Genomic DNA, 144,179 nt, shown 5'->3' with positions numbered 1-144,179 from the left:
GGGTAGGGAAGGTGTTATACCTGATGAACAGGTGATAAAGGGTGATGACGTTGTGGCCGACTCACCCCCTGCTGATCAGGGGGAGGAGGCTGTGAAAGACGCCCAGGAAGGAAATGAAAACAAAAATGAAGCAGACACAGGAGAAGCCAAAGAAATCATACAAGAGACAACTGAACTTGAAAATAATACACCCATCAATGATGGGAGAGATAAAGGCAAACCTTGTGCTGAGGATTCACCCAATACTGTAAAAGATGAATCACCAAGGGCAACGGAGCCGGTGGAGGCAAAATTACCGCTGACTGAGGAGAACCTGAGTAAGCTTGATGATGAGGATGTGGTAGATAATGCAAGAATTGAAGAATATTTACAAGATCATGGAGTACATGACAAAACAGGTAAGCGAGGGGCAGGTGAAAGGTTAGAAAAAACTCTTTTTGGACCCACTGGTGAGTAATTAATGGCAAATCAAAACATGTAAAAGAATCGTAATAAGCCTTAGAAAAACTTGAAGCTTGCAATTTATCTTTTGGATGATGACGTGAAATGAAAAAATACAGTACTAGGAATTTACAAATCTATTTTTTAATGATTTGATCACATTTTCAAGTCATGTATTACCAGTGCTGCTGAGGTTAAGGTAGTACACACCTCAAAAGTGAAAGACTTAAACTTTTGCTCAAACTTTCCTCAAGGAATCTTTCAACCATTCACCTTCAAAATCAAGAATAAAAATCGGGGGTCATCGTGCAAATTTTGGTACTAGAGAAACAAATAACTCAAGATTTACCGATATTTAAAATTAAAAATGGCTGCCATCCCCGTGTTAACTCTATGGTGAAAAATAAAGTTTTTGAATTTCGAAAAATTAAGCCAGTGAAAAGCTTTGTTACACTGAGAGCTTTAAAATTAACCCAAACAAATGGTAGATCAGAAAAGAATTGTAAAAGTTTGAGAGTCCGAATATCTGTCCCTGAGGCGCATTCTACCTTAAAATGTTCTATTCTTATAACACACTGTGCTTGGAACATTGGAAAGAAAACTTTTAATCACTTTTACTGCAGCTGAAGTAGTACCTTCCCTACAAAGAAATTGTGGTCAGCATTTAGTCTAGTCCAGATGAGCTCTCCTGTAGCTTTGAAATAGTAGTGTATTTCCTATCATTGGCTTTTGAATATATTTATATTTATACATTATTTGAATACTTTTTTTCACTTTCCTACATTTGCATCAGCTCCATCTTTACCAAAGATAAGTTCAAGTGATCAGAATCTGATCTCAAGAGGCAGTGAGAAGAATGAAGACACCCTGCTCAATATGATGGTCACAGGTCACCAGAACCAACTCTACAATCCCAATGCAGTCCACGTCCCACAAGTTTCCAAATCGCCAAGATCCAGGAATGGGAAATCCAGAGGGGATGACGGCAGGGTGTCCACTCATTTATCAGGGAAGCTTCCCACTTCGGTGATGAAAATGTCCACGGTAGTCCTGTCTGCCAGGTGAGTATTCATGTGCTTAATTCATCCTCTGTTATTCTCAAAGTGGTAGTTGAAGTATTATATAGACAGTACTATGAGTATATCAATCCATACACACACACACAGATACACACACACACACAGAGATACACACACACACACACACACACACACACACATATATATATATATATATATATATATATATATATATATATATATATATATATATACAATATTTTTGTATGTTTATAGAATTAGAATAAATTGTATGTATTTACCTACTATGCTAGCAATACTTTATGTCAAAGGGATAGAAGCTGTAATTAGTGATATTGCTATCATATTTTTTCGAAAAAACAAGTTCAATTTCATTTATCTCAAGTTCTCCCAACATTATATTAAAATTCAAAAGAAAATTAGCGTGTCAACATCAGATTATTTATAATACAGAATTTATTCTAGTCTGGATAGAACTCAGTTGTTGACATCTAAAAAGCTGTGCTGACAAGTTTAATACTAGCCATCTTGACGTGATTTGTCAGTAGAACAAGAAACTATTTTATAAACAGAACAGAAATACTGGATAATATGTCAAAAGTTTCAGCTCATGGGGATTTAATATACCGGTAATACTCATAAAGTATATTAAACTTGATTTCAGTGATGTATTATTTTCTTTTTATCATACATTATTATTAATCGCTTTTTAAAAATTAAATAACAGCTATCTTGTCATGAAAGTTATTTCTTAAAAAATGTGTACCAAGTAGATATGATGTCAAAGTGTTCACATTTGTTAGATAATACTCGTACATACAACTGCAGAGAACTGTGATACTTTGAACTTTGAGAATAGTATAGTTCTAAGTCCTTAAAAATGATGAACGATCAATCAATCAATCAATCAATAAATGAACAGTCTGAATCACATCATGGATTGACCCATTTGATCAACTACAAACAAATGTAGCATCTTTCATTTTCATTACAAAGGTTTATACGACAATATTTTCCCTCTTGTTGTAACATTCAAGGGCAAAATTAACCATGGAAGTTGCACAGGGAATCAATAAATGTAGTTAAGCGTGGACCATAAAGAACATAAAATTGACACAAAATACAGAAATTTTGGCAACACTAGTAGGGCAATTGAAATTTACCGACCACAAAATCCTACAATGTTCCTTTGAACCAATCTTAACATGTGATTCATGGTTTGGTAATCAATACCAGCATCTTTTGTTGTCTTTGTGAACAAAGCTTTGAGTACATGCAGTGTGCTAAACTTCTCCGATATATTTCAAATGACCTCAAGACAAGTACACTGACCCCTATATGCTAATACATTGTTGCTAGCATTTGATACTGTACACATTGTCATCACAACCAGTTGACATTCTCTGTCCATCATGTCTGTAGCATTTCAGCTTTTCATTTCCATAGATTGTCAGATTATTTTTATTTATCTTTCTTGCTTGCAGATTATAATTTAAATTATATTAAATTCAGTTTCCTAAAGTCTATAAAACACACAAAAGTGCAGTCGCAATTGCAGAAGTATATCTTCTGTATACTGCGTTTCATCCTTTTACCACCATAGTTTTGCCCAAGGCTATATGGTCACTGTGGCCGGCCTTACAGGAAATTGAGGGTAGACAGATTATGTAAAATTATACAAAAGCAAGCCTTGCTAGCTCCAGCATTGAAGCCCAATTAAACCCCTTAATCCACAAACCTGTATGTGTACTGCTGTAGATTAGGTGACCTCGCTTTCTTCAATGTCAGGGCTTGATATACATGTAACAGATTATGTTCTACAGGGTTTAACCTCTGACATCGGATACCTTGGCAACCAAGATATTCATGTCAAAAATTTGATGGGCTCAGTTTCCAGTGTAAACATTGAAATTATTCAACTCTTCAAAATTCATGTCACAAGTGTTAAAATCCATGCCGTTTTGTGCTGTGTAACAGTTAACAGCTCAAAATTAAATTACATGTAGGTGATGTTTTTTGTCCGCCACTTTATAATTATAGTAAGGATCAGCAATTGACATCATCTACATTTCCAAATTAAATAAACAGTCGCTGATTATCTTTATAAATATTTTCATCATTGTCATTGTCAAGTATCAAATTTTTGCTTTCTTTTTCTTCTTTTAATTTAGCATTTGCCCTTCCAGAGTTTTATTAATTACTTTTCTGGGAATTCATTCATTTTCACAGTTTTTTTAAGTTATTTCATAGCAGCTGAATATTCATGGAGATATAGCATTTTGAATTTTGAATTTTTAAAAGCTCAGGATGTGACAGTGAAACTTTAACTTGGGTGTCCAATAACCAGGACACCTAAATATTTGACACACTGTTAATATTGAATTGCTTAAAATTATTTGAACTTCAAAATTGCTCCTACATCCTGCGTTATTAAACCCAAAGGCAAAAATTAAGGAATTAAGTTTTCTGTGTTCATGAAAACAAGATGGCGAAAATTTCATTTACACCTTAGACCAGAGGGATATATTCCTGAGCTTAGACTTCAAAATCAGTCATACAAGCACCAGTCCAGCATGGTATTGTAAAACTTTGAGAGTCCAAAAATCTGTCTACTTGAACTGATTCTGTTTGACAACCAAGTAACCATGAATTACTTTATCTTCAATTTATTTGCCAGGCCCTTACTGTACCCCTAGAAACCTGTAATCTGATTACTAAAACTTTATAAATCCTTTATTTGTACTGATAGCTGTCCTCTAACAGAGAATAACTGACCTGAAACTACAACATTTCCTAGCTGTAAAACATGTTTATTTTCATATCAAATAAACAAATTCAGTGATGTTGTTAAACAAATTAATTACAGAAAAAGAGCTGCTATTAGCAAAGGACCTAGTGTGTATTATGAAGAAAGAAGTCACCAGAAAGTAGCAAGTAAGTAATATTGTTTTGTTCAAAGAAATAATTATTTTAAAGCAACTACTTCAGTACAGGAGTATACACAGTCTTCTATTTTCTGCATTTAGTTATTTATTTTGTGTTTTATTTTTACTTTTACTACAGCATTGTTGAATTATCCAACTAAATTTTTTAGAAACATTAAAGCCCAAATAGCTGCGAATTTTATGCATTATTTTCATGATTTTCGTTTCAAACCAAAGTATGTACGTGTAAATGTGCTAACTGCAGGACATGCAAGTATCCCTGCTTGCTGATTTGGACTATGTCTACAAGTTTTAACAGGTTAAATAATAAACGGGTGCTGCACTCATAAAATGGCATCTCAAGGAAAAGTACAAAAATGCAGTATTTCCTGCACATACACATCGTGATCATCAAAGAAACAAGCATGATGCCATTTACTTGAATGCACAACAGCCAACATTTTGTGGTTGTAATCTTTATTTTCTCTGTCGAATGATTAGTTTTTGATGATGGGGAAATCTAAACTGATGTTAAAATATTTGAATTTACATGCCCCTTTTGACACTTATGTGCAGCTATTGGGGCTTTAATTAACAAATGTTCCCAGTTATCTTTCCTTGGTGTACCATGACGGTCTAAGTGTAGAGATGGTATATATATTGCTTGAGTTCCCAAGCTGTTAAACAAAAGTCCTCAACACTTTCTGAAAACAGCAAAGTGTAAGCTTCCATAACTGTGATGTTGTTTACTTTAAGCAATGAAAGCACCTTGGGTGACCCAACAATGTTTATGAGGGTTTGTTGGCATTAATTTCCCAGGGGACTTGGAGTAAAAGGCTTTAATGGTTTAGTTCATAAATTCTTGTGGCATTACCAGTCACCACATGATCAGAGCCTTGGCTTCAAAAGTGTTGACTATGTTGTTCTGAATAATTTTAATCAGTTAGAGCTTGTTGATTGCAAATATTAGTAATATTGATAAAACAGGTGCTTCTGTATGTAGATGTACGCACATACAAATTTCACTGGCTTTTTGTATGATCATCAGTTTCATCATTTGCCAGGCCGTTATCGTTAAGAATTTTATTATACAATTTCACATATTGAGAAAATAAAGTTTAAAAGATCTTATCTTGTGCTCACCCAGTGAAATTGCTCATCAAAATCCAAATTTTTGCCATACTGTCATGTACATTTTTTTTTCAAATGTTGTATTTCAATTTGATAGATTGCTCGCGACATGGTTTTCAATGAAGTATCCTGTGATTGGTACAAATCAAACACATCAACATGATATTGTTATAAAAATTTCTATACTTCAACTTTTATGTTGAATATATACAACTAATACTTTTCATCGGGAAGGGTCAGTTTTATTGGACTTCTAGAAATCAAACTACAGAATGAGGATTTCTTTAACTTCTAGTAATTCGACAGGGTTTAGTTTGACCCATCAAAGTTCTCAGTCGCTGACCAGATTAACATTTCAAAACAGAAAAAATCATTTGTGTGATCAAAATAAAATCAACTAATCATCATGGCTAAAAGTATACGGTAAATGTAAATAATCAAAAACAGCTTTTAGATTTGCCTGCGCCTGATCAGTATTGGATCTCGTTATCAAACTACATCTGTCACCATACCGGCAGAATAGCAATGTACTTCATTCCTTCTATTTTGTTTAGCATGGGATGAATGTATGAACAGCAGACCTCCACTGAGGATAGACATGGAAGGCCCTGGACCATGGTCATATTCACCAAGGAATAAACCACTCTCAGAGACCAATGCTCCAGAATGGACGTTTGGAATGCGACTTCATGAAAGATGTAAGCACATTTCGTTAATATCGGTATATTTGAAATAACTACTTGATTACATAGGGATAACATACTCTACTTTTTGCATACAATCTGAAATATTAGATATAACATTGTAACTATAGCTGTGATGGCCTGATAGCCTAAAAGGGCCAGCAGCTATAAGTATTTGATGATTTTTTTCTCTATTTTTGCTTTTTTATGTCAATAGCAGCGTTTGCTTGTTGTACTCCCCAAAGCATGCTGAAACACCCACTATTCAGCTTGGCAATACAGTGTGTATGGGTGTAAAGTACACTGTTATCGTTCTCATGTGAATTTCAGTCAGGACTAAAATAAACTCGTCAACAATAACAATACATTCTATAAAAATACACGCTGAGTTGAGAAGCTGAATACTGTGTATGTCAACATACTTTTAAGAAAATGCAGCTGTTGACATTCCAAACAAAAGTAGGGAAAAAGATCATCCTAAGTCAGAGCTACTATCTGATTAATCTGTTTTGATATTTTTGAAGCATTTTAGTGGTCTATGGTTGTTTCTTTTCATGCTTGGTCACATTGACATGTCAAGTCACATGTCAGCATACATCGACACATAGCAACATAAATATGCAGGAAACACAAGAATGCAATTGCATGACACACTCTCCATACGCTAACATTAATATGTACACTTCAAACGACTTATTACAGCAATTTATTGTGTATTCTGGAAGTTCTAATGATAGCTCTATCATTAGATTTCAGTATTTCCAAACTCTCATTGAAGGGAGGGAGTTTGAGATCAAACATAATGAGTTTCATATGCCATGCATGTGTTTTAATGCATGTCCCTTTTATAGCTTGGAGCTTTTTCTTATCAAAAAATTTGTATTATGTTTTGACATCTAACAATTCATTGTATACAGCAACCATATTCCTATAATCTTTTTCCTGTTTTCCATCCTTGACAGCCGGAGGTGGATACAAAGCATGGCATAAGGAATGGTACCACAGTCCGGATAACTACACTCATAGGCTACGATTTGATCAAAAGGTTAGTGAACAAGTACTGTAAGGAACATTTACTAAATACTTTTGTTTGAAATTTAAAAATAAGTTGTGTAAGATTTATGTTGACATGAGGCCAAGGAACTATTTCGTAGCAGTATTATGAGAATTTCATAATATTTCTAAGAGTAGAAATGCAATAGAGAAATAGAGCTTTCAGGAAAATATTGATGACAAATTTGAAAAAAGCATTTTCAAGTGGTTGTCAGTAGTGGTATTCAGACAATTAACAGGCTTTAACCAGGAATAGTAATTTCATCTTTGCAGAGAGAAAAAAAAATATTTCTTTTGGATGAAATTTTGTCTTATATCTTCTGTAAATTTTGAACCAAAAATTATTGGCTCACAGAATTCCAATATAAACTTTTCCCAAAGCTTTCACAAGTTAATTTGACTTTCAAAACTGAACAGTTCAACTTTCACTATTGTTCAGGCAGCTTTTCCAATGATATTAAAGTATTTCAAATTACAATAATATACCATGCTCAGTGAAGTTAATATGCACCTTGAAATTGAAAGATTTAAATTTTTGCTCAAACTTTCCCTAAAGAAACCAGAAACCATTCCCCTTTGAAGTGAAAAATAAAAATCAAGGGTCCCATGTAAAATTTAGTACTACTAAGACAAACAAATTAGACTGGCAATATTTAAAGACACTTGAAATCCAAAATGCTCACTATCCCTGTGTTAGCTCTATTGGGGAAATTTTTTTTTGATTTTTGAAAAAATAAGCCAGTGAAAACTTTATTTACTCTGTGAGCTTTCAAATGAGCCCCCACAAGTGGTGGATGAAAAAAAGTATTGTTAAAGTTTTAGAGTCCGAGTATCTGTCTCCAAGGTGCATTCTATGTCAAGGCACGATAACCCCCGATTTTTATTCTTGGTTTTGAAAGAGAATGGTTACAAGATTCCCTGAGTAAAGGTTGAGCACACTTTCAAGGCGCATATTAACTTAAAACGCACTGCAATGTTACACTGTGATGTTTATCTTTTGTACTCTTTTTTTCTTCAGTGGCCCACTCCTGCTACTTACAACATTGGCACACTGGTTGGGATAAGACCACAAACAAAGCCTTCAACTCCGTCCTTCACAATCATAGGGAAAAGAGGAACATTTTCAATTGCCAAAAGGGGTAAGTCAGTCACATGACAGTCACATGACTATGAACAAATCAAATCTCACAGTGATGTGAAATGAATTTTTGATAAATTGACTACAATATGAGAAATCAATAACTGAGATGTCATGAAAGTGATTAACTGTCCAGGTTATACTTTCAGATTATATTTATACTAAATATTTAGACTGATTAGTTTAACAATTTAAAGGAAAATATTTGTTCAAACCATTGTCATAATTTCATTAACACCTGGCTGACAATGTGTAAGTCTTTAGGGAATTGCATTAATACATTGTATTATAAAAACATAAATTACTCAAGTTTTACCTAAAACCTGACCCAGACCACTCATCCTAAAATTTAATATGCTAATATTGGTCTTTGCATGCCAATGCACAAGGTATTTGAAAAAGAAAAGGGTCAATTTTGGAGTCAATTTGGATCAAGCTCACTACTTGAATTTAACTATCAAGTTTTAATACAATATGTTACCCTAGTAACCATTTGATTTCATCCAAATGCACATCATGTAAGGCATTTACAGTTGGTAATTTAAGACAGAGATAAGGTAGTCTCTAAAGTTGAAAACACAAGTGCAGGATTACAAATGAAATAGGAATCAAACATGAATCTTTGGAAAGCCTCTTGAAAAAAATTCTGATAATCCTTTCTTTTAATGTTTTAGCCTCATTTGACTTCATGTAAATACATGTATGTGTTTTTGCTCTAAATTGTTGTTTCCAATTTTCTTTTTACAGGTTCAGACAAGGAGCCAGGTCCCAATCAATACAACCGTGAAAAAGCTGACAGACTTGTATTGAGAACAGCACCAGCATACACCCATAGTCTGAGACACCGTGGAACTACTTTGTGGTCCAAATCAGGTAAGATCAATAGATGATTAATAGTAATTCTGTCAACCCTAGTGAAGAGAGAGAGAGAATACAAGTGTACACGCTTGATGCAAGCAAGCATTTGAATAAACAGGGAGAATAAATGAGTGATGGCAATGACATTTTGATATTCCATTTGACAAGCCACATATGCATCCATTTTGTTCACTTAGATTAATTACCTTGAATCTTTAAAAATTACTATTAATGTATTGAACATGGTATCCCTATTGACAATTTTCAAAAAAAATCAACTGAAATTGGTATGTATGAAAAAAATGATATATTTATTTTATTATTTTTGTCTTCATTTATTTGTTACTGCATTTATTTATTTGTTTGTTAATTTCTTTCTTTTTCGTTTTAATCTAATGCACCATTTACTTTTTTGCTTACATTCAACAACAGGTAAACCAGGTAATTATACACAAACAATTTGAACCCAAGCACAAATACTGCTGCTTCACAAAGCAGTCATTTTCTCTCACCCCAACCATCTATTGACCAGTAAAATTTTTACCTTTTTTCCTGAAATGTTGGCTTTGTCAAGATTTCCGTTGTTGTGATCTGATTGATCAAGAGCAGAAACACAAGTTTAAAGTGAAATTGAAATATTCATGGAATACTGCCATGTGATGGGCGGTAATTTTCAAAGTAGAATTTGAGAATCTGATAAGTCAATAAGCAGGATATTGAGATGAGACCTTCCTCATGTACATCATGTAATTTAACTGTTTGTGTTTAGAGAAGAGAAATTCTCATTATCACTAACAGCTTAATATGCGAGTAAGTGTTACATTGGTTGCAGGATGATGCCAAAGTGTTTGTCTTTTCATAACTTTGTTTTAATGTCTTATCTAATATGTCAACAATCAATATTTGGCACTGTGGTTATGAGGAAAAGTAACAAAATCAAGAAAAAAGGGGAAAACGGTCACGACACTCCGAAGGTTGTTATCGTTTGAATTGATAATATTCTAGGGAGTCAACATAAAGCTACACACGCATCACTTGACTGTACCCTATTCATTAGTTTTGAATGTATCCATCCCACACTGGTGTGCTCAGTTTCCAAGAGTGCCAGTGAAAATCGTTTTATCTTCTGAACCTCAAAATTCACCAGGCTATTGAATTATATACTTCTCTGAAAAACCACAGCTCAGTGTTCTATTGATATATATGACATAATCTGCATCAAATATTGACTTTTGATCCATTATCAAATAATTTATGAAAAATATGTTATGAAAAGACACATTTCACTTTAAAGGCACACTTCTTGATCAAATTTGGCACACTGGAGCAAACTCCATTTTCGCCGAACAATATGGAAAGTTCTGACTAGCAGCCTACATCGTTATTTTCACACTTGTTTATTACTAATGCCCAGAAGAGCTTGATCAGCAAATTTTTGAAAGAAATCAATTGGACAGATACTGTTAGGTCAGCTATTACCAAAGTGTTGTCCTGACTATAAGTTTGCACAACTTTGTCTGAACCAACCACCAATCAAGAAATGCCTGTAAGGGCGCCCTCTTGCAGCAAATTAAGTAACACTTACTCCAAAGCTCAAAAGTCACTGAAGTTCATTTTGCGATACTTGAGCAGAATGTTTTAATGATTGAGGGTTTGTTAGAGTCAGTACACAGTAAAAGCTACCGTACAATCACAGTTAAAGCCATCAAGAATCACTTTGACAGAAACAGACTGAAAGTCTGTGTTCTCTTTACTGTTAAATTTAAACTTTTGTCACGTAATGAGCAGTACATTTATTTCAGTGTTTGTGGTCAAAACAACATGAAAAGTTTATGGCTTTAATGCAAGGTGGCTGTTATAGGTGACTTCAGAAATTTCAATCATTAAAATCAAGGAATATTTACAAAATCCATTAAAATTTCTGTAATACTGAAATATTAACATCATTCTTTTTCTATTAACCCTTTAGCATTGTGTTACTAATGAAACATCTGGTAAATCTTGGCTCACTCATGTCATCATTGTGTAACTAACAAGTTCATAAATCCATTTTATCACTAAAATGTGGAATCGTCATAATAATTTCTCTGGCAAAGATTGACCATAACATTGGTTAATAGGGATGAAGGCTGATATTCCTCCGCCAAACCCATGTACTTTTTAAAATTAATTGTTCCGTTGTCTCCATAGTTGCTGTGAAATTGTCATCATTTTGTAATTCTTTTTCCATTTTCTGTCTTTATTTGCATCAATGGTCCATTTAACTCATTACTTCTTAATAGGTTGAGGGTTAATGCAGTCTTTTTCATGACAGAAAAAATGATATCTTATAGTTTTCCTTCACCTTTCATGAACTTTCTCTTTCAGAGCTGACGCCCGCACCGTGCAACTACAACCCTAAAGTGTCGAAGATGGCGTACAAACCACACAATCCAGCTTTCACAATCCGTGGAATACGGGGTGAAAAACAGCATCAGTTGGGTCCACATACAACACTCTAGGATGTCAAAGATAACACCTATCTTGAATTTCCGTCCAAAACTTTCCCAAAAATTTCCAGAATTTACACATCTTAAATTCTATCAGCTGGCAATAGTGCTGTGATCAAAAATATTGGCGTGTGTGTTATTTATGAAATAATATGAAATGGACTGTAAGTTGTGAAATTATGTTTATTGCAATATCATAGCAGTAAGATATACCGTCCACATTGACTAAAATTTATTTGATAACGTTGTCTTGAACCACATTGTTAACATTAATGTTGAAATGCTACACATGAGTGGAGCAACGGGCTCAAGCGCTGAAAGACCTTGACTAGAATAAGAACTTCATTGACAGATCTCTATGGAAACAGACTATTGGTCAGGTTTTTCATAACCATAGTTACAGGAATGACTGATGTGACAATGTTACATTTAAGGTGTTACTATGGTAACCATGGATATGTCCAGTAGGAGTAAATTTGTTGATTTTTAAAACTTGCATTTTTGAAATAGATGAACTATAGTGCTAATTATGTTATGCTGTAAATATTAAATCTGTACATAGTCAATCTATTGGAATTTCAGAATTAGATTTTATCATGTCTTCTTTTGATTAGTGTAAAAAGTGCACCCAACCTTATTGAATCATGTACATGCAGTAAATCATCTTTTTTGGCAAAGTCGTTGATATGTTACAATAATTCTTACAATTGTATCATATGTCATGTCACAGTGGTGGCAGCCAGCATTGTAGCACATTTTGCCAGTAATCTCTGTTGTGATTGGTCAATTGAAGGTCACATGGGATGTAGGGCTTGTCATTTTAGAGATGATAAGCATATACAAACAGTCAGTTGTTTTGGGAAAGGCTAACCCAACTAGAAAACAGATTGGCCAGCTGTTACTGTGACAAGTCTGAAAGCAATATCTATACATCTTCATATTCATAAATGAAGATTGCAGTGTCATCTTTGATTAAAGACGTATGATAGCAGAGAAATTCCTGTATTTTCCTGTGAGGTAACATGAATAAGGTGTGTTTTAAAATACATACTGAATGGCGGTATTCAAGTAACAGCACGCATGCAGGTTTTTGTCTTTGGCTAGCGACTCACCCCACAAAAAGTCTTCTCTTCTCTCAAGAAACAGACTACTTTCATGACAAAAATACATGCAGTCCCTCAGGGAAATATGATGCTGTTCTCCTCAAGGCAAATCAATATGTATATATGCTGTTTAGCAGCAGCAAAAGCACTGTAAAACGATCTGTAAATTTCTTGATCTCTTTGGCTTTTTTAGTTGAAGAACAAACTCTTGTTTTGGAGTCATTTTTTACTTCACGTTTTTTAGGAATTTATAATCTGCTTCACTGTATCACTGACATCATTGCGTCGCAAGAAGAAATTCTGACTTTCAAAATTCTCACAGAGTTGCCATGGGTTTCAATAAGTCTTATAATATTGTAAAATCCAAGAATCACCAGTGATTTGCATTACATTTGTATGAGTGGATAAACTCGTTGTGTTTCCGTCATATTTTTGTCACTGTCATGAAATCCACACAGCAGCATTTTGAGTGCCTCCTTTAAAAGTGCTGAGCAGATATACTGTCATGGCAAGCCTGTCCACAAGATGTATATAAAGGTGTATACCAAAACTGTCAGCATGAAGTCTGAATAGTAAGAAGTTCTTTGAGTTTTAAGGAATCATGTATCTAAACGTCCTACGTGTTAATAATATTTGTAAATATTACACCTCATACACCACCTATGGAGATGCATTATGATGCTAGGGTCAAAGTTCATCCCAGCCAAGCTAGGCACTTTTGGCTGTAGGGCAGCCATCGGTGTAAATAATGTAGAGGTCTCCTGTGCAAAATTGCATCGCAAGATTTTTGTGTTCAGAACATGGACTGTCTACTTAAGCATATTTTGCCTGTATTTTATTTGAGTGCAAAACAAGCGAGTCTGTTCACAACAGAGGTAAAATTCCGTCCAACATTAAATTGTGAATTTATTTAGTATTTTGTATGAATGTGGCAAAGTTCAAGTGGGGCACAATTGTATTGGCACCCGTATGTTCGTGTATTTAGGTTATAATATGATCATGTATCAAGAAATGGCGATTTTTACAAGGACCCGAATTTGCTAAAATTTGATGTTCCGGAATTATATATTTCAGATGAGATCATCTTTGTACTTGAACTTATGAACTGATTTGACATTTTTGAACCTTTACGAATGTAATGCATTATTGATGTTTTGTTGTGGTTACAGGGTTTCTGTTTCATATCATTGTAATGGTTGCTTCTGTTTGTTTGTTTGTTTATTTTGTAAATAAAAATGTTTCAAGTAATTCTACCCGTCTGTCTTTTGTTGAACAGCCCATTAACACAGTCTCTTCACACTTGCAGCTGAAATTGTATTAAGGTAGTATGCACCTCGAAAGTGAAGGACTTAAACTTTTGCTCAAACTTTCCTCAAGGAATATTTCAACCATTCTCTTTCAAAATCAAGAATAAAAATCGGGGGTCACCGCGCAAATTTTGGTGAAAAAAAATTACCCAAGATGTACCGTTATTGGAAACTCAAAACGGCTGCCATACCTGTATTAACTCCATGGAAAAAAATAAAATTTCGATTTTAGCCGGAAAAGTAAGACGGTTAAACGTTCTCTTACAGGACAATCTACCACAAGTGGTAGATCAGAAAAGAATTGTAAAACGTTTTAACGTCCGAATATCTGTCCCCGAGGAGCATTCTACCCTCAGAATAACACCAAGAATGGAGAAAATCAAATCAGTTGATCTTTGAAAGCGTTGGGGTCAAATTCATGTATATTGTGTTTTACTGCATTTATTTAGTGATATAGTGGTCCTTTGAGGTTAAATTATCTGACCTTAATGCAATTCAGATAAATAGAACGCGTTTTTCATTATTCATCGGCACATTTCTCTCGGGTTTTGTATATTATCTTTTTTTGCACAGAAAGACTCCAAGCCTGCCAATATATCTTACAATGATTCTTGAAACACAGACAAAATCAAATTGAAAAAAGTGAAAGTGAAATTTCCGATTTTTTCTTCATCTGGAAGACTGCACCTTGCTTCAACAATTTCCCCCGAATTTAAAGATATAACAGATGGGTTTACATTGACTTGAGAATGGCACCTGATATTCACTCAAATTTCCTCTAGTCACCAATATTGTTCTTTCACCTTTTCCATTTTATCGAAAGTCGCTATGGTAACATGTTGCTTGAAACGGTTTGAAAATCTAATATTAACCAAATTTATTTTTTTCGAATAAAAAGTAATTTTTAGTTTAAATATAGGTCTGATCAAACTGTCTTTTTTCTTTTCACTGTGCAATAATTTAGTTGACAATACAATGCAACGGATTGGTTATATTGTCATCTCAGAGTAAACTAGATCGGCTACAACATTTGCGTGAGGGATAGGTCGCAAATCATCAGATGACAACAATTATCAAGGAAAAAATCTAAAGAGCGAAAACAAAATTTGTTGTGTCTATTATTAGAAGATGTAGTATAAAGTTTGCAGATAGAAAGCTTTACAGTAATTACATAGCAGGACGATATAGAAACTTGCATTTCATCAAGAATGTGACACTGTATAGCTGTGGGTCCATAGCTGTCCATAGCGTGTGGTGGTGGGGTTAAAATCGTAAAAGTCAAAACCAGCCCGTAAAAGACAGGAATCCCGTCTGAAAATACCACAGCTAGAATGTGTATGACCTGTACAGACTGTAACATATGTTTGCTATTAATGCAGGCTAACATAAATCTAAAGTTTTCGATTTGTAATACATCAATTTCTTCTCAATATTACGTTCTTTTGTTTTGACGCCTACTGCACAGGGTCGTCAGGCATACTCCGTCTTCATACAATGTCCCAGAAAAATCTGTACACAATTAAAGTTTAATTAACGTTGAATATTTGCAAATCACGCAGACTTGTGCCCAGAGAGACTCTAGAGGTCGCAGCTCAGGTTATTCATGCCCATACTTTAACTACAATGAACACCAATGCAGACGATGTGTTAATATGATAACATTGATGATCTGATCAACGTGTAATAACTGTAAATTTTAGATATTTATTGTATTTATTTATTTTAGCTGATTTCGTCGATAATTAAAGTTGAAGACGAACTCTGCCGAATGAGCTTGTACAGATGTAAAAAAAACATTGAAGTTCAACAGGTCTGGATTGTACGTAGTTGATTCTGTATTTATTTCAGGTGGAATGATTACAGAGAGAGGAACAAATAACATGAGAGAGGTTCTGTAACTGCTGCCACGGTATTATCAAAGTGTCATTAATACACAATCTGATGCGCGTAAGATATATGTAGGTATTCCGGCATGTTCTATGTTGGATCCATTATTGGACACAAGCTGTCTGGAAGTAATGAAAGGAAAACAACGTCACTTTCGAGTTCATTTCATAAAATCGCCTGTACAGTTTTAATTTGCTACAACAATACTGAATATAGTTCTAAGGGACGGACCATTAGATCTTGGGAGGGGGGGGTGGTCAAAAACAGAAAAAAAAAATTTTCAGAGCAGAAAGTTAGGAAAAAAAAATCTTCAAACTAGTCTGCAAAATAAAAAAAAATAAATAAGAAGACAAAGGCGTAAAAAAAAAATCTGCAAAAGTCTTTAAAATTTTGAATTTTTTTTAGATTTTACCGACAGAAAGCAAATTTCTGTATTTTTTAGTACATCCTCCCGGCACATTTTTAATTTTAATTTATACATTTAGAGTGACTGTATCCCTTATACTGGAAGTTGTGATTATCTTATCTTTTCAGGACTTTTGTATTCTGATCACTTGAAAATTATGAAATTATAGAACCTGTTTTCTACTTGTTTCCTGCGTACAAACCAAGCAGGTACACTAGGTAAAACATTGAAACTATGGTATGGTTGTCAAGACAGAAAGTTGTATTTGCCTTTTAAGATCAAGGTAAACAGATGCAGGCCACATCAGTTTCATTTTTTCACAGCATTTTATTGCAATGATGACTGCAAGAATGGGGTGAACAAGTAGAAACACGTCAATAATGATAAAACAACATATCAAGTCATTATGTATTATTTTGCTTTTAAAAAGGTATTTTCGATTCTTTTTTCTCAAAAAACAGCCTCAAAAAAACAACAGCAACACATGTTTTAACATTCAACAATACACTACGTAGAATGCCATCTATCCAACAAATCCCAACACAAAAACACACAAAAGGGGTTGAACTTTGAAAGTTTCTCGATAGCAAATACTGAATAAATCTGAATGAATAATCGTTTTTGTGTAGCAAATTTCAAAGAAATTGGACAAGCCCTTTCAGAGAATACAGATTTTTTGACCATGAATGGCATAAATTGCCCTAAAAAGACAAATATTGAAATTTCAACACATCTATACACATCCAATCAATTTGGACATGCTGCTACAGAGAAACAGATGTTTTGATCAAAAAAGGGCAACAATTGCTCTAAAAACACAAATATGCAAATTAACTATATTATTTAGCTTATTTTAGCTTCTCAGCTTGTCAAAATCAATTGTGAATCATGAGATATGCATGATGTTTGGTGGGGTGCATGTAGCCATTTCACCACGCAGTAGAAAGGGAAGCCAGGAAACCAAAATAGTCAATTTTCAAAACTATAGGAAGCTACTGAGGAGCAAGAAGACCATGTTTCAGAGGAAGATGTGTAATCCGAAAAAAATGCTCCCAAAGTGCCACCAAATAACACCATTTTATCTCTATTTTTCAAAAGCTCCAACAGCAGGAGGGGGGACACCCCCCTCCTGACCTCCCCCGCAAAAATACTCCCCAAGTGCCACCAAATAACACCATTTTAATTTCTATCTTTCAAAAGCTCCAACGGCAGGAGGGGGACACCCCCTCCTGACCACCCCCCGCAAAAATACTCCCCAAGTGCCATCAAATAACACCATTTAAATCTCTATTTTTCAAAAGCTCCAACGGCAGGAGGGGGACACCCCCTCCTGACCCCCCCCCGCAAAATACTCCCCAAGTGCCACCAAATAACACCATTTTAATCTCTATTTTCAAAAGCTCCAACGGCAGGAGGGGGACACCCCCTCCTGACCTCCCCCTTCAAAAATACTCCCCAAGTGCCACCAAATAACACCATTGTAATCTCTATTTTTCAAAAGCTCCAACAGCAGCAGGGGGACACCCCTCTCCTGACCTCCCCCCCCCCCGTGACCGCTTGCGTGGCCGCTTGTGGTGCTTGGCACCACATCTTTGCCCTCTTTATCTTCAGACAGCGACGAACTAAAAAAAAATTATAAATCTGAAAATTTACTCTGAAAAAAAAAATTTGCACAGCTAATCTCAATTGGAAAAAAAAAATTTCATAAATTTACAATAGTAAAAAAAAAATTTTCACAATTTCATTGTGACCACCCCCCCCTCCCAAGATCTAATGGTCCATCCCTAAATCATCATGTCCCGTGCAAGATCTAAATTTGGAAACTGGATGAACCACTTTCAGAGGAGGGAAAGTTAACCGTCACAGTCACACGCTTTATCAATTTGCATTGTATTAAAATCTGATCAGGATTTTCTGGAGTAATTTGCATATACTTATACAGAAAGCCTTTTATTTTTCCCTTTGCCAAAACTTCGACGATTTTAAAAAAATAAACGTATATTAATACTCAGAAAATTTCACTTTTTTTAAATGGTAGAGTTGACTTAAAGGGAGGTGTCGTCGGAACTGCGCATGTGCGACTTTCTTGTTTACAAACAATATATCATGCATGATGTCTAGATACATAATGTGAACATAGCTGCAACATTTAAATTTTACCATTCTCGTCCTTAATAAACATGTTTTAACCTTCGTCAATCGCAAACTACCCTAGATACAGTGTTTACATCGGTCGTGGTGGTCCCTGGCAACCTTTGGGCAGAGCTCCGGCGACACCCTCCCTTGAAACATCAGACTTATAATTGCTGCATGTTGGCATATTTATAAAGACATAGATATTGCTTACATCAATCGCAGTCATACATGAATCGGGCAAGTTGAATGTCTATGGGACTCAGTCCATATCGCTGTCCGATCCCATGGCAATCGTCTGGGTTCTTGGCTGATATTGTTGCCTCTCGGTTTTTCGAAAAGTACTGAAGCGACAAAAGGCACAAAGAAAATGGAACGCCATTTATACAGACCGAGAAATGTTCGCAGTGTCAACTTCACACGGAATTTTAAAAGTGGCAAATTCTGACGATTCAACTTGAACACTCTTCTGCGTGCTGGCGGGTTTATAGGCAAAGATTAAATAAACTGCTTTCAATACCTCTACAGGTCTACAAGTTACTGAAATTATGAAAAACATGTGATTTGAACATAATAAACAAGTCCCTCAAAAAAGCTGCCACGAAAGAGGTTTTACGGGTTTTACATTTTGCTTTTTGCATATCGCCCATGTGGAATATTACTGCAAGGTATTTTAGGAGTGACAATGAAGCTGTCGTTCGCATTTCAAGGAAATGTTTCATCTTGTTGTACGTTTAGGTCATACTAGCTTCAGGCGTGTTTTGAAATTGCCGTTATCAAATGTTGAATTGTCCGACTGACGACCCAATGACAGAGACAAACTTTGAGGTGGAATTTGAGGATTTTTTGGTCCTGGCAAACACTCAGGGGGTGCATTATATTTTGTTTTGACACTTCTTGTGTCTTGTTGACTTAGTATGGATATTTGTTCCTGCATATTTGACAAAACTGCAAAGACGCTGTTTATTATTTTGGGTATCTGCTTAAGTGCGGGCTGCGGGTTTTTAGAATTATGGCTAGATTTCTAATATATGTAATATGGCATTTAGTATATAAGAAATAAAACCTTTAGAAGGTGTCTATTATCAATAATCATGACCAGGTCTATCGTACAGTATCCCTTTTCCTGCCAAGTCCATATTTCAACATCAGGTCAAGATGGTTAAAATTAATGAAACACAACATATTCCATATTGTGTATTTTAACATAATACTGTACATTTGAAGGCTGTTGAAAACATATATGCTGTAAAATTGATTTTTTGGACTAAAGATGCTATAACAGACCATACCAAGTGGGTGAAAATACGTCATGTTTCTGAAAAAAAATCAAAATCTGCTAAACTAAAAGCGGCGATTCCGAGGACCAATTTATTTGTTCGAGCTGCCTGGCCATCACAAATAATTTGGGATCTGAAATCACTTTTCTTTCTTGCCATGGATGTGAGTGAGAAATAATACCAGACTGACAAAAAAAATTCGCGCCTCGGAAATGTCGCCACTTATCGCGGAATGAAAATTGTTACATTTCTAGTATCAGGCCATAGGAAGTAAATTCTTTGTAATGCATCTATTCACAATTCGGTTCTAGGGCAACACATACAGAAAATTAAACAATGCCTACTTAAATGCAATGTGTAAGGAAAGATTTGACTTCAAAAAGCGTAGAAGTGTTGTGTATTTAAATGCCGTGTATTTTTCATGAAATCTTTAAAAAGAAAAAGACGTACGACAATGGACTTAGCTTACTTTGCCGTTTCGGTTTAACCGAGGTCACGACCACAGAGAACGACATTCCGCTAACATTTTACGCGAGAATTTCAGCGGGAAAAACACGTCGGTGCGTTGACTTATTTTCAGGAATCGATCTAATAGGAATATTTTTGGATGAGTTTGTGTTCTGCAGCTCAATAATTGTGTATCTCCTAATATCATGAACATATTCTATGACTTGCACCTGCAGCATGATAGTCGCTCCATATGCATTTGATCCAGCGTGACTATGAAAAGTTTCCTAGGACTATTATCGTGTTCACCACAATAAAATAATTTTAAACGGCATTGAAAACGATTCTGAAAATTGTGCTTTTATCGGCGGTTGAACTAATCTGAAGTGTGAGAAGGGCATGGCATTCTATGAAAAAGTAACAAATTATTAGGCGTGTCGAGTTTCAACGAACCGAAGTTCATCTCCCAGTTCATCTGTGCTGTCAACGATCCGAAACTTACTTTTAAACTATCCGTCCTAATCATTACATAAAAAGTTAATATAGCGAGTTGTTGTGAAATCTGTCTTGTGTTCATATTATTACTCATCCGTGTTCACTCATATCATTTCGAAAGCTTCGATCGGCAGTGCGCTGTGCAACGGCGAATGTTGGATGGGAAATGGACTATTCTGACGTTGGTGGTGCTTTACCAGATGTAAGCTAAAATAACGGCATTATTCAAGAAGTTCACGGCTTTTATTCCATAAACAAATACATCTAGATACTATTTTAGCATTTATTCTATCTACTAGCGAAAATGATACCAAAAATCACACATTTTTTCATGCCCGCAGCCCGCAGCCCGCAGCCCGCAACCCGCAAAATAGCGCATCCGATTATTTTGTCACTATCTGTCCCAGGGCCTGTATCAGAGTCGCGCTCATTTTGTCGTTCCGCTTCGTATGTCTTCATACTTTGTTCCATTCCTAGCTTCAGTAGCAGGTCATCATGTTGTTTGGCCAGTGTACCGATGTCTACATCACTAGTGTGTTCAATGTTGTGATGAGGTTCAATAGCATTTTCGGTCTTCTGCCCTGGCCAGTCCACTCCTTTCATTTTCCACAGACTGATAACTTTGCGTTCAGCTTTCTTTGCAACATTTACACGTGGGAGTTTCTCTGTGTAATTTTGACGAGCTGCTGTAAATCTGCTGACTCATCGGGTACGTCACCATTCAAAGCGGTCTCCAGTTTTCTGGCATCGGTGTTCACTTCCAGCCAATTCACTGAACCGTCGCCTGACAAATATTTGTCCCTGTTGCTGTTGATTAACTTCTGTCTTATTTTAGATGCATAAGTACTTTGGGAAGCTTTTATACCCGTACTGAACTGTTTCAGTTGGAGTTTTTTCTCTTTAATTTTCTCTTTGACTGACTTGATTTCGTTTCCGATGTTGATCATCTTTCTTCTCTCCTTCCTGTGTTCACTGCGGCCGATGTCCTTGCAAAAGGATGCACTTTCACACTTAGGAAATTGGCAGTTGAGCACATTATGTCCCAATCTTTGGTGACAGTTACTGCAAGATGGCCCAATTTTCGTTGCACCTGTTGGCCGAAAAGATTCCTGCATACAGCTCAGCTCTTTTTCTAGACGTTTTAAAGTCATATCAGAATCTTCGATCCCCATTTCAATGTCAAACTTCATTTTCTCGACAGGTGTCATATAATTACTATGTTTCTTGACCGTGACTTATGTGGGGTCTCCTCAAGTCCGCCATACTGTTGCGCGGTACTCGCGTCATCATTTATTGTTGGTGACTGTGACCGCTTTCTCTTTGCAGAGACTTTGATGGTAGTGTTCGTGGAATTACATCCACTAGAGTAACTTACGATACTGCCTGTGCCTTTAGCTTGAAGATTAGTCGGGGGTATCTTGTCAGTCTCAGCTGGTTCTGATGACCCGGTATCTTTGATAGGAGTTCGTAACTTCGCCGACTCGTACAGTAGCAGGCGTTTATGTCCTGTGGGAATTTCAGGTAAAAAGTCCTGGATGTCCTCGGGAGTTAACCGGGCCATGGCTCGCAGGCTGGTGTACCCCGCATGTTTAAGGCTTCCCAGATATTTCAGGAGTTCAGAATCGATGTTTTCTAGCCACGATTCTAGCTGCTTCTCCCTTGTCGGCGTTCTATTTACGTTATTCCTCATCACGCTACCGTCAGTACAGTACCGAGAAAATGTTGTCTGTGACTCAGACTTGAGTACAAGAAAGACCACGTTTCTCGAGAAAAATGATACATTTGGAGGCGTGGTTTTAAAAAATTGTTTTGGCGAGTGAATGTTTTTGGTTTCGCGCCACAATGTTTTGAGTTTGGCGCGTTAAACTTTTCATGTGACAAGTTGCCTGACAGCTCATAAAAAGTTGCAGTCAGACGCGCTGACGGGGATGCTTATCTTTTCACGCATTGAACACTTCAGTGAACTGCGCAGTAGTACTGTCAAAATTATGCGCCTGCGTACTACAATTGAAAGTTAAAAGTTGTTTTACTCGCCTTTCTGCCGTAGTGCATGATGGAATCACAATCATACGGGATATGGTAAGTCTCCAACCTGCCAGTGTCGTACTTTTCGAAGTTGTGTTCCATTCCGCTGACGATGTTCTCTTTGTGAATCACGATATAATCGTCTCTGTCCGGTCGGCTTTGTTCATGCCAAAACCCGATGGCATGTCCTATCTCGTGGACGATGGTACCGAACTGTGTTTGGAAGAAAAAAATGTCATCATTTGTTGTGTTATCTTCAGCGAATTTCTTTTTTTTAAATCTCGAACCAACAGGTTGCCCCAATAACGTTTCATTTGAAAATAAAAATATAATACAAAAACGAAATATATATAACAGTTACAACGTAAACAAACAGACAGGAGAATTCACATAAGAAAAAACCAAAAAACAGCAACACAGCGAAAGATACACAGAAATACATCCAGATAAAAGTAATTATTCAGAAAAAAGGATCTTACATAATCCATGACGAAAATTACTGAAGTTCTTAAAAATATCTAAATTTTGCTTGTTACAGATAGAATTAAAATATGTCTGAGATCGTGATAAAAATGAGTGTTTCAAGATATTCGTACGTGCTGACACTGGTCTAAAAATAACAGCACGGCGCAATGTAAAAGCAGGAACGTTAAAATGAATCTGTGCAAGAACATCTGGTACACTATAAACTGTGTGAAGGATTTTATAAAGAAAAAGAGCGTCTAAAAATTTTCACCTATTCTCCAATGTGGGAAGGCGAAAATCCTAACATAGGTTACTATACAGAGCCCTTGAGTAAGCCATCGATGAACGGAAACAAAGATACTTGATAAATTTTATTTGGACTCTGTCTAATTTCTTTATTAAATATAATTGATGAGGGGACCAGATTAGCAGTATTCAACGTGGCTTCTGACGTAGGAGACATACAATGTTTTTAAAACTTTGATGCTATTAAAATATTTACAAGAACGCTTGATAAATCCAAGCATTTTAAAAGCCTTTGAAACAACATGGTTATGTGCATACTCCAGTTAAGTTTACTTGTTAAAAATACACCAAATTTACAAAGTTGGTGCGAGTCAAGATAGTTTGCTTAGCACATCTGTAAGGAAATATTTTGACGTTTTTTTTCAAAGTGAATGAAATACATGAACATTTTTTAACATTTAATGACAACTTCCATTTGTTCGTCCACTTCACAACCTGGTTGATATCTTGTTGTACTTTGATGAATCGGACATATCAGTAATGGCCATAAATAACTTGGAATCGTCGGCATACAAAGATAAATTTGCATGGTTCATGCATTCAGACATGTCATTGATATAAAGTACAAAAAGGAGCGGACCCAAAATAGACCCTTGGGGTACACCTGATGTGACATGTCCCCATGATGACAGTTCCCCGTCAAAAGCTACCCAGGAGATAGCTACAGGAGATCGTCCAATTAAGGTTGTGATACCACGTGCCCATTTATCTCTCATACATAATTCATACACAGAGGGACAGAAACACACCACAACCAGACATCTTTTAAATCTGAAGTTGGAAACTTTTTCACCACTTTGACAACTTTTTAAGTTGAAGATAGTTCGCGCCTTAAAATTGAAAGGCTTAAACTTTTGCTCACATTTTCCTTAAGGAAACTTTCGACCATTCTCTTTCCATTCCCTTTCAAAAAATCAAAGTCAGGGGTCACTGTGCAAAATTTGGTACCAGAGAAACAATTTCATTACGCAGTATCCGACACTTAAAATGGGCGACATCCCTGTGTTAACTCTATGGGGAAAGCATTTTCGATTTAAGCCAGTGAAAACTTTAGTTTCTCCATGAGCTTCAAAATTAGCCCCAACAAATGGTAGATCAAAAATATATAGTAATTCAAAATTAGCCCCAACAAATGGTAGATCAAAAATATATAGTATTTTTTTTCGGAGTCTGAATATCACGCATAAGTAAGCATGTGTTTACGACATCACAGTGAAAGGTAAGAATACATCGGATTTCTTCCGAGAATTCGAATTTGAATTCAATTTGCGGGGAAAGAAATATTTTATGTATTTTAAAAACTAGCTCCGGGATTGATCGTTTTCAGTAATCGGTAAGTTTACAGGACGATGATAATGACTGTAGGCATAAGTAGTGTGATTTAAAAACTTACATAATTACAACCTCTCCCGATCGATATCTTCTGTGCACCTAGATCTAGCATGCCGACGTAAGACCAGCACCTGCAAGAGAATTAGTAAACTATAATGTAGTTATACTTTATTAATGCGGAATGCACTTGAGAAGCATTAATTGGATGATGTGCAGTTAAGTTGGCTGAAATATAAGAACGTATTGGTGACATGTTATGCATATTTCACATCAGCGAAGTAAACAAAATGTGAACGTTATCAGAAATATACGTGTTGCTTTTCGAGGAGTCATCTTAAATAAATAAACAAACAAATAAATAAATAAATAAATTTAAAAAAAATTAGTAAATACACATACTTATGATCAAGTAATACTGCTAACGTACTTCCCGCCTACACAATTATGTATTTAAACAATAAACCACCCTAGCGGCTAGCGACGGGTATACCACGAGATTTTGACGACTTCACGTTATTGTATGTACAAGCAATAGCGAGTGCATATATGTTGTAACAATCAGCTGTACTTGCGTTATAAACATCCTGGTGCGATATTATACTGTCTTTATCATGCTTATGTGACGAAGGAAATAATTAGTATTAACATGTAAGTTACTTTGACGGGTACCGATGTATTGGAATGATAAACAAAAAATTTGTACTTAATGACCCATTTTCCTTGACGAAGACAATCCTGTTCCGGTGACCAAGATCCTCGAAGTGTTTCGATGGAGAGTACGGTTCGAATTTGATACATGTGCGGTTTGACCAATGGTGCATTGCCCACCTGATGATGAACCTGCTCTCTTCACCTGTTGAAACACAATATTGCATGGTTGTTTTATGTGTAGTTCAAAACTGTGAATAACTTGGTTTGTATAGTACAAGCACTGTGGTCTGCCCTTAGCCTTGTACGTCGCATAGTGCTGATTTTTTGGCCAGAAGGAGTAAATGAATGTGTCTTGACTATGTCATTCGTGAAAGTGACAAATAAGTGCATGACAAGGTCGACCACAGTTGAACAAAACTAAACTGGCAACAAGCTGCTAACGTTGCTGCATGAGTATACTGGTCTATTTTGCATTAATTTTTATGAAAACCGGGAAATCATGCCTTTCAACAGATTTATCGGGAGGCGGTCGTCGGAACTGCGCATGTGCGACTTTCTTTTTTACAAACAATGTATTTCATGCATGATATCTAGATGCATCACTTCAACATAGCTGCAACATTTAAATTTTACGATATTCATTGTTAAAAAGCATGTTTCAACTTTCATCAGTCGCCAACTCATCCTAGATACAGTATTTACATCGGTTGTAGAGGTTCCTGGCAACCTTTGCAGGAGAGTTCCGACGATCGCCCCCCTTTAATGTTGCGAGGAGACCAAACAAGTTACTGTATTTGACAGACAGAACTGTTACAACAGTATTAGAATGTCAGTTTTCAGAGCAACGGCAATACTCACTTTCAGGACTTATTTCATAAGGTATTATTCCCTTCGGCCAGCGTCTAGCAAGGATAGCGTGGGCTTTCCTTTCATCAACGCCATTCTCATTTTCTTGAATTGACTCATAGATCGCCGCCATCTGTTCAGGTGTCAGTTTAATGTCTGACTCAAATGTTCCATCCGATGCCTGCTCTTCTGGGGGTTCGGAACGAGAGTTCTCATCGTACTGGTCAATATAAAATGAAAATATCGTGATCAATTGATAGCGAGTTTCTGGAAAATGCAAATTTTAAACTTTTGTCCGAGAATGTTGTATTATTTTTATTCATAAACAAGAAAACAAGGGAAAACTTCTAACTATTTAGATTGGAGAGGCAGCTTGTGAAAAGTAATGATCTTTGAAATTCAAATTTTACGTCATTTACAGACTGTAATTCTCTTAATTCGATAGAAATCTCTTTTTTACGACCCGAAAACTTATGAACTACAAAAATTCAAAGAACGGACAGCTAGAACTTACCTCGCTTTGTGTCGTCAGTGTCAAGATACCCACCAAAACTAGCACAGTAACTTGAAGTCTCTTTAGCTTCATTTCGTTTTGATCTTTGTGGGCAAACCTTCTGAAAAAAAACGACTTTAACAAGATGATTATCTGTCGAATATCCTCAAGTCGTCAAACTAAAGGGTAGTTTTGCCTGCCAGGATTTCAGTATGTCATTATTAGAATCCAACAATATCCATGATTTAATGCGGTTTAATGTAATTGTCGTTTCCTTCTCAAGGTCGTACACACCTCGAAATTAAAAGGCATACTTTCACTCAAACTTTACTAAAATCAAGAATTGCAAAGAAAAGTAAAAGTTAGGGTCACCACACAAACTTTGGTACTAGAGAAACACACTACCTAAAAATTGCCGACATTTGAAATTCAAAAATAGTCGCCATCCCTGTGTTGTCGTTAACTCTCTCGGGAAAATTAAATTTTCGATTTTCAAAATATAAGATGGTGAAAACTTAGTCCTCGAGCTTCAAAATGAACCTCCGCGAACGGTAAACAAGAAAAGTATTTAAAAAATTTGAGATTCCGAAGATCTGTCCCCTAGGTGCATTTTACCTTAAAATGTTAATCTTTTCCAAATGTGCATTTCTATGGCTTGAAAATTGAAGTGCTGTGGGCGGCCATAGCTGTCGGGTGGCCGCGAAGTATGGCATTTTATTCCGCAACCTAAAGACTGTAGTAATGAGTTTAAATTCGTGGAAAAAGAAAATATATCCGAGACAACATCATAGTTTTGATATTTCCAACAACACTTCTACGGCAGATGGAAGGCGCAACTCCAAGTTATCAGATCAACAATTATGTAAATAAACGAAATATAAATGTGCAACATATTGCAGGTGAAGGACAAACTAACTTCTGAATCATCTGTGTCAGGTGCGACCACCAGGAAATACAAATAAAAGATAATTATTTCAATTCCTACCTCCGAGTCTGGACTGAGCACCGGTTCTTGAATAGTTTACCTAAGTCTAGTTTTCAAAGTTTCAGGTGCTCTTCTTGCCAGGCAAACGGTCGATATTGTGTTTTCTTGATAATAGCAGTGTTATGAATGTTTTTATTATTTTATTATTTAGACGGAAAAATTGGCGCAGTTTGACGTTGTCGCCGCGATAGAGACACGTGGGTGTATAATATCACCGGTCACGTTAGCAAAGCAAACGAAAAGGTGTCATTTCTTGTAAAATGTAGCTGACCGCACAGTATGTTGTTCCTGGTCGTGCTATTTGCGTTTCAGCATGGCGCCCTTCTGATATCGGGGAAAATACACGATATGCATAACATTGTGTGATCACTAAATATAATAATATAATAATAATAATATAAGTTAGAAAAATCAAACATCAATTTTAAAAATTAATGTAGATCCAATTTTCTCATAAAAATGTATTCACATACTCTATCTTTAAGGCTTCCCAGGCTTGAAAATTTAACCACAAAATCATAAATTTTGTCCTTCATCTTATATATTCATTTATGAAGACAAAAAAACCCAAAACATTTAAGTTACATATGATTGAAGAGTGACCTCAGTCCAATAAGGAACAACTTAATTTCTTATTTTCCAAATTCTTTACTTCAAATTTTTGTAAGTCAATTTACATTTCTTTCTTTACTCCGCTGTAAATCGACATTTCTCGAGAACATTTTCGTGTTTCAATCCACGTCGTGTTGATTGTGATACTTATGGCATTTCCTCATGATTGGAGTAGTTGTCAATTACTAAACCTATGAGCAAACATGACTTATATATTGTTATTACGCTTGAAAAGCTTGAAAAAACGCGATCATGCAGAATCTGAATTCCCGTCAGTGGTTATGACGACCTAAAAATTTGTAATTAGAAATTGGACGTGTTATTTTCCTTCCCTGTAGGTGACACACACATTAATTATCATTCTGATATTCAAGCAAATTAAGAGAATTTGTTACGTCATATATATCAAACAAACAAACACACACACACACACACACACACACACACACACACACACACACATATATATATATATATATATATATATATATATATATATATATTCATAGATATGTATGTATGTATGTGTGTATTAATTTTGTGTGGGTTCAAAAAAGTACACACATACACACGCACACACAACGCAGAGAGAGAGAGAGAGAGAGAGAGAGAGAGAGAGAGAGAGAGAGAGAGAGAGAGAGAGAGAGGATGACACTTTATAGTCCTTCAAACTTCGAATTAGCAAAATGAATGTTTCCACTTTACCATCTTTGTGACTTTTACCAAAAGTTACTAGGATTATATCGGTGACACGTTATTGTGTATCACTGTGTATCATCTTAAAGGGCCGGTAGCTGTAACTTTTGATGATTTTTAACTGGTTTTGTTTTACAGTAAATGTGTACGGTATTTTGTTCTACTCCCAAAAGTATGTTTAGATACACAGTATCCCGCTTGTCAACTCACCTTAACATAAAGATCCGTCGCTCGAGGGCGAGCGTAAAGAGAGCCGTGGGGCAACGGATCTGTCAATCTAACTCAACCAGTGCATATCAAAACTGCGTTGTTATTGTTGACAAGTGAATTCTAATCAGTGGTAAATAATAAGACGCTGAAGGTGTTTTAGCATGATTTTTTGAGTTAAGTAATAACTTGCAATTGCAAGTGAAGTACAAAACACAATAGCGAGGGTTACCAGTATGTCGAAAATGTACCTGATAGGTAAAATTGTCAGCGAAATAACACTTTGTTTTGGTGTAGCATGAACAATAGGATGTACGTAATACAGTTGGTCGTTGAAGTACTTCATGCTGGCAATTTCCACGATAGCAATGCTGTGTAGCATCGACCTATCAACTTGAGGGTAGAATGCATCTTGAAACTGAAAGTTTTCAATTTTTGCGCGATCCCTGGTTTTAGACACGATACATGAAACCATCGCGAAAATGAATTAATGGTCATGACCAATAATTCATTTTCGCGATGGTTTCATTTAATTTGTCTAAAACCGGGGTCGAATATATGCATCATCACCTATTGAATCAGTATCTTTCAACATGTCAAACAATATAAGTGTCATGTAGGTCATTTCCCCCCACACTCATCATGACCTGAGTTCAATTAGTCTAGAACATTCTCAAGGTCACTGCCCTTAATGACCTCACAACCTTGAATTCAATTAGTCATGTTTGGAATGTTCTGGAAAGTTGATTAGTTGTGTAAGAGAGATAATTTTAGAACAGTAATTAGCATGTCAATAAAAGTTCTAGATTGTTCTTATATGCCTTTATAAAAGGGACGTGCTCAGCTTCCAGTCAGACTTTTGGGATCGTGTCTCTTGTGTGTTACTAAACTCCAGCAGTAGTCATTCTCAAGACTTTCAAGACCTTCACTGTCAACGCTGGATTTATACTGTTGTTATGTAGGTCATTTCCCCCACACTCATCATGACCTGAGTTCAATTGGTCTAGAGCATTCTCAAGGTCACTGCCCTTGATGACCTCACAACCTTGAATTCAATTAGTCATGTTTGGAATGTTCTGGAAAGTTGATTAGTTGTGTAAGGGAGATAATTTTAGAACAGTGATTAGCATGTCAATAAAAGTTCTAGATTGTTCTTATATGCCTTTATAAAAGGGACGTGCACAGCTTCCAGTCAGACTTTTTGGGATCGTGTCTCTTGTGTGTTACTATAAACTCCAGCAGTAGTCATTCTCAAGACTTTTCAAGACCTTCACTGTCAACGCTGGATTTATACTGTGGACTTTGTGCAGCTGCAAGCCTGCAAGGACTGTTCATTCATTCAACTGACTGTTACAACTCTGAGACTGGAGCTATGCCGTCCCAGCTGAGATAAGTAGTCTGTACACTTTTAAAGCTTGTACTCTATCCCTGACTTAGCAATTAGTTTTATTTTCGTAATAAATTTTGTTTAAACGTTAACTGCTGAGTTCACCCTTTTTGTTCGTATCCTCTGCACGTAACAAATTGGGGGCTTGTCCGGGATACGAATATTTGAGCCGTTTGAAACATTTTGACAGCCTTTTCAAAACTACTGTATACTGTGAGCTCAGCGAAATTCAATCATGGCGGAATTCAAGCCAGACGAATTTATGGATGACCTTGATCAGGACACATTTGATTCCCTCAGAAAAGACGACCTCATAACACTGGCCAATTTCCTTAAAGTAGAAGTCAAAAGATCTATGCGCAAGAGGGAAATACAGTACCGTATTGCCAAACATCTAGTTGATTTAGGCCATTTGAGGAATCCACCCTGAAAGATTATGAGCCCGAGTCTACCTCTGAACTCAGAAAATTAGAATTAGAATTGCAGACAAATTGGAGATCAAGAAACTAGAATTACAAATGGAAAAAGAGAGACAGGCATTAGAAAAAGAAAAAATACAATGCAATTAGAAATGGAAGAAAGACAGAGAGAGAAAGATAGGCAGGAAAGATTAGAAATGAAACGTTTAGAGCTTGGACAATCAGGAAAATTCTTCCCTTCAGACAAGTTTGACATCACTAAGCATTTCAGGTTAGTTCCCCCTTTCCAAGAAAAGGATGTTGATAAATATTTCCTTCATTTTGAGAAAATTGCTCAGAGTCTGAATTGGCCTAAGGAGTCCTGGTCTATGCTTTTACAGAGTGCTTTGGTGGGTAAAGCCAGAGAAATTTACATTCAGTTGTCAGTAGAGCAGGCTTCAGATTATGATTCTGTGAAGGAATTAATTCTCAAGGGCTATGAGTTGGTGCCTGAAGCTTACCGTCAGAAATTTAGGGATTGTGAGAAGGTGAAAGATCAAACTTATGTTGAATTTGCTCGAACAAAAGAACAACTGTTTGACCGTTGGTGCTCTTCTGAAAAGGTCAGTCAGAATTATGACAAATTACGACAGCTTGTTTTGATTGAGGAATTTAAAAGGTGCATCCGGAGTGACATCAAGACGTTTATCAATGAACAAAAGGCAGATACATTAGAGGTTGCTGCACGTTTGGCCGATGATTATTCATTGACCCACAAATCTTCATTTCTCAGCAAACCATCCCAGTCCTTTTCATACAGAAACAATGCAGGTAAATTTAACTCCTCCTTTTCATCCAAGAATTTTCAAAGGAGAGTAGAAAATCAAATGACAACAGTTCACAGAGTTCAAGTAACACTCCCACATCATCAGATCCCAAGTCTCAATCTCCTTCTGACAAACAGTTTGGTACACTTTCTTGTAATTATTGTAAGAAAGACGGCCATTTAATGTCAGAGTGTTTCAAATTGAAAAGAAAACGTGAAGGTCAAAGTGGTCAAAGTGGATCTAAGCCAACCGGCTTTATTTCTTCATCAACTCAATTAGAGTCTAATAATGTGTGCAACACATTTTCTGAGGTTAAACCCCTCTCATCCCCAATTAATGAGGTCAAGGTCAATTCTTCTCAAGATAGCATTATGGGTATTTTCGAACCATTTATTCATAATGGTTTTATATCACTTTCTAGTGATTTTTCTTCCGCTACCCCTGTCAAAATTTTAAGAGATACCGGGGCTTCCCAGTCTCTTTGTTGGCAGATACCCTGCCGTTTTCTGAAAAGTCATTTTCAGGTTCTAAAGTTCTTATTAAGGGGGTAGATTGTAATGACTACATTCCTGTTCCTCTCCATAATGTCTACTTGTCTTCGGACTTTGTTTCTGGACCTGTGACTTTAGGTATTAGGCCTTTTTTGCCTTTTGAAGGGATTCACCTTCTTCTTGGAAACGACCTTGCTGGGGACAAGGTCATTACTAATCCACTTGTGACTGATAATCCTAGTTTAGATCAGGATCCAGAGCCAATTGAACAAGAGATACCCGATTTATTTCCTTCATGTGCCATTACTCGAGCCATGTCAAAGAAAACTTCCGAGAATCAAAATACTCTCAAAAATAATGTCACAGATGTTGACTTAAATGACACCTTTCTCAGTCAGGTGTTTGACACGGATCATTCCGTTATCCCTCGTGGATTTGAAACTTCCAGTAAAACTTCTGCTGACCAAAGTCAGACATTTTCTAGATCAAATCTCATTGCAGAACAACACAAAGACCCAGATATTTTGTCTTTGTTTGACAGGGTAGATGATGAAGGTAAAACTTCAGATAGCTCTGTTTCCTATTATACAAAATCTGGTATTCTCATGCGTAAATGGAGACCTCCAGATGTTTTGGTTGATGACGATTGGGCTATAAAACATCAAATTGTGGTTCCAAAGCCCTACCGTGCTGAAATATTGCGCCTGGCCCATGAAACCCCCTGGGCTGGTCACTTAGGAGTAAGGAAAACTTATCACAAAATTCTCAGTCACTTTTATTGGCCTAATCTCAGGCAAGATGTAACACATTTCTGTAAAACTTGTCACACATGTCAAATGGTAGGAAAGCCGAATCAGACCATTCCAAAGGCCCCTTTACAGCCAATTCCTGCATTTCAAGAACCATTAGTAGGATACTAATAGACTGTGTTGGGCCCCTACCAAAAACAAGATCAGGAAATGAGTACATGCTGACAATTATGTGTACATCAACTCGGTTCCCCGAAGCCATACCACTGAGAAATATAAAGACAAAGACTATAGTGAGAGCTTTAGTCAAATTTTTCACTTTATTTGGCCTCCCTAAATGTGTCCAGTCCGATCAAGGCTCCAACTTTATGTCTGGAATTTTTCAACAAGTAATGGATCAGCTAGGCATTAAACAGTATAGGTCATCCGCCTATCATCCAGAAAGTCAGGGTGCTCTTGAGCGATTTCATCAAACTTTGAAAAACATGATTAGGACCTACTGTTTTGACACAGAGAAGCAGTGGGATGAAGGAATTCATTTTCTGCTCTTTGCTGTTAGAGAGTCAATTCAGGAGTCTCTTGGTTTTAGCCCATTTGAGCTTGTATTTGGACATACAGTCCGTGGCCCACTTAAGCTCGTTAAAGAGAAATTCCTATCAGACGATGATGATTGTCTGAATATTTTGCAATATGTGTCAGATTTTCGTACGAAACTCTCTAAAGCATGTGAATTAGCCAGAGAAAATCTTGAGTCATCTCAGCAGTCAATGAAAACCAAATATGACAAAAACACCTCAAAACGGAAGTTTGAACCAGGTCAAAAAGTTCTTGTTCTACTTCCAATTCCTGGCAAACCACTCCATGCTCGTTACTTTGGGCCATATCTAATCGATAAGAAATTGAGTGATTTAAATTACATCATAATAACACCTGACAGGCGAAAACAAAAACAGCTATGTCACATAAATATGCTTAAGCCATATTTGATAGGGATAATCCTACTATAACTCAGCCTGTCAGTGCAGTCAGTTCAAACCATTATGAAGATAGTGATACTGAAACTGACTTGAGTGAAAATACTCTAAACTCAAAGCTGGGCTCGGTCAAGCTTCAGAACTCAGAAATCCTGGAGAAGCTGGAGTCTACAAAGTTGGCACACCTCCAGCCAGAACAACAACAACAGCTGAAAGAACCAATCCATGAACATTTGTTCCAAGATATTTCAACGAGGACAAACATCATCTATCACACCGAAGATGTCTGCGACAGTAATCCAGTGGAACAACATCCAGACGGACTGAATCCTGCGAAAGCGGAATATCTCCAGGAGGAAGCCAAGTATTTGCCGAACAATGACTTTATCGAACTCAGTAAAAATAACCGGACTTTGCCGTGCATACTTTATGCCAAATTCAGTGCCATTTCAAGTTTTCCAACAACAAATTGCAAGAAGATAGTCATGGGACATCCTGTTTCTACTTTTCACACAAATTTAACAAATCCCAGAGAAACTACTCTACAATTGAAAAAGAGTGTTTATCTTTGATATTAGCTTTACAGCATTTTGAAGTTTATGTTACTTCTTCAAATCAGCCAATAGTGGTTTATATTGATCACAACCCTCTTGTTTTTCTGCAGAAATTTAAAGGCAAAAATCAGAGATTGCTAAGATGGAGTTTAATGTTACAGGAGTTTAATCTTGATATTAGACATATCAAAGGCAGAGACAATTTAATTGCAGACTGTCTCTCTCGTATTTAGAACTTATTGTTGTTCACCTTTTAAGATTACATTTGTAAAAGAAAGATTTTTCATTGAAAAATTTTCTTTTTTGAAGAGGGGGTGTGTTATGTAGGTCATTTCCCCACACTCATCATGACCTGAGTTCAATTGGTCTAGAGCATTCTCAAGGTCACTGCCCTTGATGACCTCACAACCTTGAATTCAATTAGTCATGTTTGGAATGTTCTGGAAAGTTGATTAGTTGTGTAAGGGAGATAATTTTAGAACAGTGATTAGCATGTCAATAAAGTTCTAGATTGTTCTTATATGCCTTTATAAAAGGGACGTGCACAGCTTCCAGTCAGACTTTTGGGATCGTGTCTCTTGTGTGTTACTATAAACTCCAGCAGTAGTCATTCTCAAGACTTTTCAAGACCTTCACTGTCAACGCTGGATTTATACTGTGGACTTTGTGCAGCTGCAAGCCTGCAAGGACTGTTCATTCATTCAACTGACTGTTACAACTCTGAGACTGGAGCTATGCCGTCCCAGCTGAGATAAGTAGTCTGTACACTTTTAAAGCTTGTACTCTATCCCTGACTTAGCAATTAGTTTTATTTTCGTAATAAATTTTGTTTAAACGTTAACTGCTGAGTTCACCCTTTTTGTTCGTATCCTCTGCACGTAACACTGTGGTCTTTGTGCAGCTTCAAGCCTGCAAGCCAAAGGATGTTCATTCATCCGACTGACTGTTACAACTCTGAGACTGGAGCTTTGCCGTCCCAGCTGAGATAAGTAGTCTGTACACTTTTAAAGCTTGTACTCTGTCCCTAACTTAGCAATTAGTTTTGTTTTCGTAATAAATTTTGTTTAAACGGAAACTGCTGAGTTCACCCTTTTGTTCGTTTTCTCTGCACGTAACAAATTGGGGGCTCGTCCGGGAGACGAATATTTTGAGCCGTTTGACAACATTTTGCCAGCCTTTTCAAAACTACTGTACACTGTGAACTCAGCCAAATCCAATCATGGCGGAATTTAAACCAGACGAATTTATAGATGACCTTGATCAGGACACATTTAATTCCCTCAGAAAAGACAACCTCATAGCACTGGCAAATTTCCTTAAAGTAGAAGTTAAAAGATCTATGCGCAAGAGGGAAATACAGTACCGTATTGCCAAACATCTAGTTGATTTAGGCCAATTTGAGGAATCCACCCTGAAAGATTATGAGCCCAAGTCTACCTCTGAACTCAGAAAATTAGAATTAGAAATGCAGACAAATTTGGAGATCAAGAAACTAGAATTACAAATGAGAGAAAAAGAATTACAAATGGAAAAAGAGAGACAGGCAGATTTGGAGCTTAAGAAATTGGAATTAGAAAAGGAAATGAAAGAAAAAGAATTGCAAATGGAAGAAAGACAGAAAGAAAAAGAAAGGCAGGAAAGATTAGAAATGGAAGAAAGACAGAGAGAAAAAGAATTGCGATTAGAAGAACAGCGATTACAGGTAGAAATAAAACGTTTAGAGCTTGGACAGTCAGGAAAATTCTTCCCTTCGGACAAGTTTGACATCACTAAGCATTTCAGGTTAGTTCCCCCTTTCAAGAAAAGGATGTTGACAAATATTTTCTCCATTTTGAGAAAATTGCTCAGAGTCTGAATTGGCCTAAGGAGTCCTGGTCTATGCTCTTGCAGAGTGCTTTGGTGGGTAAAGCCAGAGAAATTTACATTCAGTTGTCAGTAGAGCAGGCTTCAGATTATGATTCTGTGAAGGAATTAATTCTCAAGGGCTATGAGTTGGTGCCTGAAGCTTACCGTCAGAAATTTAGGGATTGTGAGAAGGTGAAGGATCAAACTTATGTTGAATTTGCTCGAACAAAAGAACAACTGTTTGATCGTTGGTGTTCTTCGGAAAAGGTCAGTCAGAATTATGACAAATTACGACAGCTTGTTTTGATTGAGGAATTTAAAAGGTGCATCCGGAGTGACATCAAGACATTTATCAATGAACAAAAGGCAGATACATTGGAGGTTGCTGCACGTTTGGCCGATGATTATTCATTGACCCACAAATCTTCCTTTCTCAGCAAACCATCCCAGTCCTTTTCATACAGAAACAATGCAGGTAAATTTAACTCCTCCTTTTCATCCAAGAATTTCTCAAAGGACAGTAGAAAATCAAATGACAACAGTTCACAGAGTTCAAGTAACACTCCCACATCATCAGATCCCAAGTCTCAAACTCCTTCTGACAAACAGTTCGGTACACTTTCTTGTAATTATTGTAAGAAAGACGGCCATTTAATGTCAGAGTGTTTCAAATTGAAAAGAAAACGTGAAGGTCAAAGTGGTCAAAGTGGATCTAAGCCAACCGGCTTTATTTCTTCATCAACTCAATTAGAGTCTAATAATGTGTGCAACACATTTTCTGAGGTTAAACCCCTCTTATCCCCAATTAATGAGGTCAAGGTCAATTCTTCTCAAGATAGCATTATGGATATTTTCGAACCATTTATTCACGATGGTTTTGTATCACTTTCTAGTGATTTGTCTTCCGCTACCGCTATCAAAATTTTAAGAGATACTGGGGCGTCCCAGTCTCTTTTGTTGGCAGATACCCTGCAATTTTCTAAAAAGTCATTTTCAGGTTCTAAAGTTCTTATTAAGGGGGTAGATTGTAATGACTACATTCCTGTTCCTCTCCATAATGTCTGTTTGTCTTCGGACTTTGTTTCTGGACCTGTGACTTTGGGTACTAAGCCTTTTTGCCTTTTGAAGGGATTCACCTGCTCCTTTGAAACGACCTTGCTGGGGACGAGGTCATTATTAATCCACTTGTGACTGATAAACCTAGTTTAGATTAGAATCCAGAGCCAATTGAACAAGAGATACCTGAATTATTTCCATCTTGTGCTATTACTCGAGCCATGTCCAAGGAAAACTTCTGAGAATCAAAATGTTCTCAAAAATGACGTCACAGATGTTGTCTTAAATGACACCTTTCTCAGTCAGGTGTTTGACACGGAGCATTCCGTTATCCGTCGTGGATTTGAAACTTCCAGTAAAACTTCTGCTGACCAAAGTCAGACATTTTCTAGATCAAATCTCATTGCAGAACAACACAAAGACCCAGATGTTTTGTCTTTGTTTGACAGGGTAGATGATGAAGGTAAAACTTCAGATAGCTCTGTTTCCTATTATACAAAATCTGGTATTCTCATGCGTAAATGGTTGATGACGACTGGGCTATAAAACATCAAATTGTGGTTCCAAAGCCCTACCGTGCTGAAATATTGCGCCTGGCCCATGAAACCCCTGGGTGGTCACTTAGGAGTCAGGAAAACTTATCATAAAATTCTCAGTCACTTTTATTGGCCTAATCTCAGGCAGGATGTAGCACATTTCTGTAAAACTTGTCACACATGTCAAATGGTAGGAAAGCCGAATCAAACCATTCCAAAGGCCCCTTTACAGCCAATTCCTGCATTTCAAGAACCATTTAGTAGGATACTAATAGACTGTGTTGGGCCCCTACCAAAAACAAGATCAGGAAATGAGTACATGCTGACAATAATGTGTACATCAACTCGGTTCCCAGAAGCCATACCACTGAGAATATAAAGACAAAGACTATAGTGAAAGCTTTAGTCAAATTTTTCACTTTATTTGGCCTCCCTAAATGTGTCCAGTCCGATCAAGGCTCCAACTTTATGTCTGGTATTTTTCAACAAGTAATGGATCAGCTAGGCATTAAACAGTACAGGTCATCCGCCTATCATCCAGAAAGTCAGGGTGCTCTTGAGCGATTTCATCAAACTTTGAAAAACATGATTAGGACCTACTGTTTTGACACAGAGAAACAGTGGGATGAAGGAATTCATTTTTTGCTCTTTGCTGTTAGAGAGTCAATTCAAGAGTCTCTTGGTTTTAGCCCATTGAGCTTGTATTTGGACATACAGTCCGTGGCCCACTTAAGCTCGTTAAAGAGAAATTCCTATCAGACGATGATGATTGTCTGAATATTTTGCAATATGTGTCAGATTTTCGTACAAAACTCTCTAAAGCATGTGAATTAGCCAGAGAAAATCTTGAGTCATCTCAGCAGTCAATGAAAACCAAATATGATAAAAACACCTCAAAACGGAAGTTTGAACCAGGTCAAAAAGTTCTTGTTCTACTTCCAATTCCTGGCAAACCACTCCATGCTCGTTACTTTGGGCCATACCTAATTGATAAGAAATTGAGTGATTTAAATTACATCATAATAACACCTGACAGGCGAAAACAAAAACAGCTATGTCACATAAATATGCTTAAGCCATATTTGGATAGGGATAATCCTACTATAACTCAGCCTGTCAGTGCAGTCAGTTCAAACCATTATGAAGATAGTGATACTGAAACTGACTTGAGTGAAAATACTCTAAACTCAAAGCTGGGCTCGGTCAAGCTTCAGAACTCAGAAATCCTGGAGAAGCTGGAGTCTACAAAGTTGGCACACCTCCAGCCAGAACAACAACAACAGGTGAAAGAACTGCTCCATGAATATAAACACCTGTTTCAAGATGTTCCAACGAGGACAAACGTCATCTACCACGACGTTGATGTTGGGGACAGTAAGCCTGTAAAACAACATCCATACAGACTGAATCCAACAAAAGCAAAATATCTCCAGGAAGAAGTCAAATACCTGCTGGACAATGACTTTATTGAACCCAGTAAAAGTAACTGGAGTTCGCCGTGCATACTTGTTCCCAATCAGATCACAGTTATCGTATGTGCACAGACTTTAGGAAGGTCAACACTTTAACAAAGACAGACACTTTCCCAATCCCGAGGATTGATGACTGCGTCGACCAAGTGGGAAAAGCCAAGTATGTGACGAAATTTGACCTACTGAAGGGATTTTGGCAAGTCCCTCTGACGGCTCGTGCTCGTGAAATATCCGCCTTTGTTACACCAGACGGATTGTTCCAGTACAAGGTGATGCCATTCGGAATGAAGAACTCTCCGGCAACGTTCCAACGGATGATCAACGACGTCATATCTGGGCTAGACGGATGTGCAGCTTACGTTGACGACGTCGTCCTGTATAGTGACACCTGGGAGAACACATCAAGCTCATGCGGAAGTTCTTTGAGAGACTGAGCAAAGCAATGTTGACTGTCAACCTTGCCAAATCTGAGTTTGGTTGGGCGAGGGTAACTTACCTCGGACATACTGTAGGACAGGGTGAGGTAAAACCTGTTGATGCCAAAATCAGTGCCATTTCAAGTTTTCCCATACCAAACTGCAAACGACAACTGATGCGCTTTCTCGGTATGGCTGGTTACTACAGAAAATTCTGTCCAAATTTCTCCGCAATTACTGAGCCTTTGACTAACTTACTTAAAAAGAAAGTAAAGTTTGTTTGGTCAGAGCAATGCCAACAGGCATTTGATACACTTAAAGCCATACTGCAAAGTGCCCCAGTGTTGTCTGCACCAGATTTCACTTTGCCATTCAAATTAGCTGTAGATGCTAGTGATACGGCTGCTGGTGCTGTTTTATTGCAAGAGGATAGTCATGGTGTAGATCATCCTGTTTGCTATTTTTCACGCAAATTTAACAAATCCCAGAGAAACTACTCTACAATTGAAAAAGAGTGTTTATCTTTGATATTAGCTTTACAGCATTTTGAAGTTTATGTTACTTCTTCAAATCAGCCAATAGTGGTTTATATTGATCACAACCCTCTTGTTTTTCTGCAGAAATTTAAAGGCAAAAATCAGAGATTGCTAAGATGGAGTTTAATGTTACAGGAGTTTAATCTTGATATTAGACATATCAAAGGCAGAGACAATTTAATTGCAGACTGTCTCTCTCGTATTTAGAGTTTATTGTTATTTCACTTTCAAGAAATTTACTTGTAAAGAAAGATTTTTCTTTGAAAAATTTTCTTTTTTGAAGAGGGGGTGTGTCATGTAGGTCATTTCCCCCCACACTCATCATGACCTGAGTTCAATTAGTCTAGAACATTCTCAAGGTCACTGCCCTTAATGACCTCACAACCTTGAATTCAATTAGTCATGTTTGGAATGTTCTGGAAAGTTGATTAGTTGTGTAAGAGAGATAATTTTAGAACAGTAACTAGCATGTCAATAAAAGTTCTAGATTGTTCTTATATGCCTTTATAAAAGGGACGTGCTCAGCTTCCAGTCAGACTTTTGGGATCGTGTCTCTTGTTGTTACTAAACTCCAGCAGTAGTCATTCTCAAGACTTTTCAAGACCTTCACTGTCAACGCTGGATTTATACTGTGGTCTTTGTGCAGCTTCAAGCCTGCAAGCCAAAGGACTGTTCATTCATCCGACTGACTGTTACAACTCTGAGACTGGAGCTTTGCCGTCCCAGCTGAGATAAGTAGTCTGTACACTTTTAAAGCTTGTACTCTGTCCCTAACTTAGCAATTAGTTTGTTTTCGTAATAAATTTTGTTTAAACGGAAACTGCTGAGTTCACCCTTTTGTTCGTTTTCTCTGCACGTAACATAAGAAGTATCTTGCATCAAACAAAATACATGAAAAATGGCCGACTCTGTCCCTGTATAAGGTTGTGACTATTATATCGGCCATATAAACAATTTTTCCGGAAATTTCTGTCCACTGTAGAGAAAAACAGGCTACGCCTCAAATTTGAAGTCGTTATAATGAGAGAAAGAGAAATTAATTTTCTGCGTGATCGAACATTTAAACTTATCAAATGTAATAAATTCAATTTGCAGACAGGTTATGTATTAGTTAAAACAAACAGCAATGTGTAGGCCTAAGCTCCATTTATAACAAACATATGCTGCACTTACTCAATTCTACAGGCATTTGCCTTGATATATTTTCATCGGTTCTGTGGTATAGTGAGGTTATTGAGATACCGATCACCATGAAATTAATCTATCAAAGTGTGTCGTTCTCTTTCATTTTCAAAAATTCGCATCGTTCATTTCCTGGTCAAAAAAACCCCCAAAGTTCGTTGATTAAAGTAAAAAATGACGAAAGGTCGGACCTGCTTACAAGTACAGTGTAGGCCTACATGTCCCCATGCTAAATCATCTACCGTACTCCGTAGCATGAGGGCAAAGAATCGTTACACGACGGTACAAATACTATTGATTTGTGTCATTCTGTTGCGCATGTCCTGTCTAGGTATTTAGGAAAATTCCCAATTGCTTCGCACCGGATTGTTCATTTTCTAATTTACATCTTTTGGGGTTGATAATCTGAGTGAAGCACAGACTAGAAGAAAAAACTCCTTGTCTGCACAAAATGACCAAAGTCTTGCACTAAAAAAGCGATTTGTGAAGCGCCCCCATCAAACTGTTTGTTCCTGCCATCTATCTACTAGGGGCAAAACTATTACTATTGTGCTAAAAAAAACAGTGCCTTGATCGATGGTCGCATGATGAGATCATATCAGTGACGGTACATGTTGTATTGAATCAACGAGACACAAGAATTTGTGCATTGAAGAATATTAACGCCATCCTGTCGTCTGTTAGAGTTACATGTAAGCCACAACAACTCGTTTTGTTCTGACAAAATCTAACAAGAGAGCGGATCTATCGGAAACAAAAGTGAAGTTGTATTACACCTAAAAGTAGAACCACTTGGCAAGTGACTGACTGAGAGGGAAAGTGTTTTAACACCCTAGCATTGTAAACGTAAGTAATGGTATAGTTACGTCATACAGATACGACAGAACGTTGGCAGCAGACCAGAAGTGCCATGACGCATCTTAAATTGGCACATTGAAGTGCACAGGCCATGTGAATGTCCGTGTTTTTCCATCATATTCTTCAAGTCTATGATTTCTATAGCGAACATTTCAAGTCAAGTCTCATCAACGCTTCAAGTTCCATTGTCGTAACCACAGGTGCTTGGTGAGTTCCATTTTTTCTCAGCGCACTGCGTGTACCACACTCGCGTGGGCGTGAACCAGGGTATGCCGTACGGCACCGTCCGGGTCGTCCTAGTGGAAAGAAAATTGTATATATGCTAATTTACAGGCAGTATTGATTGATTGTGTGTAAAGACCGATCTGAAAAGTCGTGTTACTAGTGTTTTGGCTTGCTTTTTGAAGATCCTTACTGCCATTTGGATTGTCTTTTTCCTTCCAATATTTCTTACTTTTTACCAGAGAGGGCGCTCTTGAAGAAGACCCACAGTGGCAAGTACTGTCGCACACGATAATAAAACATGGCATCAGTAAATGGGAAATCAAGAACGGAACAACACACACGGGCAGGGCTGGTCAGTATTGCTGTCACATTTTTCTTATCGTTTATTCTTAAGATAAAAACACATTTCTGCAGAAAGAACGCACCCAAACATTCAAAATATGAAAATTTTATGCTGCAACACATGTTTTTTGTCTTGTAGCCGATTGTCCGACATAAAATGGACAAGAAAGTCAAATGGGATGAAGGTACAGTGGACAATGAACATATGAACAAGAAAAAGTCGAAAAGTAAGTACTTGCAGTCGTTTTAAACCTCAACAATAGCCAGTTTGACAAATAGATAAGTAAATGAAAGAGAAAATATAAATAGATATGTATGAACGATCAAAAGGTGGAGGACAAAACTTAAAGTACTATTAATATCACGAGTTTGAAATAAATGTATGCATTACAACTTTTTCAACTAAAGCGAATGTCTCCATGTTCAAAGTGCACTGTTCATCCTCCGCTGCAGTTTTTAAAGTTAAAGTTACATATTCATCAACTAACAAGAAAGCCGAATGTAAAATGATTTTATTTTCATGAAGACTGATGTGTGTAATAGTCTGTGCTCTTCATGATGACCCTAGACTTTACTCCCAATCTGAAAAATATCAGTATCTTTGAGACAGGCTGCAGCTGGTGTAAATAAAGAAAAAATGTTTTGAATTTTCACTTTGTGGTGCATATACGGTTATCACCGCCTGACAGTCTTTTACAAATACTACATTCAGTTCATTTTGTTGTAATTTTAATAAAATTCCAGGCTGCTGTATCTACTATGGACGGCAAAGATCTTTCGGAGACCTCCCGTTGGAAGACACAAACCTTCTCCTGAAAGCTGTAAATAACAGAATGAAGAACAACAGAACCCAGGAAACAGGGTTGCCTCCATCGCTGTGAAGTTATCTTGACTGTTGTAGAAGAATGTTCACTTCTTCCTCTGTTACAATTTCTGATAAAACTTACATTTTGGAAATCACAAATTTGAATTTTGCAAGTGCTAACACACTATGTCGAAACTGTTGCCAACCTTTGCACATCAGAACCAATAAAACAGACAAAATGAAAGTGTAATGCCTCTGGGGAGAATGTTTTTAAGGAAAAATTTTGTCGCTTTACTTTACTGACATTGTGCCTGTTTTAATATTAAACATTTTATGTGTGTACATCATGGTTACCATAGGAACCTAGCTATTTATAGTGTTATGATAAGTTGCTGACTGGAAGAGCAGTGTGTGGTCTAAGGGAGAAATGAAATTAGCATCACCATGGTGATACTGTTATTTCCTGTATTCACATCACAGTTGAATTATTTTTTGTTACCTTGATTATTAAAAAAATAATTTATCCAAGGGATATGGAAACATTAGTCTGCCAATGTGAATTTGCATGTTTAGATTATTTATCCATTTTGCTTAGCATAAGAAATAAATACATAAACAAATGAATGAATAAAGTTTTCCCTTAAAAAATTGCTGTAGTGTCGGACTACACCTTTCAAAAAGAGGCTACTGATTGAATAAATATTTGTATCGTACTTCCAGGCTCCATAGCGCCCTCACCGTTAAATTCTAAACGGAAGTGGAAACAATGCGCATGTGTGCAGCGATGACAGCCATTGTATGTGTACACAAATGACGAAACTACGAGATTTCTTATAGAGCAATGGGTTTTTCTTTCTGAATGACATTAATTCTGTAGCAGTTCTTTTGTATCTTGTGTGAGGAAAATTCGAAATGGCAACTATAACGAAAACGACTTCAAAAACTGTAACCGAGTCGCGATCGGTAAGTACAACGTCATCCACATGATCTTCAACCACCCACAGCACACATACAGGACAAGCACTTTGACAAGGGTCACTGTCATCATGGATGTAAAAAATTTTTTTACATCCATGCAGTCTGCTTGTCAGTTCATGAATTTCCAAATAACCACCCCGCAACCCTATGTTGGCAAACACTTAGAGAAATACGCGGTAAGTATGTTGCCGATACGGAGCTTATTGTCAAATCCATCGTGACCATCCATCGATATATGATCCATGATTTCATGAACGCCTATCCACGCCTAAGCCTGGGGAGCTGTCTAGTAACATATCGAACATTTCTCAACTATTACAGTAAAGCGCCTCCCTGTCCGGAAATTTCTAGAAATTTCCCTTTGTCTCACTATCTCGTTCCACCTCAATGGTCAAGTAACGCCTGCAGCCTGTGCTTCATGGCAAAGAAAGATATCACAACGTAACTATTATTGCATCCCGTCTGGCGTGGGTTTTCTAGATGTTTAACCTTAGTTAGGGGTAGTATAGTTTACATATAGTTTACATCACGTTATTCAACCCCATTTCTTGTCAAATTGTGTTTGCTTTTGCATCACGCAGTTGGGCACTTTGGATATCCTTGAAGTAGACAGACAATCATTGCTCTGGCCACGATTATTGTGAAAGCAGATAATATTTTACAGTCTCTGCCTAGACGATGCCAAGACCGATGTAATTACTAAGTTACTCGTTTGCTAGAATATTCCGTTGATGATGATAGAAAAGGCTGTTCACAATTGACGTCATTGTTCTCTCATTAATATGTAAAAGTATATTTTGTTCACGATTTTGGATTAAATTTTAAAGTTTTGATAATTACGTGTGCAAAAATGATGAAAATACCACTTACTAGGTGACGGATAGTGTAACAATGAATACTAGTTACTACAAGAGACGTATTTATGACTCTTACCACAAGCAGGAGAACCTTTCTTTCCAAAAGATCACTTAACCACTTCTACATTCTTATTATTTGCTAGGTCAGATAGCCATACATGCAGTAGCTTTGCAACGTACTCTACAGCAATTTCCTGTGTAGTGGCTCAGTCCTCTTTGTCCAACAAATTACATTTCTCCTAATTTTTCATGTGCATTGCTATCAGTAAATGTGTATACATACACACAGGTGATGCAAATTCAACATTTGTCAGTCCACAACATTTTACAGCTGTTGGGATCTTTGATTTTTGTACTCAACAGCATTATATTCTGATTTCCGTTTTAGTCCGACATTTTCTTTAGAAATCCGTAAACTTAGGGGCTTAGACGAAGTATGCAGGAGCTTGGTTAAGGATTAAAACTTTACTCGCCAAAGTCAGTTTTGATGATATAACTCTGTCTTGTTGATATAGATGTGTATTACAACTCATTGGTAACTCTGATGTTAGCCCTTCTGCTTGTAGAACCGTGGACAGCAAACATATGCAGTCCATAAAGAAGGTAGTGTGTTCATACTGTGTGTCGTTTCTCTTTCTGTAGCCTAGTGTTATGCTGGTATATTCATCATACTGTGTGTTGTTTCTCATTGTGTAGCCCAATGTTACGCTGAAGCTCAGGAAACCGAAGACTAACAAGGAAGTGAAATGGGGTGAAGGGACAATTGACAATGAACATATGAACAAAAAGAAATCAAAATGTAAGTATAATCCATCGAGTAAGTGCCAATATTGAATTCAGCCATCTACCCATCTAGCGCCATAATTTAATCTCTGTTACTGCTTACCATGTTGAAATGGGAAGGAGTGACATTGTGAAAAATGATTCTACATCCATGTACAGAATGGAAAAGAGAATTCACAGAGAAATCTTGCTCGCCACTGTGACCAACTTGTACACCCAGGACGTTGCCACAATCTTGTAATATTCAAATTTTTGTGAAAACGCATGTCAGTCATAGTGTATCAAAGTCCCAAGCACAAATTTCTGCACGGTTTACTCAGCTTTTTACAATGATGTTTTCTGTGTGGCTTTTCCAGTAGCAAAGTAATATTTTGCACCAGAAGATTCAATAATTAGTCGATCACGCCAGAATTCCATGGTTTTTTTTTTAAAAACAGAAGTATGGTGACAGTTTAGAACAAAAGATTCCTTGATTCTATGTCACTGTGTTCGTTCATGCATGCATCAAAAAGTGTACAGGTCATTGACTTTTCTTTACTTTCAAGAATAGATGACAAATCATGTGTTTTCAGAAGTGACCAGATGATTAATTGAAATGCAGTAATCTTTTGTTTGAAGCATTGCATTATACTAGTAGCGTCTATTTTTTCAAAGTCCATTAATTTGTATTGTGTTCACTTGCTAATGAAGACTCAATTTTTATAGTGAATATTATCGACTTGAATGCTGAAGTCGATTTTTGTTGCCTTTATAGAATGTAAGGCAATCAAGTTTTTTCAGATTTTTCCCAAAATTTGGTCACAGACTGTAGATATTTAGAAGTTATGTCTTTTTGGTCCAAAATTATAAAAAAATGACAGAAAAATTCATAAAAATTGTTAAGATGTTGCCTTGATATTTTGGTGGAAAAATTACAGTGCTCAAAGTTCTGTGAGTGTCCTTCATTTCCTTACCTGCATTCTTTCTACAAACGTGGCAACATTGTATCCAGTTAGTTATTAATATATATATTATCTTTCAAACACCCTCAGGTTGCTGTGTCTATGAAAAACCGAGAGCATTTGGAGAAAGTTCATCAGAAGACAGCGATGACGACTGCAATCACTGCAGAGGACACAAGAAAAAGGCAAATCCAAACTTCCAAAGTCCTCCAAATCAAGATCTAGGTCCTGAAGATGCATCATAGTGATAAGCCTTTCTTCTTAAAAAATAAATGCTATTTTATTGAACATTTACATTAGGTGTAAAATTTAGAAGTTTTTTACAATATTTCAGCTTTTGTGTGACAGAATGCATCACAGTAGATCCTGTACTCTTTTCCTCATGATGAGTATTGCTTTACTTAGAAAGTTTCTGTGTCGCCTGCGGCTTATCAAAACTTTCATGGAACTATAACAAATAGCGCAGCTAATGTAAAATCAAGCTTATTCTCCAAAAAATATGGTAATTTTTGGTGCATTTTCCATCATTGTTAACCCACTAGTAACCTACTTGTAAAATGTAGATTTTTGTTTCATGCTCCAAATCATGTCACAATGCCTACAGTTTTCAATTTGTCAGGACAGTGTGTATATCTTTATTGTCCGATGTTATGGTTGAAAACTGAATTCTAGGTCCAGACTAGAATTCATTCATCAACAATAACATTGCATCATACTGTAGGAAGAACAGCAAGAAAATGGACGTTTTTTACAATAAAAATAATGGAAAATGATATCAAAATTTTCAGCTATTGTACCTTTGAAAGAGCCACAAAAGTAAGAATATTTCCATTTTCATGCATAAGAAAATGAATCTTAATAGTTCCTGTTCTAGGATTTCTCTGTGTTTCTTACCAATGCATTTATGCAAGACATCTTATAGCTTATTGTAATTTTACTCTTTCAGTAAAGTTGCCACCCAGTTAGAGAGTGAAGTACTATACGCCTACTACATTATCCAAATATTTTTCATGTATAATGCAATTTAGTGTCATGTTTAGTTCTGTTTCCACTATGTCAAATCAGACAGAAAAACGACACAAGCGTTTCATTAGCAGTGGCATGCAGCAGAGCAGCATGTGAAAGCAATTTGATTATTTTCGTAGCAACTTAGCACGATCAGTAAGACAGACTTTAATTGGCTGTTCACATGTATATGACTTATCAAATAACCAATCCAATGCCTTGTTTGTGTTCTGCTTAGTGATCTTCCCCATGGCTTGTTCTTGTTTCTCTCAAGATTTCCGAAATTAGTCAACCTGAATGCTAGGCTTTCAAAATTTAAACATATGTACAAAGAGATACATGTATGTACAAATGTTCAATGCATCCACAACTGAGCCTATCACAAAATTGATGAAAGTCAATGCAGAGTTTTGATTTTTTGATGTTCAAGAAATGCAATTGATTTAGCAGATGACACGTCTCCAAGTATATTTTTTTGTTATTTTTATTTATATGATGTGTGTTTATGTGTGTGTATGTGCGTGTGTATGTGTGTGTGAAGTAAAAAATTTGCAACTTTTTGTCAGGCATTTTGCGTAATGTCAACTCAGTAGCAAGAATGCATAGTGGATCAGAAACTACTTAATAAAACTTAAAAAAAAGTGTCAATATCAAGTTGTGAAATAAAAACAGCTCTTGCACGGTGTTTTTAAACTCATAGGTACAAAAAAATTATATGATTTCTTTGCTTTCTGTATAGACCTTGATAGCGTATTTTGTCACTGTTATTTTAAAATTATCTGTACGGCACTGCAAACAGTGCTATGATTCGTCCTAAAGCTTTATGGCTAGTAACAATTTTGGATGTAGCTTTCTGTAGACGTCTTTGCTCATATGCTCTGATTCTGCTATTCAGTAATAGAGATTTTCCATCGGTCCACTTATCTTTCAGTGTGTGTGCAATTAGAAAATTTCACAAGCACATATTGTATTTGCAAGGTGTCAAAACTTCGATTCACTGCACATGTTACAACAGAACTACTAGTTTGATTGACTTGGTCTGAAATTAAAAAAAAAAATGATTGTACAACTTTTCCATGTAAATATTGTCATGTGTATAGTTGAGTAAGTTTGTCATAAAATGAATTCAATTGTGCCTCAATAATTGATTCTGTGGAATTTGTAGATGTTCAATTCACTTGCAAATATTCTAACTCGGGTAATGACATTGTGAAACAAAAGGTTTGTTAATGAATATTGATTTAATGTAAAATCTATCAAACATTTTTCCACAAGAATTATTAATGCAAATTTAAACATCTTTCAGATTCATTGCCAATTTTTCAATTGACTCAAAAGAATTCCAGGTTTTGTTGTCAATTTTCAGTTTCAATATTTGTTTTCATAACATTATCCTGGACCTAAGTAGTACTTCAATCAGAATTTCCACTTTGTTGGACTACAATCTTGAAGTGACATGACGAGTTTCAGATCATTTGTTAATAGGGCCGTTCACAGTTTACGTCACTGTTCTCTCATTAATATGCAAAAATAAATATTTGTCCGCATTTTTAGATTACGCTTTTGAAAATTACGCATGCAAGAACGACGAAAATACATCTCAGTTGGCAACTGCTAGTGTAACAGTGAATACTAAAAAACATATTCACGACTCAGAGTACAAGCTGCAAAAACAGCCACGCATGCAACATTGATAAAATTTGTCCGCATTTCAAGCTGCGTGTCCGATGTCGCGCGCGTACAGCTATATTTAGTAACAAACCTGTAACCGTGAACAAGGCTATTGGTTCTCATTACTTGAATGCTGGTATTATATAAAAACAAATTTTTCATGTGAAACGTAACAATTTGAAGATATTTGAATGTATTTGAGACCCAGGTGATGGATATTACTAAAAATTTGATTCTCTGGACAACAATTGGTATTGGTACCAAAAAACTGGCCATTTTCTTTAACCACAGAAAATTGAATAGCTTAATGCATTGTTTTTAAAACTAGTACTATCACGGTAATCGTGTACCTTACTGTAGTGCTTGTGTTGTCTGAACTAAACCTTTTGCTGTGTATATTTTGTGAAATACAACTTGCAGGTTGATTTCCACAAAGAAATTACTGTACTTGTCGTCATCATAGAGGGACAGTGATCTCAATTGTTGACCAACAGAACAGAACTTGGTGTTCTTATATTGCTGTTCAGATCATCAACTCTGCTTCTTGAAAGTGAGCTTGATTGAATCCTTTTTATCTACAAATTTTTAAATATATTTAAATTTGTCTTCCCACTGTTGAATATTAAACCACGGTCCTTGTGGAGGGACAGTGGTTAAATCAAAGTGAAGGCTTTTTGTCAAGTTTGTATCAGAATGAACAGCGCCCTCAGAGTTGGTTCTCCTGCCTGACAGGTATGATGGACACAACGCATCAAAAGTTTTTCTCTTGCCCTCTGAGGAACAGCAACAGACAGTGTAAGTTGCCAATCTCGTTAAAATATGACATACAGATGGCAAACAAGTCAAAAGTACTGCAGTGATACATAGATGGGTGGTCTCGTTTTTGCCGTTGACAGATGTTTGGTACATGAATACCTACAGACCTCCCCGACAGATCCCAAAAGTTTCCCCATGTTACACCTATGCAAGAGGGACTGTGAGCTGTGTTACTGAGGGGAGCTTGCTATGTGGTGAAGGCATCCTTGATCTCAGTCATAATATATTCACATTTATTGCCATGAAGCAATTATTTTTGATGCAGTGAACGTTGCATGGAAAAGGTGTACACACCACTCGTTCAGAATACTGCAAAGAAAAACCTTCAGCGATATGAAAGTTGAAATATGATTTGAATCCGTTTATTCAACAGCAACATTTACGATACAGCTATGTTACTGCTTCTGACATGAGGCTGACAAATGCATAAAAAAAGCTGTCCATTCAATGGTCAAAAAGGAACAACGCTGATGAATACCATGATCTGAGCAGAAATGTGGCATCGGGTAACGTGACTCAGAATTTATTGATTCAAAATCTCTCTATTTGTAGATAAATACAGAAATATAGACCAGCAAAAAAATTAATTCATTGGTGTGGAAATAAGGAAGTGTCTTACAGGAGGCTGGTCTTGTTCAGAAACCTTTCCCATTTTGATGGAGAAAGTTTTGACTAGTCTCAAAATGCAGTGCCTTCAGTGAGTGGCAGAACGGTAAAGAGATCACAAATTGCATCATATTTGACAGTCACAGCTGATTGGTCAATTCCATCCACTCCAATGCGGTGTAAATAAGCTTGTTTCCCTGACAACAGCTCTTGTTTTCATGAATATTCAGATTCCTGAAATCTGGAATGGAAATAGAAACATTTGAACCACAGCATTATACTTAAATACCTAATATTTACAATTTTGCCAGAGCAGAACCCTGATAAAATCTTTGAATCATATTAGCCCATAAAGTTTTAAATATTAGATGACCTAGTTTTGACTGCAGAGACATTTTGTGTTCACAGCACAGTGTCAGCATTTTGTGAATGAGGCACTGCACACAGTATAGTCATCAAATGGGATTTATTGACACACATCAATGGCAGTGACATACCTTTGCATCGTGTGACTTCGGTGTCAGTTGTTAAAATACAGATATAGACTAAACTGACAATTTTTGGATTTATGGCGTTTGTCTTTCAAAGGCAAAGTTTTATAACAGGCCATTCTGAGGTTTCCACACCTATTTTGGCTCAACTCAATTGCTTCTCTCGGAGAATAGAGGTTAATGAACTGGGTATCAGGGATGGAGTATTTGCCATGAGTTATTGAGGGTGACACAAACCTGCATTTTGGACACATGTAGAAGACAGTCTGTCCCTCATCAGCTGATCTGGTCTGTCTTGTGTGATATATCATGGTGTCATTGCCACACTGACTGCATTTATGATCAACCTACAATGAAAATCAGGTAATAAAACTAATAACAGTGTGTTCCCCATGTCATCACAATTGATGCTTGGAAGGGTCAATAACAGTGGCATTCAGTGTATATGTAAAGTTGGCTTTGCAGAGTGGATTGAAATGATAAAGTTAAAATCTGGAATGTGAAATACACACTGTTGAATTCATCAAATTTATAAACCACTTTGTTACCCAAAGACTATACTGCAGCAGGTGAGGTGTTAACTGAGCCATTCAATAGCTTATGTAGTGGCTTAGCTTATGACGAGGACACAGAATAGAGACAGAAATACTTTAAAAATACACTTTCTTTTGATAAACTTGTACAACATTACAATCAAACAAGAGGGGAGCATCACATGAATGTTGAAAGAGAAATTTGTGCAACATCCTATTGAATGAACAAGTCTTTGTGTGTATATAGCATGGAGGAAAGCCAGGGATATAGATATATATCAGAGTCTGCCTCTGGGGTCTGATGTACTCACCCTTGGCCCCTTCAGTAAACTGTCTGTTGTTTCTTCTGTGACTGTTGATCTCTGTACTGGTGAGTTAAATTTTACTTCTGAGTATGTTGTTATGCCATCAAAATCTGTATCAATTTGTGGGAAAACATCTCAAAAGACTCAGTACATAATAAGTTTAGTAACTGTCAGAGTTAATTCTAGGACGCGTCATTGCGCAATTCGCGCCATAAAATCTCAAATGGCCCGGCCGCAGGCTCATTTCAACGTTTGATACACCACAAAGGGCGCAACATTACATGAATGGGTCGATCACGCAGAGTTCATGTAGTTCATACATTCGCGCAGAGAAGATGGGCTCCCCAAAGGTCATCACTTTAGTCATAGTGTGACATGTAAAACAATTCAGTTACCCATCGACCTTGGCAATTAAATACCTCAACTACAGCATATATGGTGGTGTATAGGAAGCTGGGTAAAAAGGACTGATGTAGGGGCAACGGTGTATTGGAGCTGTGCGCATGTAGCATGGCTGATGAATGTAAACATTGACACTGGCCACTGCGTAATGGCGAAAAGCTAGTCGCCATTTGGATTTTATTTGTAGTTGACGAACCCCTGTTTTAGCAAAAGATGATCGGACAGTCCCTTAAATTGAAGCGTTTGCAACGTCTACGATCCTAGCTGCAATAATTGTAGCCCTTGGTTGGTGGGGATTGGGCTTCTGTCGTGCGGCTCGCGCCTTGCCCCAACCAGGGCTACAATTTCTTCCTATACCTGCTAGTGTAAAAGCTGCAGTGCGGATCTGCACTGCATGGTCAAGGCACGCACGGGGCCGCATTATTAGAGAATCTCGCCTTACCGTGTGCAAATTTCACTATAATCCTGCTCCCGGATAATGTTAGAGCCCTGTAACTCCTATCGATGGTCAACTTTACTCCTTGCAGCTGAAAAATGACAGTTTAATGACTCAGGCGCGAAGTCAATTCGAACTGGACCGCCGTCGTTGAACTCTGTACCCAGCCGACTTGTACCATTACATTTTAGGGGTGGCCGACAGGTGTGAGGGAGCTGAATGAGCATGCTTATGGGTAGCCCTTCTCTGCCTCCGGAGCCAAAGCCGGACACTCTTGCCATACTCGTAGGACTAGTTTATGGGATTGAAAGGGGTAGGTAATTTTCATGACAATATATAACTCTTGGTGAATAAAGAGAGATACTTTTGCCGAAGTTCAACTACGCATTTTAATTAGTTCAATAAATCCTGTGCTCTATCTTCCCAACTTTCTCTAATATGTTACGTACTAGTTCAATAAATCCTACACGGGAACGGGTCCTTTGAAGCAGTTAGAACTTTGTGTCCATGCACATTGTTCAGAGGCGTGTGCCTAAGTTAAACTCCATAACTAGTTCAACTTTCACAACTAAGTTCAACCATCCACCTCCATGGTACAACTACATTTACAAGATGCCGCTGTTGTTCAATGTGGAAAGAGTGGTTCCAAGCAAAATCTGTTCGACTAAAAAGGTCACAATGTGTGAAGTGGGGTGCCAAAACGGCATTCTTGTCCATGACGGCGTGACTTTGAACATTTTTTTTTTAAAATCGGATATTTTCCATCTAGTATCTAAGTTTGACATATCGACGATTTCGGGATTACTGTGAAATCGCCGATCGACACTGGACTCACTCTGCGTCTGTGAAATCGCCTATACTTACAGAATATTTATCGGCAATTTCCGGACTCTAGACGATACTACAATGACTAGCCTTGTGCCACGGCACGCCGGGTCTGTGAAATCGCCGATATTTATTTATAGTTACTTATAGTGCAGCTTTGCCAAATACTTTGCTATTTGTATACAACACGTAGGTATTTTACTGTTTTTGTATGGTCGTAGCATTTCTTAACTCATTACACAAACGCGGATTACATTCCAGGTTAATTTTCTCACAGGACATTTATGTAGTCTCGCTTCGAACCATAGTGAACTTTACAGTGTGCATGATGAACTCAGTATGGAAATAGCCTAATATAGGAGCGACTTCCTCCAATCTGATTAAAATCAGAAGAAGAGTACGGCGACGTCTTCTTATGCGTACGCGGTATTCTCTCGCTGTCGCGTAGTGAGAGGCGACAGCGACTCGGAGAGAATACCGCGTACGCATAAGAAGACGTCGCCGTAGTCTACACCTGATTTTAATCAGATGGACTTCCTCCATCCGTTTGCTCATGACTACTTCAATAATGCAGTGTTTATCATTTAAAATTTCGGCATTTTCTTGTCTGTCAACATACATCTTAATGATGAAGTAGGCCGGGTTGTATGAGGATTTCTTTACAGCATTTTCACATCTGTGCTTTTTCATGGATACATCTTTCTTTTGTAACAAATGCCTTGAATCAGCATTTTTACATACATGCTTTGATATTGACCTCAGCAGTTTTTGAATAAATCTGATAAAATTTGAAGCACCGAAGTAGTAGTAGTCACAGTACAGTAGTAGTATCTATTTAAAGCTTCCCATTTTTACACAAAGTTGAGAATGTTCCGGACTAATTAAACTCATGTCATGATGAGTGTGGGGGAAAATGACATACATAACATGATCAAAACAGAAGTGGACCAAAAATGGACTCGTGAGATACACCGCACCATCGACAAAACATGAGCGTGTACACCTAAATAGCTAACATTGACTTCTTCCTGTAAGGTCTGATCGAAACCACTTCAGTGACAAATCAGAAAAACATGTACACAGAAAGTTCGCTCAGCAAAATGTTATGATCAACGATGAAAAAAATCTTTAAGTATATCTAAAAACAATTATCTTCATCTATATTCTGTAAAAGTATAGACCCTGGTCAGTTAACTTGACTAAAGCAATGTGACAAGAGTGATGTTGTCTGATGATTGTGAGTTGTGACAAAAAAGATTAAATGCATAAAACTGTAAAACTAATATAAACATGTTTTTCTAGTATTTTAGATAGAACTGGTAGAAGGGAGATAGGCCTATAGTTGTTAACATCACTTTTAGAGCCTCCCTTATGAATCGGAACTATTTCAGCACATTTGAAACAGTCGGAAAATGTACCACTATAAGTTTCAAGATTAAAAGAGTCGCGAATATTTGTCAGACATTTCACCACTTTACAGCTCTGGCCAAGCGCTAGTCTGGCTCGAACTTCGCTACTAGATGATACTAGAGTTTGTTAATTAGGCGGGTAAATATCCGATATATATCGAAGATTTTATAGCCTTAGAGATCTATATCATATAGTATAGTAGCCGTAAATATCGATTGGATATTTTATAATTATATTGCGGTGTCCTCTTGTTGTCAGAGCATCTGTATAAAATGGCAAAGACGAGACGACAGACTTTGCATTGCGTAAATATCTCTTTCACTTCTCAGGAAATAAAGATGGCAAGTTCTTCAATGGTCACTGGTCTCTCTTTGCTTTCAGCGATAGTGGTATTCTAGCAGTAATTGAAAAGGAGCAAACAGTCCTATGGCCTTTTTCAATCCTCCGAAAAGATAGCGTTAAAATAACAACAACTATACTGCCACTAGCGCGCTACTGTACTGCTAGTGCCACCGTTTTCATTAGTCCCTCACACCTGTCGGCCACCCCTAAAATGTAATGGTACAAGTCGGCTGGGTACAGAGTTCAACGACGGCGGTCCAGTTCGAATTGACTTCGCGCCTGAGTCATTAAACTGTCATTTTTCAGCTGCAAGGAGTAAAGTTGACCATCGATAGGAGTTACAAGGGCTCTAACATTATCCGGGAGCAGGATTATAGTGAAATTTGCACACGGTAAGGCGAGATTCTCTAATAATGCGGCCCCGTGTGTGCCTTGACCATGCAGTGCAGATCCGCACTGCAGCTTTTACACTAGCAGGTATAGGAAGAAATTGTAGCCCTGGTTGGGGCAAGGCGCGAGCCGCACGACAGAAGCCCAATCCCCACCAACCAAGGGCTACAATTATTGCAGCTACTACGATCCATACAAACGAAATGTTGAACACTGCAAGGAAAGCATCCACGCTGGGCCAGATGATCGTTTTAATTTGAAGAGTAACATTTTAGGTAGGACATATCTTGTTTTCCAGAGTAGCCAGTTCTATGTATAGAACAACACTGTTGTGTAAAACCCTTTGGTCAGAACAAATGATCGTAAATTTGCTAATACATACAAGTCATGTGTAAAAGTTGATGTATCGATTACTTTATTTAGGTGGTACGGATTACTCTCTGGTGCTGTATCAGTGTATGAGTAATTGTCGATATGAGAGAAATCCTACAGGTACGCTAAGCTTTGATCATTTCCACAGTCAAAATCACAGTCCTTAGCAATTTGTAGAGTTGTCCAAGTCCGACATATCAATAATTCATCACATAAGTTACGAAAACAATTGAATCAAACCAAACGGTTAGTTTGCTGTTGCCATTGTTGGACATGTTGCGTACGTATGGGGGACAACTTTGCAGTAGGCTTGGTTGGTTACGGGGCCTGATCTCTAGTATTCTCCTTCTTGACTTGATAGACAATACCGGTAGTATTTTCTGCAGAAAATTCAAGGGTTTTACATGTGTGATGGTGATGGCACCCGATTTTCTAAAATGCCCCCTTGGGACAGGAGTAGGGGCCCAGAGTGGCCCCCTGTTTTTACATCCTGGAATGAAGACTGAACTGTAGTGTAAGTCTATTCACTGTATGTAGTGTAAATTTGAAGTGATATTATACCACAGTCCCTCTATCCACCGGTCTGGAAACGCCTATTGTAAAAGGTGTCAATCACCTAGACCGCACAGCCGAACCGCGATACGAGGGCCAGTCACGTGATAATGCGTAGCTTGGGTTTGTCCTGCATGCCACAGTCCCCGATTGTGTGTACGCTTTTCTCGAATTCTCGCTGTTTTTGGCTCTATTAAGTGTTCTCTGCGTCTATCTCTGCGTCTATCTACGACACGAAGACAGAAATTATCATATCCTGAAACCGGTGTGATCCTTATCCCATCGTAAATGATGATAGTGTGCGATAATTTCTGGGGTTGACCGCTGCGAGTGTGTTGACGTACGTAGCACAAGCAACGGCTGGAATCACACCGGAAAATTTGTGGTCCCCCTTCTCTTGCAATGCTAGTAGTCAGTGTCTCCAAATATGATCTAAATATGTTTTCTGTGTAATATTCTGTGAAATCATGCCTGTTAACTGAACAGAATAGGAAAGACAACTGCAGAAATGCATGTAGATTTTAGTTGTGTGGTCGCACATTTTCCCATGCAGCGTCAATATGGCGAACTCTCGATACGTACGCTCACTCAGGCACGGCTGGAAACACACCGGAAAATTTGTCGTCCATTTCTCTTGCAATGCTAGTAGACAGTGCCTCCAAATATGATCTAAATATGTTTTCTGTGTAATATTCTGTGAAATTATGTCTGTTAACTGAGCAGAATAGGAACGACAACTGCAGAAATGCACGTAGATTTTTTTCGCATATAGGCCTATATTTTCCCATGTAGCGTCAATATGGCCACAGTCCCTCTATCCACTAGAGGGACTGGACTTGGCAAACCGCTTAAAATCTGTGATTGGTTAGATTTCCTCTTTCCATAGTAACTGTGGCTGTGTGAACTCTCGATACGTACGCTCGCGCTCAGGCACAGTAAATACCTTTTACAAAATGCTATCATGTCAACACAACAAGTTTGGTAATGAACTACTCAGCTGTCGATGTTAATATTCAGCTGATTTTGCCTGTCTTCTTGATTTCGGGCAATAGTCCATGACACTTGCGAACAGTGCATGGCCATTTTGTTTTTCGATCGTGATCATAATGCAAACATAATGTGTGGTCCCTTTCAAGCTTTATCTAGAGGGGCAACGTTACCCATTGTTTAGTGTTTCTAAAGTGAACAAGTTGTAATGTTTTGTGATATTCTGAAAATAACAACCCACAAACGTCATGTTTTTGAACGATCACATTGCGGCTGTCATAGGATCGTGGGGTAGCGACATCGATATAGCGGCCAGTTGAACATTGTCAGTGTCCTTTGTTTAAGGTGTGAATCGTGTGTTGGTTCATATCACGGAGTGTCACAAAGAAACCAGCCACGTTTCCAGACCGGTGGATAGAGGGACTGTGATTATACTGAAGATGCTTCATTAAATCATGGAGCTCTTTTGCCGGTAGCTAGCTCCATGGTTAAATCAAGGAGGTAGCACACTTGGGGTCCAGACACTTCGCACCAAAACCAGTTCGCCCCACACAACTTCGTCCCAAAACCATTTCGTACCAAAACCACCTCGTCCCAAGTACTACTTCGCCCAACCCCACTTCGCCCCAAGTACCAAATCGTACTAAAACCACTTCGCCCAAAGTATAGTACCGTTAACTCGTCCTGAAACAACGATGTTACGACGTATCATAAGGTTGTTTTTACCTACAACTTGGAAGCATTGATGTATAGGACATTTTGGCTACCACGAACCATTTATTGTTGCATGAAACCATAAACGATAGGAAAAAAGAAACACGCAAATGCTACAACTCAGGTGCCGTGCGCGGAATTGCACGATGTAAATTTCGCGAAATGCGTACACTTTCAAGATTTCAGTCCCAGGATGACAGGAAGGTGGTTATTTTCAGCTTTACCAGTTAGCGATAAGTTTCGGGCTAAGTGGTTTGGGGGACATGACTTTTGGGGCGAAGTGGTTTTGGTACGAGGTTGTTTTGGTGCGAAGTGGTTTTGGTGCGAAATGGTATGGGACGAGATGGTATGGTGCGCAGTGGTTTTGGTGCGAAGTGTCTGGGAACCGCACACTTTGTGACACCTCTCTGATTAAGTATTGTCGTAGATTTGTGTGCTGCATACCACTGAAGGGTTTTGATTATGTCATCAGTACAGTTACTACCGTATTACTGCAGTGCTGTAGCTCGAGATTTTGTCTGGGTGTGCAGTCCGACCCAGGCAAAACGTGGAGCTACAGCATTTACTCACTGATGTGCTACAGCCTCAGTGCAGCTACCAAGGTCCATGCTCAGAGACTCGACATATCATGCATGATGTGACACCTACAACCTACCTGTAACGTGGACTTTAAATTTGCACGTTACACACAAGACGTAATCCCCGTTGCCTGGAAGGGGCAGTATAGCACCACATGTTGGACAAAACTCAAGATCACTTTCAAAACCCATCTTGTCACGTTGACATGTGTGCGTCGCCATTTTCTTTATTTTTATTGAACAGCGCCCTCGATGTATTTACCAGTAGCATAATTTTCTTTCGTTTTTTTTCTTACCCGTGCAGGCTGCATTTCACATTTATATCGAGCACAAGCGGTTGCCAATGCATGATGTTTTCGTTAGTATGCTTGCTTATAGAATACTAAGTGTACTGATAACAGAAAAGAATTAAATCTGTATAGGAAGTTGCATGTCAATATAGCGGCAAACGGATGTAAATACAAAAGAGTTCAGTTGGTTGGAAAAATGTTTCTCTGTGTTTGCAATACTGTTTTATTTCCCAAACATACACTGTCACCGTCAAGACAATGCAAGTAATATTGGTTAGGACCTTGAAACATATTTGTTAAGCAGAAAAAAGCCTTCGTCCCTGCTAATAAATAGACCATGACACAATTCATGATGTTTCCATGAGTTTGAACCAATTTCTTTCACAAACTGAGAATGGAAATCAGGGGTCAGCGTGTAACATTTCTGATATATGAAATTTGAAATTACTGTTACCCAGTGTTAAACTATATTGAGAAAAATAAAATTTTGGACTTTCAGAAAAACATGATGGTGACAACTTCCTTTGCTCCATATACTTCAGAATGAGCCCTCATTGGCAGAAGGTCAGATGTAAAAAATTTTCAAGTATCCGAAAAATTATCCCCAAGGCGTATTGTACCTTTACCAACGCAATGGTTCACTTTGCTTTCACCATGTTCATAATCTCATACACACAAATTATACTGATCACTTGTGAATACAAATGAGAATTTATTCCTTGTATCACATGCACACGGTTTCCTTGACTTAAAATGTGGCAGTTATGAAATGCATTTATATTTACAAGTCTGTTTTGGAAAATAATGGCTTAATATTTGTGCAGTCATTTGTACATGTCATGCTTTCCACATTTCTGTCAAACAGCATGGTACTCTGCACTGTGCTATGAAGCACACTGGTTCAACAGTTTGTCCTGTGATGCCTTAGCAGTGATTTGCTCACACAGAGCAAACATCACTGAGAAATTAACTATTTGCTACAGCTTTGTTCTCTGACAAAGTATGCATTTATTTTATTTTGAAACATCGATATTGACTCAAAAATTCCAAATTCAAAAATTTGCCAGAATGGTATCTTGTATGCTCATCTCAATACAATCAGACAACAAGATGTTGGAAAAAAATAGATGCAAGTCATGATATAGGATGTAAGGTATGTATCTTTTCTATTACATTTTTGTCTTTATAGTATGTACAGATAAAATATAAGTTGTATTGAATCTGATACAAAATCATAACCTTAATGCATATCTCTTTGATACACACAATTGATGTAGAAAAAACTCCGAGCAACCTGCTATACACAGTTGATGCATGGCTGCTTCTCCTACAGCCCTACACTTAATTTGACAGTCAGAGTGATGTAGATATTTCTGCATGGCTGTGAAATCCAAGTGATAAAAATACCGCAATTATACGGTGTCGCTCAAATTTGATCAGAATTGGTATATACCAGTACGGGTTACCAATGATCAACAATAAATGTTGTTTCTATCTGTTCAGTGGAGGAAAATTCTACGTTGTGTTATGGCAATGATTTCTGCACAGTACAACCAGAAAAACAACAAGAAATATTTCAACCAGAAAAACAAGAATGACAAAAGTAATTAAGGTCTAACTTTAGGTACTGGAGGTCAACTTTAGCAACATGCATAGCAGAAACAAGCCCCTCTTAGTTTAGTATAAACGGTCTTCCCCCATCTACTGTCTATGGTTGCAGCTGATCTGTTAATATGTAACAGTTCATAAACAATAACAGGAAATGAGTCAAGATCAGTGGAGTTTGCCTGTTTCTCACTGGCATTCCTGCACATTTGCAGGATTTCACTTTTTCTTACCTCATTTGCACATTTTTGACACTGATGTGTTCATTTGAACAAATTCACATCTCAACCCCTGCATCTACCTGTACACCAAATACTGAGATGGTAGCTTTGGCGGTATGGGAGCCTTTGTGTGTGACGGACATACATCCGCACATACCCACAAATATACAGACATACAGACATGCAAATCAGATGCAAATGAACTGATTCAGCTTATACGATAACCTCACATTGGTACACCAAATGTGCGCTAATAACAAAACTGGAGGGTGCTATACATCATGTTTTTTCTTTCTAATGAATCTGACAAATGCTGGTAACACAGTCACGTTCAAACACATGATCTGGTCTCATCTTTGCTTTTTCCCATCATTTTAGGCATTTTCCTACTGCTGCCATCTTCCAGCTCTTTGGCTTTGTAGTAGTGAGGGGCCACCTCCAACAGCCACTGGTTTTCTATCTCTATGACCTGAAAACAGATACAGAATCAACTGTGTCAGCAATGGTGGGGACAGGGAATGAAAATCACAATGGGCTCTGTCTTTAAAAGGAAAAACATTCTCTTTCCTTCTGCTTCATATCAGAGAAGACACTTCTCACATTACTACGTAGACTTTACCACAGTATTTCAAATACAGTATTAATACTTCATCACAGAATTTTAATTCAGGTACTGATCTCAGTGAAATTATGGTTGATATTCTCTCTAGAATGCATTAAAGCATCAAAATGCAACCAAGTGCATACAATAACAATTGATCAAACATTTCTACCATCTCATGGGTGACGGAATATTAACCTTTTGAGTGCAGAAGTCAATTTTTGTTAACTTTGTTACGATATATTAACGCAGGCAACTTTTTTCAGACCTAGAAAATTTTTCATTAAATTTGGCCCAATGTTTGAAGAAAGTCTGTGGCTAATGAAGTTTTGTTTGGTTAGTCAAAAATTTATCAAAAAAATACACAAAAATTCATAATAATGGGTAACATGTTGCACTACAATTTTAGTGCCAGGGATGAAGTACAGCACTCAGAGGGTTAAAGATTACTTATTAATATTAACAAGTAATGAATATTCATGACTAAAAACAAGAGAGATTCAGGCAACTGACCTGTCTCATGAATTCCTTGGTAGTGAAGACCAACTCATGGTAGATGATCCATCTAGGTTGTTCTTCAAAGAGACTGCTATTAGGGTGTATCATAACAGTCTGTTGATGTTTCACCGTCTTGTACTGACCACTCTTGCTGAGTCTTGCCGTGTGGTAGAAGAAACCAGCTGTCACTGCCTGGTAAAAATATAGGAGAAATTTTTCACTTTTATGTGGCAATGTCCTGATGAGATATTGCATTAAAAACTGAAATTAAAGGGATAGAATATTTATTTATGTATTTATGTATTTATTTATATATTCATTTATTTATTTATTCTGAAATCCTATGGGATCAAGTTCCATTTACAGGTTCCACAAAAACTCAAAAGAAAACTTTGTGCAAGGGTGAACGAGCTGACAACAAAACAAACAGCAACAAAACAAAGACAAATATTGATAAAACTAAAGTTGAGTTTAGAATAAATTTAGGGGTTTATTTTCTGTGAAAGTAAAGATATTTTACACATTGTAAATTTGACGTCACAGATTTACATCATTCACATAAAATACTAGTAAACAAAGAGTACCATAGTCTGACAGCTTAATTGCAGGAACTTTGTGTGCTGGAATACATTATGTGTAGAAAAACACAGATATAAATGAAGTAAGAGTTTCACTTCTGAAAACCTCAAGTACACCACCTACTAGACATGGTTTCATCTCTCTAACCCCCTATCTCACTAGATAGACAAAGCCCCCACTATAGTCAACAATTGGACCAAACCACATTACTGTAGAAAATGGGTAGAAGCAAACTCTCCTTGATTTACCTTCCGTATGTTGATAGTGTCATGTGGATTTGAAGTGATGGGAATTTCCACCCTTTCCATCAGTCCTTCCAACTGTTCCCTGACATCCCTAGCTCTTCTCATGGATCGGTGCTGGATAAAATTCTCAAAGCACCACTGAGTGGAATGGTCTGTCTCCTCCCACTGGAAATACAGATCACAAAATATGTTTCATAAAACACGGTATATAAACATTTTAATATTTGTTGGGTTGTCTCTTTATTTATGAAAGGGTAAAATTGTTCATTTTAAACTGTCTGAAAAGAAAAGATCTTCCGTCAATGATAATATTCCACGAATATGAAGAAATGATGACCAACACAATATTTTGTTAGGTTCAACAAATTAAAGTCATTGATAGCAGAGCAACAATACTTTGAAATCCATACAATGTCTTTCTGGCATAGTGCAGTGTCTATGGAGGTTGTCTCTGATTGGTAGATTGTCATTATTGACAGCAACTTAAGGAGTCTGAAACTAGGGCTATTGAGCATCTGATTGGCTGTTGTAAAACAATGCGTTTCAGCCAACCAATTGGCTACGAGACACTGCACAATGTCTTTTGAGGCGCTGTGTCTTGTTCATCAAGTTGTTGCCGTAGGTGTCTTTTTAACTTGAGAAAATTGAGAATCTAATAGTTTGACATCATCAATTAAGTCTCTAGTCACCAAAAGGTACACTGTTTCTACTGGTAGTAGACAAGGAGCATGAATATCAATGAAACAATCTAGGATGGTCACCCCCTGGACATTTCTCAATTTGATGTATCAACCCTGCCCATAGCTCAGACATGTGGAAGGAACATGTTCAAGGGGTAAATGTCCATTGGGTGACCATCCTAACACTGACAAAACTGACCTGATTATAGACATTCAGCAGTGTCAAATGGTCTCCTCCAGGTGAAAAGAAATTCTTCCTGGCATTATCTGCATGGACTATTTTGTCTTTGGGTCGGTAGAATATTGCACTGTTCACTGACAGCATGGCAGTTATGGTTAGAATTTCCTGTGAGCACTGATACCTGTTACAAAGAGAAAATCAGATTTATTTTCATTCCTGCATATTTCAATTATAAGCTTCAATGTCATATCAAATTCAAAATGGTAAGAAGGAAGTGGTGGAGTTCTGAATATTTACAATGATTCGGTGACTTGTCACTGATCCTGTTGCAGCTCCGCTTGATATGGGCTCCCCGATTAGCGAATATATGCAAGCAATGGGATCAGAAACAAGTGCTGTGTGTAGGTTATTCAATCAGAAGCACAGAGTACACAATGTGTGATGATTTTGATAATGATTAATTATCATTTCATTTGCATATTTAAATATGAAAATATTATTTGTTTATTCATTTGTATAAAATGAAAACCATTATGTTGCCCTTGAAATTAGCCTGGAAGATCTGTCGCTTGAGGGCGCTCTCTACGCTCCCCCTCTAAGAGGAAGGGAGTGTACGGCGCTTATCTGACAAAACGTGCTTATCTGACAAAACTCTTTTTAGCAATACCCTGGGGAGTCACTTTAGCCAGCGCACTTCATGCGCTCGGTACATGTTGTCGCTTCGTACGATGTTGTGCACAGAGTGTGCCAATTTAAAGTTAATACGAATTCTTCTATACGAAGGATTTTGTTTCTGTAAACTACTCTCAAATTGTTGACATAGTTTTTTTATTTTTGTTGTTCTTCCATCGGCCGGGCTCGCGCTCGCTCACTGTACAAAGCTTAAGCTTACTGGGCCCATGGAGATAACTCCGTGTTGCAACATGTAGGTGCTTTTCTTATCACCCATTTGCATGTTTATTGAATATAATTTATTTACTTAAATGGCAAAATTAGCGATCGAGGAAGGTGATGAAAAACAAAAACAAAAGTACTCTGCTTGCCATTGCCGCATTGTGATGTGGTGATCTTGATACTCCCGCCACCGTGAAAGCGCACGACCTCATGTGACCCCGTGCCCTCTCTCTACCCCTTAAGACAGCCTCTATGCGTTGATCGATGTATACACAATGATTAATTAAGGTGCTCGGCAATTTTACGCAATCAATGAAAGTTACTGTAGTTTTTAACTATTTTATGGCTATTTTGTGATGTTTGTGATTTTAGACTTCTGTAATTAAAATTTCATTCGTGTGTTTTAACAGACGAAGTATTGTGTGAGGGATTACTTTCCACAAATGAGTAAGGCTACAAGCAGTAATTAGTTATTTTTGTCAGATAAGCACGTTTTGTCAGATAAGCGCCGTACAAGGGAGCGCAGAGAGCGCCCTCAAGCGATGGGTCTTTCAGTCTACCTTGAAGTGTGAGATGAATGGAAGAGGAAAATTGCAAAACCAATCTTACTTTTCAGATGCAAGTATCATTTTAGACAGCATGGGATCCACAGGAAATTCCGCCATTCTCCTTCCCAGTTTGGTCAACTCTCCGAGATGATTCAGCGCTCCGAGGGCATAGAGCTGCTCTAATGCAAGCACCAATGTTTCATGGGGCGGCGGATCCATGAAATCAAAGTGAATCAAATCATTGATGCCAAGACTCTTCAGAAGTAACACTACATTGCCAAGATTTGTACGCTGAATCTGAAAATGGGAGATGAAAGAAACTGTAAGTGTTTTTCACAAGGCTGATCTGTCGAGTGGTGTACAAGTACCGTAATTTCTATCAAGTGCTTAATGTTGTGAGCAAAGATTGTCTTGCATTAAAGAAGAATTTATGAAATGCAGTTAATATTGTAATTTATTTTGAAGAAATGTAGGATTACTGGTGCACATCTTCAATGAGCTTTAACCTTTCCACCACCATGGTTTGGTCCAGACCCATTGTTATCAATGGTGACTGTGGACCTGTTTACAGGGAATTAAACCCATTTAATCCGTATGGGTTTCTAAGGAATTAAACCATTGTACAAGTAAAAAAGATGAAAGGTTAGAAATCTCAGTAAAATATTATTTTGCATTCAATGATTACTATTTGTCAAAATGTTTTGTTACTGTCGTTGCTTTTAATTCATACAACTGTTGAGTAAATAACACCAATGTCATGATCAGATATGCTTTGAGACAAACCCTACTTTTGTATGTTAAAGCATACACATTTATTGCGATGCAAGATAGCTGACACTGAATTTACGTGTTTGTCTGTTTGGTACATGTAAACTCTTACCTCAGGTACAGTACTCTCTTCCAGTTCATTCTTATAGGCCCATGCTGTGTACAGACGAAAACACTTCCCAGCTGCCACTCTCCCTGCTCTGCCAGCTCTCTGATTGGCTGATGCCTGCACACATCATAGTACACATAACGTAACCACAAAATAATTGAGAAAATAAATTTTGATGATTTTCTCTTTTCAATTACAAGCTCAGCCAAACATCAAACAATCATTTTAATGAATATTGAATATAGACTATTTCTCTATGGCTGGTATTGACCTTTGACACTGAACTAATGACTCATTGGATGAGAGTAAAGTTGACGTCATCCTCATCCCCACCCTCAGCCTCAGGTGACCTTTCTAGCTGACGCTGAAAATGAGCTACTCAGCGCCAGCTTCAGTGTCGTATCCGAAGATTGCCGAAGTTACGCTACCCGATGACGGATAAATGATAAAATTCCCACATAACTTAAGAAACACCAACTCCATTCTTTCTCAACTTTCTTTTGAATTGTAAAACTGGTTGGCAGGTAATATTTTATTGTTAGAATATCTTTTACAGACTAGTTTAACGGAAATGTTCGTAATTTTCAGTCCATAGATCCGTGGATGTGTTTGTTGGTATCCTCTCAACTCTTGCGTTAAGATTTTCCAAAAATCGGTGCAAAAAAGGTATACCGGTACATGGTCCGAAATGTGTAAAAATCGCCACCATGAGAGGCGATATGAAAGCCCTTATTATTCAGAGGGCATATAAAACAATTAAATTGTAAAATTGTGACTTAAGGCTTGAAAAGTCAACGTATTATACATACAACCTTTGAACTTTAAGGGCTAAGAATGTTACGTTGTAACTACATCGTGAGAAACGGGTATTAAGAGAAGAGGTTACCAAATATTATGAAATACAAACCCCGCTGTGTATTGATTAACATTTACAGTGATATGAAACTTGGAGCACATTTCTAAAGTCGATTTTACACTTATCATTCCATCAAACGCATTCGGGAATAATCGGATCTGACGCCGGTGAAGCTGACGCTGTAGCGTCATCCTCATCCTCATTTTCACGTGACCCCTGAGGCTGAGGATGAGGATGGGTATGACGCCAACTTTACGTTCGTACTCATTGGAACTGATTGACCTCAAACACTGAGGTAACGACTCATGTAAATGATACTGACCTTTGACACTGGGGTCACAACCAATGACTCCATTCCAGTCCTGGCATTGTAGCTTTTCTGTTTACAAAACCCTGGATCAATCACATAGATGATGCCATCTATGGTCAACGACGTCTCTGCTATATTTGTGGCAATGACAACTTTTCTTGCCCCAGGCGGTGTTGGCTCAAATATTTTGGCTTGTAAATCAGAAGGCAAATTTGCATAAATTGGAAGGATGATCAGCTCTCGCACTTTGGATCCAAGTTTTCTCGTTCGCTCCTAAAGCAATATACAAACCATGAATAAAAAAAATTTAATGCTCTTTTATTCACCTAATTTCATCAGCAGGATAACTCCTTTTAAAATTTTTTTTTAGACTGATAAACGTTGGACTTCAAACAACAGTCCCTCCACAAATGTAACATGTTCAGACATGAGGATTTCCTTTTTATTTACTTACATAGTCACACATCAAATGATGTGCACTCATCAGTGAATACATTCCTGTAAATACTTACGGTATTACAGACATTCACACTCACAAATAGATATAAATACATGCATACAGACATAAGTACATACATACATACATATTTACATAGACACATTCAACAACATCTATACTTTAATACACATTCACAATCATATATTTTAAATTCAAATACACTTTTATGTATGGTAAGATATGCATGTAAATACTTATTACATACTCACACACATACACACACACATGCATACACATACAAATACACATACAGAGTTCGCGTTTACGCAAAAATCGTGCGTATTTACGCATTGAAATTGACTCTCTACGCATCTTTTTCATTGCTATGCATTTTCTATACGCAAAGGATAACACCGAAAGCACTCCCCGCGACTTAGCTTAAGCAACAACCAGACGAAATTTGTTGCAACACATTTCTGTCAATCACTCATTTTGTGTGGAAAGTTTTGGATTCTCTGGGCGTTGTCTTAAAAATCGGAATCGTAGTTCATACGTTATCACGTTAGGGACATTATCATGTCAGCTGTGCCTATGAGTACGTTGCTGATTTTCAGGCGAGCGATAGTTTCTGAAAATTATGACACAAAGTGAGTGATTGACAGAAATGTTGCGACAAATTATATAAATGCCAACCGTGCACGATCATCGCGTCTCTCTGTTCCCAAATTTTGATCAAGCACACACATGCAGCATGGCGTCGAAGCAGACATATCTGTTTTCTTTCAACTTTGCTCTACGAGTCCGTGTAAAAAATGATTCGGTAGAGCTCGTTGGAATCCCGATAATTTTGAACACTGCAGAAGTGTCTGGATAAGCTGCCATAATTCTAACTTTTGGGTTGCCCGATGTGTTTTGACGGTTGCATGTATACCCTTCGCTGTTACGTTTCAACATTGTTCAAGTTGTTCGTTAAACTGTTTTCATTAAAATAATGTTACATCTTACAATCCGAATATGTAGTGTAGGTTTATTCAACGGCACATTTTATTTTGTAGTCAGTTTTTTCATCAATCGAGTGCGGAGGTGAAATTACGCACTCAAATCCAGCCATTACGCAATTTTAGCAGACTAATGCGTATGCCGTACGCGAGGAGAAAAAGTCACCGCGAACACTGACATACATACACATATACATTCAACAACAATCACTGTTACTTCCCATTTCCAGTACTCACTTGTAGCATTTCCATGGCTGTCTCAATTTCTTCCTGTCCTGTCAGAAACACTAAGACATCCCCAGTGGGTTGTGTTACATGGATCTGCAGTACTGACACAACACACGCTTCAAGGTAGTCTGCCTCAGGTGCCTGTTGAGGAAACATGCAACAAAAATGATAAATTATTCTGAACAATTAATGCAACATGATCAGTCGACCAATCTGTCACTCTCTCAGTCTCTTTGTGTGTATAAATAAATGTACACACATTCCTAGCTAATATACTAGTGTACTGTAGGCATATACAAAGTGATTCTCTCTCTCTCTCGCTCTCTCTCTCCAAATTCACACAAACAAGTGTGAACACACAAACATATGGTATATATATGTGAATTTGTGAATATAGATAAATGTACACATGTACCCATGTGGAGTCAATACACTCAAAGTCACTTAAAATTCCAAGACTTTCACAGATTTTTTCAGCAGTTTTCAAGGGCTTTAGAGGACTCAAATATCATTTTCAGGATACTGTTTTCACAATGTATCATTTTTATAAACCATTTTCCAAATCATTTTTACTATATCACGACTGATCATCTTGTCACTTTTTGAAAATTGTGTTTGGATAATCAATTTTCCAGGACATTCCAAGACTAAGTTTCATTTTCACGGACTCTTCCAGAACTTTCCAAGAGGTTTATTTCATGGACTTTCCAGGAGTGACGGACCTTGTATATAATTATACAGTCTAAGTTTCATAGCCTTACCTTTGTATAGTAAATGTTGACTGGATATCTACGTCCTGGAATTCTAAAGATGGGTGCATCATCAAAGAACTGTAACAGACAAAAATACCATGTGATGTTAACTCTGGTACTTAGCTTCATGCAAGACACATTAATCAAACATCCACTTGTGACATAATAATTACAAAATGGAAAAATTGATTCAAAAAGATTCCAGAATTTTCTATTGACAATGTTATGTCACTGACCTTAGAGAATTTCTCTGTATCCAAAGTAGCACTGGAGATGAGCAACTTCAAGTCTTTGCGAAATCTTGCAATATCTTTGACCAAACCAAATAAGATATCTGTGTGCAGGGTACGCTCATGAGCTTCATCCACAATCAGGACACTGGAAAAAAAGAAACAAAATCATCAGATTTAAAATCAAAGAAGAACCTGCAGAATGTGATGCAATTTTCTCTTTATTTTTCAAAACAAACAGCGTAGAGTTCATTCCTGACAATATCACAGTTTCAACATTCAAGTGTGAAAATAAGTATTTGTGTAAACATAGACCCTCGAGAAAAATGAGGGTCTATGGTCTAAAATATCTAACAGGATGCTGGATACTGACAGCGGTATCCAAATTGGTACATTACTACCAATGATGTTGTAATACAAACTATAAACATAGGGCCAAAGTCCCTGAAGCTACTATAGACATGGATACAAAATTAAGTATTTCCTGATTGTATGAAATTATCTCACTATAAAGGTCATCCTAGGGACATGTAAACCAAATATTAAAGCTGTCTGACCAGTGGTTTTGAAAAAACAAGCGACTCAACAGTTGACAGAGCTCTGCTGTGTTATGTAGAGAATAACCTTTTGTGACACATGTATTGATGAAGAAGGTGGATATCTTTGATAGCTCATTTCAGGATGGCCTGACCAAAAATGGAAAAAATTCCGTAAAAATACAGATTTGCATATTTCATCAGACTATATTAGTCTATAATAGCAAATAAACGAGAGTTAATTACATTATAATTAAAGTAAACAAGACTTGCTTAAATCAAGATTTACGTCATAATAAAACAGCATATCTGTCAAGTTATAAAGAATCTTGAGCTGGTTATCTTTTAATATCAGTATTTTCATCCTATTAACCAAGAACATTTTAACTTTCAAATTAACATTGTAAGTAAGTTCTGTTGAATAAGTTGAGACAGTGCGAACTCAGAGAAAGCACACTGAAGAGACAAATGTTTGAAACTTAAGAAGTTCAAGGTCATCAAAAGCATTATAAGGAATCATGTTACACTTTCATTGCACTGTTTACACAGATTGCATAATTGCTATAAATAGCACACGAGGAATCTTACAGCCCAGTTTTACCATAAAAACCCTATCACTTTGACCACTCTTTTAATTGACCACTCTATTTTTTTCCTCAAAAAGTAATCTTATTTTATCCTTACCAAGTCAACCATAAATGGAAATTAGAACTTTCTCTATCTCTATTTATTTGACCACCCTATCATGACAAACTATTATGAGCAATTTCTTTTAGATAACATAAATGGTGGTTCAGAATATATCAAAGTTGGGATTCAGGAAAGTTGCCTATACATGTTTTAATCCTCCAAGATGGTAAGCATTTCACTATGAACTGTCAAAAAAAGTTGAACTTTCTGATAATTCCACACTAAAATTATTTTGGCTTTGATGATTTCCCAATTAATTCAATTATTTAAAATCATATTAATCATTTTTTTCCGGGTGAATTGATAGGATTTATACAGTACAAGAATTACATACAATGTAAGTCAAATTTTGACCAAAATTGACAAAAAAATTCCTTAAAAATACACATTTGCATATTTCATCACAATTTGAACAAATCTAAGTTTGGTTATCCCTAGGGACCTGTATACCAAATAACAAAGCTGTCTGACCAGCGGTTATGAAGAAGAAGATTTTTTACCAAAAACACCTTTTTTGGCATTAATTTGCCTATTTTCAACAATATCAAAATATTAAAAAAAATAGTTTCTCAAAATCCTATTTTTCATCTACACAACAAATATCAAATCAGTAAGTACTGCGGTTCTCAAGATATTTGAGTGGACGGACGCCTCACAAACGGACATACATACATACATACATACATACATACATACATACATACAGACTGACGCCGGATGGATACCCATCCCAATAGCTTCTATAGACTATAGTCTATAGTAGCTAAAAATAACATATCATGGGACCCAACCATGACTGCAGCTATAAACATTCATGTAAGCGCAAAGCATGAAATTTGTCTGAATTTCTATCAGCATTGGCCAATATTATCATGCTCAAAAGGCCATACTTAGTAACGAATGTACAATTACAATATACACCATCAGGACAATTCCAGTTCCAGTTCAATACTTACAGCATTACATCATCAGGTTTACTTTATCAAAGTAAGGACAGTTTATGTGGTAAATTTTATGATTGAGAAATTCTTCTGGGTATTGTGTATTTTGGCAGCTGGGGCTTTGCTTGTAAATGTAATGGACTATTTCATTTTGATGGGGGGGGGGATGTATTTCCATATTTATTGTGAAAAAATTATTTTCTTCTTTTGAATAACAATATTTTAAAAATTTTAACACATGCAGCCACATCATACAGCCACATCATACGTCATTTGAAAACTTATTATCTCTACTTTATGAAAATGGACAATGTTGAGTTGTCAAGTAGGGCCATAGCCCCTAATTTGCACAATTTACATGGGTACCCAATTTGCATAAATGCGATATAAAGTCAATTTTCTTGTAGTAGAGATAATAAGCTTTCAAATGATGTATGATGTAGCTGTATGTTGTAGCTGTATGTGTTACAATTTTTAAAATATTGTTATTCAAGAGAGGAAAATATTATTTTCAATACAAATATGAAAATATTTCAGTGAAATCAATTGAAATATGTCTTTGGATATCAAAGTTGTATTCTACATGCAAATATCTTTCATTTGATATATCACTCGATAGTTTAAAAGTATGTTTACAATAGTTAACAGTGAATTTTCTAATTTTATATCGCACTTATGCAAATTGATACCCGTGTGAATTATGCAAATTAGGGGGTATGGCCCTGCTTGGCAACTCCACATCTTCAACATTCTTAAAATAGAGACAATAAGCTTCCATATGACGTTTGATGTGGCCGTATGTAAGGTGGGTACATTAAACTCCTAAAATAAGGCCCTTTTTATGGAAACCCATGCATTTGTTTACTGCTTGAAAATGATTGAACCAAATTGATATTTTACGCATTCAGAAAAAAGTTTCGTCTTTCGTGAGCTGGAATTGAAATTTCAATTTGATTAATGTGTACATCATGCTTGTCAAGTTGAATGCAAGCAACTGTGCTGATAGTCATCTTCCTGCCTCAGGTAGAAAACTAATGACAGGTCACAATTGCTTAAAAAGTGAGAAACCTTTGTGTGTACCTGTAGCCTGCCAAATCAGGTTCACTGAGAAATTCCCTGAGTAGCATACCGTCCGTCATGTACTTCAGAATTGTCTTTGATGATGTGCAGTCTTCAAACCGAATACTGTATCCCACTTCATTGCCTAACTTGACGCCCATCTCTTCAGACACTCTGGCCGCAACACTCATGGCGGCAACACGCCTGGGCTGTGTGCAACCAATTTTCATCCCATTCCTGGTGTATCCGGCTTCATGAAGGTACTGTGGTATCTGCGTCGTTTTGCCGGATCCTGTTTCTCCTTCAATAATCAACACCTGATGCTGATCAATGGCATCAAGTAGATCGTCTCGGAATGTGTAAATTGGAAGACTCCTCCGAGTCTCTTTCATGCTCATCTTCTTCTTCTCAGCTTCAGACATGGCAGGCTCTCTCTCCTAAATTGAAACAGAAATAGTCAGGACATTCAGAATACACTCTCACATCATCCCCGTATCCCAGTGTGGAGGTCCCAATTTACCACTGAACACAACAGGATCAAGTCAAAGAATTGCAACAAGAGGGGTGAATCGGTCTGAAAACTCATATTTATAATGCACAGAAACAGAAACTTCATGCATCTAACTCATATGATTTTCTTCAGTAAACATCTTTTTTTTTCTGATGAAAGTGGTTTAACTAAGTCAACCAAACACAAAATATATTCACTATGAGCTTTCTCCAAGCCCTCCATTCATGAAGTCTGCTCTTATGTGACAGCAATATGGCTGGGTACTCAGAGTTGTCCACCAACACATTTCTTGGCTATCTCCCTATGTCAGCTTGCATGATTTAAAAATTCCTACCATACCAAACAGAAAACCAGTGGAATGCAATGCAGTGGGCACACTGGCATACTGACTGAATTGTGGTAATGCTTCAATGTAAAACTGAACAATTTGCAACTTCATATGCATAAACCCCTGCATCGCCAGAGCAACTACAATGGGAGCCTCTCTAAAGTGTGGAGTGACTGAGCTACATGTTAGCAACCTCACCTCACTTTTACCAGATCCCGGCATCTGTATGGCGCTGACAAAGTCAATCTGATCCACTTCATCCAACACAACCAACTCATAATCTTTCTGTTTGTGTTTCCTCCTGGCATCCTTGGCACCAAATTTCATGGATCCTTTCCGTAGATGTTCCTCTTCCCATTTTTTCTGCTCGGCATTGGGTCCAAGTTCCTCAGCGGTGGGCTCAACATAACGATCAGACGGTTTCTGGCAGACGACAACAAATCAATGCAATTTTCACATTTGCAGTCTATCATCTTTCATGCTTAAATTCCCCTTTCTATGTGCAAAGTTACAAATGTGTCTTCAAGGACAATTTGTTCTACCATGGAGGATGGACCTCAAAATGAACAGTATAGAAAACATAGGGCCAAAGTCCCTGAAGATACTATAGACATGGATACAAAATTAAGTATTTCCTGACTGTATGAAATTATCTCACTAAGGTCATCCTAGGGACATGTAAACCAAATATTAAAGCTGTCTGACCAGCGGTTTTGAAAAAACAAGCGACTCAACAGTTGACAGAGCTCTGCTGTGTTATGTAGAGAATAAACCTTTTGTGACACATGTATTGATGAAGAAGGTGGATATCTTTGATAGCTCATTTCAGGATGGCCTGACCAAAAATGGAAAAAAATTCCGTAAAAATACAGATTTGCATATTTCATCAGACTATATTAGTCTATAATAGCAAATAAACGAGACTTAATTACATTCTAATTAAAGTAAACAAGACTTGCTTAAATCAAGATTTATGTCATCATAAAACAGCATATCTGTCAGGTTATAAGAATCTTGAGCTGGTTGTCTTTTAATATCAGTATTTTCATCCTATTAACCAAGCACATTTTAACTTTCAAATTAACATTGTAAGTAAGTTCTGTTGAATAAGTTGAGACTGTACGTACTCAGAGAAAGCACACTGAAGAGACAAATGTTTGTAACTTAAGAAGTTCAAGGTCATCAAAAGCATTATAAGGAATCATGTTACACTTTCATTGCACTGTTTACACAGATTGCATAATTGCTATAAATAGCACGAGGAATCTTACAGCCAAGCTTTACCATAAAAACCCTATCACTTTGACCACTCTATTTTTTTTTCTCAAAAAGTAATCTTATTTTATCCTTACCAAGTCAACCATAAATGGAAATTAGAACTTTCTCTATCTCTATATATTTGACCACCCTATCATGACAAACTATTATGAGCAATTTCTTTTAGATAACATAAATGGTGATTCAGAATATATCAAAGTTGGGATTCAGGAAAGTTGCCTTTACATGTTTTAATCCTCCAAGATGGTAAGCATTTCACTATGAACTGTCAAAAAAAGTTGAACTTTCTGATAATTCCACACTAAAATTATTTTGGCTTTGATGATTTCCTATTTAATTATTTAAAATCATATTATTTTTTTCGGGGGTGAATTGATAGGATTTATACAGTACAAGAATTACATACAATGTAAGTCAAATTTTGACCAAAAATGACAAAAAAATTCCTTAAAAATACACATTTGCATATTTCATCACAATTTGAACAAATCTAAGTTGGGTTATCCATAGGGACCTGTATACCAAATAACAAAGCTGTCTGACCAGCGGTTATGAAGAAGAAGATTTTTTACCAAAAACACCTTTTTTGGCATTAATTTGCCTATTTTCAACAATATCAAAATATTAAAAAAAATAGTTTCTCAAAATCCTATTTTTCATCTACACAACAAATATCAAATCAGTAAGTACTGCGGTTCTCAAGATATTTGAGTGGACGGACGCCTCACAAACGGACATACATACATACATACATACATACATACATACATACAGACTGACAATGGACGCCGGACGGATACCCATCCCAATAGCTTCTATAGACTAAAGTCTATAGTAGCTAAAAAGTATGGCCATGCACAGACACGATTCTGTCTCCTATCACCAAACTTACCTTCCATTTCACCTTCATATCAACATGCATGGTGTATGTACAGAACACCTTTCATCACTTGTAATTGTGCTTTGCCATTCCATCCAAATAGAGAATTCATCTTACACTAAAATCTATTTCGCAAAAAGTAGAAAGCAACTCAATTTTGCCAACTTAGGGAGTCAAAGTAATGGCTAAGATTCTCTCAGAATTTGCTTCCTTGTTCTCAATGTGTGCTGAAGTTTCCTGCAAATTGAACGCTGAGAGCTCAAACGAGACCACTCTACAATATAATATATATAATTGATGACTTTGAAATCCTCTTGTACTGATTTTGGTTTATCAACCTTTCAGTGTTTTTTCAGAGGATATCTGACAATTACAAGACAGGACAGACTACTCACCACATTGTCTTTGGGCATGTAATATCTGTGTTCTTTTTCTGCCTCTCCACTCTTCTTGTGCTCTTTGGCAAGTTTCAAAACAGTTTTCTTGTAAGACAGTTCTTTCCTTTCCCTCTCTGTTAATCTGAAAAGAAACACAGTCACTAGACATTCAGATACGTGCTGTACACAATGTGAAGGTCAATTAAATTTTGTCATGTCGGTTGGAGAGTAACGCAACAGGGCTAGAATTATAATTTCAAAATACTTTTCAAGAGCTACTGAAATGTTTTACCTGTTATGTACATATACTTTGATTCGCTGCAATGATTTTCAAATGGATGATGGTCAGACTTCATACAACAATGAAAGCATAAAATGGGATCTGTACCAAAACATCTGTTTCAGATCACATTTCAATGCAGTTTATAACAACAGTGACAAGACTTGGTAAGGCATTGGCACACAGATTGTGAGTTTTGGCAATCATAGTAAGGAACATTTGAGGGTACAAGATCACAACAATCAAATGTCATAGAAAAGTTCAAACAATCGGTCATCATGTTAGTTGAATTTCAAGCGTGACAAAAATACCACTTACTCAGATGATGTAAACAGATATTCATCATCAAGAATGTCTGCTTCTAGTTCTTCCAACTTGTCCACTTCTCTCTTCTCAAGATATTTCCTTCTTGATTCCTTCCTGATTTCTGGAATCACTTGTTTCCTGTCTTGAGCTTGCAGCATGAGTCTCTTCTTAGCTTCTTCATACGCCTTTGATGAACATACAAGAGAACAACAACGAAAAACAAAAACATGTTTTGATCTGTTTTACTGTGTCTTTGAATATCCAACAGGTCCTATTTCATTTGAGCTCTGATGGAAATGTGACCAAAACTGGCCAGTAAGATGAAATAAGCATACACAGGTACAGTACGAAAAGTGAAGTATCACTGTCCTGAACAGACTGCACTTACATTCATGAGGAAATTTGTAGTATCAAACCATGTTCTAATGGGGAGTGTAAATTTTCTATAAAGTAAATACATATTAGCCAAATACCTCTGCTCAAGAAAACATAATTAGTTTGTTTTCACATTACCAAATGGCATGCTGTGATAAGAAAGAAGCATTGAGCTGTCCATAGAAGACGTAATAGCACAGTAAATACAAAAACCCATAACTTTACAATGCTAGGCCTCTCTGCCCAAAAACAAAGAGTGTTGCTGAGTGAGTTCATATAAATCCACAGATCAAAATAGAACTGTTCAAGGATAACTAAATTAGAACACTGAATTCGATTTTGTCATTCTACTGAGAATCAATATCGTTCCATATTTGCCTATGTGACAAGTTAAATGTTGCATGCCATTATGCTTGGATTCTGTATCTCCTACCTTTTTGTTTGTTTTCTCTGTTACATTTCTTGTCTTTTCTTTGTCTTTCTTCTTCATCCTCTCTGCAAACTCATCTCGCTCTTTCAAATCCTGCAGTCTCTCTCTCTCAGCCTTGTCCCACTCATCAGAATCTGAGTCTGAATCTGAATCCCCTGCATCTTTGAACTTCTTGACCCCTCGATCCCTGTCATCATCACTCTCCTCTTCACTGCTGGACTCTCTTTTCTTTCTGATGTGCTGTTTCTTCTTCTGTGACTTCTTGGACTGATGACAAACAAAGACAGAATTACCGCAAATAGAATATGGTTCCAGAGCAAGGAAACAATATTTTTAGTTGTAAAGACAGAAAAGATCAGGATTCTGCTGCTTTCTGGGTTTATGTACACATTTGGAAAGTGTAATGCTTGGTTGATATGGACTCCATGAGTGTGATATTTCAGACATCAACACTGACTCAATGATATGATATCTGCTATGTGATGTGATAGCACTGCCCTGCAATGTAAACATGGGCAGATTACAGTCCTCTTTAATGGGTATAACTATAAAATATGAAAGATCTCAGGTGCAATACAACTTACATGTATATCTACCTGATTTGAATGATTCATGTTCCACCACTTTATAACCTATGTAATGAGTAACAAGCCTGTCACTGGGAGATTTTCTTATGTTTATCATGTAGTTTTAAAGAACTAAAGATGAATGTAAGGTCAAACTTGTTTTAGCGGTCACCTCTCTATGGTGGTCACTTTGAGGCAGCCCCACAACATTTTACATATTATAAGCCCTCTACTGAACAGCCACTTCTCTTGTGTGGTCAGTGGCCACATGGAATTGCTCCATAGTGTGGTCCCTTTTTTCTTGGTCCCTTGAGTGACCAATATACACAGGGCTGACTGTAAACTCCATAAATTTATGGAAAACTAAACTGATGTAGTACACGAGCCCACTAGTCACTAAAAACTTGTTTATGTCACTGCAAAGATCTTGATCTGAACCAACTTTGCTATGATCCTACAAGTATGTTAGCTGTCATTTCTATTCATCTTACACTGGAGAACATTAGTTCCTTGCCAGGTAAATGCAATCACACTTTTGTCAATAACATAATCAGACAGAGTAAATGTATTCAGTCACATTCACCTAAAAGAATGCAATACAGCGATTTTGTTCAAGTTGATGAAGGCGAAAATAAAAAGACTTGGGGGTAAATAATCTGGTGGTAATTTAGTTCTAAAATGCAGATGTGGATTGTGAGGTTGTGGATTTAAATGAATACTGATAGCATAGGTTGTATCTTTGTGGGTACACCAGGAGATAATGGGTCAAAAATTCCTTACAGCAGTAATCTTAGATTTAGTTACGCCATCAACCGATGGGTGAAATACCGTGCGAAGCAGTACCCATCATCAATGAGGTGTACAGTGCATAGCTCAAAAGCGCGACATGAAATTCAAGTCTTGAGCTCACTATCCCATGATAGTGTGTCCGCTACTCGGGCAACACACACGTTTCTAACTCGCCATCCTTCAATGGCAAGTCAAGTACCCTACCCACTGAACCATCAAGCCTCCTGTGTGTCTCCTAATTGTCTTAGGGATTCCTTTCATGATAAAGAAACAGAAAGTAACCCCTAAGATGAAGTTGAATTGTAATATGGTGTAACACACGACAAGTATTGGTAAGTTTTGTAATTATGTGAAAATTGAACGGCTTCATATACCTTGGTTGTTACAACATCATCATCATAGTCATCTTCATCTGAAATCAGTTGATAACTGTTGTTCTTCATTTGAAATTCCAGTGCTTCCCTCTCTTTCACTCTACTGGCTTTTTCCACCTGTTGTTTCCTTGGTATCTGATGAGGCAGAAACAAATTTAATCCTTCATGCAAAAATGGACATTTTTAATAAAAAGAAGCTGATATGTAAAAAATATTTCATAATAAAATTGCACAAGCTGTAATGGTGTTGCGGGTGATGCATGTAAAAAATTGTTTCTCAGTCCTCAGGTCCTAAAATATCAAATATTCTCCAATATTTGCAAGGATATGTAATATAATAAGGGAAATGTACATTGAATAGTATATCTACCATGGAGGTACGAGATACATTTCATCTGCAACGTCTCAGTTCTTTGTAAGCATTCATTCTGGTACACACTACTACTACTACAAGGAGTGGCAGCAGGGCAATGGCAGTGAAATGACCAATCAACGATTGACAGTTTAAGTGACACTAACCTTGCCCCATAGCTGATGTGCGAAGCTTTCAATACGCTGGTCCACATCAATGGTCCCCGTATCTCGAACACGTTGTACAAAATCGCCCCCACTGTTCGATTTCGAAGCCAAACTGACCAGATACTCAGCAATGTATCGATCACTCATTCCGAGTATGTCGTGAAGCTGATCGCTCACCCATGTTTCAACCTCCCTGTTGGCCATCTCACCGAATTTCCTGCAGGGGATTTAGGCTACGTCTAGGCTAGGAGTACGAAATATTGGCTAAAATTCAACATTGTACACACTGTGATTAACGTAAACAATACGTCTACAACAGGCTCTACTACGGGAGACTCACGCTGTTGACGCTATTAACGTCTGAACAGGTGTCGAACGGCGTACAAGTTCTCAAAACAATGTGAGATAAAGACAGCGATAAGAATGGATTATACGCTCTAAAGTAGCAACAAAATATTGAATTCACTCTCGCAATAAACTTTGAAAACTTCAGAAGTCCTGATCCAGGAGCCAGGGTTTTTCAATCTCCGTCATCTTCAGAAAGTGCGCCACCACGGGAACTTCCGCTAACTTTGATGACATCACATTTTGACCCGCTAACTTTCTAACAATTCTGTATTTACGCTGAAACATAGAAATAAACTGTTTATGGTAAAAATAAATGGTCATGGAATTTGGATGTATTGGGAGGATTAAACAGCAAACTCATGGTCCCCTCGTGCGGTAATAATTGTTCGTAGTGAGCGAGCAATCCAAATTTGCGAACTACAGTACAGTTAGAGGTTCTTTCTGCTAACCAACAAGTGGTGACGTTGTACACACAGCAACAACAAATCGTTGAAGTTTGATTTTGATGCACAGAGCTGGCTGTCGGACGAAACTACCAGTTCTTCAAAGCAGTCAGAACTGCCTGAAAATTCGTGTTAGAAATACGCTGATTAGCGTCTCGTCATAATGACTCACCAAGGAGCAGCTCTCCAAAGTTACAATAACGAATTAGTCAAATGTAAGTTAAGTTTTCCCGTTTTCCACGTTTGAAACATATTGAAATCGAAGCAAGCGACTGCAAAAACGACCACTGTCTCGCGAATCACGCTCCAGTATTTATCATGTTAATGTTGAAGCTAGGACTCGTTAGATGTAGAATGTTTGTCAGTGTAACCCTTTACATGTAAAGGAAGGTCCTCAAAATGAAAGTACCAGAAAACCTCCTATTTAAAGTCATCAAGTCAAAGTTGAGTCTCCATTGCTTATCCAGGCATGCCCGGACGTGTTTACAATTACAGTTCCACCAAAGTTCAAAACGAAGAGAGTTACTTGTGAGAAAGGAGCCTGACGCCAGAGAAGGGTCACTTTTCTGTTTGCTGCTAATTCATACTGTGTTGAATTTGCACCCCTAAAAACACTGTTTCGTTTCAGAGAGAGAGAGAGAGAGAGAGAGAGAGAGAGAGAGAGAGAGAGAGGGTGGGGGCGGGGGCTGCCATCACTTTGTCTCCGACCTAGCTGCAAAATTGTAGCTCTACGGTGAGGCGGTCGGTGAGTTTTGGTTTTTGCGACATCGCTCACCAGTAGAGCTACAATGCCGAAGGCCCTGTAGCATACAAAATAAGCGCGCCTCACATGGCGCGGCATTTTCATGTAAAATCCCACATATTTACTGCATTTGGTCGTACCGATTTATCACTACTGAAGACTTAACACTATACTACACTAACCTTGTCGTTTATGGGGTTTGGTATTAGCACAGACACGTCGATCGCATTCGATAAACATTGAGCGTGTTTCTGGGAGCCTCCATTACCGGAAGTTGGTAATGGCGGCTCCAAGAAATGTTTTTGGAACGCGATCGACGTATTTGAACAAATACCAAACCCCATACACGACAAGTTTAGTGTAGTATAGTGTTTAATCTTCAGTAGTGATAAATCAGTATGACCAAATGCAGTAAATATATGGGATTTTACATCAAAATGCCGTGCCATGTGCAGCGTGCTTATTTTGTATGCTTCAGGGCCTTCGGCATTGTAGCTCTACTGGTGAGCGAGGTCGCAAAAACCAAAACTCACCGACCGCCTCACCGTAGAGCTACAATTTTGCAGCTACCCTCATTCCTTGCTCTAGAGACAACATTTTTTTTACAAGCAAAAAATTCAAAAATACAAAAAATGACAAACTGCCTGGTATGGATGATAATACATATAGATCTATCAGACTCTGACTGTTTCTCAGCTGCATTATTCCATACCAAAATATTCTGCAGGGTTCATTTTGGACGAAGTTTGTTATCCCTGTAGGAAAGGCTGTTCTCCTCTGATAATCCTGTAGGATTGCAGATATTTATGTTTTATTTTGATCTGTTTGTTTGAAACATCTAAACTGTACTTTGTTTAATAAACTGAAGGGGAGGCATAAGTGTTTTTGCTAATGCCGATGGTAAATGTGGCTTTCTTGCTGTGTATCTTGCTTTGGCCAGGTATTGAAGATTTATGCACAAAGAGAGACGAACTCCACAAACAGATTCTCAATGAGGAGGAAGAGAAACAGAAAATCCAGAACGATCTCAGAATTCTATCAGAGAGACTTGCCAAAGTGAATGAAAGTCTCGCAAAGAAGATTGCTGCCAGAAACGAATACGACAAAACTATTGCTGAAACAGAGGCAGCGTATATGAAGGTACATGTAATGCTAGGTTATCTGCTTTCATCATTTGTAATAGACAGAAGATAGAGCTGTGCCATCATAATTATGGCTTTTAGAGCATACATGTCTACACAGAATTCCCTTGTGATATTAGAGGTCCTTCGGTTATGAAAATGAATTGAAAAGTGTACATTATTAACAAATTTGTGCACAGTATAAAAGAAAATTATTAAGCAATGATATTTTTGCAGATGACCCAAATCCTGACTGAATAGCACTTGATTTCAATTGTTAAAGCTATATTAGGAAGATTGTCACTAAAAATAACACAGCACATTTGCAGTGTTCTTCACAAAACATGTCAAACAAAATATGCAGATAGTGTAATCTATTTAAATACATTCTGGCATTGTTCTTCTGAACTGTATTGGCTGAACTGCAGGTGCAGGGTAGTGCATTTCAGTCACAAAGTTGGAACGAGCCTGGTATTTGTGGTAGACTAACTAGAGTTACATGTAGAATGTCTACGTCAATAATTCTCATGCTGACATGTAAAAGAGACCTTGAACATTCCTTTGCAAGTTTTGTTCTTTAACAAGAAATGCTGATTCAGCTTGTGGAAGGCTAAACTTACAAGATGTACAAACACTTCATCATAACGTCTAATCTCTATAACATGTCATACAATATTTGTTAATATTATTTTTCTATTTTTATCCACATTATTATATTATGTGATTATTGACTGTCTGACTTGCACTGATTGCACACATACTGTTACATGTAATATCTATCTGTCATTGGCAAGGGTCCTCCTTTCCTGTTGTCATTGAGTTGTTGTAGCTGTACCAAGATATTGAATAATCAATGTTTCTGTAGTGTTGACCTTTTGATAGAAAAACTAAGTTCAAATGTATTTCCGTGTCTGTACTCATTATGTGTGATTTTAGCTTGCTTGAACCTTTTACCTACATTTGCATTCCCTTCAAAGTATGCATCAAACCTGAAACAGTGCAGGTTATGAGGTCTGGCTGGAGCCCAGTCTTGAAGACAGGATATTGTTACCGCATTGCATGCTTCAATTCATGATTTGATTAGATAATAGTGAAATTACAAATTCTGTGAGAGGGCAGCGCTTTTACAATGTAAATGAACAGTCAGTCTGTGCATATGTAGCGTGTTGTATTATTATTGGTTTTTGACTCACCTTTGTGTAAACATAGGAAATATTTAACTGAACAAAACAGTGTGGAACCATAGACCTCCAGAAAGCCATTGTCTATGCTGGAACTGCAATCAGTTTAGGTCTCAGACAGTTTGCTAATGCTTGATGACAGCAACAATGCTGATCCGACAGATGGAAATAGGAGGGGAGGGGAACCTGTAATTTCATTGGCTAACTTCCCATGTCTTTACCGCTGATGATGCACGGTGTACAGTTCTATTCTAAGTGTAGGTTGTGGGTCTGAAAGGTAATATTAGGTGCTTATTTACAATAGCCACAATCATTCCATGTTCTCTGTCTAAAGGATAGGTACTGGATCAGTGTGTCCTGTGACTCATAACATTTTCTAAACTCACTGAGTCAGTTTTGGGATTACTTAAAATTTCTTTGTGTCAGCCCTACATCAGCACTATACATACTCTGGGCAATCATTATTTTGTTTTGAATTGGATAGAGAACCCTTGCCAGTGCTTGTTATCATGTTTTGTGTGTATTACATCACTACAAAGTGTGTAACTCTGTTGTAGTGTGTATTATGTCACCACTAATCGTGTATGGATGTTTTGTCTCTGATTCCCCTAACAGATAATCGAGAGTTCACAAACCTTACTGAACGTTTTACAACGAGAATCATCAGTTTTAAAAGACAAGGGTGTTCCAGCATTCAGCAACCTACCAATATAAACAAATATCATCAATAGTGTGTGTTAGTAAACACTCTTTATGCACACATCAATGTTGCAGCACGTGTGCAGCACATCCTCATGCTACGAACACAGTACAGATTCCATGATTTAACCCTTCACCAAAATGGTTTGGCCCAGTTGTATTGTTATTACTGGTGAAGTTGGAATGCTTCACAGAAAACTAGGGATGGAAAGCTTGACCCTTTTATTACTATGACACGTCCTGGCACCTCATTATTTTCTGTAATATCATAAAACATATGTACAGTGACATTGCTTGCAATTTCAGTCATGGGTGACCATGTAATTGTAGAAGACTTTGCTCTGTACTATTGCAGTGTTCTACATAGCTTGGAAAAATTGAGGATGACCAATTTACATAACATTGCATAATTTGCATATCCTTTTGTTTGGAAAAATCCCAAAATGTGTTCTTTTGTATGGATATTATTATATGAACAGATTTTTTGGAAAAGCAGGTGGTCCGCTCCTCAAAATCCAATAGTTGAGAATCTGTATTATTTTGTAAGTACATAAGGATGTGCTGCAAAGTAACTTAAGCTGTACTGTGCTTGTTGTATCTGTAACCTCACATGTATCCTGTTGTCTCTGTGTATTAACATTTGTTTCCTGTCACGTGCAATATTCCACCATCACACATTTCTTCCACAGGTTAGTAGACATCCATTACCTCAGGCATGGTGGATCTGGCATGAACCCAGCATGCGTACACTCTGTGTGTATGGATTTCCAATGAGTCAACACCAACATCTGTACTTTGTGAAACACTTTGAAATGATAGGCTGATGCCCCTCTTTAAAAATTTCACCACCATGGTTTGTCCCAAATCCATTGTTTTCTATGGTAAAGTTGGACCTGTATACAGGGAACTGGGGGTGAAAGGGTTAAAAGTAAATTAAAGTTTGCCCAGTCCATGTCCTGAAATGTAATGTTGTGTAGTGAGTCTCTTTTTACCAACTACCATGAAATCAAAGCGGATATTGGCTTACCCATATCCAATGAAGTAGCAGAAACATTTGCTTTCAAGACTAATGCCTAATTAGCCCTGCATTACTTGTACAGTGAAATTTCATCAGGAGATTCACAAAGTTGATCAAGCTGAATACACAAAATCATGCAGAGGTGATGTGTCTGTTTTAAACCAGATAGCATATATTGTTTAGTGAAACAATTTTGTCTGTCTACTTGAAGTGCGTAGACATTTTAATGTTTACAATTTGTACTATGTGCAAACGATGATGATGGTGAAAGCTTTCTGGGTTGTGATCATGAACAACATTCTGTTTTGTCTTCTTGGAAGTATTAAGTCTAACATAAGTAGGCCAATCACCACTTTGTAGTAGCTGATATGTCAACAAAACAAATTACATCATGATGGCGTCATTATTGGTCACATTGACTTTGCAGATAGACATATGTTGTGTAGACACTTGGAAATCCACATACATTCATTTAGAGCATGTAGATTGTAAATTGCCATTGTTGTCGCTGATGGTCTGTGTTGCTGCAAAGTCTCTTTGTCATCTTACAGTTGGAGCTCAACTATTTCTTGACTGCCAGTTCCGAACAACTGTCATCTAGTCGTTGATGGTATCAGAACTGGACAGACAGGACTCAAAAGAGAAAGCATTTCATTCTTTGTTTACATGTAGTCCAGTCAAGTGCATGGTAGAACCATACTAATGATAGAATCTGTACTAAAATAGCCGTACGAATCGCTTGTAAAAGAAGCCTTCTTGCATGCTGTAAGTTAGCTAAGCAGCTCTAGTTATGACACCCCAGCCAGCTGTAGATGAACACTTTTGAATGAGACTTTGCAATGACACAAGTACCCTGTATCAGTCATAACTTTGGCAGGTAATTTGGAAATCTACTGCAGGTATCATGACACAATTTTTATTTTTTTTCCCCCTGTCTCTGTCACAGATTTTAGAGAGCTCACAGACCTTACTGAATGTATTAAAACGTGAAGCCATGGTGATTGAGAAGACCCAGCCACCACAAGCCTCCAGTTCTACAACATTAACAAAATCTCGAGAGCAGATGACCTGAATATGAGTCCAAAAATAGCTCTAGACTTTTCCATCCCCCCCCCCCCAACTTCAATCTGCAATATGCAAACAATCTAAAGATTTCTAAGAGTTCAATGTCTGTGATACCTTTGATGTGTAAATAGAGACACATTTGTACATAGCGATGTGAATTTAATGTTATATGTTGAAGAGAACCAGAGGTGTGGTGCATTGCAGTGTACACATGACTACATGTATGGGCTCTGCCTTAGTAACTTGTGAACTATTACATTTTCACCCTGGACAAGTTTTGACCCAGTATCACAACACAATTAAGCAATGCATACTGTGTTATACCTGACCCTCTTTTGTTGCTTGTTTGCCTTAGTTACATCGTTTCATATTTTGGCTTACTATGATATGGCATAATTAGTCCCCACGGACACCGTCCGGGGGGACTTATAGGTTTGGTCATGTCCGTGCGTGCGTCCGTGCGTGCGTCCGTCCGTCCGTCCGTGCGTCCGTCCGTTCACGCAGATATCTCAGAGATGCAAGGAGCGATTTCATTCAAACTTGGTACAGGGATTACTTCATATGTCATACAGATGCACGTCGATTTGTTTTGTGATACGATCCAATATGGCCGCCAGGCGGCCATTTTTTTACGATATTTTCATGTACAGAGCCATAACTCAGACATGTTTCAACCGATTTTATTCAAAGTTGGTACAAGGACATTGACCAATGTCATAGATATGCATGTCGATTTGTTTTGTGATACGATCCAATATGGCCGCCAGGCGGCCATTTTATTACAATTTTTCCATGTACAGAGCCATAACTCAGACATGTTTCAACCGATTTTATTCAAAGTTGGTACAAGGACATTGACCAATGTCATAGATATGCAAGTCTATTTGTTTTGTGATACGATCCAATATGGCCGCCAGGCGGCCATTTTATTATGATTTTTTCATGTACAGAGCCATAACTCAGACATGTTTCAACCGATTTTATTCAAAGTTGGTACAAGGACATTGACCAATGTCATAGATATGCAAGTCAATTTGTTTTGTGATACGATCCAATATGGTCGCCTGGCGGCCATTTTATTCGATTTTTTCATGTACAGAGCCATAACTCAGACATGTTTCAACCGATTTTATTCAAAGTTGGTACAAGGACATTGACCAATGTCATAGATATGCATGTCAATTTGTTTTGTGATACGATCCAATATGGCCGCCAGGCGGCCATTTTATTACGATTTTTTCATGTACAGAGCCATAACTCAGACATGTTTCAACCAATTTTATTCAAAGTTGGTACAAGGACATTGACCAATGTCATAGATATGCTTGTTGATTTGTTTTGTGATACAATCCAATATGGCCGCCAGGCGGCCATTTAATTACAATTTTTTCATGTATAGAGCCAAAACTCAGGCATATCTCAACCGATTTTATTCCAAGTTGGTACAAGGACATTGACCTATGTCATACATATGTACGTCTATTTGGTTTGTGATACGATCCAATATGGCCGCTAGGCAGCCATTTTATTACGATGTTTTCATGTACAGAGCCATAATACTCAGACATGTATCAAGCGAATTTATTCAAAGTTGGTACAAGGAGATTGACTACTGTCATACATATGCATGTCAATTTGTTATGTGATACGATCCAATATGGCTGCCGTGCGGCCATTTTATTACGATTTTTCATGTACAGAGCCATAATACTCAGGCATATCTCAAACGATTTTATTCAAAGTTGGTACAAGGACATTAACCTATGTCATACATATGTAGGTCTTCTTGTATGTAGGTCATTCTTGGCCATTGAGCGCTATCTGTATCAAAGTATTTTTATCACAGACCTAATTAATGAAGAGGACTCTATCCTCTCTGAGGACATGTAATCAAAGTACCCATTAACAAGTGGGGACTGTGTCATCAACGATGACTTGGCATAATTTACAGAACTTTTGTACATGTCTTTACTTCTTTGCAGTCCCCTTTTGTGAAAACAATTCACATACACACACCCATGTAATCTTTTATAATCTGGAAAAGAGTCATATGATTTCAAAAGGACATATTATATTTAAAATCCTGTATATATTTCATGATTTTTTGTGAAAGAAACTTTTTGAGACCACTGTTACTATGGTTTTCTGTTTAATGATGTCCGTCTACTTAACATTTTGTTGTCAATAAAATTTACCAGTCAACAAGAGTTGCCTCAGGAGGTATTATGAGAGTGAGTTTTTTTGGTACATGTGTTGTATGTGTTATGGTTGTGTGAAATGGATCTCAATCCTTTACTAACATTAATTCTTGAAACCACCCTGGCATGGCAGTATTTAATGAAATACTCCCAAGATGTATTAATGACTACTGTTTGAATAATACTCATTGTTAATGGACAATATTCACAGATAGTGCAACTAACATAAAATAAATATGAAAGGCCAAATGTACTGCCATATTGTTCATGCTTCAATAGTCTGATGTATGTGTAGGGAAACAATGAGAAACAATTTTCACAAAGGTACAAACTTATTTTGTTGACCTACTCACTCTATTTTACCTGTAAACAAGTCCACACTTACAATTGGTAACGATGGGTTTGGGTGAAACCATGATGATGAAAAGGTTAAGGTCATACACATCACAAAATGTGCTCATCTACACAGCAAAATTGTACAATTTTATTCAATAATTTTTCATAATTCTAAGGAGAATTGAAAACTTACAATATAAGTAGAGTGTATGACTGTAGATTTTTAGGCTAACGCAGATTCTCCAGCGATGATCAGTTTATTTGCATTTTGCATTATCTTAACCAATAGGGCATGGGATGAATTATGAAGGTAGTGGACTCGACTGCAATTTCAATGGGCAAAGGTATGTCAAAAACTATGTGAGAAGGTATTTCATGCAAAACATGAATTAGAAAATGAAATGGTATAACCATGTGATGTTTGCTTCATCTTTTTGAACTTTTATCCTATTCTATAGTACCAGGTAATGATGACTGATATCAACTGATTTTACAGCAGAGGGATAAGGAGGGAAGTGAACACAGCGCCACCAACTGTACGAAAGTATTCACCATAAGATTACACGAGGGCGCTCTTCAGTGTGCCGAAGGTCATTGAATAGGTCAACAGTGGTCACTGTGAATGTGGACAGAGCAAGACTCAGTAAACTCCAAAACTTGGCCAAGACTGTGGTCAAGAATTCAGGTGACGTGTATTCGTTTGTGTTTGAAATACGACAGTTAAGTGGAAGGAAACTACACAACTTTGATAGAAATACCTCAGGTTTTTTTTTATAATCGCTCCATGCATCGGAATCACGGCGTGATCCAGTGGACACACTGGGAAGGGCTATTAGTTGTGTAGCATGCAGTACAGTAGCTCGAGGTTTTGCCTGGGTATTTGGGTCGGACGGCAAAACCAGACCCAAATACCCAGGCAAAACCTCGAGCTACTGTACTGCAGCTATTAGTTGTGTAGAATGCATGTCAACATCTGTCTTTTCTCACGTACAGGTGATGTTCTTCATCGCAGCATGGATGTAAAAAATAGATTGCAGTTTGATCCGGGAACATACAGACCTTTACGTTTAGCCATTAACCACTCTCCCCTCTATGTTTCCTTGGTGTGGCCATGGAGGTACTGGTAGCTCCATGGTGTGACAGTATTTATCTTCATTTTCAAATGCTACCTACCACACATGAACTTTTTCGTACTTGTGTCACTAGTGGTTGTATTGTCACCAAATGCATCATCACTAATATTTCGATCACAAAGTAAAGAAATGCTACTCATTATCTACTGACATGCATAAAATTCCTCATAATTCTAAAAACAGAATGACCATTTCTGTAAAAACTACCATGAAACTCATTGCTTCAACTTTAACAGCATGTTTCATTCAACACCTTGCAGGTTCTAGAAGATTGTAATTATTAGTAAACCATCATGTCTAGTATTCGAATAGCACGTCACCTGTATAGTTCAGGACTTGTCCTGCGTCAGTGCAGATTTGCAGCAAAGACCAGACCAGTTAGGACAGTACAGATGTTTGATTGGAATTCTACATCAGTTTTAGCATCATCAGTGAGATTCTATGCAAAGAAAGGTAAGAATATTAAAGATTACCTGCTTGCCTCTGCTCCTCTCACCCCTTAAGAAAAATGAGAATGTTCATTTTGCAGCACTTCTATATGACTGGTTTACATCATATATGACAAATTTGTGTTTTCCAGAGATATGTAAAGTGTAGTACATTTAAGGGAGTTCTGCCCTGACTTTTTTTGAGCATCATCACTTGGCTGGGAGTTACAGACTTTCAACCCGGGGCCGCCATTAATAAACTCAGAGATTACAATATCCTGAGTGGATTGGAAGATTGATCATTGAATCATTGTTCTATGATCAAAATTGTATTGTATAATATGCCTTGTCTGATTCTAGAAATCTGACTGGTTAAAACCAGGGTTCATATTCTGAATTAGAAGATGTGGGCCCTGGACGGTGAATAATAAACTAAAACTGAAAAACCTTTAGCTTTTTATTGGCTGTTGCATGAGAAAAGAATGATTGGCGTTTGTAAACTCTGGCATATTTAGAGTAAATAATCAGCTTGCTTAGCTTTGCGATTATTTCCTGTTAAATATGCTAATTTTTCCAAGAGAGGGCCTATATTTACTACCAAATATCTCCTGTTGGTCATACCAGTATAACCCTTTAAGTATTTCATTGCACAGTTCATGGATAGATGAACAGCTTGAGTGAAAAAATGAGGTTGTATAGTGGTTGTCAGATTTTCATTGCTTGAGAATCAATTTCACTTGCAGGTAAGAAACACACACCCAAGGTTGATCTGAGCCAGTCGGCTGATGAGGACATTTTAGATTTACAAGAAGTCAAGGATAGAATGCAGACTGTGATAGACCATTTGAAAGATGAATATGTCAAGCAGTTGTCAGTGAGGACATCTCCAGGTGAGTAAATCAAAGCCATTTGTATATTTTGCATACACTTATATCATGGCATTAATGAATTCATTAATGGCTTCTGTATTGTTACCATTGGTTATTTTGCCAATATGACCTTGAGATTGTAAGATATCATGCACCGGTGGTGTGTGCATAGTAAATGGGTTCAACACATGACTTCACCACTTGATTAGCCATCAACTAGCTTTAGCTTCCCAAGGAGCAAGTACTGGTGTATTTCCCATTGTTTCTATTCTGTTTGTGAGATAATTTCTTGTTATTTTCATATGATTGGCAAAAATGCTGAAGGTTCCACTTGTTGATATAGCCTAAGTGTATTCAATGTCTAATACTATCGCTGACAACTGACCTTTAGTCTATGCTCTATGCCTCATTTGTCAAAAACAACTATCCAGCTTGTACTCAATGTGTCATCGGCCAATACTTTGTATTTCAAAATTTTTCATAGAGAAGAGGACACAGCACTTCTTTCTTAGAAATGATGAAACTGTTATCAACCGTCCTGGATCTTGGACCTCAGTAAACGAATGAATGGGCCATACATGTCTAAAGAGGGCAGTGTACCCTTGTGTAACAATATGATAGTTGATCACTGACACTTGTTGAATTAATTTGCTCATCTCCCAGTGTTTTGTCAACAAAACCACATAGTCATCCCTTAAAACAATTACACCTACAATGATTTTACTTCTGTATTTTCAGGATCTCTGGATCACATCATCGTGACGACCAAAGATGGTAGAATACCTCTCAATCAGCTGGGTCAAATATCGATGAAATCATCTCAGAAATTCACCATCAATATGAGTGGTTTTCCCCAGGTAAAAGAAACGTTACCATTTGTACTTTGTGCCATAGGCCTACAAGCTGCTGAAAACACACTATCTTCCAGACCAGTACTTCAAAAATTTGATTTACAGTACTTCATGGTTGAAGCAGTGTTAAACTCTAACTTACAAGGGGCAGATGTCTACATTTATACATGTTTTATCCATTCCATGGTAAAGCTGCCCAGGATCGTTTTCAACCAGATTGATGTAGCATTGGAAATTTCCAATCAGTATTTTCTTTGTTGAAAAATATTTTGCAAAAATATTTTGAAAAAATGGTTTTGTATTCTTTAAATCACAGAAGCTTGCTACACTTACAGACCTGAATAGGGTGGATCAATTTGAATTTTTCTTTCTTACATCATCATCAGTGAATTGTTTACAAAAGACATTATCAATCTGACTTACTGATCTCTTTATCCTCACACCTTTTTATAAACTGTAAACTATTTCAGCTCTTTAGAATTACATGATATATGCCGTCACCAAGAATTTTCAAATAATTTGTTGTATTTAACCAAAATGTGTTTTCCCAAAGAGGAAATTTCTTCTACAACTGTACACTACTGATTGTAGTTTCAAACCTATTTTCAGTGTATAAAAGGACTGTAATTGCTAAGACTTTGGGAAGTGTAGTGCATATTTCTGAATTAACAGGTTGTTGAAAGTGTATTTTACCAGATTGAGCAGTTTCATTTACGATGGTGTTATATTTGGAACAAGATGCTAATTGTTTAATGAGGGAGTTCTTGAATCAGATTGCATATATTGTCACTATAACACACTGACATATTTTTGAATACATTTACAGGCGATTAATGGAGCAATGAAAGCAATATCAGAAAGTGGAATGAATTTGAATCCACAGTTAGAAGGCAACATAATCAGTGTACCGATACCAAAGTGAGTCAAAGATGTCATTTTTTCCTGTTCCTACTATCTTTCCCTGCTACATCATAACACATGATTGTGTCACATCCAGATCAGCTACTTTGATATGCACAGGACAGCACATGTAGGCAGACTTCACCCTTCCACCAACAAGTTTAGGTTCCACCCCATTGTTTTCAATAGGGAAAAATGTATCTTTGGAGAAGGTTATGGGGATGAAAAGGTGAAATCAACTTGGACATTGAAAGGACACTTGCCATTTCAAATCATGGAATTTTCAGAAGAAACAAAACATGGCAAAAGTGTGCCTGTAAAGATACACAAATAATTTCCATCAATAGCAAATAAGTGCAAATGCTGTATGTTTAAAAATGTTGAAAGGATGGTACGTTTGTACATCTATCTTTTTTCTCTATTTCAGAGTAACAAAAGAACATCGTGAAAGTCTAGCCAAGGCTGCAAAGACCATGTGTGACAAGTCAAAGGTCAATATACGCAATGTAAGGTCAAAGGTCATGAACGAGGTCAAGAGACACAAAGATCATGTATCCAAGGATACGGTGCGACTGCTAGAAAAACAGGTCCAGCAAATAACTGACAATTATAATGAAAATGCAGAGCGTTTATTGTCAGCCAAGACCAAGGAACTACTTGGAAAATGACGAATCTGAAAAGTTTTTTGTTTTTATGGCTTGGATGAACAATAGTGCAGTTATCTGACATGAGTTAACACAACATTTCAGTAAAATGAGGAAGAGTTGTGATGTGAAGCCAACTCAGTTCCTGATAAAGGCTTATCCATGTTTTGGAGTGATCCAAAGGAGGGCATTAACGTTTCAGGGGTATTTATGGACTGTCTTTTGTATGGAAGAGTTTTACCTTTTGATACTGGGGCAAGTGGGTGCCCGTGAATTTTGTCTGTATTTACTCTATCTGAAGATCCTACCTAAATCATGAAAATGTGAATTTAACATTTCTCTGGTGACATAATTTGGTTGTGATATTATGACACTGTTTCATCAAGAATCACAACTTGAACTCTGATCCTGTGAACTTACCATTGGATATAGACTTTACGTGGCTTGAAATTAAAGCCTGTGTATTGCATCATGTCACAAAATCTCCTCCAACCTCTGTGTATTTCCTGAACACTGCCATTAAACACATGAACACTATGAATCTTTACAAAGCAAATAAAATGGCATTTACTGATACTGGAAATGCAGCATCAGAAGCACTGAGTGAAAAGGTCATCTTCCTTTGGGCTACCAACATTGGACACAGGTAGCACGGTTACGGAACATGTTGATTCCAAACGGACTCCTACAACTGTAAACTTGGTTGACTGAAATAAAAAGCGAGAACAGAAAGCTTGCAACATTTCGATTTTGTCACATTTCCAACCTGAATTGAGTCTTACTGTTTTCCCTGTCGATTCTCTTTGCCTATTTAGCCCCATTTCCATGGATACAGAGATCCAACCTTCTCCTTGCAAACAATAAAATCATTGGGTAAGTGATGCATAAGACCCAGTGAGGCAAGACTTCCTCGTACCTGAAATCACTTCATAATTGGGAGCCTTTCCATGGAGGAAATACTAGTATGCTAATCCAACATCAAAGGTGTTTAAAATGTGGGTTAGAGTTAGTTTTGCAGTCAACATTAAGAATGCAGTTGATCATACATAAGAAAGGAAAAGGTTAGGGAGGGGGCCCTAAGGACGTTTTCCCCCCTTCTATTTCATTGTTTTCTCAGGTCTAGTCCACTGTTTGAGCTGTGAGCACAACTGTACACACAAAATCGTCCAATGAGGGGGTAGCAAAAAAATCACATCAATAAATTAATGAGCTGTCCTCAAATAAACTGACCAATGATAGCAACTGACTGTCAGGCACATGAAATGATTGGCTTTGCCCATGTATTCAAAGTTCTTGTGCTTGCAATGAATGAAAGTATCCAAATTTAACCCTTTGTAGTCTTAGCTTTCAGTTTAAGACTACTGTCACTGTATTGTGTGGGCATATCTGCTGGAAAACGGATGATACTGTAATGGTTCTACTCAGGAATGAAAGGACATGATGTGTTCTACACACTCAGTGCACCCAAAATATCATGGCAGTACAAACAAACCCATTTGTAATAGCATGTACAGAAATACATGCATTTCTTTGCATGTTTGTGCATGTGGTTTTGTTTGTACCATTGTCTGTTCGAATTCCAGGTTTTACCGATTGGTGATTAAAAACAGACTGTCTTGAGTAGCATTGAGAGTCCTCGGAAAAATGCACAGACTTTCCAGCTACAGTGTAACTTCCTCGAAGATGTAAAACATTCATTTATTGAGAAAGGAATGTACATCAACCATCCTATTCACATGATTCACATAAACCAAGACATCACTTTGAATATTACAAGGTAAAATTTTTATTAATCATAGATAACAAAGTTTTGAGTTAACAAATTACATTTAACTCCCATAGCAAACAATATTAAAATTTCATCTAGGTGCACTAAGAACATTAAAAGCATACAGACCAGAATATTACTGCACATGTATTAAAATGCAGCATAAATTATTGTTACTCATCGTATTGCAACACTGAAGTTTTCAAAATAGAAACATTCCTGCTTTTTTGATAACAGCATAACTGTCATCAAATACATAGAATTGTTATTTTTACAACTTTGTACAGGCTCTGTTGCCCTGGTAAAGTCAAGAAGAACTGTGTCATTATGGCAGTGACGGTTTTACAAAGTGTACTCTGACAGTTTTGTTCGGTATAGATGTGGTGTTGGTGCCACTGTACTGTGGTGACTTATGATCCACATGAGAGAAGCCATTGTCAACTGTTGTAGTCTTGATGTTCAGCAATATTCAGCCTCACAGGGAACAATGTTCACCAAATGTCAGATATGATACCACTGACTTCAAGTACCAGACTACCTTCAATCTTGAATTCTAAAACCTACAGTGTCAATGCTACTGTCCATGGACATATTCCTTGGCATCAGAGATCTTTGGTGAAGTATTATATGGCATGTCCCAAGGATGGCTTGCTCAAATACACATGATTTCAATTGGTAAAACTAAGATTTGGAAACTGCCTTTTTTCCTCAGTGTCTAAGACACTTCAGCCCTAAAACATTATGAGAAACATAGTTTTCAAAGAACTGCCAACCAGTATAATATTGTGATCACCAGCACCGATTATATTCATTATCAAGTGAGTAATTTGCTGATGACATCTCCACCAGTAATCTGATTTGATATAAATTTTCAAGGAAATGGGTTCATGAATGTCTGTATATGAACTTCAGCCATTTAAAAATTTAAACACTATGGACACACTGGAGAAAATCATGTACAATCTCTTGAAAATGCGAATGTGGCACATCATTTGACTCTACTGTACCTAGTGGTTGTGTTGGTATGCACTGCAAACAAATGCATGCACATACATTTATCTTATTAAATTGCTCGTGTCAAGTTTGAACAAAATTGGATCAAAAATTGGAACAAAAAATGGATGCTTTGTAGCCATATTGGATCATTTTGCAAAACAAATCCATATGCTATAGTGCAGGCTGCATAGTGTGATGCTCTTGAATGAATTCAGTTATGTCATGTCTGAGCGGCAGCTCTGACCAGACACTCCATTGGATGCATGGACAGTGAGTGCCTCATTGCAAAGTCTCTCCTGTCAATCTCTATTTGGACTGATGGGAAAAGTGATATGTAAAATAATGTCCAACAATTAGTATATCACCTATTAAGTTGGCTGAGAGCATTTTGACATCTAGAAAATAATTGTATGACTGTAATTCCGTATCTATTGCATGTTACAAAATCTTTGGCTTTTCAATACATTAAAATTGACAATTCACGGTACATATAATTAACTTCAAACATTACACAGATTGCTTTAGATCAAAATATGCTGATTTTTACTTTACTATAAAATGTTCCTATGATTCAGCATGCAAAATTATTTGAGAAAATTTGACGTATGCTAAATATTTTTGTTCACATGATGGCATAATATCATTTCATTAAAACTGACCTCTGCAAAGCTAGAAATTTATGTGATTCAATTATTTTGGCACTCGCTACATTATTTTGCAACGTACCTTAACCTGCAAACTAAATAAAAATCTTTAAAAATAGATTTATTTGAGGTGAAAAATAATGTCCTTTTATAATACATGTATCTTTGATTTGTGTTCCTGAAATTCAAATGAATAGTCTTGCTCGATACAAAATACCAGTGACTGCCAATTTACGATTCTCCACTGTTCTTAGTGTCTTCAAGATCATCTAGTGACTTATACCCCTACATCCCATAATGTGTTTGATTCAGGACCATCTTGTCACGTACCAGGATGTGTGACCTATGACCCCAACATCCTATGAGTCTTTGAACATTGGTGGGAATGGCAAGGCTTCTGATGGCTGCAGCCTGGATATCAGAAAAATGTGAATTATGATAATCTGAGATTGTGAATGTGCTTCTTTTAATGCTCTCTCCTGGGGGTAGGAGTGGAGTGGGGTGGGGAGGGTGTTGTGTTTGTAGTGAATAGACATCATTTTGTGTGATATGAGCTTAATTTTTTATGAACATCCACATCAAATCATCCTTCAAGAATTTTTTTTGATGCGACATGTCATCTGCTATATGGTAATCAATAATCTGATTTTGGATGTTTACTTTTGAAATATCAAAGTCACACTTACCATTGGCAAGGTCATTTAACTTGAATTTTTGATACATTTCATGACATCACCAGCCGAACAGAAAGTTTTAACAAAATTTAACTTGGTGAAAAAAGGATTGCTTTGGCCCACAGTTCAAGTAAAAGTAAGTAGACTTTGCATGTTTTAGCAGAAATGTAATTTATCTTTCATAGATGTGGTAGGATTCAAATCACTATGGAATGGTTGCTAGGTAAATATGCAATGCATGTCTGAAAACATGGATTTTCATAATTTCACTTGAAAGCCAATACACGATAAAATAACTGTCTTCTGTTGAATTCGAAATCCCTTTTAAAAATAACTTTTTGTTTTCATCCTTTAACCTGTTCACCCCAACTCCCTGTAAACAGGTCCACACTCACCATTGATAGCAATTTGAGTTTGCGCCAAACCATGGTGGTGGTAGGGTTAAGGAATATGCGTATATCTTTGATGTTCCACACTCTCCAGGGTATTGTTGACGTGTAATGTGGCTGGTATTGTACCAGCTTTACTACCACTTGCCCCTAACTAAACACTCACCAGTTCTCCTTGCTGTACACTGTATCCTTTGATTCAATCACATGGAACGTATAGATATGACGTGACTTGTCAGATTTGTTTGGCAGACTTTTATGTATAACTTCACCATGGATTAATATCATGCTTCCTGTTGAGAGAAAAAGTGATAGATGAAAAGATTTCGAAATCCTTCATTCCAAAATATCCCATTCCCATTCCATTGTTGTTGACGTAGAATGCGTTGTAGGGATAGATATTCTGACGCTCAATTTTTCACAATTTTTTTCCTGTTCCACCACTTGCCAGGAGCTTATTTGAGTAAGTTTTCACCAGCTCAGTGAAAATCAAAATTTTAATTTTTCCCTTTTTCCATATATAATTTCAAATATCTGTAAATAGGAGGTAATTTGTTTCTCTAGTAAAAAAAAAATGCGCAGTTATCCCCAACTTTTATCCTTTTTTCAGAGAATAGTTGAAAGTTTTGTGGAGGAAAATTTGAACAAAAGTTGAAGCCCTTCAATTCCGAGATGTGAAGTACCTTAAAGTCTACTTGCATGCTATGAGTCAAAGGGATTTTGGATTTATTTCTGATTTATTTCTATACAACTGAAGAATAAAGGACCCATGCTAAGTTGCAGTATAATTCAACACTATCCTAGGGGGTATTTGTAATTCAACACTGTCCTAGGGGGTATTTGTATTTATCCATCAGTGGTACTACTCAATTCTTCCATCATTGAACATTCTATTGAACCTCAATGATATTGTTTCTTTGAATGGTTTCATTGAATGGAACGTGTGCAGTTCAAATGAATAAAGCAATTTGAACTGTCACAAACCCCCTCTTTATCAGCTTTTCACCCCCACTTTGTCATCTAGTGGTCCAGCTTGACCAACAGGATTGACCAAACCATATGGAGGTGAATAGATAAAACTGATGTGAATACAACATTGGGTGGACAGAATGAAAGTGTATTAAGTGTACCTTTCTTGATGGGTTCTGGAATAAACTTGGAATCATCCACCTTCAATACTTCACCTCTGTATGTCATGAATGGACCATCAGGGTCAGGATTACGGATCCACTGAGTACTTAATCCCTCTGAAACGATATGGAAAGAAATCATCAACCACCGCATTTCAAATGTACCATGGGAAATAAACAAATCCAGAAACCATCGTGAACAAGCCCCTATCTCAAATGCCATTGAAAATTTCTGTCATAAAAGATTGTAATAGCAGGTTCAAAGCTACTGATTCTGATGTGTGAATCAGTAGCTGTAACTTTTAATGATTTTTTTCACTTTTTATGTTTTTAATGTCAACTTAACTCGCTCGTTCTACTCCCCGAAAGCATGATGAAACACACACTGTGGATATAATGTATGATGCTGTGTTCTTATTATCAACATTTTTTGAACAGAGTACAATATTAATGCTGTATGAATAGTGATTATGGCATGTCAGTGCCATTATCGCACTGCAAAGACAGGTTATGAAAACACCTAACTTGTCCACACAGCATCTATATGTGTAAAATGCACTGTTATTATTGAAAAGTGAATTCAAATCTGGTACACAATTCGCTTGTCAACAATAACAATGCAGTCTACACGTGTACAGGCTGAGTTGACAAACTGAACACTATGTATCTCAACATGGTTTGGAGAGTAGAACAAGAAAATACAGTTGACACTTAAAACAAAAATAGTGAAAAATCATTAAAAGTTACAGCTAATTGCCCTTTCAATAGAAATACCCATTTCTCTTTATAAGTTTGACAATGACAAAGTTGAAAAGTACATAAAATATTGTCCTAAGTGGTCTGTAATGAATTTTGCATCACAATACTTCACATTGTTGCCAGCTCACACCATCAAAAAACTTAAAATGACCGTCACCTTTGTGTGACCCTGGAATGAACCACAGGCAGCCATTTTCCAAAGTGGCATCTTCCAATGCAATCCAATATCCCATGATTCTCATGGGATCTGTCTTCAGGAATGTGGAGTCTTGATGTGGCACCACTGTCACACCAGAAACCAGTTGAGATAAAAATCTTTATTTATACAATATCTTGCACAATCAACAATGTGGACAAATATACCAATCATTTTTCAAACATCAGCAACCAATGCACAATTAATAATTGTTGAGTTGCATTAAAATATGGCAAGTGCAAATATACGTGTATAAAGCGTCTGAATTTAATTGACATGATCCATCACTGAGAATTCAAATAGTGACATTTTCAAAGACAATATGGCTTAACAACAGTAATCCAAAACATCTCTTGAAGATTAGATGGCATTTTCGCTAAAAATACAGCTAATAAGGCTTTAAATCTGTTATAAGTAGAGAAACCTCAGAAATTTAATATTCACTGACATTCAAGTACATATAAAATGTACAAGAAGACAATGAAATGGATAGCTTGAGTCATTCACCATTGGAGAAAATAATTTATGATCTTCCAGCTAGTAGTAGACAAGGGTCCATTTGGAAGTATGTGTAGTGCCTTAATTCTCACAGTGTCATAGTTACATTCCTTGTTTAAAGTTTGGTGGCAAAATATTACTATGATTAATTTGATGTAACGGTACCTTCTCCACCAATACCAGGCTGTTTGAAGATGTACATGCTCTGTGCTACCAGTGGTTGTTGGAAACCAAGACTTTTAGTTATCTCCTGTAATGTTGTTAAGAAGAGACCATAACATGTAGTTTTAGTTTTGACCATCTTTTTACTGGGGAAGAAAGGGGAACAAATATTTGGCCTACAAACTTTTGCAATCCTTTTTTGATCTACCACTTGTTGAGGGCGGGATGGCAGCCATTTTGAATTTCAAGTGTTGTGAAATTTTGCATGGTGATCCCTGATTTTCACTTTTCATTTCAAGGCACGAACTACCTTTAACTGTTAACTTTTTTACACCATGTTTTTTGCTTGCTGTTTTCTCCTATTGAGCAATTCAAGGGATGCAACACCATCATAAGGTTAAAGGTACACAAAGAATTCCTCTAGGACCATTGAGGAAGGGTGACATTCCAGGGACTTGTAACATCCGAATTAACAAAGTGAACTATAGGGGCGCTGTAAATGACTAGATCTGTTCAAAAATATTTCTTGAAGACACACATGAATTCATTTGCCCTGGTTCTGTGCACTTTCTGAGGTCAGTATCGACACTGAACAGCTTTCACAGTTTCAGTACTCAAGGATACATTTAAGATAAGGAAAATGAAAAAAAATATTCATATGTGACAGGGTGATCTGAGTAAAGAAGTAACAGCTGGCAGGTATTCAAAGCTCCACTTTATGATAGAACATACAAGGTTGACACAGCCACTTTTCTAACAGTAGCATATATATCTGGTATCCAGATAGGAGAGTCAAAGAGTCAGACTAAATTACATTTATACCTGAATCTCTTTCCTGAATGTCACTTCTTTGAATCCAGGGCATAATTCATGCAGTGCGTGTCCAATCTTGTTCAATGAGAGGTGCTTTGGCACGTTGAGTTCACCTGAGAAATGGATAATTAAAGAGGGTAAAATGAGTAATTAGGATGGCTGGAACCAGCTCTGGGCATGGCAACAGTAAAATTGACATACCGAGGATATAAAATATGCATCATGAGTGACTGTTCCGTGGCAAATTATATTGAATGATAGCAATCTTTATGTGCAAAAAATGTGAGAAACACTGGTGGGCATGAGGATATATATTCAGAAGAACTGAAAGTCATGTTGCATTGCTATAGGCATCGACAATGATCTTCACCTCAACTCTCTATGTTTTAGGTAACGAGACACAAAACAAGGGCTGCCCACCCTCTTGCTACACAGGTAAAGTATGCATGATTTTGACCATTTGAGATTCAAGCAATTCACCACTAGAGCTTGGACCACATCCATTGTTTTATAATAGATGAATCTATTCACAGGAAAATGGGAGTGTGATGTCATTTACATCTTAATTAAGATAGAAAATGAGGAGATTCTTAAAGTTTGAATCTCAACCTTGCATTTCAACTGTGGTGTTTCCCTCTGCATATTACATTACAGCTGTGAAGAGTTTACACAATCAGAATACATAGAAATTATTGAAACAGTGAGTGCTGACTTTACATTACGACAGAGTTTCCTTTTCCATGGCAGAAAACTCAGCCTGTGATGAGCAGGATTTCATGTAAACCAATACAAAATCACACATGGACTGGGTCAAGGTCCCTAGGAACATCTCGTTTTTTTTAAGGAAGATTGGTCCAAGTGTTCTTAAGTGTCCAAATTTTGGTACAATCCATATTGTTTTCAGTGGCAAAATTGCCAGTCTACAGAGGGCACTGACTCATTTTACAAATCACCACACTACTAAGGGTTCCAGCTCACAAAGCCATAGGAAAGCCTGCTAAGAACACATTGTCTTTATAAGGAAGATTGGTCTAAGTGTCCTTCAAGTTTGCAAATTTTTGCACAATACCTATTGTTTCCTATGGTAAAATTGCCAATCTACAGCAGGCACTGATTTAATTGCATAAATTAGCACACTCCTTGGGGGTCCATTTCACAAAGCCATTGGAAGGCCCCCTAACAACACCTTACTGATTTTGTAAGGAAGATTGCCCTATTGTCCTTCAAGCACACCAATTTCCGTACGATCATTTTTTTTCCAGCAAAGTTGCAAAGATCTAAAAATGGGCAGACATTGCCAGTGATAAACCATTGAAAATTATGACAATGAAAGTATAAAAATGTCCTAAAAGATAAAATGTAAAATGTCTTAATAGATAAAACCAATGGTACATGCACCAAATGTATCACATACAATCTTTTACTACTTACAGTAAAACTCAACAAATTAAATGATATTAACAGTTGGATTATCTTACCATTCTCATCTATTGCTCCTTTTTCAAAGAAAAATCTAATTTTGTCTCCACTGGACATAAAATAGTCATCTGCAATCTAAAAGCAAGAGAGAAAGAATACTTGAGAAATTGAATTCGTTCAATTCTGTAACATAATACTACATTATTCATGAGCTGTTATGACAGAACCCCATGAACAGAACCCCTTTCATGGCCTGTGAGTGCAAAGCTCGCCGTACTAGCTGCTGCGGTGTATTCGGCGGCAGTCCTTTCACGAGCGAAGCGAGTGAAAGGACAGCCGCATACATCGCAGCACGAGTGCAAATATCGCTAGTACGACGCGCTTGCACTCACAGGCCATGGGGTTCTGTTATTATTACATATGATCTATCTTTTATTTGCATCGGATGACGTAAGAGGAACGTCAGCGGGCTCGAGCTCTGCATGCGATTGCTCACACATACGTAGCAACATTCCATAGATAGCCAAGCGAAGAGAATTTTGAGCATGGAACACTTTTGATTTTTTCACATTTTGAGCTTCAAATTCTTTTAAATGATCGATACAAATAACAGTTTGAAGATTTTTACGAGAAATTTAAGAGTAAGATACGGCAAACGTAACTTGTCGAACGATCAAATTCCAGTGTTCACCGTGGCACAAAACGCGTTCACTGTTAATAATCAATAGCGTGATCAGAATAAACTGCATGTCAAAGTGACTTTCTATCAAAAACAGGGAATGTCTGGTGAGAGAAAACTACTGGCAAAAACGTCTCTGAAAATGTTAACTGTTTAATTGGCTCCACTGCGCCCGCAGTTATGTGTGTTTCGATGTATGATGGCAGCCGTTGTACAGTGGCCACCGTGTATCCATGGATCCAGAAACGGACCTCTCCCGGCGTTGTCAATGATTTGCTTTGCTGACAAACAAACTGCTCTTCCGGATACTAAAAATCATCCTCACACTATAATAAGTACATGCAATTTTCTTTGTCGTAGTTTTTAATCAGTAATGTCATGCATTTTACTATAACTAGCATCGAACCAAAGTGAAATGAAATTTTGTTGACGACATTTTTGTGTTTACAAACAAAAATAGTTCCGGGTCAAAATTGGTAAATACTCATTAACATAAAGGAATGGCATAATGTTTTTGGTATTGCACTGCAGTGCAAATACCGGTTGTACGCGCGCGCTTCGATGCAAGTAAACTGTGGTACATATGTAATAATATCTATTACTCTTGGGACCATGCATACCGTATATATCTGTCTGCCGAGTATAAAAGTAAGTCTTAAGCTTTGTAGTGAACAAAGGAGAATCTTAGATTAACCCTTTGAGCGCCAAAGTCAATTTTTGTCCCCTTTGAACCATTTTTCCCTGATTTTTGCCAAAATTTTGATATAAAACTGTAGCCAATGAAATGTGATATCCATTTGGTCCAAAATTACAAAAAAAAATGTACAGAAAAATTCGTAAAAAATTGGTAAAATGTTGCACGAAAATTTCGGTGGGAAAAATTACAACACTTAAAGGGTTAATAATGCTCCCTGCCTCTAATCTTTTTGACATCACTTCAACATAAGCATACGTGTTTTAAAAGCCCTGACAAACTGCCATAATTTTGGTTGCTTTTGCTCATGCAATTTATTACGTCTATCTATCTAGAAAATTTGTATAGCGCCTAATATCCAAAGTTAAACAATGCTCAGTGGCGCTTAGAGTTACAATGAAAATGCTCTCTGGAAGATGTAAGTTTTTAAGCGTCTTTTGAAAATGTTGACATTAGGAGAGGTTTTTATGTCCAGGGGCAAAGAGTTCCAAAGGACAGGAGCTGCTACAGAGAAGGAGCGGCGACCATATGTAGTCAGATTCCATCTAGGTGTGTGCAGAAGGCATTTATCAGATGAACGAAGAACACGTGATGAGGCACAAGGTGTTATTAAATTCCTGAGATATTGTGGAGCTTGTCCATTTAGGGCTTTGTAAGTAATCAGCAAAAGTTTGTATACAATGCGATGATGTACTGAAAGCCAGTGAAGTTGCATAGGTATGGGGGTAATGTGGTCGGATTTCCTGGTCTTTGTAACAATTCTAGCTGCTGTGTTTTGGGCACGTTGTAACCGCTGTAATTGTGTATCAGGCAAGCCATATAGCAGAGCATTGCAGTAGTCGAGCTTTGAAGATATAACGGCGTGGACGAGGGTGGAACAGGAATCTCTGGACAAGTACTTTCTGATACGACCAATTTTGCGAAGGAGGAAGTGAATAGCACTGCAAGTGGCACCAATATGTTGTTGGAATATATGGTTGTCATCAAATATTACACTGATGTTCCTCGCAATGAAGTGGTTTCAGTTACACTGGAACTGATGTTGATGTCAGAGAGAGGCGCTGGCGAATGATCAAATTTAGATCGAATTAAAATAACCTCTGTTTTATAGTTGTTTAACTTCAGCTTGTTTTGTGTCATCCAGCTCATAATATCATTGACATTTTCTTCAACAGAAGATCCGGCAGACGGGGTATTGGATTTCTTGATAGACAGGTACAGTTGATTGCCATCAGCGAATTGATGGAACTGCAGTTTATGGCGGTGGATTAGCTGTCCGAGTGGTGATATGTAGATTAGAAACAAGAGAGGTCCAAGAACAGAGGAACTCCGTATCGCAGCATTTGAGGCAGTGATCTTTGTCCATTTAATGTAACTGACTGGGATCTGTCTGTGAGATATGAACGAAGCCATTGAAGAGGAGTAGATTTGATTCCAAGATTTGATAAACGCTGTAAAAGTATGTCGTGATCAATGGTATCAAAAGCTGCAGATAGATCCAATAGAACCAGTAAAACAATTTGTCCAGAGTCAAGAGCAGTGAGAATGTCGTTATGAACAAGGAGGAGTGCTGTTTCTGTACTATGATATTGTCTGTAGGCAGATTGAAGTGGATCGAGTAGATTGTTTTGGTTCAAGAAGTCTTTCAGCTGAGCAGCAACAACCTTTTCAATTACCTTCGACAGAAAAGGTAGATTGGAGATTGGACAGAAGTTTTAAAGAATTTCTAGATCCAGGGTTGGTTTTTTATGAGCGGCCTGACGACTGCAGACTTCAAAGAATGGGGTAAAAAGCCAGATTCCAGTGACAGATTAACAATCCATGTGATAATCAGGAGTAACTTATCAAGGCACAGCTTGACAAATGATGTTGGAAATGGATCCGAACTGCATGTTTTATTGATGAGCACAGAGATTTTCTCCTCTGATATTGGTTGAAAATGATCAAAGGATACTAGAGAAATGACTAACCTCACTGATTTTACAGTTTTTATTATGTGACAACAAGCTCTTGTAAACACCCTGTATTCTAATACATTTCATATCAACTTCACATATATGGTATACAAACAACTCCACATGTACAGTGTGCAAGATCCCCTCCCTGAAAATGTGGACAGAATCTGTGATCATACACAGACTTTCAACAGATATTATTCCAGTCATTTTTACTGTCTGTACTGTCCAAAATTATTGGAATCAGTGACATTTATTGTATTATCAGCGATGTTTCACACAAACCAGTTGCATGGTTAAACCATAGACCCTAGAGAGAACTGTTTTTTCTCTAGGGTCTATGGTTAAACACAGACCACTGTAAAATCAGTGAGGTTACCTGTTTCTTTCCTGTGGTAAAAGCTTCACTTTGATGTTCTTTGACATTCATTCCATGAATGAGAGATGCACATTCCCCTCGCAGCTTGTCTGCTTCCGCAGCAGTTAAGAAATCTTCCACAATCACATATCCATTCTCCTTGAACTTGAGACAGGAAACAAGGAAAGGAGATACAATAATGAAGAATAATGCGATGAATGTAGTTGTAAGTATTGCTGAAACACAATCTCCCCTAAGAATGACAAAATATTGGTGATTAAAGATGACTTACTTATTGTAGATTTAATTATTTTCAATCTTGCTGGCATTTGATTTTCTTCTTGATATTTCATTTCTATTTATATGTTCTAAAGCATCAACACTAATAGTTTATGTGATGAATACTGTAAAATACTGTAACATACAATACACACCTCGATGTGACATTTTCCAGTGTCTCCTGTGATATAGATGGGATAACAGCTTTTTGACCCAAATAAATGTACAATTCTGAATTTTCAATGCTTTTATTGACAGAGAAGAGTTTAGCACATTTGGTAAATATTTGAGAGGGCAAAATATGTGTTCAATTGTTGGATTGATTGAGATGTCAGTATGATAATTAAACCATGTGTGCTAATAAATTAACATTAACACCACTGGATGTTGTCATGAATGTGACAAACCACTGATTTAATGGATGGGTTCAACTGCAATTGCATTTATGTCAATGGATTAAAAGAACCAATTTTGACATTACTTTTATTACCAACCCATGCAAGGTCCCAATCTCTCTTTCTATAAATATATATATATATATATATATATATATATATATATATATATATATATATATATATATATATATATATATATATATATATATATATATATATATATATATATATATATATATATATATATATATATTCAAAAACTATCTACTGTTGATTGACCAATCAGAGTGCTCAATTCAGGGTGTTTTATTTACTCGTAAAGCCTTGGTCACCAAATTCCAGAAACGAATGACAGCGCCGTAGTAAAGTACTGTCCAATCAAAAGTGAACATGTCATATTCTGTAGACATCTGGTACGTTTTAATATTCAAATTTGGTAACACAGCGGAAACCAGCTGCAACACAAAATCTGCGGTGGTACAAACATAAACTAATGTGCCCTAGGGCATTTATAGGATGTTCCATTACATTGGAAGGCTATTTCACAAATGAAAGTTTTAATGCATATCCTAAACATGTTACATTGACAAAGGGGACGGTTGACGTAAACACATTGAAAACGAAAATATATCAGTTAGGGGCGATAGTTTTTAAGTCGGATTTTTAGGGTGAGTGTACTTAAAGGGACAAAGTCGGCCATTTTTCATGAATTTGGTTTGATACAAGATACTACTTATATTGTTTGACATGTTGAAAGATACTGAATGAATGGGTGACCATGCATACATTCAAACCCAGTTTTAAACACTGATTTTAGATAAAACCATTGCAAAAATGAATGAATGGTCATGACCATTAATTCATTTTCGCGATGGTTTCATGTATCGTGTCTAAAACTGGGGTCAAATATATCCCTTTTCCTGCCAGACAGTATTAAGACTATTACTTCCCCATTCGCCAAGTCAGTAAAAAGCGGTATTGGGCCAAAACATGACGTATTTTCACCTGCTTGGCTTGGTATGTTATAGCATCTTTAGTCCAAAAAAATCAAGTTTACAGTATTTATGTTTTCAACAGCCTTCAAATGTACAGTATTATGTTAAAATACACCATATGGAATATGTTGTGTTTCATTAATTTTAACCATCTTGACCAGATGGTGAAATATGGACTTGGCAGGAAAAGGGGTCGAATATATGCATGATCACCCATTCATTTGGTATATTTCAACATGTCAAACAATATAAGTAGTATCTTGTATCAAACCAAATTCATGAAAAGTGGCCAACTTTGTCCCTTTAACTAAGGTTGCCTCTAGGTACTTGTATGCCAAGTTTCAAAGCAATCAGAAAAGTCCATTCAGAAATCAGGGGTACCTAAGAAAGTGTAGGTTTTGAATGAAAACGATAGCTTTGACACCGTGCAGCATAGCTTGGGTAGGGAAACGATAGTTGCTGGAATGGAATTCGTAAGTTTGGTCATCTAAAACCATAGCTTTGAACATATTTTGATGTTGAGGGCATAAAACAAGATGGTTGACAGCAAAAGCAGTGGTAGCGGCGGTAAATATTTTGCCCGTTTTCGACAAAAAATCAGCAAGTTGTGTTGTGTAAGATGCTGCGTTCAGTGAGGTTCAGGTTCGATTACACTTCTGTAAAGTTTCTGCCCCCATTTTACAAAACTTGCAGAGAAATCTCCGTTTGTTGACGTCTGGAAGAAAGCCATAGAAAGTAACGAGAAACTAAATATTTATTGTAAAATTAAAACTGTTTTCAAATATGAGAAGTATCTGTTTTTTGTAAAAAATCCTTTGATAGAATAGCATTAACAAAAACAAGAATTTAAAATCATATTTTCCCAGTTGGAGTCAGTCGGTATAAGAATATTCTTAGGCACCTTAGACTTTTTACTTTATGCAAAAGAGATGTTAGAGATGAATTTCATTGTATTATGACTTGTCAAAGTGCACCTGCACATGGTTTAAGAGATACTTACTGTAATTCTATTTTTGAGATTCAGGCTCAGCTGAAATATTTTGACAAGATGTCCTTCCTCAATTACATAATGTCTTGTTCAGATGATTCCTCTGTGCATATTACTGCAAAGTTCTTTAACCCTTTTCCTGCCAAGTCCATATTTCACCACCAGGTCAAGATGGTTAAAATTAATGAAACACAACATATTCCATATGGTGTATTTTAACATAATACTGTACATTTGAAGGGTGTTGAAAACATAAATACTGTAAACTTGATTTTTTTGGACTTATGATGCTATAACATACCAAGCCAAGCGGGTGAAAATACGTCATGTTTGGGCTCAATACCGCTTTTGACTGACTTGGCTGATGGGGAAGTAATAGTCTTAATACTGTCTGGCAGGAAAAGGGTTAATGGGCTGATGAAAACTTATGAGATGTAATTTTGAGATGACTTTTTCATCTCTCCCTTGTGAAATGTTTTCAATCTTGTAATTTTTTGTTTTGTATTTCTTTTTATGCCAATGTCATGTATGTGTACACGGCTAAATAAATAAATGAATTAATAAATAATTATAACCTAACATACACACAGACGCCACAAACCTACAATAGCTCTGTTTGGTATATAAATATACCAAATGCCAGCTGATAAAAACCTGAACATCGCCCTAGCAGACTGCAGAGATCAAGCTCGAAGTTAAAGCCCCCACTCAATTATCAGATTTATCTAATATAAATATTAGTTACTTGATGAAATATTCAATGGAAAACAAAAGAATGACAAACTGTTAATGGGCTATTGACACATTCACTAATGCGAGAACCTGGGATTGAGAAGGGCGCCTTTAAACCTTTGCTATCTCAGTGTGCTAGCATAAATCACTTTTCACAAAACAGCTGCAGTACACTCATGGAGCTACCACCTGCATGGTTTACTATATACGAGCGTATAGCTGCAGTACAGTAGCTCGAGGTTTTGCCTGGGTGTTTGGGTCGGTTTTGCCGTCAGACCCAAATACCCAGGCAAAACCTCGAGCTACTGTACTGCAGCTAACGGGCGTACAAACCATGTGTGATAGCATTTAAAGTAAGGGACCGTTCAGTTTTTACGGGGGGGGGGGGGAAACGGCAAAATCCAGGGGGGTCATCGTAATTTTGGAATCCGCGAAGGGGGTCATCGCTTTTTCATTGGTAGGAAAGGAGCGGTCACCACATTTTCAAAAACATAATACCTACAGTAAAGTTCACTTTATGCCATGGCCATGATCGACCCTCTTTACCGGCGGCGGCCCACTACAATAAATATACATTATGTATTACCCATGACCCTCTTTATGGGCAGACGTATGCCTTTGGCGGCCCACTACAATTAGGTTTACTTCATGCAATGGCCATGATCGACCCTCTTTACCGGCGGGCCGCCTACGGCGGCCCACTACAATAAATGGACTTTATGTAATGGCCATGATCGACCCTCTTTACCGGCGGGCCACCTTTGGTAGCCCACTAGAATAAAGTTGACTTTACGTAATGGCCCATGACCCTCTTAACCGGAGGGCTGCCTTTGGCAAACCACTCCAATAAAGTTTACTTTATACAATGTCCATGGACATAAGTTGTCTATGGGGGATGGGGGGGTGTCGTCAAATTTTTTCGTCGGACAAAAGGAGGTCATCTTTTTTCCACGAAAAATGCAGGGGGGCTCTATATTTTTTTTGAACACCGGCGACAAGATTTTGCCGCCCCCCCCCCCCGGCCGTAAAAACTGAACGGTCCCTACTGTTACAATTCCGTAGTTCTCAACTACCCCTACGGTTTGGCACAATCCTTCCTCAACAAATAATCGTCGGTAAATTTGTGAGCCACGGAAACTGCGACAAAATGCCGTGTCCGCAGCCACAGTCCAGTGCGTCCATGCTCGACCGAACTACGACATGTATGCGCTATGCGCCCGGGAACGCAATTGACTTCGCCTGTCTCGCTCGCGTCAGGCTCCCGACGCACACGTCATAGCCCATCCACAGACCTTGGTTCCCAAATTTACACCTTTGGATCTTATCTCAAGTGATGTTTTATCGCAAAATGAAATTGTCAAGGCGTTGCCCATTCAAAACACAGTTCTGGACTCTATGAAAAACTAGTCCTCTTACTTGTCGACACTGCTCTTCTGTGGCCATTTTGCAGGCAGATGACACGTAAGGTCACTTTCAAAGGGGTCAAACTATTGACACCGGGGTACACACACCCGTGAATAAATGCCTTATTTTTAACATCGAACATTGTAGTTCAGAATCGTAATGCAGTGAAAAACAGATTAATTTTTTCACATATAGAAATGTAGCACAAACATATTAAAGAAAATGGTTTTTCGCTTTGTCACTATCCATGTAAACGTGCATCGTCAACACGCCCTATCTTAAAGGGAGTGGCGCCCCTGCGATTTACTAACTACCCATCGCATCGCACCACAACACGATCGTATGACATCCCGGTGTGGTGCGTGAGGGGTTGATTGAGTTCAAGTTCATGATGAAACGACGCGGTGGACTATCTCAACTGATATCACTGGTGATTACGCTATGTACTTTCTGTGAGGCCGGATACAAGCCGGTGATCATCATCCACGGACTCCTAGACGATCCTTCGGCCTTTACCGGACTCACCCAATTTATCCAAGAGGTACGCAATCAATATAGTAATAGTGAATATAACGGCGGCCACATCGTATGATCTATTGCCATTCACCACATTCTGGAAAGAACAATGCATGTTACGAAAAGGCTTTTAACATCGTCAAACAGAGCCTTACGCAATCGCCTCATCCAATCTTTTGTTTCACGGCAGTATCCAAGCAAAAAAAAAACACGTCGAAATCGAAAGGATGATAGAAATGTGAACGTTGTAAATTATGCTTGTTTATACAACTTATAAAAATAATGTTTATTGCGCAACAACACACTTAAGAAGTGTGGTAAGGCAAAAGTACCTGTACAGTTCAACGAAGTGTGGTAAGGCAAAAATACCTTTACAGTTCAACAATACAAGGATTAAGGGAGCGTTCAGTTATTATGGCCGGGGGTGGGCCGGCAAATTCTTCCTGCGCATCAAGCAAAATAAGTGAACCCCCCCTACCCATTGTACCAAAAAATTGATGACCCCCCCTTTTAAGATGACAAAAATTTCATGACCCCCCCCCCCCCACATTGCTTGAGTAAAGCTGCACAACCATACACCTTGGAGGGATAGAATAAAAAAAAGATTCTCAGATATTTTCAAATGACCCTCCTCACAAACTCACAAAGTGTTAATGTTCAAATTTCCCCTTCTGATTTGCTATAATTTTGAAATTACCCCTTAAAGGGATTAGACAGAAATTACACGTAGATCGCAATATTTTTGCGGAAGCGTGTGCGTAAAAAATTTTGATATTTGGATTTAATTGATGATCAGCTGTTGATAATGTTGATTCACTATACATGATAGTGTATGAGAAAACTTAAATACTATTTTAATACAAAACTATATCTATGCATTTATAGATGTTTGATAATTGACATAAATGTACTTACAACTGGTATGTGGACAAAAAAATTGACTTTAGAATTTCACCAAAAATGTTCATCCACTATACATATGAGTCTATGATAAAATTGTGAACATTTTTTTTTTGGAATGAAAAACTTGCTGTACATGAGCATATACAGACGTTGAATAATTAACATAATTGTACTTGATTAGAATATGATGGTTAAAGGTGCATATTATGTGTACAAGAAATCTGATTTTGAAATTTCACTGAACGTGTTCATCCACTATACATGGGAGTCTATGAGGAAACTATAAATAATTTTTTTTCCAATACAAAAATAGGTAAATCTGTGTATTTATGTACTCCCGATTATTAACATCAATGAACTTGATTAGACTATGGTGGTAACAAATGGAGATGTTTGCCAAAATTTGGATTTTGGAATTTCACCGAAATGTAGATTCACTGTACATGGGAGTCTATGAGGAAACTATGAATAATTTTTTTCCAATACAAAATTAGGTAAATCTGTGTATTTATGTACTCTTGATTATTAATATTAATGTACTTGATTAGACTAGGGTGGTTACAAATGGATATGTGTGCAGGAAATTGGATTTTAGAATTTCACCTAAAAGAATTATTTAACTTTTCATGGTACTAGTAGTCTACAGGTAACTGTTTAAAACTTGCCATATCTCTAATATGTAAGTAATAGGAATTGTTCATTGCCCTCAGTGAGCTCCATTGACAATAAGACATGCCTCAGAGTTGCCAAGTTAAGATGTTCATGTGATAGATAATTATATTTTGTTCAGATTTACAATTAAATGACTTCAGAGAATGAAATCATGCAGCAAATCATTCTGATCTCCCAGAATATTTCTGAACACTGAAACTGCTTTTTGACGTGACGGATGCTTATGAAAATTAAGTGACCCCCCCTCTGAGCTGTTTGAAAAATACATGACCCCCCCCTCTGCAGTTTTCAAATTTGAGGTGACCCCCCCCCCCCCCCCCCCCCTGGATTTTGCCGGCCCACCCCCGGCCGTAAAAACTGAACGCTCCCTAACAAACACTGGTTGTAGCTGCTGCTGTACAGTACAGCAAATCGAAAACTGTACAAAGCAGTTGTAAATCACGGTCCCTCCGCGGAGGGTACCGTGTGTAATCAACCAGGACAAAATTTCTGATATTCAACACTGTCACTGTAAGTTGCATTACCATGCACAATTGAGCTTTCATTGCTTTGCCATTTCTTGAAGCAGTTGATGGAGAAATTTAGCAAAGAATGATAAGATGTCCTTTCCAAAATATTTCCCAAATGTAGAATCTATTGAACTCCATGAAAACATTTTGGGAAAATCTGTTGTTGGTAAAATTACAAATCAAGCTGTAGCCATTTCTCTTTTAAAATTCCATTCATACTTTCCTTCAGCTTCAGGATACTAAAAGTTTAAGAGGCTGACCAATTTAGGAGTTATTAAAAGCTGTTCACCCCTATTCCTGTGGTAAACTCCACAATTGCCATTGATAATGATGGGCTTGAGCCGAACCATGATAGCAAAAGGGTTGAAACATAGCTAGCATGCAAGTCCCTGTTTCCCTGTTTTTACATCCATGCCTGTACAGAGGTCCAGCTTGTCAAATAAAACAGCGAGGTTGAACCAAATGGTGGCGGTGAAAGGGGGCATTGTACAGGCTTATGGAGGGACAGTACAATAGCAGACAAGTACTGTCCATCAAAGAAATATTGCACCAGTCAGGCAGGAACATTTTTCAAAGTATAACATTTGGTTCCATAGGAACTACCCAGTAGGATTTCTTAAAGCCAAAACTTGCAAAGGATTGTTTCTAAGTACTTGCCTTTGTCAATCAAGAGTTATGTCAGCCCTTTGTTTTTCTTTTACCTGGAAAAAAATAAAACATAGAAAAGACAACACAGGCAAGCATGGCAGGAGACGTCAATGTCAGTAAGGATAAAATGCAATCATTGTACAACTCTTATCATTGCAATCTTGCTGTGTGTCTGAATTACCACTGCATACATTCCTGCTTCATATTCAGATATTGGGCTTCACAAAAATTACCAATATCGAAATGACAAATACCGTAACTTCATGGCTAGATCGTTTTCATAAGACACCTAAGGGACCTTCTCAAATTGTTGCATACCGTAAGTTCATGAAAAGCAATTCCTTCGTTTACATCAAAACCCCCTCTCCCCTTCCCCTAAACGAAAGTTCAAAGGTGCGAAATGTTGATTCCTGCCTGAGAGTACAATGTACCACTTTGCTGTAGCTACTGAAAAATATTTTTCCCCTGACCACATTACATCGTCAAGTAATCAATCAAATTTAAGTACTAACCGCCGTTAGTATGACATGAACGAGTTGGAAATAGTTACGGCAAAATTTGTTTGTACGAGTGTGCAGTTTTGTTAATTTTTCCACACAATGTAAAGAGAACTTGTAATCAAAAAATAAAAGTGCGAAAGTGAAGTTGAGTTGGGGTCAAACCCCCTCCCCCAGTAAACAAATAAATTTTGATTTTTGAACTTATGTGACAATCTGAGATGGTCCCTAAGATGAGCAGAAAACCTAATAATTTAAAAAGTCATGTTTCTGGCCCAACTATAGTAACCCAGGAAACTGAGTACCACAGTTTCAGAAGGAAATACACACAGGTGATTTGTGACATGCCTTTTACAATCAGGAAGTGGATGTATTTCACTGACTGAAATCATGAAATAGGGATTGGCAGGGGAAATTCCAGTGAATCACGTTGTGCCTATTTATTACCTACTGTGATTGGTCTATCGAAATAAATCGCCAGATCTATTATGTTTGTGCACTAAGGTAGATAAAATGGTATTCTCAGTTCTTGTTGTCCACAGACATGTGATAAACATGTTAGCTGCTTGAAAACTGGGAATAATAAACGTCTGACCGAAGAATATGAGCTTTCTAAAGATTCCATACAGGGATGTTGAAAATTTTGGTTACAGGTGGCAAAAATAAAAATATAGTATGTTAAAGTACAAACATAGTATGTGAATACATTAAATTGCCACGAAATGTCCCTGATTTTCCATTAAACTAATAATTTTCCCAGCCAGTCAATTTTTGTAGCTGAAAGTCAATTGTTTTTGCTGGCTGCTGGTTATTTTCTACATCCCTGCATAGATGGCCACTCGTGAATAGTCCCCAGAGAAATGAATAGGCTGATTTACAAAACAAATATCAATTGTCTGAGATTTTCAACAAAACTTTCACCAGTGTAATGATACAAATTTAAACTTATCAAAAACACTTGTCAAGGGCCCTCAGCAAGGTCCAACTGCAGCAACTGCAGGCTTCAGCAAGAAACATATTAAGTGAAAAAGGAGAAGATTTGTGGGAACTTTATGATGGTACCCCTGGTATCTATAATCAGGATCAGTACACACACACACACACACACACAACACACAACACACACACACAAAGCAAGTTATATTAAAGTTATTATTTGTATCACTGTGTACGTTCATGTAAGTCAAAAGTTAACTCATACATTTAGAAAGGATATTTTGCCTTGTTATTGTGTTAATATTACACCAGTAGTCAGCATTTGGTGAGAAAAAGAGGAAGTCAGCTTTTGACTTATAGGATAATAAAGATTAATGGACATAGAGGTTGTGACTTCCGTTTTTCCCATTTTATTAAGGTCCACTTGGGAAATCAGGATATTTCTTACACTGTTTTTATTGACTTTACACAGGCACATCCGGGTACCAATGTCAGTGTAATAGATCTCTTTGATGATCTAGAAAGTTTACTGCCACTATGGCAACAAGTTGGCAATTTCACCGAAGCAATTCGGCCAATCATGAAGTCTGCCCCGGGCGGTGTACACATGATCGGTTTTTCTCAGGGTGAGTGACTATTTTCCTGTCAAAAGTCCAGCTTTTCCTTTCACATGCACTATTCTATTTTGAAGATTCCATATTCTTCCTGAGTTATCAGGCCAGGCTGTTGGACATTGTCTCATCTAATGTTTTTCAACCGACACTTTGCTGAAGTTTGTAACAGAAATAGCATCAGACGTTAGATGCATTTTTAAGTGTTTCACCCCTATTTCCTTTACATGGTTTCAACCACTCCTTTTAAAACAATAGGAATGTACCTAACCCTTTCAAGGATTTCAGTTTTATAACAAGGCCATCTGGATTGTGATTTATAGAAAAATTAATGTCATCCTGTTTGAAACTACAGCTACAGTTTTGACTAGATGATAGAAGTAGTTATGTTTTATGTATAGTGACAAGTGGACTGAGGACGTCTGTGCCCTTTGTTTCCATTGTCAACTCAAAACATTCAGGTTCATTGCAAGAGAGAGAATACAGCGTAAATATACACAATACCCTGTGATAAAAATATTGCTTGAATTATGTAGTGGTTATTTGACAGTACAAACATTTAGTTTTAGAAAAACAATACACCTACCTTTCTGAGTAAGATGATCATCAAATTTTGCTTACCTAAAAATGATCTATTTATACCAGCTCTGCAATATTTCAGAAAAGTTGAGGTTTTCCTTTGTCTTCCAGTAAATTTATTTCATTTTTTTAACAGGTGGCATTCTTGCAAGGGGAATTATATCAACCATGTCGGATCATAATGTTCAAAATTTTCTTTCTCTATCATCTCCTCAAATGGGTCAATACGGAGGTGAGAAACTTACAATGAAGTTTATTCAATCATGAGTTTCCTTAGAAGTGCCATTTCAGAGAAAGTGAAAGTCTAAGAATCTTACAAAAGGTTTTCACTTGGAAATTCTTAGCTGACCTTTACAAATGGCACTTGTGGAATGATTGTTGACAAAATCAGCTCCATTTCTATTTACTAATTGCATGGACAATAAACTTCATCATTGGTCACGTTTTGAATTCTGGCAGTCATCAGGAAATATACAAAATGTACATAGAAGAGTTCCTTATGATGACTCTCACAATTGTGAAAAAATTGCCAAGAGAATATGAATTGCAAAATTCTCTTAGGAGTGTCGGCAGTTTTTTCTCTTCTTTTTCCTCAGTGGCCACATTTTCACCATTCCTCTGTATGATGCAGTCCCCATCCAAGTCTGCTTGAGATTCAGTCCTAACAAAGATTATTTAGGAATACACTTTTGAAACCTTGCATTCTCAGAGTTTAAAATATCATAAAACAATATATATTCTTTTACAGATACCAGCTATTTAGAGTGGTTATTTCCTCACAAATTGAAAGAAGAACTGTACAAGTAAGTAAACATTTTATAGAGCTGTTGACTTTTGTCTTCCAATGGTATCGTCACTAAATATTTGGGCTATTTTCGGTGTCTGAAATTTCAGTTATAAAGACTGTAGTGTTCGTTTGGATTTCAGAGAAAACCACCATTATTCAAATCAAGTTTTTTTTTACTTTCCCATTATGCTCAACATGGTGTTGAGAACTTTACTGATGCTTTATCTATGTCATCTTTCAGAGTGTGCTACGAGGACTATGGGCAAGATATATCTGTCTGTCAATACTGGAATGGTAGGTCCATGTTTTTTTTCCCCTTTTTTTTGACAAGACATATAGAAGACCAAGAACAGCCTGAAGATAGAACTTTTTTTTCACATGTGACTGACGGCAGTAGTTACACATGAATTATAGCTTCAAACAGCTCTTTCAATCTTCATATATATTTTGACTCATCCACATCTAAAAAAATAAAAAGACTCTTCATTTAGTAATTTTGTAATCCTTTGAAAATCTTTCTTAGCTTGACATAAATCATGTATAAATGTGTTTTGCCAAGTTTATGGCTTGATATCCAACTACATAAAACTGCATACTAGTTACTCTCATGGCATAATTACAGTTGTTTGCGTTTACCCATTGGCAATAGATGAATTAGACATATTGTCCAAATCGAGGTGTTGTCAACACTGTCTGGCGTAACTATCAGCTAGGCGGTAAAGAATATCAATCACTAACAAATAAATCAACCCTGTGAAAGTTGAAACATTGTCTAGCAGGAGGATAGGCATAGTCAAAACACCACCACACACGTCCATGTACAGCCTACTAACTGTCTAAGATGTATCACTGCAAGACAATGTTTCAACTTTGGCAGAAGTGATTTCTCTATGATTGACTGGTATTACAGCACCACTGATAGTTACACCTGACGGTGTTGGCAACATCTCAATTTTTAGACAATATGTCTAGTTTGCATAATGCCAATGGGTCAACACAAACCACTGTATATGAGTATACACAACAGAAATGTATGTTAATGAACAAACAGCTGATATAAGAAACCACAAACATTTCTGTATAATTAAGTTAGGGATTATCATTATTCAAATTCATAATTGATTTGAAGAAAACAAACAACAGTCCCAAGACCAGCTGGTTTTTCCCATATAAATTTATGTACCAAATGGCAATCTTATTTAAAACACTTGAAAAATAAAATAAACAGGGTCCTGCTCATTTAATACTTGCTTAGAAATTTTTAGGAAGTTCTATTGAGTAAAATAATGTCCATTTCAGGAAACGTCAAAAACCAGTGAATTTTGAGAAGCTGTCAAAATAATTTGTCAGGAAATAGGAGCGTTATCTGTATTTTTTATAACACTATTGTACAGGTAGCATATGCATCTTAAGCTCAGTCCTTCCTTGTATTAAGTTTCCTAGATTTCCATGTAGGGTTTCCAATTCGGTGATTTACTGTTTAACAATAAAATGATCAAGCTTGATCACAATTAAAATTTTGAAGAACTAGAACAAGTTAATGCAAAGTGGATGGGAGACAATTAGGTAACATACCGGTATATACCTATCAATCATCTGAGGAACTGTACTCTTTCTTAAAGAAGGTATAAACTAATGTGATTCCAATGAATGGAAAAATTCACCAATTGTACATATCATAGTCATGGTCCCTCCTCATTGGATTATTTGTAAAAACTGACATTGTACCCAGGGTAAAAACTAAGAAATGTAGAGAGAGGTAAATATCTCAAGAGTGAAACAAAACATGAAGAGAGAGGAAAGTGAAAGATGCAAGGTTACATGAAACTGGGTTGTGTGGTAAGTATTAAACATGCGCTTACCATACACCAGAAAGATATTTTAAATGCTTTGTGTTCAGGCCAAATAATAGAAGAGGGCCCATTGCTCATCCTCGTGAACAGTGATCTAGTCTAGCCTTTTTACCCCTTTTTCTCCTTGAAAAAATAAATTGCAAATAATGTTACACTGTACATAGTGTGGCAGAAAATGTCAGTCTGTAGGATCACATACACTGATACACACTGTACAATTCTGAACAGCTCATATTATCATCTTGCAGCATGTCATAATAATTGCTGCAATCTAGCCCTCATTTAGTGTTGCTGTCATGTTGGCAATTGATCTTGTGAGCTCTAAACATCCTCAAGATAAAAAAATACCACAGCGTACTTTTATGAGACTTAGGATGAGAAATAAACCTATGATTTTTTTTGCCGGATATATGGTAGTCCATAAATTATTTTCAATCCCTTCTATCTCATTGTACCTTCATGTCCCTGCTCTCACAATATTTTTACTGTAATATTTTTCATCAGACCCACATCACCATGATCTCTACCTCAAGAAGAACAACTACCTTCCAATTCTGAACAATGAGACGTACAATGACAAGAGTCAAGGTAAGCAAATGTTGTATTGTGTTTTGATTTCTTTGAAATTTGCTATGCTGGTTCCTATAGTTGATTAATCAGGTTTCTTCAAAGTGTGGTGAAGTTTTCATATTTGTATTTTTGGGGCAATTTTTCCCATTTTGGTAAAAATATTTTCTCCAAAACTGCTCATCCAATGGCTTTAAAGTTTGATCTATAGATTCCTTTAGATGGCCTCATTTAGGTTTGTAAATAGTATTAAAAATTGCATATTTGTATTTTTAGAGCAATATTTCCCATGTCTAGTCAAAAATTATTCTTCTCTGAAACTACTAGTCTGATTGCTTCAAAATTTGATATGCAGGGTTCTGTGGAGTGACCTTGATTGAGTGTGTTCAAATTCTGATACGATTCCAATTTTGGGGACATTTTTTCTTCATTTCATAATTTTGAGGCAATTTTTGCCTGTTTTAGTCAAACAAAATGTTTGCTTGACAGTTAAGCTATGGTTAATGTCATTACTCTGGCACTGATGCATGGAAATGATAACCGGTTCAGATCTTTGCCATTCAGAAAAGATATGTACAGCATATTATAGAGATATGTACAGCATATTATAGAAATAACGGAAAAACAAAACCCCATGTCCCACATTCTCACATACTGTGGATCACCTCAGGCACACCCATGCGTCAACTGTGTTGGGTGTAGTCTGCAAGTAATATCTGATACTGATGATGACCTTTTTTTGCTTGATTATTTTTAGGCATAATAATAACGTACTTTCAAAGATGCAATTAGAAATAGTTAAAATGCTACACATTTAATATAACTTGCTTGTCCGACTGAGCTCTGATAGGCAGCAGATATGGTACACGACCCTGTTTCAGTTCTGAAATTCAAGGACAGCGACACAGTCCCGGTAGCTTTAATTTTGTTTTGTGAAACTAATTTGTTACAAAAATGATACAAAATTTGATTGACAACTGACGCATGTTGTCTCCAAAATGTGCAAAACGACTCCAAAAATTAATGGTAGAGGGACACATTGTCCCATGTTTAAAAATCCTGGCTGCAACACTGCTCTTTTCAATGTTTTTACTTCAAATTGCTCTGTTTTATTGTTTCAAATATCTTTGTAATGTATTAAATGATGACATTTTGCAAGCTTGTGCTTGTGAAAGCAATTTGATTCCCTATTGAGGACTCAATATAGGTGTAAAAAACTTTCCAGCTTGTGACAGATTGTAAATTATGCAGCTCAATGAGTATATAGCTGTAAGGGAATTATTGTCAAATCCAGTGAAAATACAGTAAAACAATAAGGAAACTTGGATTAAGCTTTTCGGAAATTGTTAAAATGATACACCACGTGTACACAATATGGGTGTCGAAGTACCTTTAATAAAGCCGGGGAAAGCACTGTATATGAAGAAAATGTACAGGGTAAAACAAGCGTAGAATGATAACTGTATTGATTGGGCAGCGCTGTTTTTTTCTGGTGCGTTTCAGAGTGACCCCAAAACACTGTCATGGCCCCATAATTTTTATGGAGGGGTCTCAAATGTCCCCTGATTATACAGTCCTAGATTTAACACTGACATATCATTGTATTGCTTCTTTGAGGTCTTTCAGTATGACGATATTTACCCTTTCCTTAGGGTAAAGAGTGTCAATAAAGTAATAAAGTATTTGATCATTGATGTTGATATGTATGCTGCATGTACCAGGGTGACCAGTGACATTTGTGGCATGGCAGGATACCTTTTCCCCATATGCCGTTCTTCAAAAAAATTAATATATGATAGCTTATTGTTAGTTTGTCCAGGTAATCACACACAAGTTCATTTAGAGGTTGGGCCTGTGCCAGTCGGTGTAAAAATGTAAGAGCTATTTCAATGACTGTTCCTACTTCACAAAATCATTTGAGAAGTACCCTTCCTTGAGTTGAAATGGATTTCTTACGTTACTTCTTGGCTATGTGTCACGTTTCCATGTTGATTAAGTTTTCATGGGGTATTCCAGCTTGGAAGGTCTTCAGCAACACCCATTTGCACTACAATGCTGCGTGGTCTCCGACCCTGCTTGGCCAGGACTTTTTTGACACTTTGCCAAGCAGCCTTACACACCTAACAATCATCAACGGTGGAATATCCATCATAACAAATTCAACTTTTGGAAAACTAAGTAAACTAGAGAAACTAGTGATCCACAGTAACAAGATTACAGATATCCATGGTAATGCTTTTCTCAATCAGATTCATCTTAAGACCCTCTCGTTGCGAAGGAACCTCAATTTTGTGGAGTCAGCGGTTGACTGCAGAAAAGGATACAGTTTTGTTCTCAGTCCCCAAATGCTGAACGGGCTCTCCGGTTTACTCAAGTTGGACCTTAGGCGTTTTTGTCTCAGCAACATGATTTTGAGGAAGAACTTGTTTGAGCCACTGAAAAGTCTTGAAGAACTTCTGCTTAATAATAATTGTTTTACTGAGATTGATGAAGATGCTTTTGATCACCTGATACACCTAAGGCTATTAGACTTATCCTATGCCTTGATTGAAAACCTCAAGCCCAACACGTTCAGCAAGCTTACCAAACTAAAAGTGTTGTATCTCTCACCATCACGGCTGAAGAAGATACCCAATGATGCTCTTGCTGTTCCAAACTTAGAGGTGCTGCATTTAGGTGGGGAGTTTATGGGCAACATTGAGTTCAAGGAAAATTTTAATAACAAGACCAAGCTGAAGAGATTTGCAATGAATGGCTGCTACCCATCAACCAGTTCATTCTTCATAGATTGTATCAGCCTCAATATCACAAACACATCATTCACCAACCTAAGAACTGAGCAATTTCGTTTCGATCAACCCCAAGGACTGACTCACACTGGATTAAAAAATCTACTGTCTTTCCCTCCAGAATGTGAAAACCTGTATCTTGGACGGCACGATGGCCTAATTGGCCGAGTTCTTTCCCCTGAATATTTCCAGTCTTCGTATGAGAGGATAAGAAACATTGAAGTGCTCACTTTGACACATCTTGGTATTATTGGAATAGAGGGAAACACCTTTGCCACTTTTACCAGTCTAAAAATACTTACACTCTCAGAAAATCAGCTGGTAAATCCATTAGTTGCTGAAAATGCATTTTTTGGTTTGAAAGAACTCAGAAAACTTGATCTGTCTCAGAATTCACTTAGAAAAGTTCCTAATCTGGACTATTTTAAAAAAGAAATGAGCAAGTTAACTAGTTTGAGTCTAAATCAGAACCATCTTGAAGTGTTGAAGGAAGAGTCATTTGAAGGCTTGCACAACATAGAATCTATTGACCTCAGCGACAACCTGGTTGGGGACTCCAGTGCAGTCATCTTCCACAATATGACTAGTTTAAAAGACCTTAAGTTGACTGGAAATCTTTTCTTCCAGCTTACAAGTTTAGTGGATGTATTGCCAAGTTTGACAAATCTAGTAAACCTGGATTTGATAAGAAATTCATTTTTTGAGGGTCAGTATAAAAACATTTTCTCTCTGTCAAAGTTGTATCAGTTGAAGCGTTTGAAACTGAGCTATTATGGAGCTGATTTACGCTTACTGACCAAAGTTCGATCAATTGAAGAGTTGATTCTTGACAACCCACGTGGTTACGACATGGTCCTTAGTTGGAAGAAGAATAAACTGTTTTTTCCAAATCTCCGCACTTTGGACATATCTGGGAGTCGGATGTCACTTGACCGAGAAATGCTCAGTACAATGCCTAATCTAACAAAGTTACGCTTACCAAATAACAGAATTGATGTGTTAGATAGAGATGCTTTTGTGGGGCTTGCATACCTCAAACATTTGGATCTGAGAAACAACGACATAAGGGAGATCACTGGACATGTGTGGCAGTTGCCATCGTTACAAATTCTCTATCTACCTGGGAATAAATTACTTGCCATTAAAGAGGACAACATTGATGCTGAACATCTACCATCACTGCAGTATGCTGACTTCTCCCAAAACTCGTTCACATGTGGCTGTGATTTAATATGGTTCAGAAATTGGATTGTGTCAGACAAGATCGTGTATCTGCTCTATTATCATACTTACACCTGTACAGATCCCTCAAGCCCACGTGGTCTTATGCATGTCAGAGATTTTGATCCATCTACGCTGGCATGCAAGTCACTCACCGAAGCATATTTAGCTATTGGCCTTACATTATTTGCTGCTTTGGTTGCTGTCATTGTCGCTGTAGGTGTATATTACAGATGGCACATCAAATATGCTTTCTTCCTGATACAGTGCAAGGTGAATGGTTATGCCAGAATACCTGACCCAGAGAAAGAATACGATGCTTTTATTTCTTTCAATAGTGGTGATGAAGAATGGGTACAGCACACACTGGTACCCCATTTGGAAGAAAACTGTAACACCAAGTTCAAGATTTGTGTCCATTATAAAGACTTCATCCCTGGTAAAGCCATTATCGATAACATCCTGGATAGCATAGAAAACAGCAGAAAGACTGTGTTAGTCTTGAGTCCCAATTTCGTGAAAAGTGAATGGTGTCATTTTGAAATGCAAATGGCCCATCATAGACTGTTTGAAGACAGGAGAGATGTTGTAGTCTTACTCTTGCTGGAACCGATTCCAGATAAAGACACACCAAGGATGTTGAGAAAGCTTCTGCTGAAAAGATCCTACATCACGTGGCCCAAGAATGAGCAAGGCCCTGCAAGACAACTGTTCTGGGCGCAGTTAGAATCAGCTCTCAATAGACCAAGTCAAGTCGATCATATTCAAGATATCTAACTTCTACAAGATGATCTTGATCTTTTAAACAGATTTTGTATTTCTTTGTCCATGCAGTGTTTTTTGTGATACATATATTTTGAATACAACAAGACATAATAACTCAGAAAAATTCAATCAGCAGTTTCTACTGAGAATTTCAATTGCAATTTCAGACTAAAAGATTTTGCATTTTGTATCACATAATTTTAGAAAAAGGATGCTCAATCATTAAACACTATCTTGGTGAGCTGTGTATAGCCTAGCTTGTTCTTGTGACTACAACACTAAATCTCTGCCACCAAAAGTGAACTTGCTAGTTTGTGATGATCTGAACAAATGTTTTGTAGAACTTCCACTGGTTTTTACACACATCAATTATCATTGTACTGGTACCAATGTCTGTTTTTTTGTGTTTCTCTCTGTCTGTTGCTATTGTATCTCATGAACAGTCATATCTAATACATAGATTATTTGTGGTTATTTGTAGCAAGACTTCTTAGCTATTTTGAAGGCTTGGCTTTCATAATTATGCCAGTGTCCTAAAGTTAGATATACTAGTATTCGGAATGTCAGCAACAGATCTGCTGAATATTTCAACAGACATTGATCATGCAGACATATTTAAGGTCGTTTAGCAGATTCTTGTCTACCAGTATGATACATATATTGATCATTAGCATGTTTGAGGAAATTCGAATATAAGGGATGTATGGTATATCTGGAAAGACTTGCCCAAATTTGATGAAACGTCACATAAATTGATGACGCAGAGGAATGATAGTAGTGAAAGACACTAAGCAGTCAACTATTAGCATTGCAGGACATTTCAGTAAAAAGAAAGACACATTGCAGTTTTATGTCAAATGATCATTTGTTAAGGAATGTTCAAAACTGTACATTTAAGGTCCAAGGTCCAAGAATTATCTTGTTGTGTTTATCATAACAAAGCATAAGCACATTGTCAATCTACAGAAAACTGCAAAAACCTCACACATTCAAATTAATTAGGCCAAGAAAAATAAAATGATTGTTTCTCATCCTTGCGCGTGTCAATTTAGACCCGCTGCGTCAACCTTTTTTTCTGCTCATAAGGAAATAAATGAGAAAAAAAAATTAACGCAAAAATATGCAACGATAGTGCATTAGACAGTGCTGTATAAAACAGAACTGTAACCAAATAACTCACACTAACATTCCATTCAGAACTGTACACATATGTCACTGTTATATTAAGCTGTTAAAACTATGCATTGCTGCACTAAAAGTCAAACCACAGAATTGTTGCTATACAAAAATACCAAAGCAACACTGCTGTGCATTTATCTCTGCATGCATTCCTATGTTGTTTTCATGTTTTTTGCACATTCTTGTTCGTTGAAGAATAAAAAAATTGAGAGAAAAAAAAACCGCGTCACCGCATCATTTTTGCAATATGTCTGGGATGATAAACAAACTTTTTATTTTTCTTAGCCTGAGGGAGCATTTTCGTTGCCCATCTAGTTTATACTTAATTGACAACGTTATACCACTAGTATATGTTTATTTTTGAATTCTTCACTTCTTAGTGTGTGCAATTTGAGGAAGTGTAGTTTTGTAATTTCATTGTAAATATTTCCTCATTTGTACAAAAATTGACTACAATTACATGAAGTAAATTGTTATACTTTGTAGTAAATATATTTTTGAATTGTACACAGCAAAGTATGTGCCAATGAATATTCATTATTAATCAAGATAGAGCCAATATCCCAAAAACATGACAAAAGCATGAAACTTCTTGACACTTATCTTCCTCTTTTATTCATTTGTTATCAAAACATGTTTTTTTTCCACTGAAAGCTACCAGGTGTTCTCTCCTCTCTGTTTATTTCATGGTACGTTATTTAGATATTTTTCCCAATGTAAAAGTGCAAGACACAGCACTTGTTGTTTGTAGCAAATGTTCCAGGAAGGTCAAATGTACTTGTCCTGATTAATACTAGAGCACAAGTATATTTTTGAGCTGGTTTATTGCCATATATCAAATAAGTGAGACTTAACCAGGTAAACCAACCCAAGCCATACAGATCACTTAATCTACTGTCGTATTTCATTTGTCTGACAACATTTGTTCTGCATGCCAGTGTAGGATGGATTTCCCGAGGGATGAAACTATAACCAGTGGTGTTTTTCTGTCATCTTTTATACGTAAAAAAATTTTGTCACATTTTGCCATACCATTGCATCTATTTTCAAATATGCATTGTGAAAATTAAACCTTTGCTCCTGGGACTTTTAACTATTTTCTTTTATAATCAGCAGGGGTCAACTTGCAAAATTTTTAGAGAACTCAAAAACCTAATATCTATTCATAAGGCCAAAGTAATTAAATTCTTTGTTTTGCGTCCCCATCCACCTAGGTTTTTAAGGTTTCCATGAAAAACACACACAGTGTATTTAAAAAGGGAATTTTAGGACATGACTGCTTAACTTTTCTGAACGAAAATTTTGTTATTTGCTGCAATCAAATGACATTGTGTTAATTTTCTTGAGTGTGTTTTTCAGCTGCTCAGATGCGTACCTTTTCCCATTTAGGGTGGACGCAAAACAAAGAAATTAATTACTTTGGCCTAATTGAAAATCAAATTAGCCACCATGCCTGCCTTAAATTATAGGGAAAATGTTGAGCATCTAATTTCACAGCAAACGAGATGAAGTAATCTCAATTTTCCATGCAATTGTCCACTCAACCTGCACAGCAGAAATATACTGTTGATTTTTTTTGCTCACATTTGGTTTATGTATCTAAGCAAAGAGAGCTTATATGGAAACTTTGTGGCATCTGCTGGGTTTACCTCTGTCAGATTTGTTAGTCTCCACGGACACCGTCCGGGGGAACTTATAGGTTTGGTCATGTCCGTGCATGCATGCGTGCGTGCGTGCGTCGTGCGTCCGTCCGTTCACGCAGATATCTCAGAGACGCCTGAAGCGATTTTGTTCAAACTTGGTACAAGGATAGTACCCTACCTCATACAGATGCACGTCAATTTGTTTCACAATGCGATCAAATTTGGCTGTGTTAGAGGACTTTTTAGTTTTCACCTCCATAGACTCCCATGTATAAGGCAGTCCATAGACTCCCATGTATAAGGCAGTCCATAGACTCCCATGTATAAGGCAGTCCATAGACTCCCATGTATAAGGAAGTCCATAGACTCCCATGTATAAGGCCAAGAAAAATAAAAATTTAGTTTCTCATCGTATTCATATTGCAAAAAGGATGCAGTTACACAGTTTTCAGTCCCCATAGATAAAGTCAAGGGGGCTTGTAGATTGGGTCATGTCCGTCCGTGAGTCCATCCATGAGTCCATCCGTTCACGCAGATATCTCAGACACTTCGACAAAATGTCACGTGACCTTGGTGACCTTTGACCTCGAATATACATATTTGTCCATAACTCAGTAACCACAAGTCCTAAACCTTTCATATAAGGTATGATGGGACACCCTATGACACCACATATTGTACCTCATTAATTATGCACATATCTAATTTTGAGCGAGCCAATAGAGCTAGAGGTCTGATTTTTGGTATATATGGATAACTTAGCAATACAATTTTTTTGACAAAATGTCACGTGACCTTTGACCTCAAATATACATATTTGTCCATAACAAATCGAGCTAGAGGTCTGATTTTTGGTATGTAGGGATAACTTAGCAATACAATTTTTTTGACAAAATGTCACGTGACCTCAATGACCTTTGACCTCAAATATACATATTTGTCCATAACTCAATAACCACAAGTGCTACACCCTTCATATTTGGTATGATGGGACACCTTATGACGCCACATATTGTACCTCATTAATTATGTGCATATCTAATTTTGAGTGAGCAAATAGAGCTAGAGGTCTGATTTTTGGTATATAGGGATAACTTAGCAATACAATTTTTTTGACAAAATGTCACGTGACCTCGGTGACCTTTGACCTCAAATTTACATATTTGTCCATAACTCAGTAACCACAAGTGCTACAGCCTTCATATTTGGTATGATGGGACACCTTATCACGCCACATATTGTACCTCATTAATTATGTGCATATCTAATTTTGAGCGAGCCAATAGAGCTAGATGTATGATTGGTATATAGGGATAGACTATAGGATAGAAATTTTTTGACAAATTATCATGTGACCTTGATAACCTTTTACCTAAAATACACGATTATGGCAATAAATACGTAACCAAAGTGCTATGTCCTTTATATTTAGTAGGATGGGAGACCTTATGACAGCACATGCTTTACCTCTATTAATTATGCACATATATAATTGTGGGCAAGCCAATAGAGCCAGAGGTCTGAATTTTGGCATATATGAATTAATGACATTAGTTGGGTGTGTTGAAATTGTGGTGAAGTTTTCATATTTGTATTTTGTAGGCAATTTTTTTCTATTTTTGTTCTAAAAATCTTCCTTTCTGAAATGTCTGATTGGATTGTTTCGAAACTTGGTATACATGATCTTACAGGTGACATCAGTCAGATGTGTTCAAGTTTAATATGGTGAAATTTTTATATTTGTATTTTTAGGCCAATTTACCCCACTCTGGTAAAAAAATCTCTCAGTTGCTGAAATTGCGTGTCCAATTGCTTTGAAAGTTGGTATGCATTTTCCTGGGGGTAAAGTTTTGTTGAGTTACTTCAAATTGCGGTGAACTTTGCTTATTTGTATTTTGGGTCATTGTTTCCTTTTTTGGTCAAAAAATCTCCAAAATTGCTGGTCTGATTGCCTAGAAAATATGATTTGATATAAAGGTTCTTAGGGATGGCCTTTATCAGTTTTGCTCATATTGTGACAATACCTGCAATATTGTATTTTTGGGACAGTTTGATCAAAAATGCCAAATATCTCATTCTTGAATTCCCTAGTCGAAACTTGCGAGCTGCTGCATATTTCACCTTTGTATTTGATGTGTAGATGCATGCTCAACTGTAAATGGGAATTTGTTCAAATGAAGTTATCATTTACCAAAGTATGCTAATAAGCAGCAAAAGTGTAAAATTGGTGAGAATCTCAATAACTGTGATTCAGAATTTTACGTGTGTTGTGATGATTTGTACAGAAATACGACCAAAGAGCTCCAAGCCAATAATAAGCTGTTTTCTTTAATATTACTGCTTGATGAATTACCAAATGTTGTTTACATAAATCCCATGCAATACAATATTTATAGACGATACCTTTACTTAGGTATGGTAGATTGTATCGCTAACTTTGATATACCAGGCTGCATGTTGTATGTGTGTATTTGTCGTAATGCCAACCATTACATACGGTACTTCACCTATTTGATTGACTGCATCAAAATGTGTTCAAATTATTTGGCATTATGATTATTATATGATAAAGCTAATAGAAGCTATTAAATATCTTATGTACACTCACTCCAGTCTGCCACATCTTACTAATTTTATGAACAAAGCGTCATTCATGCTATTTTAAGAGCCTTCCCAAGAGATGCTTTCATCATGTAAGTAGCAATCTGAGAACTGATAGCATAGAACAAGTCACAAATGGCCTGAAATGTCATACATGAAAATCTTAAAATAGGTTTTGTACAAGCTACATTAACGTTTACGTTTTTAGATGTGTGAAGTCTTCCACCAAAATTATAATTGGCAATTCAATACAGAAAATAGTGTAACTAAATTATTTATGGTGCAAATTCATGAAGTACGTTACTGTATGAAATGTACATTAGTTCCACAAAGTTGTAAACATCTATTATGTAGATGACACAGGGTACCTGCCATGCTTTGCCAGATATTTATAGCTCAGTGAAAACACACAGTGAAAGATGGTAATTAATGCAGTCTTGGGCAGATACACACACTGCAGGACCAGTGTGATACATTCTGGGGTTGGACATGATGTTGAAAAATCAAATTTTGCTCATACCTTGTTGCCTTGCCGACTGAAGTGACACTTTGAAATCTGTCATGTTTTCTGCTCCTGGGTGTGAACATTTTCATTTTGGCGTTTCAGACAATTTGACAGATTTCTGTCAAAAAGAGCCATGGAACAATTTAACAAAGCCTATAACTCACATCATATTGTTTGCAGTTCACTTGTGGACCAGTTTTCTGACATTCCTCAAATGGTTGTCATGTAAAAGTGCCGCTGGACAATCAGTATTTCTATACTGTAAAATCCCCTGAAACTACTCCTCAGTGAATCCAATGACGGAATACAAAGCATTTCTTTACTGCTCCAGGGCTCCCAGATTGATGCATGCAATGTACAGTCACTGCTGATATTGCAGTATTATTGACCATTAAGCTACCAGTACATAGACTCCTCATTCAGGCATTCAAACCAACTGTACTATGTCCAGCTGGTGCCAGGAACATATGGCTGTTGCCTTTAAGTCTTTGTAAGCAAGGTTACAACAGAAGCCCCTGAAGAAAATGCTTTTCTTCATACTGCACCTGTCAATTCTGATACATAATCAAAGTTGGTTATTCCTCAATCCCCCCACCAAATTATTTGGTTATTTACAATGTGTTTATACAGGGTGATCACAGATTTGTCAAGTTTTTTCCCTCATATTAGTGCATGTTTATCAAATATTGTTGTGTTGATATTTTCAGAATATAAGAAAAATTTCTTGAAGCTCAAGAACTTGGTGTTGATTGGTGGACCTGATGATGGTGTGATCACGCCATGGCAGTCTAGGTAAGGTCTAAGGTCATGTTCTACAGATCGGACACCGGCAATTCTTTGTGTGTCTTGCATGTCGACATATATGTTAAATCAAACATACAAAACACTAAGATTTGATATCTGTGTTGTGGAACACTTTTTTGTCAATTAGTTCAGTCTGAACTATTCTTCTCTGGTTAACTTATGATAATTTTCATTTGTCAATACTGCACCTGCTGATGCGTTTAAAGTGGATGTTCTTTTCTTATTTAAAACATTTGAAATTTGCTTATCCTTAAGGATATCTATGCACTACATCAAACATAACTTTTATCCCTGTCTAACAGTAGTGCATTGGAGATCTGCTGACAAATTGATTTGTATTTTCCTGAATATGGGCACACATCAACTTAGTGAGGCAAATTTTTATTTATTTGATTACCATATTTTACAATCTGTGATTTTAAGAAAACCTTGTTGAACATACGCCTTTTTCTTCCATGCACATTTTTGTCCCTTAGACTGGTAGTCTGACTGGCCAATTCTTCAATATAGTTTTCTGATCCACCACATAGAGCTGTCTCTCAAATATACTACATATATATTACTCCTTGCTGTTGTAAAATTTTACATCTCTTTATTGAGCAGAATCAATAACAATCCACAAACAAGGAAATACGTTTTTATTTTCACACTGTTTACATGTACATGTTACTGTTCTCACAATGTCAATATTGTACAATTGAATTATCCTTAAATCTTTGGCAAATGACATTTCTATTTTCTACTTGTACATTATTGTTGCTTCTTCTTTTAATTCCCTCCCTCCACATTATACTTTCAGTCAATATGGATTCTACAATAGTTCCGAGGCAGTCATTGCAATGAAGCAACAGAAGGTAAACAACTTTTGAAAGTCAAAATTTTCATATAAAATGCAACCTGGTTGTAAACTTGAAATAAAGGTTCCTGCATGCAAAACAAAATTTTGTTTTTTAAAAATTAAATCTTGCATGTCAAAATTTACACATCATACTTTCAAGTGAATCTTTATTATGGCTTTCAGGCCTAAATCCCTATATATGGGTGTAGCTCTGGTAAGTTACCAGAGATTCAGGCTCTGGTAAGTTAAGAGAATTAGCAGAAAGTTGGGCCTGAAAGGGTTAAGTCGCAGGTGTTTTGTGAACCATTTGTTATACACTTGCCTGAAAAATATTCCATTGGTCAGACATCATCTTATGTCTCATCCATCACAGTAGACGATGTATTCAAGAGTTACAAGGTCATTACTGATGTGTGTCTTCAATCTTCTAGGTCTATGCAATGGATTCCTTTGGTTTGCGGACTCTGGACAAGCGCGGCTGTATCAAGACGTACACCATACCTGGAGTAGAACATGTGAAGTGGCATACCAACGAGACGGTGTTTAAGAATGCAATACTACCTTGGCTATCTTGATACAGAGGTGTGTGAAAAGCCAAAAGAGGATCATGAGTGAGCAGCTGGGTTGAAAAGTTACAGTAAAACAGTTGGACGGCTTTCAGAAATTCATTGGAAAGTTCAGTTCTTTCAGGATAATATTTTAATCATCTAGGGATATCTGAGTACATGTGCATTGATAACTTACCTGTAATCAACATCGGTCTCAGAAATTTTCAAATTTGGAGAGGCAGTGAATTTCTTCTACTTAGTACTGTCTGTTACACAGAGAGCAATTGATGTTCCTTGAGAGGTGATGTCAAAAGTTTCTGCATGTTAAACCAGAAATATCTATCTCTGATCAGCTTTAAGGTTCTGAAATTTGATTGCTATCCAGAAACTCTGTTCTTTGGGATTTTAAAACCTTCACTTATGGTACCTTTACTATATTTGCCTAGATAATCACCAAAACTTCTTCAATACCACTATTTAGCTTTCCAACTATCTTCATCATACTCAAGATAATAACTTTAACTTTTGTTCATACTCTTCAGAAGGAAACTGTTGACCATGCTCTTAACAACAATAAATATCAGCAATCACCCTGCCATGTGTTGCATGAGAGCAGCAAATTACCAAAATTTTACCAATATTTGAAACTTAAAATGGTTGCTACACTGTATTTTAACTCAACTGGGGAGATTGAAACACAAAAACAAGAAACTGGAAACTTCATCTGCGTCACTGACTTCAAAGTGAGCCAACACAAGCAATGGACAAGCAAAAGTGTTGTGAAATTTGAGTGACTAAATGATCATCCCCATGGTGCAGTCAGCCTTAGATGGCTTGAGAAACAATCAAACTGCCAAGAGTGATAGGCTCTTTATAGTCTACTTGTAAGTCATAAAGTACACAAATTCATCTATCATTCCTTAATTTTTGCAGTCAGTAGCTGGAATTTCTCCATTCTTTTCCTGGAAGTGCCTTTTTTTGGCAAACGACAATGCAATCGCTTCAGTTATTGTACTTCTTATTGAAGAATTGCTCTTCCCTGTGATGCAAACTATCGATATGCTCAAGACAGCTGTATATTGTATCGCTGACAACTGTACTGTGTACAAGTGAATCAGGAATATTTGTCTTTTCAAGCATCAATTGGTAAGTTACATGTGCAACAGATGACTGGGTAGGAAATACAGGGCAATATTTTACACAAGACAATACATTACCAATTTTACACATGACTGTAAGTTCAGCTATTTAACAGCGGAAGTCCATTTTAAGACTAGCACAGCAGTTATGTCAAATTACTGACACGATGAAAATGGAATGTATGTTTGTCCCCTGTTTGGTTACCTAGTGATTATTTCAGTCCTACACTGACAACTTCAGAACAGTTAGTCTATCAAGATGTATAAAAATTGATAGTAATTACGCTATGTAATAATATTACATGTAAGAGGCTTTAAAGTGTACCTACACTCCCCATTATATGAAGATATTAACATGTATTATTCATGTTGTATTGTGCAGCTGGTGCTTTTATTTACAGGATATTATTATGAATGAAATGTTTTTAATGTGTCAATTTTAATGAATGTTTAACCAAATCAAAATGAATGATCTACTTGTTTGTTGCAAATGTTTATATATATTGGAATAAAAATGTTCAAGGTTCAACAATTTGTCAAGCATCCCTGTATTCTGTGTATGTTCTGAAACATTGTCATGCTCTGAGGGGCCGTGGATAATTAAAACATGCATACGGTAAACGAAACTAAGTGCGATTGTCCTAAACCCTCCTCCCCTAAACAAAAGTTTGGAAGTGCGAAAATCCAACCAAGGCTCATTCTGTATCTGCATCCAACAATCTGCGATTACGTTGCTATGAAATCACGCATACACTACCGACTTTACAGCCAAACCGCCTCCCCGTCCCCTAAACACAGAAGTTTTGTTAACCGTGCGTGTGTTTTTATTATCCACGGTCCCTTAGTTTTGATGTGCACTGTGCATGTTGCAATTGCACAATAAGATTTTATTTGCTGAAGAAATTTGCATACTTCCTTGCCGTAAAATGTTGTGTTATGTTTAAAACGTTGGGGAGGAGGGGACCTTACAAAATTTTCTCAATACATGTGGATGTCAGTTTCTAATTTTGTGAATGGTCTCTAAACTCTTTTGAACTTAGTAAATGCAGTCATCATTTGAAAAGTAAGTCTTGGTTAGGTGTTGTTCTGTCGTACATGTAAAGTCTACAACATGTCCGTTTTGTCAATTATAATCATAAACTTGACCGTCATAGCATTTCAAAAGTTCATTACTATTGTGACAGAAAAATGGCTATGATTTATTGGACTTGATGGAACTCTACAGCTTCTGTAGGCAAAGGTGTTTGGGCAGAGACCCATCCATGAAACAAAACCTTTGCAAGCCAGGATCTGTTTTTTGGGTAGAGACCCTCCCCCGAAACAATACTGTGCTATGCCGAAGTAACCAAGCCATGAATACTGGATGATGTTACTCACAGCGATCTCATTATCACAACACGATGACGTGATGGGATTCACATATTAACAAATTGTTTTTTCATGTAATGAAAGTGTTTTATGCTGGATAAAATTATTTCTAGAACATATGAAGGTAATCAAGCAAATTGTCCAAATATCAGTTTTAGAATCACACCCACAGATATGTGGTAGTTTGAACAGAATTTCTGATCTCCATGGGCAAAACAACACTGCAAATTGAAAAGAATACTGTGGGAAAAGTCTTTCTAACTAGTATTCTTTTTTGGCTAATTTTGCTAAGTGTATAAAATTGCTAATTTAAGATGCCTCTGAATTGCCATATTTGGTCAAGATGGCTTTTCAACTGAATTAAAAACCTGCTGATTGCAATGACAATCAGAAATTGATGAAAAAGCATGAAGCTAATTCAGAGTGTTTTAAAGTATTTCAGAGCATTGACTTGTAAGATTAGGATTAATTAGTCCCCACGGACACCGTCCGGGGGGACTTATAGGTTCGGTCATGTCCGTGCGTGCGTGCGTCCGTCCGTCCGTCCGTTCACGCAGATATCTCTGAGATGCCTGGAGCGATTTCATTCAAACTTGGTACAAGGATTACTTCATATGTCATACAGATGCACGTCAATTTGTTTTGTGATACGATCCAATATGGCCGCCAGGCGGCCATTTTATTACGATTTTTTCATGTACAGAGCCATAACTCAGGCATGTTCCAACTGATTTTATTCAAAGTTGGTACAAGGACATTGACCAATGTCATAGATATGCACGTCAATTTGTTTTGTGATACGATCCAATATGGCCGCCAGGCGGCCATTTTATTACGATTTTTTCATGTACAGAGCCATTACTCAGGCACTTTTCAACCGATTTTATTCAAAGTTGGTACAAGCTTATTGACAAATGTCATAGCTGTGCACGACAATTTGTTTTGTGATATGATCCAAATGGTCGTTGTGCGGCCATTTTATCACGATTTTTTCATGTACAGAGCCATAACTCAGGCATATCTCAACTGATTTTATTTAAAGTTGGTACAAGGACATTGACCTATGTCATACATATGCACATCAATCTATTTTGTGATACGATCCAATATGGTTGCCAGGCGGCCATTTTATTACGATTTTTTCATGTACAGAGCCATTTCTCAGGCATATCCGCATGTTTCGACCAATTTTATTCAAAGTTGGTACAAGGACATCGACCAATGTCATAGCTATGCACATCAATTTGTTTTGTGATGCGATCCAATATGGCCACTGTGCGACCATTTTGTTACGATTTTTTTCATGTCCTGAACCATAACTCAGACATGTATCAAGCGAATTCATTCAAAAGTATTTTTTATCACAGACCTAATGAAGAGGACTCTATCCTCTCTGAGGACCTGTAATCAAAATACCCATTAACAAGTGGGGACTGTGTCATCAACGATGACTTGAAAATTGTATGCCATTGATGTCAATATGTTTATTAGCACTTCCCTAAATGTATCAAGCATGCGCAAAATGTATAGTATGCAGAAAAAAGGAGAAGTGTATGTAATTGATGTTAATATATTTACTACCTGGAGACTGTAATTTATAAAAGGGCGCCTTTTTACATCTTTTGTAGTATTGTTAAACTATGCGATCGCGTATTGTTAGGTCGTCCTAACAATGCCACGTAAGTACTTCATTGGGGCTGGGCGTGTGCCAGGTGATGTTAGGAGTAAGAGGTATTTGAATTACTGTTGATATTAACAAATCATTTGAGAAGTACCTCTCCCTGAGTTAAAATGGATTTCTTGAAGGTCGTACATTTCTTCCTGGCTGCGTGTCACATTTCTGTGTTGACTAAGTTTTCATGTGGTATTCCAGCTTGGAAGGTGTTCAACAACACCCATGTGCACTACAATGCAGCGTGGTGTCCGACCCTGCTTGGCCAGGACTTCTTTGACACTTTGCCCAGCAGCCTTACACACCTAACGATCATCGACGGTGGAATATCCATCGTAACAAATTCAACTTTTGGAAAGCTGAGCAAGTTAGAGGAACTTTTGATCGTGAGTAACAAGATAACAGATATCAATAGTAACGCCTTCTGCAATCAGGGACATCTTAAAACTCTTTCCTTGAAAAAGAACGCCAACTTTTTAGAGGCAGGAACTGACTGCAAACATGGACACCGCCTTATTCTGAGTCCCCAAATGCTCAATGGCCTGTCTGCTTTAATCACGCTGGATCTTAGCTATTTTGGTCTAGGCAACACTGCTCTTGGCAAGGATGTGTTAGAGCCACTTGAAAGGCTTGAAGAACTGTTGCTTGGTGGAAACTGTTTCACTGACGTTGATGAAGATGCTTTCGATCACCTTACAAACTTGAAAATATTGAACTTGTCCTATAGCCAGATTGAACAGCTAAAACCCAACACATTCAGCAAGCTTTCCAAACTAAAGGAGCTGTATCTCTCACCATCACGCCTGAAGAAGATACCCAATGATGCTCTTGCTGTTCCAAACTTAGAGGTGCTGTATTTAGGTGGGAAGTTTATGGGCAACATTGAGTTCAAGGGAAATTTCAATAACAAGTCAAAGCTGAAGGAATTCGCGATGAACGGTTGCTACCCATCTAGCAATTCCCGAACGACAAATTGTGTCAGCCTCAATATCACAAACACATCATATAAGAACCTGAGAACCGGGAACTTTCTTTTCCATCAAAACCGAGGGCTGACTCATACTGGATTGAAAAACCTACTATCTTTCCCTCCGGAATGTGAAAACCTGTATCTTGGACGGCATGATGGCCTGATTGGCCGTGTTCTTTCCCCTGCATATTTCCAGGCTTCGTATGAGAGAATAAGAAACATCAAAACTCTCACTTTTATGCGTCTTGGTATTATAGGAATAGATAATGACACCTTTGTAAACTTCACAAATCTAAGAGTACTTATACTCTCACACAATCAGCTGGTCAGTGCATTAGTTGCCGAAAATGCATTCGGGGGTTTGAAAGAACTCAGAAAACTTGACCTGTCATTCAATGCACTTACAGAAGTTCCTAATCTGAACTACTTTAATACTGAATCATGCAAGTTAACTAAGGTGAATCTCATCGGAAACCAATTTGAAACATTGAGGAAAGACCCTTTCAAAAGCTTGTGCAACATAGAATCTTTATATCTCAGCCAAAACCTGGTTGGAGACTCCAGTGCAGTTATTTTCCGCAACATGACAGGTTTAAAAGACCTTGAATTGAGTGGAAATCGCTTCTTCCAGCTTGCAAATTTAGTGGATGAACTGTCAAGTTTGACAAATCTTGTAAGCCTGGATTTGACAGGAAATGAGCTTGTAGAGGGTCAGTACAAAAACACCTCCTCTCTGTCCCAGCTTCACCAGTTGAAGCGTTTGAAACTTAGCGATTATGGGACTGATTTACGTTTACTGATCAACGTTCGATCAATTGAAGAGTTGCATCTCGTCAACCCACAAGGTTACGACATGGTCCTGAGCTGGAAAAAATATCAACTGTTTTTCCCAAATATCCACATTTTGCATATATCTGGAAGTCGGATGTCGCTCGACCGAGATATGCTCAGTTCAATGCCAAAGCTAACAAACCTAGAGCTTCCAAATAACAGAATTGATGCGCTAGACAGAGATGCTTTTGTGGGTGTTAGGGACCGTTCAGTTTTTACGGCCGGGGGGGGGCCGGCAAAATCTTGTCGCCGGTGTTCAAAAAAATGATGGACCCCCCCCTGCATTTTTCGCGAAAAAATGATGACCCCCCCTTTGTCAGACGAAAAAATTTGATGACCCCCCCCCCCCCCCCCGCTGAAAAATAACCAAAACCCATATGTCAAATTTACCCGCACGGTTTGGATTTGAACTCCAGTACGCAGCGCACTTTATTCGTGTAGCAGAGATGCCAGTGTACAAACTTCTTAGCCACATCCATGCAAACGTCTGTTAATTAGGACGACTGTACGGCAATTTTAACTTCATTTCCATAGACAACTTATGTCCATGGACATTGTATAAAGTAAACTTAATTGGAGTGGTTCGCCAAAGGCAGCCCTCCGGTTAAGAGGGTCATGGGCCATTACGTAAAGTCAACTTTATTCTAGTGGGCAACCAAAGGTGGCCCACTGGTAAAAAGAGGGTCAATCATGGCCATTGCATGAAGTAAACTTTACTGAACAGGGCCGCTGAAGGGGTCCGGCCGTTAAGATGGTCATAGGGTATTACAATTAAGTCAATTTATTGTAGTGGGCCGCCGCAGGCGGCTCGCCGGTAAAGAGGGTCGATCATGGCCATTGCATGAAGTAAACCTAATTGGAGTGGGCCGCCAAAGGCGTCTGCCCGCTAAGAGGGTCATGGGTAATACATAAAGTATATTTATTGTATTGGGCCGCCGAAGGCTCCCCGCCGGTAAAGAGGGTCAATCATGGCCATGGCATAAAGTGGACTTTATTGTAGGTATTATGTTTTTGAAAATGTGGTGACCCCCCCCTTTCCTACCAGTGAAAAAGTGATGACCCCCCCCTTCTTGGATTCCAAAATTATGATGACCCCCCCCCCCTGGATTTTGCCGGGCCCCCCCGGCCGTAAAAACTGAACGGTCCCTTACGTCTCTTGTGCATTTGGATCTGACGAACAACGACATTAAGGAAATCACTGGACACGTGTGGCAGTTGCCACTCTTGCATACTCTCCGTCTCTCAGGGAATAAATTACGTACCATAAAAGAGGAAGACATTGATTCGAAAAATCTGCTGTCATTGCGGTACATCGATTTCTCCCAAAACTCGTTCACATGTAGCTGTGATTTAGTATGGTTTAGAAACTGGATTGTGTCAGACAAGACAGTGGATCTGCTCAATTTTCACACAGTTACCTGCACGTCTCCTTCAAGTCCACGTGGTGTTATGCTTGTCAGGGACTTTGATCCATCTACACTGGTATGCCGGTCTCTGACACACGTATATTTGGCTGTTGGCTTGGCCTTATTTGCTACTCTGGCGGCAGTCATTGTGGCCATGGGTGTATATTACAGATGGCACATCAAATATGCTATCTTTCTGATAAGATGCAAAGTAAATGGTTATACCAGAATACCTGAACCAGAGAAAGACTACGATGCTTTTATTTCTTTCAATAGTGGTGATGAACAATGGGTACAGCACACACTGGTACCCCATTTGGAAGAAAACTGTAACACCCAGTTTAAGATTTGTGTCCATTATAAAGACTTCATCCCTGGTAAAGCCATTATCGATAACATCCTGGATAGCATAGAAAACAGCAGAAAGACTGTGTTAGTCTTGAGTCCCAATTTCGTGAAAAGTGAATGGTGTCATTTTGAAATGCAAATGGCCCATCATAGACTGTTTGAAGACAGGAGAGATGTTGTAGTCTTACTCTCGCTGGAACCGATTCCAGATAAAGACACACAAAGGTTGTTGAGAAAGCTTCTGCTGAAAAGATCCTACATCACGTGGCCCAAGGAAGTTTTCCTTGCCTTTTGGTACTTTTACAGTTCATACAGACTTTGTAGTTGAAGTATACTGTCCACCATCATGTTTTGAAGGTTTTTTTTTTACTAAATAAAACTTTTAGAACACCCGAAGGGGGAGAGCACGAGAGGGGGTGTCCCCTCTGACATCACAAATTTTGAGAAATTAATGTGTGCAATGGTTGTGTGCAACGGTGCAATGTGAGAGGTTTTCAATTTTGCACCAAAAATTGAGTACCCCCTTGTTTCTCTCCACTTTTTGAGCGACCCCTTGTAGCTTGAATTTTTGAGTGACTCCCCCTCAGATTCCTCCGACCCCCAGGCTGTAAATAATAATGCCTCCCTTATGTCAAAGGCTCATTCGAAGCCCATGTCATCACTCTGTCACTCCTTGTGTTTGTGTGTCAGTTTGTCTGTGAATCTACCAATCTGTCCCGCTATCCATCTATATGTTGATCGAATTTGATGACCCAATAACTCAAAATCTACCAGAGCAAATGTGATTGGTTTAGATATGTCGTCATGTTTATGTAGCATTGAGTTGAGACAAAGGTTTAGCTTTCATAAATAACAAAATGTACGGTAACCATGGTTTTGTTATTGTTTTGAGAAAACATGTTATTTAGCATGCTTTTTAATGACAAATTTGTACAATTTTCATTCGTCGTCAAATCTAAAATATTTCGACATTACGATGAAAATTGCAGATTTAACTTTTCATTGACATTTATTTCTTATGTATGATGAAAACAATGCTTCTATTAAACCGCTGGTCAAGTAAAGTTGGTTCAAATGCTGCCCAGAATAATGTCATTGTAATTTGTAGACATATGCATGATGAAATTTTCGCATGAAATTTGAAGGGTCAATGTTCTCATTGTTGTCAAAACATAGGACTGAAAGATTATGTTGTATATCTAACTGCGACAGAAGGA

General features: G+C 37.3%; 11 protein-coding genes across 14 annotated transcripts in view; 7 read left to right on the top strand and 4 right to left on the bottom strand.

Annotated features, from left to right (window-relative positions):
- LOC139152460 (neurofilament medium polypeptide-like) overlaps positions 1–14,108 on the top strand; it is a 16,113-nt gene extending 2,005 nt beyond the window's left edge. Inside the window, exons 2-9 of the mRNA XM_070725578.1 lie at positions 1–398; positions 1,235–1,502; positions 4,348–4,415; positions 6,091–6,234; positions 7,182–7,264; positions 8,291–8,411; positions 9,158–9,283; positions 11,636–14,108. The exon at positions 1–398 is cut by the window's left edge and continues 495 nt beyond it. Of these exons, the coding sequence (XP_070581679.1) occupies positions 1–398; positions 1,235–1,502; positions 4,348–4,415; positions 6,091–6,234; positions 7,182–7,264; positions 8,291–8,411; positions 9,158–9,283; positions 11,636–11,769 (1,342 nt within the window). The 3' untranslated portion in view covers positions 11,770–14,108. The remainder of the gene's footprint in view (positions 399–1,234; positions 1,503–4,347; positions 4,416–6,090; positions 6,235–7,181; positions 7,265–8,290; positions 8,412–9,157; positions 9,284–11,635) is intronic.
- Positions 14,109–15,980: 1,872 nt separating this feature from the next.
- Positions 15,981–28,314, bottom strand: LOC139152459 (blastula protease 10-like). 2 transcript variants are annotated; one of them, XM_070725577.1, is made up of 8 exons: positions 27,919–28,314; positions 26,955–27,051; positions 26,453–26,660; positions 25,655–25,796; positions 25,005–25,074; positions 22,850–23,053; positions 18,808–18,937; positions 15,981–16,176 (listed from the first exon to the last, which is right to left on the bottom strand). In XM_070725577.1, exons 2-7 carry the CDS (start codon positions 27,024–27,026, stop codon positions 18,809–18,811), a joined length of 825 nt encoding a protein of 274 aa, XP_070581678.1. In that variant the 5' UTR covers positions 27,027–27,051; positions 27,919–28,314; the 3' UTR covers positions 15,981–16,176; position 18,808. The 2 variants fall into 2 exon arrangements, with proteins under 2 accessions (XP_070581678.1, XP_070581677.1); XM_070725576.1 differs by having other exon boundaries at positions 26,955–27,054; positions 27,919–28,313.
- A 14,456-nt stretch (positions 28,315–42,770) lies between these two features.
- LOC139152458 (E3 ubiquitin-protein ligase PPP1R11-like) lies at positions 42,771–44,336 on the top strand. Its single transcript, XM_070725575.1, has 4 exons — positions 42,771–42,921; positions 43,179–43,291; positions 43,421–43,508; positions 44,026–44,336. The coding sequence occupies exons 2-4, from the start codon at positions 43,238–43,240 to the stop codon at positions 44,160–44,162; spliced, it is 279 nt and encodes a 92-aa protein (XP_070581676.1). The 5' UTR covers positions 42,771–42,921; positions 43,179–43,237; the 3' UTR covers positions 44,163–44,336.
- A 509-nt stretch (positions 44,337–44,845) lies between these two features.
- Positions 44,846–50,760, top strand: LOC139152457 (E3 ubiquitin-protein ligase PPP1R11-like). The gene is made up of 3 exons (XM_070725574.1): positions 44,846–45,049; positions 46,618–46,720; positions 47,736–50,760. The coding sequence occupies exons 1-3, from the start codon at positions 44,999–45,001 to the stop codon at positions 47,888–47,890; spliced, it is 309 nt and encodes a 102-aa protein (XP_070581675.1). The 5' UTR covers positions 44,846–44,998; the 3' UTR covers positions 47,891–50,760.
- A 717-nt stretch (positions 50,761–51,477) lies between these two features.
- Positions 51,478–60,323, bottom strand: LOC139152455 (DNA-directed RNA polymerase I subunit RPA12-like). Its single transcript, XM_070725570.1, has 4 exons — positions 60,158–60,323; positions 53,079–53,182; positions 52,472–52,581; positions 51,478–51,984 (listed from the first exon to the last, which is right to left on the bottom strand). Exons 1-4 carry the CDS (start codon positions 60,300–60,302, stop codon positions 51,960–51,962), a joined length of 384 nt encoding a protein of 127 aa, XP_070581671.1. The 5' UTR covers positions 60,303–60,323; the 3' UTR covers positions 51,478–51,959.
- Positions 60,324–61,062: 739 nt separating this feature from the next.
- Positions 61,063–81,928, bottom strand: LOC139152453 (pre-mRNA-splicing factor ATP-dependent RNA helicase DHX16-like). The gene is made up of 17 exons (XM_070725568.1): positions 81,352–81,928; positions 80,833–80,967; positions 79,107–79,370; positions 78,311–78,483; positions 77,731–77,854; positions 75,376–75,600; positions 74,360–74,775; positions 71,119–71,260; positions 70,892–70,960; positions 70,140–70,271; positions 68,478–68,738; positions 67,303–67,416; positions 66,484–66,719; positions 64,999–65,161; positions 64,123–64,284; positions 63,311–63,487; positions 61,063–62,665 (listed from the first exon to the last, which is right to left on the bottom strand). The coding sequence occupies exons 1-17, from the start codon at positions 81,553–81,555 to the stop codon at positions 62,528–62,530; spliced, it is 3,135 nt and encodes a 1,044-aa protein (XP_070581669.1). The 5' UTR covers positions 81,556–81,928; the 3' UTR covers positions 61,063–62,527.
- Positions 81,929–82,010: 82 nt separating this feature from the next.
- LOC139152456 (microtubule nucleation factor SSNA1-like) lies at positions 82,011–90,175 on the top strand. Of its 2 annotated transcripts, XM_070725573.1 has the most exons (4): positions 82,011–82,357; positions 83,825–84,024; positions 85,802–85,922; positions 87,850–90,175. In XM_070725573.1, exons 1-3 carry the CDS (start codon positions 82,306–82,308, stop codon positions 85,898–85,900), a joined length of 351 nt encoding a protein of 116 aa, XP_070581674.1. In that variant the 5' UTR covers positions 82,011–82,305; the 3' UTR covers positions 85,901–85,922; positions 87,850–90,175. The 2 variants fall into 2 exon arrangements, with proteins under 2 accessions (XP_070581674.1, XP_070581672.1); XM_070725571.1 differs by lacking the exon at positions 85,802–85,922 and having other exon boundaries at positions 82,143–82,357.
- An 876-nt stretch (positions 90,176–91,051) lies between these two features.
- On the top strand, positions 91,052–95,923 carry LOC139152454 (ribosome-recycling factor, mitochondrial-like). Its single transcript, XM_070725569.1, has 6 exons — positions 91,052–91,187; positions 91,896–92,088; positions 92,807–92,953; positions 93,671–93,789; positions 94,610–94,701; positions 95,111–95,923. Exons 2-6 carry the CDS (start codon positions 91,929–91,931, stop codon positions 95,349–95,351), a joined length of 759 nt encoding a protein of 252 aa, XP_070581670.1. The 5' UTR covers positions 91,052–91,187; positions 91,896–91,928; the 3' UTR covers positions 95,352–95,923.
- A 1,166-nt stretch (positions 95,924–97,089) lies between these two features.
- LOC139152452 (phytanoyl-CoA dioxygenase domain-containing protein 1-like) lies at positions 97,090–113,373 on the bottom strand. 2 transcript variants are annotated; one of them, XM_070725566.1, is made up of 9 exons: positions 113,270–113,373; positions 108,483–108,626; positions 104,835–104,910; positions 103,366–103,469; positions 102,547–102,631; positions 101,845–101,970; positions 100,929–101,045; positions 99,965–100,091; positions 97,090–99,146 (listed from the first exon to the last, which is right to left on the bottom strand). In XM_070725566.1, the coding sequence occupies exons 1-9, from the start codon at positions 113,294–113,296 to the stop codon at positions 99,095–99,097; spliced, it is 858 nt and encodes a 285-aa protein (XP_070581667.1). In that variant the 5' UTR covers positions 113,297–113,373; the 3' UTR covers positions 97,090–99,094. The 2 variants fall into 2 exon arrangements, with proteins under 2 accessions (XP_070581667.1, XP_070581668.1); XM_070725567.1 differs by lacking the exon at positions 101,845–101,970.
- A 145-nt stretch (positions 113,374–113,518) lies between these two features.
- Positions 113,519–136,901, top strand: LOC139152451 (lysosomal thioesterase PPT2-A-like). Its single transcript, XM_070725565.1, has 9 exons — positions 113,519–113,798; positions 118,411–118,564; positions 119,265–119,360; positions 119,877–119,931; positions 120,157–120,209; positions 122,273–122,356; positions 133,746–133,830; positions 134,642–134,696; positions 135,112–136,901. Exons 1-9 carry the CDS (start codon positions 113,646–113,648, stop codon positions 135,253–135,255), a joined length of 879 nt encoding a protein of 292 aa, XP_070581666.1. The 5' UTR covers positions 113,519–113,645; the 3' UTR covers positions 135,256–136,901.
- Positions 136,902–139,526: 2,625 nt separating this feature from the next.
- LOC139114884 (toll-like receptor 2) lies at positions 139,527–143,290 on the top strand. The gene is made up of 2 exons (XM_070676815.1): positions 139,527–141,402; positions 142,623–143,290. Exons 1-2 carry the CDS (start codon positions 139,527–139,529, stop codon positions 143,288–143,290), a joined length of 2,544 nt encoding a protein of 847 aa, XP_070532916.1.
- The last annotated feature ends 889 nt before the right edge of the window (positions 143,291–144,179 follow it).

The sequence above is a fragment of the Ptychodera flava genome, chromosome 16, assembly GCF_041260155.1.
Source record: "Ptychodera flava strain L36383 chromosome 16, AS_Pfla_20210202, whole genome shotgun sequence".
In the NCBI taxonomy this organism is placed as follows: Eukaryota; Metazoa; Hemichordata; class Enteropneusta; family Ptychoderidae; genus Ptychodera; species Ptychodera flava.
This window is presented reverse-complemented; position numbering and strand designations above follow the sequence as displayed.

Excerpts from the sequence above, each read along its gene's own strand:
- LOC139114884 (XM_070676815.1), top strand. The coding sequence starts at position 139,527 with ATGGATTTCTTGAAGGTCGTACATTTCTTCCTGGCTGCGTGTCACATT. Across the intron at positions 141,403-142,622 it reads AGACAGAGATGCTTTTGTGG|TTACCTGCACGTCTCCTTCA; the intron begins GTGTTAGGGACC and ends ATTTTCACACAG.
- LOC139152454 (XM_070725569.1), top strand. The coding sequence starts at position 91,929 with ATGTCTAGTATTCGAATAGCACGTCACCTGTATAGTTCAGGACTTGTC. Across the intron at positions 92,089-92,806 it reads GAGATTCTATGCAAAGAAAG|GTAAGAAACACACACCCAAG; the intron begins GTAAGAATATTA and ends TTTCACTTGCAG. Across the intron at positions 92,954-93,670 it reads GTCAGTGAGGACATCTCCAG|GATCTCTGGATCACATCATC; the intron begins GTGAGTAAATCA and ends CTGTATTTTCAG.
- LOC139152456 (XM_070725571.1), top strand. The coding sequence starts at position 82,306 with ATGACTCACCAAGGAGCAGCTCTCCAAAGTTACAATAACGAATTAGTC. Across the intron at positions 82,358-83,824 it reads CAATAACGAATTAGTCAAAT|GTATTGAAGATTTATGCACA; the intron begins GTAAGTTAAGTT and ends TGCTTTGGCCAG. Across the intron at positions 84,025-87,849 it reads CAGAGGCAGCGTATATGAAG|ATTTTAGAGAGCTCACAGAC; the intron begins GTACATGTAATG and ends TCTCTGTCACAG.
- LOC139152455 (XM_070725570.1), bottom strand. The coding sequence starts at position 60,302 with ATGGCGACGCACACATGTCAACGTGACAAGATGGGTTTTGAAAGTGAT. Across the intron at positions 52,582-53,078 it reads GTTTACTGAAGGGGCCAAGG|GTTGATCATAAATGCAGTCA; the intron begins GTGAGTACATCA and ends TTTTCATTGTAG. Across the intron at positions 51,985-52,471 it reads TACATGTGTCCAAAATGCAG|ATTTCAGGAATCTGAATATT; the intron begins GTTTGTGTCACC and ends TTTCCATTCCAG.
- LOC139152457 (XM_070725574.1), top strand. The coding sequence starts at position 44,999 with ATGGCAACTATAACGAAAACGACTTCAAAAACTGTAACCGAGTCGCGA. Across the intron at positions 45,050-46,617 it reads CTGTAACCGAGTCGCGATCG|CCCAATGTTACGCTGAAGCT; the intron begins GTAAGTACAACG and ends CTCATTGTGTAG. Across the intron at positions 46,721-47,735 it reads GAACAAAAAGAAATCAAAAT|GTTGCTGTGTCTATGAAAAA; the intron begins GTAAGTATAATC and ends AAACACCCTCAG.
- LOC139152451 (XM_070725565.1), top strand. The coding sequence starts at position 113,646 with ATGATGAAACGACGCGGTGGACTATCTCAACTGATATCACTGGTGATT. Across the intron at positions 120,210-122,272 it reads TGTCTGTCAATACTGGAATG|ACCCACATCACCATGATCTC; the intron begins GTAGGTCCATGT and ends ATTTTTCATCAG. Across the intron at positions 122,357-133,745 it reads GTACAATGACAAGAGTCAAG|AATATAAGAAAAATTTCTTG; the intron begins GTAAGCAAATGT and ends TGATATTTTCAG.
- LOC139152453 (XM_070725568.1), bottom strand. The coding sequence starts at position 81,555 with ATGGCCAACAGGGAGGTTGAAACATGGGTGAGCGATCAGCTTCACGAC. Across the intron at positions 67,417-68,477 it reads TTGTGACCCCAGTGTCAAAG|GCATCAGCCAATCAGAGAGC; the intron begins GTCAGTATCATT and ends TGATGTGTGCAG. Across the intron at positions 63,488-64,122 it reads ACACTATCAACATACGGAAG|GCAGTGACAGCTGGTTTCTT; the intron begins GTAAATCAAGGA and ends TATTTTTACCAG.
- LOC139152459 (XM_070725577.1), bottom strand. The coding sequence starts at position 27,026 with ATGAAGCTAAAGAGACTTCAAGTTACTGTGCTAGTTTTGGTGGGTATC. Across the intron at positions 25,797-26,452 it reads TTATGAAATAAGTCCTGAAA|GTGAAGAGAGCAGGTTCATC; the intron begins GTGAGTATTGCC and ends GTGTTTCAACAG. Across the intron at positions 18,938-22,849 it reads TCATGCACTACGGCAGAAAG|TACTTTTCGAAAAACCGAGA; the intron begins GCGAGTAAAACA and ends TTGTCGCTTCAG.
- LOC139152452 (XM_070725566.1), bottom strand. The coding sequence starts at position 113,296 with ATGGCCACAGAAGAGCAGTGTCGACAA. Across the intron at positions 108,627-113,269 it reads CAGAAGAGCAGTGTCGACAA|TTCAAGGAGAATGGATATGT; the intron begins GTAAGAGGACTA and ends TCCTGTCTCAAG. Across the intron at positions 101,046-101,844 it reads CATTCCAGGGTCACACAAAG|AGGGATTAAGTACTCAGTGG; the intron begins GTGACGGTCATT and ends ATATCGTTTCAG.
- LOC139152458 (XM_070725575.1), top strand. The coding sequence starts at position 43,238 with ATGGCATCAGTAAATGGGAAATCAAGAACGGAACAACACACACGGGCA. Across the intron at positions 43,292-43,420 it reads AACACACACGGGCAGGGCTG|CCGATTGTCCGACATAAAAT; the intron begins GTCAGTATTGCT and ends TTTGTCTTGTAG. Across the intron at positions 43,509-44,025 it reads GAACAAGAAAAAGTCGAAAA|GCTGCTGTATCTACTATGGA; the intron begins GTAAGTACTTGC and ends ATAAAATTCCAG.